Genomic DNA, 144,179 nt, shown 5'->3' with positions numbered 1-144,179 from the left:
CCCTTTAATCAGTATTTTGTGGAAGTAGGTAACTCGCAGGCCTCAATCAATATTTTGTGGAAGCAGGTATATCAATCCCATTAATCAGTATTTTGTGGAAAGAAGCATATCACAGCCCTCAATCAGTATTTTATGAAATCAGGTATATCAGTCCCCTTAATCAGTATTTTGTGGAAGAAGATATATATCGCAGGCCTTAATCAAAATTTGGTAGAAATAGGCATATAAACCCCTTAATCAGTAATTTGTGGAAGCAGGTAGATCATATCCCTTAATCAATATTTTGTAGAAGCAGGTATCTCGCAGGCCTCAATCAATATTTGGTGGAAACAGGAATATCAAACCCCTTAATCAGTATTTTGTGGAAGCAGGTATATCGTAGCCCTCAATCAGTAATTTGTGAAAGCAGGTATCTGGCAGGCCTCAATCAATATTTGGTAGAAACAGGTATATCAAACCCCTTTAATCAGTATTTTGTGGAAGCAGGCATATCGCAGGCCTCAATACAATATTTGGTGGAAGCAGTTATATCAAACCTCTTAATCAGTATTTTGTGGAAGCAGGTATATTGCACCCCTCAATTAATATTTGGTGGAAGGAGGTATATCAAACCCCTTAATCAGTATTTTGTGGAAGCAGGTATAGCACACCCCTCAATAATTTTTTTTGCCACAACAGTTATATCACACCACCCTTTTTATTTGGGGCAACAGGTATATCGCAGCTCTCAATCATTATTTTGTGGAAGAAGGTATATCATACCCCTCAATCTTTTTTTTTTTTTTAGGCAACAGGTATATAACACCTGTTGCAATTAGTTCCAAAAGCTCTTGTCCCTTATCCAGTATCACAGCAGACTCGCACACAACTGCTACACAATACAAATGTACTATATACTTTCTATTTTAGAAAGTATATTATAGGTATGTCAGACCCCTCATTTTTGGGGGACAACAGGTATATCACACCCGTTGGAATTAGTTGTTCCAATAGCGTTTGACCCTTTGTATAGCTGCGGTATCGCAGCAGAACCGCACACAACTGCTGCACAATTCAAATACACTATAATATACTTTATATGTTAGAAAGTATATTATAAGTATATCACACCCCTCAGTATGTCACACCTATCGATAGCACATCTATTCCGGTCCTTAAAAGGACTTTTGTGGCCCTATTAGTTAGCGTTTGGTGTCCCTAACAGTCTGTCCCTGCTCCACACTGCAACCTCTCTCTACACTGGCAATAGACTGAATGTAAAATGGCGGCCAGATTGGGTTTATTTATAGGGTAGAGGTGTGTCCATGTGCTGAAACGTCTCAATTGGCTATTTCTGTCTCGCCTGATAGATGTGTAATGGGTAAAAGTTCGGCACAATGCAAAAGAATATGGCACTAGCGGACATCGCCATATGTTTGCATATTCAGCGAATCGCAAACGAGCAAAGCTCACCGCAAAACGACTGCCGGGCGAACCGGAAGGCCATCTCTACTGGTTGGAAGATTTTTGGTGGTGTATCTGGATGATATTTTAATTTATTCCCCTGACATGGAGAAGCACAGGATCATGTGTGACAGTTCTTACAGATGCTAAGGGAGAATAAATTGTATGCTAAGATGGAGGAGTGTGTATTTGCTGTTCCGGAAGTGCAATTCCTGGGTTACCTACTCTCATCTTCGGGTTTTTGTATGGATCCAGAAAAAGTCTGTGCTGTGTTGGACTGGGATCGACCCGAAAATTTGAAAGCGCTCATGCTAATTTTGGGGTTCACCAACTACTACTAACGTAAATTTATCTTTAATTACTCGACTGAAATTATGATGTAGGTAATAGAAAGTTGCTGGCCATTAAGTTAGCTTTTGAGGAATGGCGTCATTGATTGGAAGGAGCGATTCATCCCATTACGGTAATTACTGATCACAAAAATTTGGCCTATCTGGAGTCGGCTAAACGTCTGAACCCAAGCCAGGCCAGATTTTTTATTTTATTTTTACCAGATTAAATTTCATTGTCATCGATTGCCCTGGGGTTAAAACCGTCAAGGCGGATGCTTTGTCATGTAGCTTTCCTGGGGGAAGGGGTGATTCGAAGGATCCTGGCCCGATATTAGCTTATGGGGTGGTTGTATCTGCCCTTTATCCTGAACTTGAGGCAGAGGTGTTGAAGGCCCAGGGATATGAACCTGATTCTTGTCGTCCAGTGAAGTTGTTTGTTCCTTCGGCACAAGGTGTTTCAAGAACATCACAGTACTGTTCTTACTGGACACCCCTGGGAGCAGATCCACGGTTGATCTCATTTCCCGGAGATTCTGGTGGCCTGGATTGCGTAAATGTGTTGAGGGCTTTGTTACATCTTGTGAGACTTGTGCGTGTGCCAAGGTGACACATACTCGCCCTTCAGGATCTCTACTTCCCTTGTCTATCCCGTCCAGACAGTGGACTAATTTTTCTATGGACTTTATAACAGATTTGCCGAATTCCTCAGGGAAAACTATGATTCTGGTGGTTGTTAATCACTTCAGCAAGATGTCACACTGTATAGTATTATCAGGTCTACCTAATGCTAAAACTCTCGCACAAGTGTTTGTCGATAACATCGTGAAACTACACAGTATCCCCTCTGATGTGGTGTGGTGAACTCAGATTATTTCCAGATTCTGGAAAGCTTTCTGTACTCGCCTGGGGGTGCAATTGTCCTTCTATTTGGCCTTTCATCCTCAGTCGAACGGACAGACTGAGCGCACTAACCAGAATCTGGAGACTTATTTGAGATGTTTTGTCTCGGAGAATCAGGAGAAGTGGTCTTCATTTTTGTCATTGGCTGAGTTTGCCATAAATAGCCGTAGGCAGGAGTCCACTGATAAGTTGCAGTTTTTCAGAGCATATGGGTTCCATCTGCAGTTTGGCACATTTTCTGGTACTGAGACTTCTGTTATACCGTAAGAGGAAAGATTTTCCTCTTTCTTTGTCATCTATTTGGCGGAAAATTCAAAACAATTTGAAAAAAAATGGGCAAAAAGTATAAACGTATGCCTGACAAGAGACGTATGAGTGGTCTGAACCTGAGAGGGGGTGATTCTGTGTGGCTGTCCACAAGAAACATTAGGTTGAAGGTACCTTCTTGGAAGTTGGGGCCAAGTTTTATTGGGCCATATAAGATCTCTTCCATTATTAATCCGGTTGCTTTTTGTCTTGAACTTCCGCAGGCTTTAAAAATTAATAATGTTTTTCACAAATCATTACTGAAAAGATATGTGGAACCTGGTGAACAGTCCTCCTTACCTCCTTAGTGGACGATAATCTTGAATTTCAGATTGCCAGAATAGTGAACTCACGATTTCTCTGGAAAGGTTACGGTCCAGAGGTAAGAATGTGGGTTCCTGTGACCGACGTTAATGCCTTAATGCATTTCACTGTTAATGCATTTCACAGGGCGCTTCCTGATAAAGTCGGCCCTGGGTGTCCTGAGGTCCCTATAGAGGGGGGGGGGGGGTACTGTCACGGCCCCCCCCCCCCATGACAGAGGTGAGAAGATCAGAGAGACTGGCGGCACGTGAGGATATCTGACAGTCTCTCTGTTTTCTCCTTTCATTGTTGTGTTTGGTAATGACCACACCTCTTGTCAGGTGCAGCTGAAGCTGTAGGTATTACTGAGGCCCTATTTAGTTCGGACTCACACTGCTTACCATGCGGTTGATATTTTCTGCTGGAGTTGGTTGAGCTGGTGTGCTGTTCTTTTGGATCTCCTGTTCCTCCATTCAACTTTAAGCTGCGTGCATTTTGTCTTGCATTTTGCTGTTCGCTTGTGTGTGCTGTTGTCTAGGCATCATGGAGACGCTTGTTCCTTCATCTGGGAAGGAACCAGTAATCTCATTCCCTACCACCATTTCTAGGGACTTCCAGGGTCTTCAGGGCCTAGGTTCCAGTGTATGAGTATTTCCATCTTCAGGGTCTACTCAAACTGGCAGGAGTCAGAGAGAGGTCTAGGGATTCCTAGGAAGTCACTATCCGTCTCTCTTAGCTTTGAAGCCTAGAATCTGGTCTATTCATTCTGTGTGTCATTTGGTGTTATCCCCTCCGCATTTCCTGTGACACATACTCAATGTCCATTGCAAACCACTTGCTTGTTTGACTGACTGCATTTAAAGGGACACTATATGCTGAACAACACGAAAAATGAAGCATAAGTCCATAGTCCTCTCTACATGGACCTCTGTGAACTGCCACAGAAAGCAGTTGAATAGATATACTACATTAATTGAAGTGTATCTTTTCTCCCTGCCTCTCTATCTTTGGCTAGAGACCAGATGTGCTTATCACTGCATTCACTTCAATGGATATTCACAGCACTGTGAATGAAGTGGAAGCTGTAAAACTTCAGCAGCTTCTTACAAAACTTCCTCTGTTTGTGTTCAGGTATACTAGACCTGCCAGTCAGTACCACACCACTGACACTAAAGAAAGTGCTTCCCAGCTTCCAAGGTGCCTGAATGTCAAGTTTGCCTATATAGTCAGAAGGGATTTTTTGCTGTCTGTCTAGGCAAATTTGACATTCATTAGTGTTGGAGACCAGGTTTACAAGTCTTGTGGAGCTATACACACTGGGGGGTCATTTATGAAATCAGATATGTCAGTTTAAGGGTCTATTCACATGTCCGTTGTTTCTTTCCTGATCTGTTCCGCAAAAAACGAAACAGATCAGGAAAGAAACAACGGACGTGTGAATGGACCCTTATGGCGTAAAAAAGTCTCAAGTCATGGCAACTCTGATATTTCCATGGCAACTGCAACATTTTGTGATCCTTGCCACTTTTCAGAGTGGTCTATGTTTAAGAGCTAAAAGTCATATTAGACCTGAATTATGGCTCATTTACAATGTGCAACTTTTTCAAAATTCATAAAAAAGTTGTAACTCACACCAGGCAATCTACTGATCTACCTTTACACCTGAAGCTGTAAACCGCATTATACTCACGACTAGGGATGAGCGAACTCGAACTGTATAGTTCGGGTTCGTACCGAATTTTGGGGTGTCCGTGACACGGACCCGAACCCGGACATTTTCGTAAAAGTCCGGGTTCGGGTTCGGTGTTCGTCGCTTTCTTCGCGCTTTTGTGACGCTTTCTTGGCGCTTTTTGAAAGGCTGCAAAGCAGCCAATCAACAAGCGTCATACTACTTGCCCCAAGAGGCCATCACAGCCATGCCTACTATTGGCATGGCTGTGATTGGCCAGAGCACCATGTGACCCAGCCTCTATTTAAGCTGGAGTCACATAGCGCCGCCCGTCACTCTGCTCTGATTAGCGTAGGGAGAGGTTGCGGCTGCGACAGTAGGGCGAGATTAGGCAGATTAACTCCTCCAAAGTACTTGATTATTGATCGATCTGCAGCTGTGGATCATTGAGCTGCTGATACTCAATTGCTCACTGTTTTTAGGCTGCCCAGACCGTTTGTCAGTCACATTTTTCTGGGGTGATCGGCGGCCATTTTGTGTCTTGTGGTGCGCCAGCACAAGCTGCGACCAAGTGCATTTAACCCTCAATGGTGTGGTTGTTTTTTGGCTAAAGCCTACATCAGGGTGAAGCTGTCACACCAAGTGCATTTAACCAGCAATAGTCTGTTCATTTTTTGGCCATATACAAAATCAGGGGCAAGCTGCGCCTGTCACCAAGTGCATTTAACCCTCAATGGTGTGGTTGTTTTTTGGCTAAAGCCTACATCAGGGTGAAGCTGTCACACCAAGTGCATTTAACCAGCAATAGTCTGTTCATTTTTTGGCCATATACTAAATCAGGGGCAAGCTGCGCCTGTCACCAAGTGCATTTAACCCTCAATGGTGTGGTTGTTTTTTGGCTAAAGCCTACATCAGGGTGAAGCTGTCACACCAAGTGCATTTAACCAGCAATAGTCTGTTTATTTTTTGGCCATATCCCAGTCTAATTCTGTCACTAAATCCATACCGGTCACCCAGCGCCTAAATACTAGGCCTCAAATTTATATCCCGCTAAATCTGTCCTTAGTGCTGTAGCTGGGCGAGTTATTTAGTGTCCGTTCAAGCACATTTCTTGTTCTGGGTTGAAATACAATTCCCAATTTAGCAATTTCATAATTTAGTGGTTTCTGCTATATCAGAGCTATTTGAAATCTATCCCTAAAAGGGTATATAATATTCAAGGTGCACATTGGGTCATTCAGAATAACTTCACACACACCCGCTACTGTGTATTTCCAAGTCTAATTCTGGCACTAAACCCATACCTGTCACCCAGCGCCTAAATACTAGGCCTCAAATTTATATCCAGCTAAATCTGTCCCTAGTGCTGTAGCTGGGCGAGTTATTTAGTGTCCGTTCAAGCACATTTCTTGTTCTGGGTTGAAATACAATTCCCAATTTAGCAATTTCATAATTTAGTGGTTTCTGCTATATCAGAGCTATTTGAAATCTATCCCTAAAAGGGTATATAATATTCAAGGTGCACATTGGGTCATTCAGAATAACTTCACACACACCCGCTACTGTGTATTTCCAAGTCTAATTCTGGCACTAAACCCATACCTGTCACCCAGCGCCTAAATACTAGGCCTCAAATTTATATCCCGCTAAATCTGTCCTTAGTGCTGTAGCTGGGCGAGTTATTTAGTGTCCGTTCAAGCACATTTCTTGTTCTGGGTTGAAATACAATTCCCAATTTAGCAATTTCATAATTTAGTGGTTTCTGCTATATCAGAGCTATTTGAAATCTATCCCTAAAAGGGTATATAATATTCAAGGTGCACATTGGGTCATTCAGAATAACTTCACACACACCCGCTACTGTGTATTTCCAAGTCTAATTCTGGCACTAAACCCATACCTGTCACCCAGCGCCTAAATACTAGGCCTCAAATTTATATCCCGCTAAATCTGTCCCTAGTGCTGTAGCTGGGCGAGTTATTTAGTGTCCGTTCAAGCACATTTCTTGTTCTGGGTTGAAATACAATTCCCAATTTAGCAATTTCATAATTTAGTGGTTTCTGCTATATCAGAGCTATTTGAAATCTATCCCTAAAAGGGTATATAATATTCAAGGTGCACATAGGGTCATTCAGAATAACTTCACACACCCGCTACTGTGCATTTCCAAATCTAATTCTGTCACTAAACCCATACCTGTCACCCAGCGCCTAAATACTAGGCCTCAAATTTATATCCCGCTAAATCTCTCGTTACCGCTGTCCTGTTGTGGCTGGGAAAGTTATTTAGTGTCCGTCAAAGCACATTTTTTGTTCTGGGTTGAAATACAATTCCCAATTTAGCAATTTCATAATTTAGTCGTTTCTGCTATATCAGAGCTATTTGAAATCTATCCCTAAAAGGGTAGATCATATTGAAGGTGCACATAGGGTCATTCAGAATAACTTCACACACACGCTTCTGTGCATTTCCAAGTCTAATTCTGTCACTAAATCCATACCGGTCACCCAGCGCCTAAATACTAGGCCTCAAATTTATATCCCGCTGAATTTGAATACAATACATTGGGCCAAATAATATATTTGTTGTTGTGGTGAACCATAACAATGAGAAAAACATCTAGTAAGGGACGCGGACGTGGACATGGTCGTGGTGGTGTTAGTGGACCCTCTGGTGCTGGGAGAGGACGTGGCCGTTCTGCCACATCCACACGTCCTAGTGTACCAACTACCTCAGGTCCCAGTAGCCGCCAGAATTTACAGCGATATATGGTGGGGCCCAATGCCGTTCTAAGGATGGTAAGGCCTGAGCAGGTACAGGCATTAGTCAATTGGGTGGCCGACAGTGGATCCAGCACGTTCACATTATCTCCCACCCAGTCTTCTGCAGAAAGCGCACAGATGGCGCCTGAAAACCAACCCCATCAGTCTGTCACATCACCCCCATGCATACCAGGGAAACTGTCTCAGCCTCAAGTTATGCAGCAGTCTCTTATGCTGTTTGAAGACTCCGCTGGCAGGGTTTCCCAAGGGCATCCACCTAGCCCTTCCCCAGCGGTGAAAGACATAGAATGCACTGACGCACAACCACTTATGTTTCCTGATGATGAGGACATGGGAATACCACCTCAGCATGTCTCTGATGATGACGAAACACAGGTGCCAACTGCTGCGTCTTTCTGCAGTGTGCAGACTGAACAGGAGGTCAGGGATCAAGACTGGGTGGAAGACGATGCAGGGGACGATGAGGTCCTAGACCCCACATGGAATGAAGGTCGTGCCACTGACTTTCACAGTTCGGAGGAAGAGGCAGTGGTGAGACCGAGCCAACAGCGTAGCAAAAGAGGGAGCAGTGGGCAAAAGCAGAACACCCGCCGCCAAGAGACTCCGCCTGCTACTGACCGCCGCCATCTGGGACCGAGCACCCCAAAGGCAGCTTCAAGGAGTTCCCTGGCATGGCACTTCTTCAAACAATGTGCTGACGACAAGACCCGAGTGGTTTGCACGCTGTGCCATCAGAGCCTGAAGCGAGGCATTAACGTTCTGAACCTGAGCACAACCTGCATGACCAGGCACCTGCATGCAAAGCATGAACTGCAGTGGAGTAAACACCTTAAAACCAAGGAAGTCACTCAGGCTCCCCCTGCTACCTCTTCTGCTGCTGCCGCCTCGGCCTATTCTGCTGCTGCCGCCTCGGCCTCTTCCTCCGCCTCTGGAGGAACGTTGGCACCTGCCGCCCAGCAAACAGGGGATGTACCACCAACACCACCACCACCACCTCCGTCACCAAGCGTCTCAACCATGTCACACGCCAGCGTTCAGCTCTCCATCTCACAAACATTTGATAGAAAGCGTAAATTCCCACCTAGCCACCCTCGATCCCTGGCCCTGAATGCCAGCATTTCTAAACTACTGGCCTATGAAATGCTGTCATTTAGGCTGGTGGACACAGACAGCTTCAAACAGCTCATGTCGCTTGCTGTCCCACAGTATGTTGTTCCCAGCCGGCACTACTTCTCCAAGAGAGCCGTGCCTTCCCTGCACAACCAAGTATCCGATAAAATCAAGTGTGCACTGCGCAACGCCATCTGTGGCAAGGTCCACCTAACCACAGATACGTGGACCAGTAAGCACGGCCAGGGACGCTATATCTCCCTAACTGCACACTGGGTAAATGTAGTGGCAGCTGGGCCCCAGGCGGAGAGCTGTTTGGCGCACGTCCTTCCGCCGCCAAGGATCGCAGGGCAACATTCTTTGCCTCCTGTTGCCACCTCCTCCTTCTCGGCTTCCTCCTCCTCTTCTTCCACCTGCTCATCCAGTCAGCCACACACCTTCACCACCAACTTCAGCACAGCCCGGGGTAAACGTCAGCAGGCCATTCTGAAACTCATATGTTTGGGGGACAGGCCCCACACCGCACAGGAGTTGTGGCGGGGTATAGAACAACAGACCGACGAGTGGTTGCTGCCGGTGAGCCTCAAGCCCGGCCTGGTGGTGTGTGATAATGGGCGAAATCTCGTTGCAGCTCTGGGACTAGCCAATTTGACGCACATCCCTTGCTTGGCGCATGTGCTGAATTTGGTGGTGCAGAAGTTCATTCACAACTACCCCGACATGTCAGAGCTGCTGCATAAAGTGCGGGCCGTCTGTTCGCGCTTCCGGCGTTCACATCCTGCTGCTGCTCGCCTGTCTGCGCTACAGCGTAACTTCGGCCTTCCCGCTCACCGCCTCATATGCGACGTGCCCACCAGGTGGAACTCCACCTTGCACATGCTGGACAGACTGTGCGAGCAGCAGCAGGCCATAGTGGAGTTTCAGCTGCAGCACGCACGGGTCAGTCGCACTACAGAACAGCACCACTTCACCACCAATGACTGGGCCTCCATGCGAGACCTGTGTGCCCTGTTGCGCTGTTTCGAGTACTCCACCAACATGGCCAGTGGCGATGACACCGTTATCAGCGTTACAATACCACTTCTATGTCTCCTTGAGAAAACACTTAGGGCGATGATGGAAGAGGAGGTGGCCCAGGAGGAGGAGGAGGAGGAGGAGGAAGAGGGGTCATTTTTAGCACTTTCAGGCCAGTCTCTTCGAAGTGACTCAGAGGGAGGTTTTTGGCAACAGCAGAGGCCAGGTACAAATGTGGCCAGCCAGGGCCCACTACTGGAGGACGAGGAGGACGAGGATGAGGAGGAGGTGGAGGAGGATGAGGATGAAGCATGGTCACAGCGGGGTGGCACCCAACGCAGCTCGGGTCCATCACTGGTGCGTGGCTGGGGGGAAAGGCAGGACGATGACGATACGCCTCCCACAGAGGACAGCTTGTCCTTACCCCTGGGCAGCCTGGCACACATGAGCGACTACATGCTGCAGTGCCTGCGCAACGACAGCAGAGTTGCCCACATTTTAACCTGTGCGGACTACTGGGTTGCCACCCTGCTGGATCCACGCTACAAAGACAATGTGCCCACCTTACTTCCTGCACTGGAGCGTGATAGGAAGATGCGCGAGTACAAGCGCACGTTGGTAGACGCGCTACTGAGAGCATTCCCAAATGTCACAGGGGAACAAGTGGAAGCCCAAGGCCAAGGCAGAGGAGGAGCAAGAGGTCGCCAAGGCAGCTGTGTCACGGCCAGCTCCTCTGAGGGCAGGGTTAGCATGGCAGAGATGTGGAAAACTTTTGTCAACACGCCACAGCTAACTGCACCACCACCTGATACGCAACGTGTTAGCAGGAGGCAACATTTCACTAACATGGTGGAACAGTACGTGTGCACACCCCTCCACGTACTGACTGATGGTTCGGCCCCATTCAACTTCTGGGTCTCTAAATTGTCCACGTGGCCAGAGCTAGCCTTTTATGCCTTGGAGGTGCTGGCCTGCCCGGCAGCCAGCGTTTTGTCTGAACGTGTATTCAGCACGGCAGGGGGCGTCATTACAGACAAACGCAGCCGCCTGTCTACAGCCAATGTGGACAAGCTGACGTTCATAAAAATGAACCAGGCATGGATCCCACAGGACCTGTCCGTCCCTTGTCCAGATTAGACATTAACTACCTCCCCATAACCATATATTATTGGACTCCAGGGCACTTCCTCATTCAATCCTATTTTTATTTTCATTTTACCATTATATTGCGAGGCTACCCAAAGTTGAATGAACCTCTCCTCTGCCTGTGTGCTAGGCCTAAATATATGCCAATGGACTGTTGCAGTGGTGGCTGACGTGAAGCCTCATTCTCTGCTATGACATGCAGACTGATTCTCTGCTGACATGAAGACAGATTCTCTGTTACGGGACCTCCCTCCTCTGCCTGGGTGCTGGGCCTAAATATATGCCAATGGACTGTTGCAGTGGTGGCTGACATGAAGCCTGATTCTCTGCTATGACATGCAGACTAATTCTCTGCTGACATGAAGCCAGATTGTCTGTTACGGGACCTCTCTCCTCTGCCTGGGTGCTGGGCCTAAATTTATGACAATGGACTGTTGCAGTGGTGGCTGACGTGAAGCCTGATTCTCTGCTATGACATGCAGACTGATTCTCTGCTGACATGAAGCCAGATTGTCTGTTACGGGACCTCTCTGCTCTGCCTGTGTGCTAGGCCTAAATATATGCCAATGGACTGTTGCAGTGGTGGCTGACGTGAAGCCTCATTCTCTGCTATGACATGCAGACTGATTCTCTGCTGACATGAAGCCAGATTGTCTGTTACGGGACCTCTCTGCTCTGCCTGTGTGCTAGGCCTAAATATATGCCAATGGACTGTTGCAGTGGTGGCTGACGTGAAGCCTGATTCTCTGCTATGACATGCAGACTGATTCTCTGCTGACATGAAGCCAGATTGTCTGTTACGGGACCTCTCTGCTCTGCCTGTGTGCTAGGCCTAAATATATGCCAATGGACTGTTGCAGTGGTGGGTGACGTGAAGCCTCATTCTCTGCTATGACATGCAGTCTGATTCTCTGCTGACATGAAGACAGATTCTCTGTTACGGGACCTCCCTCCTCTGCCTGGGTGCTGGGCCTAAATATATGCCAATGGACTGTTGCAGTGGTGGCTGACATGAAGCCTGATTCTCTGCTATGACATGCAGACTAATTCTCTGCTGACATGAAGCCAGATTGTCTGTTACGGGACCTCTCTCCTCTGCCTGGGTGCTGGGCCTAAATTTATGACAATGGACTGTTGCAGTGGTGGCTGACGTGAAGCCTGATTCTCTGCTATGACATGCAGACTGATTCTCTGCTGACATGAAGCCAGATTGTCTGTTACGGGACCTCTCTGCTCTGCCTGTGTGCTAGGCCTAAATATATGCCAATGGACTGTTGCAGTGGTGGCTGACGTGAAGCCTCATTCTCTGCTATGACATGCAGACTGATTCTCTGCTGACATGAAGCCAGATTGTCTGTTACGGGACCTCTCTGCTCTGCCTGTGTGCTAGGCCTAAATATATGCCAATGGACTGTTGCAGTGGTGGCTGACGTGAAGCCTCATTCTCTGCTATGACATGCAGACTGATTCTCTGCTGACATGAAGCCAGATTGTCTGTTACGGGACCTCTCTGCTCTGCCTGTGTGCTAGGCCTAAATATATGCCAATGGACTGTTGCAGTGGTGGGTGACGTGAAGCCTCATTCTCTGCTATGACATGCAGACTGATTCTCTGCTGACATGAAGCCAGATTCTCTGTTACGGGACCTCTCTCCTCTGCCTGTGTGTGTGCTGGGCCTAAATATATGCCAATGGACTGTTGCAGTGGTGGCTGACGTGAAGCCTGATTCTCTGCTATGACATGCAGACTGATTCTCTGCTGACATGAAGCCAGATTGTCTGTTACGGGACCTCTCTCCTCTGCCTGTGTGTGTGCTGGGCCTAAATATATGCCAATGGACTGTTGCAGTGGTGGCTGACGTGAAGCCTCATTCTCTGCTATGACATGCAGACTAATTCTCTGCTGACATGAAGACAGATTCTCTGTTACGGGACCTCTCTCCTCTGCCTGGGTGCCGGGGCCTAAATATCTGAGAATGGACTGTTCCAGTGGTAGGTGACGGGAAGCCAGATTCTCTGCTATGGAACCTCTCTCCAATTGATTTTGGTTAATTTTTATTTATTTAATTTTTATTTTAATTCATTTCCCTATCCACATTTGTTTGCAGGGGATTTACCTACATGTTGCTGCCTTTTGCAGCCCTCTAGCTCTTTCCTGGGCTGTTTTACAGCCTTTTTAGTGCCGAAAAGTTCGGGTCCCCATTGACTTCAATGGGGTTCGGGTTCGGGACGAAGTTCGGATCGGGTTCGGATCCCGAACCCGAACATTTCCGGGATGTTCGGCCGAACTTCTCGAACCCGAACATCCAGGTGTTCGCTCAACTCTACTCACGACACATGTACCATTAAGGCTACTTTCACACTAGCGTTCGGAGCGGGTCCGTCTGATGTTTCATCAGACGGATCCGCTCCTATAATGCAGACGTTTGCATCCGTTCAGAACAGATCCGTCTGCATTATAACTTAGAAAAATTTCTAAGTGTGAAAGTAGCCTGAGCGGATCCGTTCAGACTTTACATTGAAAGTCAATGGGGGACGGATCAGCTTGAATATTGAGCCATATGGTGTCATCTTCAAGCGGATCCGTCCCCATTGACTTCCATTATAAGTCTGGACGGATCCGCTCGCCTCCGCACGGCCAGGCGGACACCCGAACGCTGCTTGCAGCGTTCAGGTGTCCGCTCACTGAGCGGAGCGGAGGCTGAGCGCTGGCAGACGGATGCATTCTCAGTGGATCCGCCTCCGCTGAGAATGCATTAGGGCCAGACGGCTGCGTTCAGGGCCGCTTGTGAGCCCCTTCAAACGGAGCTCACGAGCGGACACCTGAACGCAGGTGTGAAAGTAGCCTAAGGTGCACCCGCTCATAAATCTGGTCTAGTGAGGTCAAGGGATCATGTGACGCCAGCTGTGTCAAGTGACCGGTAGCGCAGCCTATTTAAAAAAGACAACTGGCCACAGTCGCCTGTAAGGCTACTTTCACACTAGCATTTTTTTTTGGCGGATCTTCCGTTACAATAATACAACCACATGTATCCGTCATGAATGGATCCGGTTGTATTATGTTTTATATAGCCATGACGGATCCATTAAAAAGTAAATGGGGGACGGATCAGTTTTCTCTGACACAATAGAAAACGGAACTGTCACCATTGACTTACATTGTGTGTCAGGACAGATCCGTCTTGGTCCGCACCACATCGCGCACAGAAAAAGGCTGCTTGCATTTTGGTGTATTCCATTTCATTAAGTTGACGATGAATGGGGACAAAAATGAAGCATTTTCATCCGTTATTGAGATCATATGACGGATCTCAATAGCGGAATTGAAAATCCTAGTGTGAAAGTAGCCTAATTTGTTTGTCTTTGATTTGATTGCCACAGTATCTGCTCTGACAGAGCATCTCAGTAGTCCCACTGTCACATCCACATGTTGGTAACCTGGCTTCTCCAGGGCCCTGAAAGGCAAACCTGCCCTGCCTTGCTATGGTATTTTGTGGGAGTAGAGAGAGTGAATTATTTAGGTAGACTTATTATTTAGCAATCTCTATTATAGGTCTAACATATTCCGCAGTGCTTTACAATCATTATCATCATTAACCCCTTGCAGACCGGGCCATTTTTCACCTTTCTGCCTACGCAATTTCTAGCAAATCTGTCACTTTATGTGGTAATAACTTTAAAATACTTTTACTTATCCAGGCCATTCTGAGATTGTTTTCTCGTCACATATTGTACTTTGTGACAGTGGTAAAAATTGAGTAAAAAAGAAACATTATTTATAAAAAAGTAAAACATTTACAAAAATGTGGAAAATTTTTCAAATTTCCATATTTCAATTTCTCTACTTTTATAATAGATAGTAATAGCTCCAAAATGTCTACTTCATGTTTGCATCACTTTGCCATTTTATTTTCAGGGAAGTTAGAAGGCTTAGAAGTTTAGAAGCAAATCTTGAAATTTTTCTGAAAATTTCCCAAACCCACTTTTTAAGGACCAGTTCAGGTCTGAAGTCACTTTGTGAGGCTTACATAATGTAAACCACCCAAAAATGACCCCATTTTAGAAACTACACCACTCAAGGTATTCAAAACTGATTTTACTAACTTTGTTAACCCTTTAGGTGTTCCACAAGAATTAATGGAAAATGGAGATGAAATTTGGCAATTTTGTTGGTACTATTTCAGGGTACATATGATTTTTGGTTGCTCTATATTACACTTTTTGTGAGGCAAGGTAACAAAAAATAGCTGTTTTGGCACCGTTTTATATTTTTTGTTATTTACAATGTTTATCTGACACGTTAGCTCATGTGGTATTTTTATAAAGCAGGTTTTTATGGATTCGACAATACCAAATATGTACTGTATACTATTTTGGGTTGTTTGTTTCAATTTTACATGTCTTAGGTAGGGTCTAATTTTTTTGCAGGATGAGATGAATGTTTTATTAGTATGATTTTGGGGTGCGTATGACTTTTTGATTGCTTGCTATTGCACTTTTTGTATTGTAAGGTGACAAAAAATGGGGGGGGGGGCAAGCTAAGCTCTTGCACCAGGGACGATGAGCCTTTAGCTACACCCCTAGATGTGACGGTTAGATTTCTACTATTTTGGGGGGCATACACCTTTTTGATCACTTGGTGTTGCACTTTTGGTGATGTAAGGTGACCCAAAAATGTTTTTTTAGCATATTTTTTTTTTTTTACGGTGTTCACCTGAGGGATTAGGTCATGTGATATTTTTATAGAGCCAGTTGATACGGACGCTGCGATACCTAATATGTCAACTTTAATTTTTTTATTTTTTTTACTTTATTTTGGGAAAAGGACGCTTTTTTTATACTTGAAACTTTTAATTTTTTGGTAAATTTTTATTTCTTGAACTTTTTTTTATACTTTATTTTTTGTCCCGCTCTGGGACTTCAATTTTTGGGGGTCTGATCCCCTTTACAATGCATCACAATACTTCTGTATTGTGTTGCATTGGCTGCAAGTGTATTACACACTGCAATACACTTACAGCCTGCTTCTTGTGAGATCCAGGGGGCTGCAGGGGGCACATATGAAGGCATATCTATTTTGCAGTGGTGTAACTAGAGTGTCATGGGCCCCAGTGCAAACTTTGGATTGCCCCGCCCCCCAATTTATAGAAAGATGCAGCAATTTTTTTTTAAACTAAGCCCAATGCATGGCTACACACACACAAATCTGGTCCTACTTTATCCAGGGTGTTGCTGGTGTTGCTGTGATGTCCACTGGATCCAGAACAAGGTCCCTGTGGTCATAGAAAACATAATAATAAGGAAGGTATGGTGACTGCCCCTGTGAAATCGCCAGCAGGGGGAGCTGTGCTGGCCTGGAAGACTGAGGCATGCCAATGTGTAGAAGGGTAATCTAGGACATTTCCTCTAAGTGCTAGCACACAGTACTAATGTCCACATTGTGGCCCCTTACAGTAATTAAACCCACTTTGTGGCCCCTTACAGCAGTTATACCCACCTTTGTTCCTGTCACAGTAGTTATGCCCAGATATGTGCCGCCTCACAGTAATAATGCCTAGATATGTGCCCCCTCACAGTAATAATGCCCAGATATGTGCCCCCTCACAGTAGACATGCCCAGATATGTGCACCCTCACAGTAGTTATGTCCAGTTATGTGCCCCCTCACAGTAGTTATGTCCAGTTATGTGCTCCCTCACAGTAGTTATGTCAGATTATGTGCCCCCTCACAATAGTTATGCCAGATTATGTGCCCCTTCACAGTAGTTATGCCTTCATATGTGCCCTCTCATAGTAGGTATGCCCACATATGTGCCCCCTCACAGTAGTTATGCTCACATATGTGCTCCCTCACTGTAGTTATGCCTAGATATGTGCCCTCTCACAGTAGTTATGCCCAGGTATGTTCCCTCTCACAGATATGTTCCCTCTCACAGTAGTTATGCCTAGATATGTTCCCTCTCACAGTAGTTATGCCCACATACGTGCCCCCTCACAGTAGTTATGCCAGATTAGGTGCCCCCTCTAAGTAGGCAGATTAGGTGCCCTCTCACAGTAGTTATTCTACTGCTTCTACAAGCTCCCTGCTTCACTCTGGAGACAACAGATGGCAGTGATGAGAACAGCCGGGTAAATGCCCGCACCCCCCCTTGCCTCTGCTCCTCCCCCCTTGCCTCTGCGCCCAGGGCGCATATTATACATGTTTGAAGAGCGCTGACAGGGCCCAGCATTGTCACTGTACTTCATGCTGGGCCCCGTCACATTACATATGAGTGCAGTGGGCTTCCTCTCCCCACCAGGCCCAGTCCAGAAGGTCCATTTAGATATAAACGACTAGCCCAAGGATTTTATTAGTCAATGGGCGGTCGTTAGGTGCTTAAAGTGACATTTTTTGCTGTTGTTGCCCATAGCAACTGTACCTTCAAATATTTCAGTTATGTCTCCTTCAAATTATGATTTTCTAGTTGAATCTGATGACATCTGCTATATTGATATATTATGATTCCTGCAATAAGAAAATTGTGAAAATTGTGAAACATTAACAAAACACGTTTTTCATATGTTGATCTTTTTTCTGTAAATTGAATAACGTCTGCACATCTTAAAATGAATTGCAAAGAATATACAAAACATGTTAGGAGTTTCACCATTTGGATGACTAGTCCTTTTGGTACATATATAATTCAGCAGCTTGGTGAACTCACCGGAAAAGAGGGAATTATTTTACTTTTCTGAGATGTTAGAAACATAAGTACGGAAATGTAATGTTAAACATGTCATCAAATCATCCACATTTATTCCGAAACCAGTAATCAAACAGCCCTGTTTGCAGGAGATTTCCACTAATGTGATATCAGCCAAGTCTTTTTCCACATTATCCTTATATGAGAGGCAAAAAAAATCCCCAGATTACAAGATTTAAATGGAATGCAATCTGGTGTGAGAGCAGCACAGCAGAATACACTAGCCAGGAAATTGAAACTGTGTCAGGCAAATCCGAACAGAAATATTCTAGGTCAGAGCATGAATTACAGCATTTCCCATGCAATGTATCGAATGTCATGGCAGTCCTGTTCTTTCATCCTTCATTAATTGCCCACAAATATGAGAGCGCAGGTGAAACCTTGGTATCGCAAAGAAAACCTACAGTCAGTTCAATATTTTTACATGGATAAATGCCCTTAAAAATGGAGTCATGACTGTCATGGAAACCTCTTACATTTGATTTTAACTGACATTTTGTAAATGCAGCATCCCACTAGTGTACGTGGGCACTGCAAAAGCTTATTTTATAAACAAAAAGGTGTATTGGTTTGCTCAACTGAGAGTATAGATGGGTAGGTGCAGCTGCTAAAGACTCACCCAGTCTGAAAAAATTTGCAAATAATAGAATAGTAGCAGGCACACTTACAAATGGAGTAGATGTTGATAATCAAAATTTATTGATAAGTACAGTTATATAAAATATGAGTGGACATTTAAGCAGCAATATAGAATAAATAACAAGAACAGAGCCAGAATAGATATCAGATTAAGGCCTCATGCACACGACCGTTTTTTTTTAAGGTCCGCAAAAGCGGGGTCCGTAGGTCCGTGATCCGTGTCTGTTTTTTCTTCCGTGGGTCTTCCTTGATTTTTGGAGGATCCACGGACATCAAGAAAAAATCGTTTTGGTGTCCGCCTGGCCGTGCGGACCCAAACAGATCTGTCCTGACTTACAATGCAAGTCAATGGGGACGGATCCGTTTGACGTTGACACAATATGGTGCAATTGCAAACGGATCCGTCCCTCATTGACTTTCAATGTAAAGTCAGGAGTCCCTATTATACCATCGGATCAGAGTTTTCTCCAATGTCACCACCAGACATCTGAGAAGCTCTGACAGACGTCCTTCAGAACCTCCTCCTTGAGGTTCCTTTTGTTTTGCTTTCATTTTCTCATCTCGTTAGCCTCTCTCAGCTGTCATGTAGTTGCACTGATTGCATCCCTTTAAATCCCTTCCCATACTGCATCACTTTGCGGTTTATATTATTTCCTGGAGTGTGTGCATGCTGATGCTACTACTGAGTCTTCTACAGATAAGTTTTGTTCATTCATTTGTGTTTTCCTATTTGCTGGATCCCAGGTGACCCTGACTCCCTCCGTATCAAGTGTAAGGAGCTGGTGGTCGTGTCCCCTCACTATTATAGGGTGTTCAGGTGTTATACAGTTGAGGTAGGAGGATATGCGATCATCTACCATTGAGATTTTCGCATAGGCTGAGCAGTTAGGGAGAGAGCCAGGTCTGTTGCAGGGCTCTCCCTTTTGTTCCTTAGTTTTGGATCCAGTCAGTCGGATCTTCATTTTGTGTCTTCTAGTTTTCTGTACACCTTCCGTGACATTATAAACCGCCAAAACCGTCTCAAGCATGGATCCGGTTTCACTTTTGACTGAACACATGCAGGGTCTTTCATTGGAGGTAGCAGATCTCCGTAAGACTCTTTCTCAGCTTCAGGTGACCGGTTCAGCTTGCGTTCATGGAGTTTGTTCTGAGCCCAAGATCTCGCTCCCAGATACGTTCTCCGGGGGTAGTGAGAATTTTGTTCGTTTTAGAGAGGCTTGCAAACTCCATTTTTGCCTACTTCCCCATTCCTCTGGTGATGAGGATCGGAGGGTGGGGATCATCATCTCGCTGCTCAGGGATTAGGCTCAGTCCTGGGCCTTTTCGCTGCCGGTGGGGGCACGGCCCCTCCGTTCAGTGGATGATTTTTTTTTAACCCTGGGTCAGATATATGATGATCCGGATCGTATTGCTCTGGCTGAGTCTAGACTGCGTCTTTTATGCCAGGGTAAACAGTCCGCAGAGATATACTGTTCAGAATTTCGGAGATGGGCAGCTGATACTGGTTGGAATGATGCTGCACTCCGAAGTCAATTTTGCCATGGTCTTTCAGAGGTATTGAAAGATGCATTTGCCTTTCATGAGAGACCTACCTCCTTGGACTCTGCCATGTCTCGGGCCGTTCGTATTGACAGGCGTCTTAGAGAGAGAGGAGAGATCACTAATTCCTGTCATACTCAGTCCAAGGACATTGCGGCGGTCTCATTCAGTGCACAGGGGTCTCAGTCGCTCTCAATCCCTTCTGAGCAGGAGCCCATGCAGCTGGGTTTAATTGCCTCTGACACAAGAAGATTCAGCCCTCATAGGAAGGTTTGTTTCTGTTGTGGGGGTATAAATCATTTGGCAAATGTTTGTCCCTCTAGGAGATTCAGGCATTTTTTTCAGAGTAATAAAGTAACAAAAAGAAAAAAATCCTCTAAAAACGTTCCATCTGTTACTATTGGCAAGGTTGATGCGGAAATTCAAGGTTTTCCGTTTGCTTGTAGTTCCCGTTTTGTCCTACCTGCCAGGGTGGCGCTAGAGAGCAAGAACATTTTTTGTGAGATTTTTGTAGATAGTGGAGCAGCTGTCAATTTCATTGATAATCAATTTGCTATAACTCATGGTTTCCAGGTATGCACTTTGGGAAAGGATATACCTGTTTTTGCTATTGATTCCGCTCCACTTTCTCAGAAATCATTAAAGGGCATAGTTCACAATATCCGTTTGATTGTGAGTGATACTCATGTTGAGGATGTGTCATGTTTCGTCCTAAGCGGGTTGCCTACTCCTCTAGTCTTGGGGCAACCCTGGCTCACTAAACATAACCCCACCAATGATTGGCAAGCAAGGCAAATAAATGGTTGGAGTGACTTTTGCAGAGAGAATTGCCTCACAACATCTGTTTCTGAGGTTTCTACTAAGACAGTACCATCTTTTCTCTCTGAATTTTTGGATGTGTTCTCTGAGAGTGGTGTTCAGGACTTGCCCCCTCACAGGGAGTACGATTGCCCTATTAATCTCACCCCAGGCACCAAGCTGCCTAAATCTCGTTTATACAATCTCTCCCAACCTGAAAGGGTCGCTATGCATGCTTATAGCTCTGAGAGTCTGAAAAAGGGACACATACTACCCTTGAAGTCACCTGTTGCCGCTGTTTTTTTTCTTTGTTAAGAAAAAAGATGGTTATTTAAGACCATGTCTGGATTTCAGGGAGCTGAACAGTATCACAATTCGTGACCCTTATCCGTTTCCACTGATCCCGGACCTGTTTAACCAGATTGTTGGGGCTAAAGTTTTTTCCAAGTTGGATCTAAGAGGGGCATACAACCTGGTCAGGGTCAGAGAAGGAGACGAATGGAAGACGGCCTTCAATACCTCTGAGGGACTGAGGGCCATTTTGAGAATTTAATTATGCCTTTTGGTTTGATGAATGCTCAGCATTTTGTGAACAGCATTTTTTATCATTTAATGGGGAAATTTGTATTAGTGTATCTAGATGACATTTTGATTTTTTCTCCTGATTTCAAAACTGATAAGGAACACTTACGTCAGGTCTTGCTCATCCTGCGGGAGAATAAATTGTACGCTAAACTGGAAAAATGTGTGTTTGCGGTTCCAGAAATTCAATTTCTGGGGTTTCTTCTCTCCGCTTCTGGTTTTCGCATGGACCCCGAGAAGGTCCGCGCTGTGCTTGAGTGGGAGCTTCCTCAGAATCAGAAGGCGCTGATGCGTTTTTTGGGCTTTGCCAATTATTACAGGAAGTTTATTTTAAATTATTCCTCTGTTGTTAAACCACTCATTGATATGACTAGAAAGGGGGTAGATTTTTCCTCCTGGTCGGTAGAGGCGCGTAAGGCCTTTTCTAATATCAAGGAGAGTTTTGCTTCCGCTCCCATCTTGGTACAACCTGATATTTCTCTACCCTTCATAGTTGAGGTTGATGCTTCTGAGGTGGGTGTGGGTGCGGTCTTGTCTCAGGGTCCCTCTCCTGCCAAATGGCGACCGTGTGCCTTTTTCTCGAAGAAACTCTCCTCCGCAGAGAGAAATTACGATGTGGGAGATAGGGAGTTGTTGGCCATCAAGTTGGCTTTTGAGGAATGGCGCCATTGGCTAGAGGGAGCCAGACACCCTATTACCGTGTTTACTGACCATAAGAATCTGGCCTACTTGGAGTCAGCCAAGCGTCTGAACCCGAGACAGGCCAGATGGTCTTTGTTCTTTTCAAGGTTTAATTTTGTTGTCACGTTCCGCCCTTGGGGTTAAGAATGTGAAGTCGGATGCCCTGCCACGTTGTTTTCCGGGAGATGGGAATTTTGAAGACCCGGTTCCCATTTTGGCCGAAGGTGTGGTAGTCTCTGCTCTTTATCCTGAATTGGAGGCAGAGGTTCAGGTAGCCCAGTCAGAGGCTCCTGATCTTTGTCCTTCTGGGAGGTTGTTTGTGCCTCTCGCTTTAAGACACAAGATTTTTAAGGAACACCACGATACTGTCCTTGCTGGGCACCCGGGGGCAAGAGCCACAGTGGATCTCATCGCTCAGAGATTCTGGTGGCCAGCGCTTCGTAAGTCGGTTGAGGGTTTTGTGTTAGCCTGCGAGACCTGCGCTCGTGCCAAAGTCCCTCGATCACGGCCATCAGGTCCTCTCCTTCCGTTACCCATTCCTTCCCGTCCTTGGACACATCTGTCCATGGACTTCATTACGGACCTGCCTCGTTCCTCGGGGTCGACTGTGATTCTGGTGCAGGCATTTGTTGATCGAATTGTCAAATTGCATGGTATTCCTTCAGACATAGTCTCTGATAGGGGCACGCAGTTTGTTTCCAGATTCTGGAAGGCTTTCTGTTCTCTCTTGGGGGTTCGGTTGTCATTCTCTTCTGCTTTCCACCCGCAGTCGAATGGTCAGACAGAGCGCGTCAATCAGAATCTGGAGACATATTTGCGCTGTTTTGTGGCGGAGAATCAGGAGGATTGGTGTTCTTTTTTGTCCCTTGCTGAGTTTGCTTTAAATAACCGTCGTCAGGAGTCCTCTGATAAGTCACGATTTTTTGGTGCATATGGGTTTCATCCGCAGTTTGGGACATTCTCTGGAGAGGGGTCTTCTGGTTTACCTGATGAGGACAGATTCTCCTCGTGTTTGTCATCTATTTGGCAAAAGATTCAGGATAATCTAAAGAACATGAGTGAGAGATATAAGCGTGTGGCGGATAAGAGACGTGTGCCTGGTCCGGACCTGAATGTTGGTGATCTGGTGTGGTTGTCTACTAAGAATATCAAATTGAAGGTTCCCTCCTGGAAGTTGGGTCCTAAGTTTATTGGGCCTTACAAAATCTTGTCCGTCATCAATCCTGTTGCCTACCGTCTTGATCTTCCTCAGACTTGGAAGATCCATAATGTTTTTCATAAGTCCTTATTAAAACCTTATGTCCAACCCATTGTACCCTCGTCTTTGCCTCCTCCTCCGATTGTGGTTGATGGTAATCTTGAATTTCAGGTCTCTAGGATTGTGGATTCTCGTGTTGTCCGCGGTTCTCTCCAGTACCTCGTTCATTGTGAGGGTTATGGTCCTGAGGAGAGGATGTGGGTCCCAGTGACGGACATTAAGGCCACTCGTCTCATCAGGGCTTTCCATAGGTCCTATCCTGAGAAGGTGGGCTCTGAGTGTCCGGAGTCCACTCGTAGAAGGAGGGGTACTGTCACCACCAGACATCTGAGAAGCTCTGACAGACGTCCTTCAGAACCTCCTCCTTGAGGTTCCTTTTGTTTTGCTTTCATTTTCTCATCTCGTTAGCCTCTCTCAGCTGTCATGTAGTTGCACTGATTGCATCCCTTCAAATCCCTTCCCATACTGCATCACTTTGCGGTTTATATTATTTCCTGGAGTGTGTGCATGCTGATGCTACTACTGAGTCTTCTACAGATAAGTTTTGTTCATTCATTTGTGTTTTCCTATTTGCTGGATCCCAGGTGACCCTGACTCCCTCCATATCAAGTGTAGGGAGACGGTGGTCGTGTCCCCTCACTATTATAGGGTGTTCAGGTGTTATACAGTCGAGGTACGAGGATATGCGATCATCTACCATTGAGATTTTCGCATAGGCTGAGCAGTTAGGGAGAGAGCCAGGTCTGTTGCAGGGCTCTCCCTTTTGTTCCTTAGTTTTGGATCCAGTCAGTCGGATCTTCATTTTGTGTCTTCTAGTTTTCTGTACACCTTCTGTGACATCCAATCGGATGGTATATTTTAACTTGAAGCGTCCCCATAACCATGGGAACGCCTCTATGTTAGAATATACCATCGGATTTGAGTTACATTGTGAAAACTCATATCCGACAGTATATTCTAACACAGAGGTGTTCCCATAGTGATGGGGACGCTTCAAGTTAGAATATACTACGAACTGTGTACATGACTGCCCCCTGCTGCCTGGCAGCACCCGATCTCTTACAGGGGGCTGTGATCCACACAATTAACCCCTCAGGTGCCGCACCTCAGGGGTTAATTGTGCGTATCATAGCCCCCTGTAAGAGATCAGGGGCTGCCAGGCAGCAGGGGGCCCCCCTCCCTCTATTGTATTAACTCATTGGTGGCCAATATGCGGCCTCCCCCGGCCCCCCTCCCTCCCTCTATTGTATTAACTCATTGGTAGCCAGTGTGCGGCCTCCCCCCGGCCCCGCCGATCATTGGTGGCAGCGGACAGTTCCGATCGGAGTCCCAGTCTGTGACCGGCCGGGAGCTCCTCCTACTGGTAAGTGACAGATCATTAAGCAATGCGCCGCACAGACCTGTCACTTACCAGTAGGAGGAGCCCCCTGCCGGTCACAGACAGCGCAGCAGGTAAGTATGATGCTTCTAATATTGCTAAGTAACCATGGCAACCAGGACTGCAGTAGCGTCCTGGTTGCCATGGTTACCGATCGGAGCCCCAGCGATTAAACTGGGACTCCAATCGGAACTCTCCGCTGCCACCAATGATCGGGGGGGGCCGGGGGAAGCTGGCCACCAATGAGTAAATACAATAGAGGGAGGGAGGGGGGGCCGGGGGGAGGCTGCACACTGGCAACCAATGAGTTAATACACTAGAGGGAGGGAGGGAGGGGGGGCCGGGGGGAGGCCACACACTGGCCACCAATGAGTTAATACAATAGAGGGAGGGGGGGCCGCACTGGCTACCAATGAGTTAATACAATAGAGGGAGGGGGGGCCGCACTGGCCACCAATGAAATAAAAACTGGGGAGGGGGGTCTGCCCCCTGCTGCCTGGCAGCCCCTGATCTCTTACAGGGGGCTATGATACGCACAATTAACCCCTGAGGTGCGGCACCTGAGGGGTTAATTGTGCGGATCACAGCCCCCTGTAAGAGATCGGGTGCTGCCAGGCAGCAGGGGGAAGTCATGTACACAGTTCGTAGTATATTCTAACTAGAAGCGTCCCCATTACTATGGAAACGCCTCTGTGTTAGAATATATTGTCGGAAGTGAAAACTCAGTTCTGAAAAAGCTTTTATGCAGACGGATCTTCGGATCCGTCTGTATGAAAGTAACCTACGGCCACGGATCACGGCCGCTGATGAACAACGGTGCATTTTCTGAGTTTTCAACGGGCCCATTGAAAGTCAATGGGTCCGCAGAAAATCACGGAAAACAGAACAACGGCCACGGATGCACACAACAGTCATGTGCATGAGGCCTAAATATCAGAATAAATACCAGAATAAATATCTGAATAAATATATGAATAGATATCAACTGAGTAGTTCAACAATATCGTATGGTAGCAGCATCACCAGGCAATTTTTAAAGGGATATAAAGCACTGTAATAACAGGTGATGTCTTGAAAAGGTTATATCGATGTGGGATTGATATGAGTCAATGTCCTGAAACGGTATACCAATTGAAGAGCAATAAAGTTGATGCATAGTAAGTATAATGTTCAGTCCAATAAAACTCAATAGATAGCGGTAAGTGAGGCAGTAATATTGACCATATGGCAGGTGTTGGTAGCAATGCTTATCGGTAATAATATAGTAGTAGACGAAGACGATGATTTTAAGGACCTGCAAGCGGGGGTAAAGTAGGTTTCAGGGCGGTGTACCTCAACGTGGTGTTCCACATATTCTCCGGTACTATCCCAGCGCTTACCTTTCCTGAAGTTCCCCGCGCAGTCCCGTGAGTAGCATCTGTTATATCCGTCTATGTATAGGCTTTTCAGCGTTCCACATGAAGTGAGGCAGCGCTCGTGGGCTCTATATGTTTCAGCGCACTTCTGAGACGTCAGCGGTGACTTCACTGGGGGCTCATCATTTGCTTGCAAGCAATATGAAGATTCGTATGACCCGATTGTTGCCACTTTTGACCTGTGCAAAACCCATCACATGTAAGAGGGAATCCAAGTAAGGTCACTGCTGACATCTCAGAAGTGCGCTGCAACATTCAGAGCCTACAAGCGCTGTCTCACTTCATGTGGATCGCCAAAAAGCCTATACATAGACAGATATAGCGTCTAATGTCAGCCGCATGCTTATACCTGTTGCCCATCTTTTTCAGGTTATTTTGGATTTTCCGCTAAATAGAAGACAAAGACAAGGAAAATCGTTCCTCCTCAGGAATGCCGGAATTTTGAGCACCAGAAAATTTACCAAACTGTGGATGGAACCCATATGCCCCCAAAAAAGGCGACTTATCAGTGGATTCCTGTCTACGGTTATTTATAGCAAACTCAGCTAACGACAAAAATTAAGACCACTCTTCCTGATTCTCTGAAACAAAACATCTCAAGTAAGTCTCCAGATTCTGATTAGTGCGCTCCGTCTGTCCGTTCGACTGAGGATGAAAAGCCGAAGAGAAGGACAATTTTACACCCAGACGAGTACAGAACGCTTTCCAGAATCTGGAAACAAACTGAATCCCTCTATCGGACACCAAATCAGAGAGAATGCAATGTAGTTTCACGATGTTGTCGACAAACACCTGTGCAAGAGTTTTAGCATTGGGTAGACTAGGCAATGCAATAAAGTGTGCCATTTTACTAAAATGATCTACAACCCCCAGAATCATGTTTTTTCCCAAAGAATTTGGTAAATCCGTGATAAAATCCATGGACAAATGGTCCAAGGTCTGGACGGGATGGGCAATGGAAGAAGAGATCCGGAAGGCAGAGTATGTGTCACCTTAGCACGTGCACAGGTACCACAGGCTGACACATAGTCCTCAACACACTTACGCAACCCCGGCCACCAAAATCTTCGAGAGATGAGATCAACAGTCGATCTGCTCCCAGGGTGCCCAGCAAGCACCATACAGTGATGTTCCTCAAACACCTTGTGACGTAATTCGGAGGGAACAAACAATTTCCCCGAAGGACAAGAGTCCGGATCATCCTTCTGTGCCTCCAACACCCTGGCTTCGAGATCAGGATAAAGAGCGGATATGACTACCCCTTCAGATATAAAGGGACTAGGGTCATTAGACTCACATTCCCCCCCCCCCCCCAGGAAAGCTACGTGACAAAGCGTCCGCCTTGATGTTCTTAACCTCAGGGTGGTAAGTGACGATGAAGTTAAATCTGGTGAAAAACAATGACCATCTGGCCTGCCTTGGGTTTAGTCACTTAGCCGACTGCAGGTAGGCCAGATTCTTGTGATCCGTAGTTACCGTAATAGGGGGAATTGTTCCTTCCAACCAATGCCGCCATTCCTCGAACGTCTCTCTATTACCTACATCATAATTTCAGCACTAGAGAGTTTTTTTTAGAAAAAAGCACATGGGCGTCATTTGCTAGGAGAAGGACCTGCGACACAACTGCTCCAACCCATACCTCGGATGCGTCAACTTCCACAATGAATGGCTGTGACACATCAGGTTGCACCAGGATAGGGGCCAAAGCAAAACATTCTTTCACAGCAGAAAAGGCCTGTAATGCTGCATCAGACCAGACAGAAATATCCGCACCCTTTCTAGTCATGTCTGTTAAAGGTTTAACCACCGATGAATAGTTCAAGAAAAATTTAGGGTAGTAGTTGGTAAACCCCAAAAACCGCATAAGTGCTTTCAGATTTTCGGGTCGATCCCAGTCCAACACGGCACGGACCTTCTTGGGATCCATACGATAACCTGAGGATGAGAGCAGGTAACCTAGAAATTGCACTTCCTGTACAGCAAATACACACTTTTCCATCTTGGCATACAACTTATTCTCTCTTAGGATCTGTAACACCTGTCTCACATCATCCTGATGAGTCTCCATATTAGGCGAATAAATTAGTATGTCATCAAGGCATACAATGACAAACCTCCCCACTAGATGATGAAAGATGTCATTGGCAAAGTGAAAAACCGCAGGAGCATTAGTTAACCCAAAGGGCATGACCAGGTTTTCAAAATGACCCTCAGGGGTATTAAATGCGGTCTTCCACTCATCCCCCTCCTTGATCCTTACCAGATTATATGCCCCCCTCAGATCCAATTTAGAGAACACCTTGGTACCGACAATCTGACTAAACAAATCCGGAATTAAAGGAAAGGGGAAAGCATCACGGACGGTAATACGATTGAGCTCACGGAAGTCCAGACATGGTCTCAGGGTACCATCTTTTTTCTTTACAGAGAAAAACCCAGCAGCCACTGGGGACATGGATGGTCTAATATGTCCCTTTGCCAAACTCTTGGTAATATACTCTCGCATGGCCTTTCTTTCGGGTTCCGCAAGACTATACAACCGAGATTTGGGCAATTTATCTCCGGGAATACGATTGACGGGAAAGTCATACTCCCGGTGCGGAGGCAACTCCTGATTACTGCTCTCAGAGAAAACATCAGAAAATTCTGAAATGAATAAGGGTACAGTTTTTGTGGTAACCATAGAGAATGATGCATTAAGACAGTTGTCCATGCAAAAATCACTCCAATCGAGAATCTGTCTCGCTTGCCAGTCGATGTTGGGGTTATGTTTGCTTAACCATGGTAAGCCCAACACCAACGGAGCAGGCAGACCCTCCAATACATAACTGGAGATAGATTCCTGATGCAAATCACCCACTCTTAAATTAATGTCATTCACTACCTGCGACAGGCATTTTTGGTTAAGAGGTGCTGAGTCAATTGCAAAGACAGATTTTCTTGCTCCCCATCCACACCACTATGTTTTTTCCTTTTTGTTTACACCTTGATTCTTCAAGTACGGACAAATATTCACAAAATATCCCTTCTTACCACAATAAAAGCAGACTCCTTTTACATGCCACAAACTTTTGTCAGTAATACCAGGAGTAGCTCCTACTAACTGCATAGGCTCCTCGCAAGGCGCAACCACCAGTGTCTCTCCACCATAAGTGTCAAAGGAAGCAGTACTCTTATTGGACGGTACTTTTTGAAGGTGAGGACCCCTAGATCTCTCCCGCAGGCGTCTATCTAGGGTAAAGTCAGACTAAATACGGCGAGGTAAAGGTCACATGATCCACACCTGAACAGGAGGTGTGGACATACCAGCAACACACAAAGTGAAACCAAAAGGCTGGATAATCACTGGATTAGATCACTAATGCGTAGATAATCTTTCAGACCTTCTGAGACCTGTCACAGATGTGACATACTCAGTCGATATCTATTCAGATATTTATTCAGATATTTATTCAGATATCTATTCTGGCTCTGTTCTTGTTTTTTTACTATATTGCTGCTTAAATGTCTACTTATATTTTATATAACTGTACTTATCAATAAATTTTAATTATCAACATCTACTCCATTTGTAAGTGTGCCTGCTACTATTTGATTAAAAGGTTATTTTGTCAAATATTATATCATGCTGTATGTATTTCATCTTTATGTGAAATCCTTGTTACCAGGCTGTCAGGTGCACTACACACATTCCACCACTAGATGGTGATCGCACAACAGTATATATAGCACAGTTCAGGCCTAGCTAGAGTGTTCAAAGTGTGGGAGTTGAAGAAGGAGATGGAGTGAGGAGCTAGGGGGAAGGAGAGGTCCCCTCTCCTCTCAGCTATCTCTTGGACTCCACGGCCCAGAGGAGCCAATATATATCTCAGTGTCAAGATAGGAAAAAAGGCAGAGGTGAAGTCTGTTTTCTACCATTCACTCTTCCGGAGTATAAAGTGGATTTTGCTACGTTTATTGTGGAAAAGCCAAAGGAAGGACAAAGCCATTATTCTAGGCTCTAGGCGCCTTTGTATCTAGGTGAAGGATCTATTACCTTCCGGCAGCCTCACCATTATTTTAAGGACAGAAAAGATTTCTGTTGCATCACTTGTGTGTAGAAGATAAAGACTTGAACTACCTCCACTGAGACTGAAGCAAGGCAAAGAGCTGAATATCAGTGAGTACATAACTACCTACTATAGCCTGAGACATAGCTACCAGTACAGCCTGTTACTGGGATTCATCACATCCAACTTACATGTGCATAAGAGACTGTTTTATTACTGGATGTAAACTGTTGTCAAAAACCTGGTTACAGTAAAGTTCTCAGTTGGATTCAAACCTGCATCATTTTGCTCTATCAAGCTGCTGGCATCACAACATTACCTAAATCAGGGGCCCAGCCACAAAAGCACTCAGAAACCCAATTACCATCAAGGGCACCTCGATCACCACCTGGTCGGTGTCCCCTGTAATAGAGTGTGCCCCGGAGAATCCAGTGCTGTTCTCCCTTTCACTGCACTGCTGGTCCAGGGAGGCATCTGCTTACCGTGAGTAATCGATGAACTGTTGTACACTTTCGGCCCACCGTGAATCTCAAGTGTTCTACCCTGCAGACCGACATGTTTCATTAATTTTTTCTGCCCTCTGTGGATCACTTCATCGCATGACTTTGCACTTTCTAATTGAAAACTTAATAGGAAAGCTAATAAGCATATTCATACAAAGTAGCAAATACAGGGAACACAAGGCCCTTACATTGGCATATAATTGAAATACTGTACATACAAGAATAGTAGAATATTCTAATTTTATTAAATAAAACGTGCAAATGATAAATTAAAATAAAGTTAAGGGACTGCGCTGCTTTTCTGGAATCCACAAACAAAAGTTGAGTCAGATGCCAGATCCTTCCTCCAATTCTCTTTATTATATTGCCAAACACTGGTGGACCCTGGGAAACTGGAATTTTGTATCTGATGTGCCTTGTTTTGATTGACTCTTGTGAGTAGAATAAATCCATCTTTTAGCCCTACGGTGCTTCACTATTTTGCTCCTTGATTCCTGATACTACAGGTTGATCGGACGTGAAAAAATGGTGGAGTGGCACCGCAACAGGATATAGTAGCAGCAGGCATGGGATCCAGCCGGTTCTCTCCGGTTCTGCCGAACCGTTTGTTAAAATTACAGGCGGTTCGCAGGACCGGTGAGAAGCAGGGATCCTGACCCGGTCCTGCAGCTGCGCCTGCACCAGTGGCGTAGCTATAGGGGTGGGGGCGGAGCGGAAGCCGAGAGGAGAGGCCCTGTGTGACGCGCACTGTGCAGGGCAGCTGGGCAGGCGAAGTGAGGAGGGGCCGGGGGAGCGGCTTCAGTTGAAGTGCGACGCAGGACTTAGTCACGTACCTCACTGTGACCTCCTGCGGCGGATCTCGCGAGATGACGCGATGACGCGGCGCGGGAAGGCACAGTGAGCGAGGCATTGGTGACCGCCTGTACCAGGATGCCACAAGCTGGAGAGAGGTAAGTATTAATTATTTCTCCTAAGCAGGTGCCTACTCCACCTTCCCCTCATCCTGACCCAATGTTTAGATTCTTTTAGCCAAACAAGAGTTATGGATGGGGTTGATGACAATATTTAAGGTGGCCACACACAGGGAAACACATCTATTTTGCCCACAGAGTAAGAGCAGCTTTTTTAAGCGGTACTCCACTATGTAATGGCCCCCTCTTTATTATTAATGTAATGGCTCCCTCTTTGTTATTAATGTAATGGCCCCCTCTTTGTTATTAAAGTGGGGGCCATTATATTAATAATAAAGAGGGGGCCATTATATTAATAATAAAGAGGGGGCCATTATATTAATAATAAAGTGGGGGCCATTATATTAATAATAAAGTGGGGGCCATTACATTAAAAATAAAGAGTGGGCCATTATAATAATAATAAAGAGGGGGCCGTTACAGTAATAACAAAGAGGGGGCCGTTACAGTAATAACAAAGAGGGGGCCGTTACAGTAATAACAAAGAGGGGGCCATTATATTAATAATAAAGAGGGGGCCTGTAAATATGTCGTGACTGTGTTGCATATATATGGTGTATGTAAATATGTGTCATGACTCGTGACGCGCTGCGTATCCACCGCTGAGTAGGGAACCTGTTGTTAAAAATTTGAATCCCACCCCTGAGTAGCAGTAATTGGTGACATAAGAAAGGAGAATTGGAGGAATAATCTGGCATCTGACTTAACTTTTGTCTGTGGATTCCAAGAGAGCAGCTCCGTCTCTTAATTTTATTTTACTTGCCTAATGTGAATTTAATCCGCTTAAAAAAGGACTAGCAGTGCTCACAGTGAGAAATACAACACAAGTTTTTTCTCTGTATATTTTATAAATGATAAATTAAAACTAATACACAGAAATCAATAAAGACTGTTATGTGCGGATAAAGATACCATTGTGCCATTATGTGCTCACATACTGTAAATCCTTGGTGACCACTTAATTTAAATTTTATTGTATCACATCTTGTTTTCAAAGCAACAACACATTATGTAGAAGTGAATAGTTGGGCGATAAAAGGCAAACTGAGGTTAAAGTGAAGGTATATAAGAAGGAATATCTTAAGAATTGTCAGCATTCCATCTGTAACCACAGCCGAAGGTCGAGCAGACCTGGAGGTAAACCACCAGCCAGGAAGACAGTTAGATGCAAATTCAGAAACCTTCACATACTAGAAATTCACAAACTGTTCAGAATCAGGCCCTCAGGAATAAGCAGTGCACAATAAATATACAGGTCAATGTCTCTGTTTTTGTGAGAGGCTTTCACTTTCAGCAACGTCTAACAGAAATAGGATGGCACCAGATTAGCAGGTCAAGAGGGTTTGAAGGTTAGACACTAATAACTTCTTATCCATGTCTTACCACTGGCTTACCACTGATATTGTATGGCAGCATAGGCATCCAGCGCAATTGTGGGTGTAACTGGCAACTGGAACACCCGCTCTTACATACAGAAAACCTCTCCCATGAGAGGCATGTTCATAGGGCAGTTAACCAATCACATGTATGGGTGTGACAACCGACACACCAGTGATGGCATCCTAGGAGGAGAAATACAGGCCGCTCCATCATAAACAGATCATCCCCCAAAAATGGGTGATGTACATAAAAAGATGGGTGTTCAACATAAAGGTTGTCCATCCTGAACTACCAGGAGGGAAAAACAAGGTGTGAAGATCCACATAGGTGCATTTGCATAATTTTACTTACAAATCTACCCTTACAAATCTACCCTTGGCATACTTGCACTATTTATACTAAAATAAAAGGTATTTTTTGCATTTTCATAAAGGCAGTGAGACATTTTTATTTGAGAATACATATATAGTAATTTGTTATTCAGTATCAACAATTACCCAAAGACTTTAGGATTCTCAGGCCCACGAATCAATACAAGTCCTCGGTAACTGCTCAGCCAATTGTTACGGATGGTGTTGCAGGAAACTAGAAGTCACAAATAAAAATCCAACTGACTTGATCCCAAACTAAGGAACATATGGGTGAGCCCTATAAAAGCCCTAGAGCTCTCCCTGACTGCTCAGCCCATGCAAAGATCTTAATGATAGAAAATTGCATGCCCTCGTACCTAGACTGAGTGACACCTGAAAACCCTACAATAGTGAGGGGACACGACCACCGGCTCCCTGCACTTAATACGGAGGGAGTCAGGGTCACCTAGAATAAAGCCAACAGGAAAGCACAAATAAAGGAAAATACTTATCTAAAGGGAACCAGCAGTTGCAGCATCTAGCAGTGAGCACAATCCAGGAAGTTGTATAAACCGCAAAGTGATGCAGTATGGGAGGGGATATAAAGGGATGCAATCAGTGCAACTAGATGACAGCTGAGAGAGGGAAATGAGATGACAAAACGAAACTAAAACAAAAGAACCTCAAGCAAGACGTACTAAAGAACGTCTGTCAGAGCTTCTCAGAGATCTGGCGGTGACACCAATATACCTTCTACCCTTCATATGTGAAATTTGAGTCTTGGAGAGGTTCTGGGTCTACTTCCTTAGAGCACCTAGTGTTTGTGACTTTTTAAATGCCATTGTGCCTAAATGTAGGTGAAAGTGGCGTTTCTATGCTGCTCTTGCCAGTTTCCCGAGAAGTGGAGTGGCGAGAACAGGGAGTAGATGAGGCCAATTTTTGGGAATAAAAGTAAACTGAAATCTATGAGAGCTCTAAGCTTGAGTAGACTTCATTTTAGGTTCACAAACTGCCAGAGGATGCACCTCATGATACATTAGTCCCTTGTCTCACAGGCAGGAAAGTTTTAAATGGAGAGTTTATTGAATATAAAAGATTTACAAGGACAATAAAAGCTATTAAAGGGGTTCCACACCTTTATCTTACTGATGATCTATCTTTTTAATTTTTGGGGTCTGACACCCGGGACCCCGCGATCAGCTTTTCGAAAAGGCAGCAGCGAACGCAGAAGTGCTGTGGCCTTCGCAATGTTTTCTGCAGGCCAATGACGTCACAACTATTTCACTAACCTGGACGTAGCTCAGGCCCATTCACTACAAAGAGGCTCAGCTATGCCCAGGCCACGCATATAGTTGTGATGTTACTGGGCTACTGCCCTTCCCATCATCACACTGATCTAACCTATAGGAGAAGTCTGGCATATGACAGAATCTGTACATGATGGGCAATACATTTTAAAATATACTCAGGAGTAACAACTAGTGATCTTCACCTCACCACATACTGTAATAACAATTTTTGCTAAACTTGTAGTTTGCAGTACAGGGTATATTTACAGCCCTTATGATTATAAACCTAAACCACATTACCACAATAAGTAATATAAAACCTGCCATTTTTCTTTCAGGGTTGAGTTTCATCAGGGCCATGAAAACGTTTACCCCTATGGGTAACCCACACAATTGTGGTGACAGGCTGCACAGAACAAAACACTGGGACACTGCTGACTAGTTCATTTTGTCTCCTTGCTGTTCTTACTCTGGTCTTTGCTGTGAGACATGTATCCAGGTGGATTTCTCCTTTAGCTTGATGGTTGTTGTTGTCAGTAGGATTTACCGTGGTGTGTGCACCTCACCAGACATTTTTTAGCACTTTGTTGGCGGATTAGTGGAGTATTATTATGACTGCCACAAACCCTCCACTTTGATGTCCTCTTTTTCCAGCAAGTGTCTTGGTGCCTCTGCCATAGTCCATGACAAGCACGTTGTATTGGCCTAGGCTCAGCCTGCCTGGTAGTTCTCTGCGTATCAGAGATGACAAAGATATAGATAATTTTTGATAAGTCCTTAGCTTCAAGGGGTTGCTGGGACTTGCTAGGGACCCAACCTTGGAACTTTAAGTAAAGGTTTACATGGTGATAACAATACATGCCCTGTGAGTATACGCAGCTAGCACCTTGAACAAATCAGACCAGTCTATACTATAAAAGTATTGATTTGTGTTTCATACAAATGCATACCTGGCTACTTTTATGAGTACACTGGGAAAAGTCCAGTTACTGGGTACTTGTCAGTTGCACATTACACATATTCTAGTGTAATATGTACCTTGATTTAGGCTGCTTACTCGTTTAAGCCCATACCTAAAAATATATACAGATTATCTGTGCCGTGGCTGAAGCCACTGTTCTGCCCATTTTTAGAGCCAATCAACACACACTTATAGGCATTGTAACATTGTAACTAGGGATGAGAGAACCCGAAAGTCCGGGTTCGGGTTCGGTGTTCGGCGCTTTCTTGGCGCTTTTTGAAAGGCTGCAAAGCAGCCAATCAACAAGCGTCATACTACTTGCCCCAAGAGGCCATCACAGTCATGCCTACTATTGGCATGGCTGTGACTGGCCAGTGCAGCATGTGACCCAGCCTCTATTTAAGCTGGAGTCACGTAGCGCCGCACGTCACTCTGCTCTGATCAGTGTAGGGATAGGATGCAGCTGCTGCTGTTAGGGTGAGATTAGGCAGGGATTTACTCTTCCAAAACACTTAATGAAGTGATCGATCTACAGCTGTGAATCATTCAACCTCTGCTATTTGAAAGCTCACTGTTTTTAGGCTGCCCAGAGCATTTTTCTGTCGCTTTTTTCTGGGGTGATCGGCGGCCATTTTGTGTCTTGTGGTGCGCCAGCACAAGCTGCCACCAAGTACATTTAACCAATAGTGTTTTTTTTTTTTGCTATATCCTATATCAGGGGCTTGGCTGTGCTTATTATTTTATTGAGGGGTGAAATACAATTGCCAAAATAGCAGTACCCTAAATCTGGTGTTTCAGCTGTGGCTAGCCAATTGTAATTCTGTCTGCTGTCTGGCAAAGGATATATTTTTTTCTGGGTTGAAATACAATTCCCAAATGAGCAATTCCCTAAATCAGTGGTTTCCCGCTGTAGCAGGCCAAGTTTAAAACTATCCATAAAAGGGTATATTACATTGAAGGTGCTGATAGGGTCATCATCAATAACGTCACACGCTACCGTGCATCTCCAAGTCTAATTCTGTCCGTAAACGTATACCTGTCATCCAGGGCCTAAATACTAGGCCTACAATTTATATTCAGCTAAATCTGTGGTTATTGCTGTGGCTGGTCAAGTTATTTAGTGTCCGTCAAAGCACAGTTTTTTTTCTGGGTTGAAATACAATTCCCAACTTAGCAATTCCCTAAATCAGTGGTTTCTGCTGTATCAGGCCAAGTTTAAATCTATCCATAAAAGGGTATATTACATTGAAGGTGCTGATAGGGTCATCCTCAATAACTTCACGCGCTACCGTGCATCTCCAAGTCTAATTCTGTCCGTAAACGTATACCTGTCATCCAGGGCCTAAATACTAGGCCTACAATTTATATTCAGCTAAATCTGTGGTTACTGCTGTGCCTGTATTAGTGTAATACGGTACCTAAATAGATAGCCAGATAGTGTTAGGTGCCTGTAAAAAAAGGCCTGAATTAGAATTCAATACATTGGGCCAAATAATTTTTTTCTTATTGTTGTGAACGGTAACAATGAGGAAAACATCTAGTAAGGGACGTGGACATGGTCGTGGCGGTGTTAGTGGACCCTCTGGTTCTGGGAGAGGACATGGCCGTTCTGCCACAGCCACACGTCCTAGTGTAACAACTACCTCAGGTCCCAGTAGACGCCAGAATTTACAGCGATATTTGGTGGGGCCCAATGCCGTTCTAAGGATGTTAAGGCCTGAGCAGATACAGGCATTAGTCAATTGGGTGGCCGACAGTGTATCCAGCACGTTCACATTATCTCCCACCCAGTCTTCTGCAGAAAGCTCACAGATGGCGCCTTAAAAACCAAGCCCATCAGTCTGTCACATCAGCCCCATGCATATCAGGGAAACTGTCTGAGCCTCAAGTTATGCAGCAGTCTCTCATGCTGTTTAAAGACTCTGCTGGCAGGGTTTCCCAAGGGCATCCACCTAGCCCTTCCCCAGCAGTGGAAGACATAGAATGCACTGACGCACAACCACTTATGTTTCCTGATGATGAGGACATGGGAATACCACCTCAGCACGTCTCTGATGATGAAACACACATGCCAACTGCTGCTTCTTTCTGCAGTGTGCAGACTGAACAGGAGGTCAGGGAGGAAGACTGGGTGGAAGACGATGCAGGGGACGATGAGGTCCTAGACCCCACATGGAATGAATGTCATGCCACTGACTTTCAGAGTTCAGAGGAAGAGGCAGTAGTGAGACCGAGCCAACAGCGTAGCAAAATAGGGAGCATTGGACAAAAGCAGAACACCCGCCGCCAAGAGACTCCGCCTGCTTCGGACCACCGCCATCTGGGACCGAGCACCCCAAAGGCAGCTTCAAGGAGTTCCCTGGCGTGGTAGTTCTTCAAACAATGTGCTGATGACAAGACCCGAGTGGTTTGCACGCTGTGCCATCAGAGCCTGAAGCGAGGCATTAACGTTCTGAACCTTAGCACAATCTGCATGACCAGGCACCTGCATGCAAAGCATGAACTGCAGTGGAGTAAACACCTTAAAAACAAGGAACTCACTCAGACTCCCCCTACTTCCTCTTCTGCTGCTGCCGCCTCGGCCTCTTCCTCCGCCTCTGGACGAACGTTGGCACCTGCCGCCCAGCAAACAGAGGATGTACCACCAACACCACCACCTCCGTCACCAAGCATCTCACCCATGTCACACGGCAGCATTCAAGTCTCCATCTCACAAACATTTGAGAGAAAGCGTAAATTCCCACCTAGCCACCCTCGATCTCTGGCCCTGAATGCCAGCATTTCTAAACTACTAAACTACTGGCCTATGAAATGCTGTCATTCAGGCTGGTGGACACAGACAGATTCAAACAGCTCATGTCGCTTGCTGTCCCACAGTATGTTGTTCCCAGCCGCCACTACTTCTCCAAGAGAGCCGTGCCTTCCCTGCACAACCAAGTATCCGATAAAATCAAGTGTGAGGTGGAGGAGGATGAGGATGAAGCATGTTCACAGCGGGGTGGCACCCAACGCAGCTCGGGCTCATCACTGGTGCGTGGCTGGGGGGAAACGCAGGACGATGACGATACGCTTCCCACAGAGGACAGCTTGTCCTTACCTCTGGGCAGGCTGGCACACATGAGCGACTACATGCTGCAGTGCCTGCGCAACAACAGCAGAGTTGCCCACATTTTAACGTGTGCGGACTACTGGGTTGCCACCCTGCTGGATCCCCGGTACAAAGACAATGTGCCCACCTTACTTCCTGCACTGGAGCGTGATAGGAAGATGCGCGAGTATAAGCGCACGTTGGTAGACGCGCTACTGAGAGCATTCCCAAATGTCAGGGGAACAAGTGGAAGCCCAAGGCGGAGGCAGAGGAGGAGCAAGAGGTTGCCAACGCAGCTGTGTCACGGCCAGCTCCTCTGGGTTAGCATGGCAGAGATGTGGAAAAGTTTTGTCAACACGTCACAGCTAACTGCACCACCACCTGATACGGAACGTGTTAGCAGGAGGCAACATTTCACTAACATGGTGGAACAGTACGTGTGCACACCCCTCCACGTACTGACTGATGGTTCGGCCCCATTCAACTTCTGGGTCTCCAAATTGTCCACGTGGCCAGAGCTAGCCTTTTATGCCTTGGAGGTGCTGGCCTGTCCGGCGGCCAGCGTTTTGTCTGAACGTGTATTCAGCACGGCAGGGGGCGTCATTACAGACAAACGCAGCCGCCTGTCTACAGCCAATGTGGACAAGCTGACGTTCATAAAAATGAACCAGGCATGGATCCCACAGGACCTGTCCATCCCTTGTGCAGATTAGACATTTATAACTACCTCCCCTTAACCATATATTATTGTACTCCAGGGCACTTCCTCATTCAATCCTTTTTTTATTTTCATTTTACCATTATATTGCGGGGCAACCCAAAGTTGAATGAACCTCTCCTCTGTCTGGGTGCCGGGGCCTAAAAATATCTGACAGTGGCCTGTTCCAGTGTTGGGTGACATGAAACAATAGTAACAGTCCAGCTCACCTCATCAGTAGTTTGGAAGGTGCACGGATGGGAAGAGACCCAGACTCATATACTTGAAAGGAAAAAATCCAGCACCTCGATTTTTCGTGCTTAACAATGTTTTATTCCACAAAACCAAATATACAGAGGTGAAAAATCCTCAAAGTGCAAGCCCCAATACGGTATACACGTTTCGAACCAGATGGTTCTTAATCATGACCTTCATAATAAATTTCTAAGGAAGTATATATAGGAGTGAGCATAGAAAATCCCTCCCCACTTAAACTAGCTGGGCGGTGCAAGCCATCCCAGGTGTTACAATCAAAAGTGCTAGCAGAAATTTAAATGTACCAAACAAGTTTAAAATCTAACATGAGCCCCTATGAACAGACATTTCATGACATTAAACCCAGAAAAAATTGAGGAGTAACATAGCATTGATAATAAATACATAAATAAGTGAATAAACATGATTATAAGTGAGCAGCAGAAAAAACGCTCCATGTGAACACTCCTCAATACTTGCTGGCTGCAATCTAACTCTGACCATTCAGGCTATACAATACATTTTTTATTTTCTTGAAGTTGCAGCATGATGTGATCGTTAATAGCTACTAATAAATATACATGAGTTATTTTCTCAAATTTAATCCTGCAGGGCTTCTGGACAGTTTTAGAATCCAGAAGGCTTCTCTTTGGTTTACAAGTTTTTTGAGGTCTCCACCTCTTGCAGGCAGAAACACTCGTTCTATGGCATAAGCTGTGAATGATGACAAGCTTCTATTATGGACCATGATAAAGTGTTTTGCTGCACTTGAGATGTTTACATATGCAGGATTTTTTATATAATTAATATGTTCCAGTAACCTTACTTTGAACCTTCTGGTTGAACATCCTACATATATTAACTGACATGCTTTGCATTCAATGATGTAGACAATTCCCGATGTGTTGCAATTAATGTAAGTTTTAACCGTATATTTATTAATACCATCAGAATCTTGAAAATATTTTTTGGGGGTTACAAAACTGCAAGCTTTACATTGGGAATTGCCGCATCGTGTAAAACCTGTATATCGCAACCAACATGTTCGCAATTGTCCCTCCGATTTTTGACTAAAAAGAGATGGAGATAGAGAGGCAGCCAGTGACATGGGTCTTTTTGATACCACTCTATGTCCTCCCCTCAGTATTTTGTATAACTGTGGATCCTCATACTGGATAGGAATACATCTGGAGACCGCTTTCTCTATCAAAGAAAATTGATTGCTAAAAGTAAGTACAAGTGTTGGAATATTAGAGGATTTATCTTTGTAGCATGATTTAATCTAATTTTCTTTTACTTCCCTATTTTCACTATATTTGTTCTTATCCAGGGTTCCAAACAACAAATCCTGCCTTTTTTTTCCTCTTTCTGCTATATTTTTTGCTCTTTGAGTCATCCACAGTGGGTATCTTCTTTCCCTTAATCTATCAGTGATTATTTGTATCTCTTCATAAAAATCAGAGTCTTTACTGCAATTGCGTCTGGCTCTAATCATCTCACCCACTGGAATAGCCTTTATTGTATGGAATGGATGATGACTGTTGGCTCTTAATACTGTATTTCCAGATATGGGTTTGCGATAAGTTCGAGTGCATATTACCTGGCCTGGAATACCAATCAGAGTCACATCCAAGAAATTTATTTTGTGAGCATCATAAACTCCAACAAATTGCAATCCATATGGGTTACTATTCAGGTAATGTAAAAAAGAGAGTATGGCAGACACATCGGCGGACCAAATGAATAACAGGTCATCAATGTATCTGCCATACCACTCTATACACTCACCAAAGGGATTATCAACATCATAGATATAGCGTAGGTGACATGAAGCATGATTCTCTGCTATGACATGAAGCCTGATTCTCTGCTATGGGACCTCTCTCCTCTGTCTGGGTGCCGGGGCCTAAAAATATCTGACAATGGCCTGTTCCAGTGTTGGGTGACGTGAAGCCTGATTCTCTGCTATGACATGAAGCCTGATTCTCTGCAATGACATGAAGCCTGATTCTCTGCTATGACATCAGGGGCGTAGCTAAAGGCTCACGGGCCCTGGTGCAAGTGTTCAGCTTGGGCCCCCATTCCATTAGTGCTTGTTAGAAAGGGGCAGAGTAACACATAGCCTTCCTGCTGCCAGAGGCAAACATTGAAAGGGCACCCCCTAATGCCAAATTCTTGACCTAACCCCTTCCTTCTAGCCAGAGGTGTAAATAGACCAGTATGCACTTTCTATAATGCCAGTGTCTTATGTGGCACAAGGGTTTTTGGGGCCCCTCAGGCTTCTGGGCCCGGTAGCGACTGCTACCTCTGCACCCCCTATAGCTTCGCCCCTGTATGACATGAAACCTGATTCTCTGCTATGGGACCTCTCTCCTCTGTCTGGGTGCCGGGGCCTAAATATCTGACAATGGCCTGTTCCAGTGGTGGGTGACGTGAAGCCTGATTCTCTGCTATGCCATGAAGCCTGATTCTCTGCAATGGGACCTCTCTCCTCTGTCTGGGTGCCGGGGCCTAAATATCTGACAATGGCCTGTTCCAGTGGTGGGTGATGTGAAGCCTGACTCTCTGCTATGCCATGAAGCCTGATTCTCTGCAATAGGACCTCTCTCCTCTGTCTGGGTGCCGGGGCCTAAATATCTGACAATGGCCTGTTCCGGTGGTGGGTGACGTGAAGCCTCGTTGTCTGCTATGACATGAAGCCTGATTCTCTGCTATGACTTGAAGCCTGATTCTCTGCTATGACATGAAGCCTGATTCTCTGCTATGGGACCTCTCTCCTCTGTCTGGGTGCCGGGGCCTAAATATCTGACAATGGCCTGTTCCAGTGGTGGGTGACGTGAAGCCTGATTCTCTGCTATGACATGAAGCCTGATTCTTTGCTATGACATGAAGCCTGATTCTCTGCTATGACTTGAAGCCTGATTCTCTGCTATGACATGAAGCCTGATTCTCTGCTATGGGACCTCTCTCCTCTGTCTTGGTGCCGGGGCCTAAATATCTGACAGTGGCCTGTTCCAGTGTTGGGTGACATGAAGCCTGATTCTCTGCTATGACATGAAGCCTGATTCTCTGCTATGGGACCTCTCTCCTCTGTCTGGGTGCCGGGGCCTAAAAATATCTGACAATGGCCTGTTCCAGTGTTGGGTGACGTGAAGCCTGATTCTCTGCTATGACATGAAGCCTGATTCTCTGCTATGACATGAAGGCTGATTCTCTGCTATGACATCAGGGGCGTAGCTAAAGGCTCACGGGCCCTGGTGCAAGAGTTCAGCTTGGGCCCCCATTCCCTTAGTGCTTGTTAGCAAGGGGCAGAGTAACACATAGCCTTCCTGCTGCCAGAGGCAAACATTGAAAGGGTACCCCCTAATGCCAAATTCTTGACCTAACCCCTTCCCTCTAGCCAGAGGTGTAAATAGACCAGTATGCACTTTCTATAATGCCAGTGTCTTATGTGGCACAAGGGTTTTTGGGCCCCCTCAGGCTTCTGGGCCCGGTAGCGACTGCTATCTCTGCACCCCCTATAGCTTCGCCCCTGTATGACATGAAACCTGATTCTCTACTATGGGACCTCTCTCCTCTGTCTGGGTGCCGGGGCCTAAATATCTGACAATGGCCTGTTCCAGTGGTGGGTGACGTGAAGCCTGATTCTCTGCTATGCCATGAAGCCTGATTCTCTGCAATGGGACCTCTCTCCTCTGTCTGGGTGCCGGGGCCTAAATATCTGACAATGGCCTGTTCCAGTGGTGGGTGATGTGAAGCCTGACTCTCTGCTATGCCATGAAGCCTGATTCTCTGCAATAGGACCTCTCTCCTCTGTCTGGGTGCCGGGGCCTAAATATCTGACAATGGCCTGTTCCGGTGGTGGGTGACGTGAAGCCTCGTTGTCTGCTATGACATGAAGCCTGATTCTCTGCTATGACTTGAAGCCTGATTCTCCGCTATGACATGAAGCCTGATTCTCTGCTATGGGACCTCTCTCCTCTGTCTGGGTGCCGGGGCCAAAATATCTGACAATGGCCTGTTCCAGTGGTGGGTGACGTGAAGCCTGATTCTCTGCTATGACATGAAGCCTGATTCTTTGCTATGACATGAAGCCTGAATCTCTGCTATGGGACCGCTCTCCTCTGTCTGGGTGCCGGGGCCTAAATATCTGACAGTGGTCTGTTCCAGTGGTGGGTGACATGAAGCCTGATTCTCTTTCCTTGAGACCTCTCTCCAATTGATATTGGTTAATTTTAATTTATTTTATTTTTATTTTAATTCATTTCCCTATCCACATTTGTTTGCAGGGGATTTACCTACATTTTGCTGCCTTTTGCAGCCCTCTAGCCCTTTCCTGAGCTATTTTACACCCTTTTTAGTGCCGACTTCAATGGGGTTCGGGTTCGGGGCGAAGTTCGGGTCGAGTTCGGATCCCGAACCCGAACATTTCCGGGAAGTTCGGCTCGAACCCGAAGATCCAGGTGTTCGCTCAACTCTAATTGTAACAAAAGAAACCTAAAAACCCACAGACAAGCCTACAACCAGTGACCCTGCTGCCTCTATACCACCATGACCAACTTTACCCTCTCCTGCTGTGTTCTTCTTCCATACCATGTAGATTGTAAGCCCTCATGGCCAGGGCCCTCTCTCCTTCTGTACCAGTTTGTAACTCGTCTTGTTCATGTTTAGTGCAATTGTCTGTATTATGTATGTATACTCCTTTTCATGTGTACAGTGCTATGCAATGAATGACGCTTTAATAATAATAAGTAATAATCTCTTATATATATATAAAAATGAGTTTCTGGCTGTCTGTCTAGACGTTCTTTATGCGCGACTAAACGACTGGATCGATCTTCACCAAATTTGGCGCACAGGTACATCAGGTGTCCGGGAAGGTTGTAGACCGGGTCTCAGCTCTCTAGGACGTACCGTTACTGAGATATTCCCCAAAAATGTGTCCTCCCCCAATTCAAGCCTGCAATTCTTTCTCTTCAAAGCCCAACTACCATAAACACAGTTTTACTCCAGGATTCCATAACAACCCAGACGAATTTCTTTACTGCTTAAAGGGGTGGTCACTGTGAAAGTCCCAGTTAAAGGGTCGGTCACAGTGAAAGTCCCAGTTAAAGGGGCGGTCACAGTGAAAGTCCCAGTTAAAGGGGCGATCACAGTGAAAGTCCCAGTTAAAGGGGCAAACACTGTGAAAGTTACTGTTAAAGGGGCGGTCACTATGAAAGTCACTGTTAAAGGGGCGATCACTGTGAAAGTCACTGTTAATTGGGCGGTCATTGTTAAAGGGGTGGTCACTGTTAAAGGGGCAGTAACTGTGAAAGTCACTGTTAAAGGGGCGGTCAAGGTGAAAGTCACTGATAAAGGGGCGGGCACTGTGGAGGTCACTGTTAAAGGGGCAGGCACTGCTAAAGGGGCGGGCATTGTGAAGGTCATTGTATAAGGGGCGGGCACTGTGGAGGTCAATGTTAAAGGAGTGGGCACTGTGGAGGTCATTGTTAAAGGGACGGGTACTGTAGAGGTCACTGTTATGGAGGAAACTGTCGATATCTTTTAACTACACACGGAAACATAATATGAATTAGATAAAATATACCCGTGTGAAACCGGGTCCTTCTGCTAGTCTGCTTATCTCTTATATATATAAAAATGAGCTTCTGTCTGTCTGTCTAGCTGTTTGTCTGTCTGTCTGTCTAGACGTTCTTTATGCGCGACTAAACGACTGGACCGATCTTCACCAAATTTGGCACAGAGGTACATCAGGTGTCCGGGAAGGTTTTAGACCGGGTCTCAGCTCTCTAGGAAGTACCGTTACTGAGATATTACCAAAAAATTAGTCCCCCCCAATACAAACCTGCAGTTCTTTCTATTCAAAGACCAACTGCCATAAACACAGTTTTACTCCAGGTTTCCATAACAACCCAGCCATATTTCTTTACTGCTGGGGCGGTCACTGTGAAAGTCACAGTTAAAGGGGCGGTCACCGTGAAAGTCACAGTTAAAGTGGCGGTCACCGTGAAAGTCACAGTTAAAGGGGCGGTCATCGTGAAAGTCACTGTTAAAGGGGTGGTCACTGTAAAAGTCACTGTTAAAGGGGCGGTCACTGTGAAAGTCACTGTTAAAGGGGCGGTCACTGTGAAAGTCACTTTTAAAGGTGCAGTCACTGTTAAGGGGGCGGTCACTGTGAAAGTCACTGTTAAAGGTTAAAGGGGCAGTTATTGTGAAAGTTACTATTAAAGGGGTGGTCACTGTGAAAGTTACTGTTAAAGGGGTGGCACTGAGAAAGTCACTGTTAAAGGGGCAGTTATTGTGAAAGTCACTGTTAAAGGTGAGGTCACTGTGAAATTCACTGTTAAAGGGGCGGTCACTGTTAAAGGGGAGGTCACTGTGAAAGTCACTGTTAAAGGGGCGGTCACTGTTAAAGGGGAGGTCACTGTGAAAGTCACTGTTAAAGGGGCGGTCACTGTTAAAGGGGCGGTTACTGATAAAGGGGCAGTCACTGTAAAAGTCACTGTTAAAAGGGCAGTCACTGTGGAAGTCACTGTTAAATGGGCGGTCACTGTGAAAGTCACTGTTAAAGGGGCAGTCACTGTAAAAGTCACTGTTAAAGGGGCGGTTACTGTGAAAGTCACTGTTAAAGGGGCGGTCACTGTGAAAGTCACTGTTAACCCCTTCCCGTCCCTTGACGTACTGTTACGTCATGGGAACCACTGAGTTCCCGCAATTTGACGTAATAGTGCGTCATAGTTATCACACGGGCACCGGAGCGGTGGGCGCACGATCACTGCAGGGGCCCGGCAGTCTGTGGTAGCCAGGCCCCTGCTGTATCTACCGGCATCGCTTTAAAAGCCGGATTAAGCCCTTCTATGCTGCGGTCCGCACTGACGCGACATAGAAGAGGTTTGTGTCAGATGAACGATCGCATCGAGTCCCCTCACTGCTGTGGCGGGGACCCGATGCGACACAAGGCAGCCCGATGCCATGCAGAGGCTTCCCAATGCCTTGCATGGCATTGGGAACTGCCTTCTACGGGAGCCAAGGAGATCCAGTCTCAGGCTGGGTCTCCTAGGCAACCTGTTAGTCTATGACTTAGTGTCATACACTAACAGGCAATGCATTACAATACAGATGTATTGTAATGCATTGCAGAGGGGATCAGACCCCCAAAAGTGAATCTCATAAATAAAGTAAAGTAAAAAAAAGCAAAAAAAAAGTATTTTTAATAAAATTAAGAATGTAATAAAATGTATAAAGTAAAAAAGAAAAAATATTCCCAGATCGTTCCTGAACAGATTGAGATCAGTTATGGGGAAATTTCTATGGGGGAACAAAAAAGCTAGGTTACCTTACTCTCTACTTACAAGGAAGAAGAGGCATGGGGGAATCTCTTTGCCAGATATCTCTGCATATGTTCAAGCTATCCACCTAGAGAGATGGTTGACTTTAACTAGATCTGGAGACAACCCCTTGCATGTACGCTTTGAAAGAGAGGTATTGGGGAAAAATAGTGCTCACTTGTTGTGGCATAAACCTCTAACTTTCAATCCTCAGGAAATTATAAGCGTTATAACTAAAAACACTATTAAGGAGTGTCAGAGGTCACCTGCGTTAAACCTGAGCAAAGGAGATCTGTCCCCTATTGCTCCCCTTAATACATTACCCTACGTTCTTTCAGATAGAGTTGTGGAGACTAATCCTGTGTGGGAATCTGTTTCAGAGCTCAAGGTAGGGGACCTTTTGAAATTAACTCGGGTCACTGATATCTACGAATCTCTCAGAGGAGAGCCACCGACGGTAGGGTCAGATATTCAAAAGTGGGACTTTGAGGTAACCTGTAAGAAGTTTAAGGTATCTAGCATCCGACCAAAGATAGATCCATCGTGGTTGGAAACCATGGTTCTATTACCAAAATTGCCACCTAAAACTCTTTCCTTAATATATAGACAAATTTTAGAAAAAAGAGGGGACGACCAGCCCACTTACCTTAAGGAATGGGAGAGGGAGTTAGGGATAATTCTGGATGAGCCCAGCAGAACATTTATTTTGTCGCACTCACATGGTTTTTCCAGATGTGTCAGGGTGCAGGAGAACTCACTCAAAACCTTAACTAGATGGTACCGTACACCTGAATTCCTCCAAAAAATCCACTTAATCAGCTCTAGTGAGTGTTGGAGATGTTTGGAGGGTGTGGGCAGCATCTCTCATATATGGTGGCATTGTCATAAAATTAGACAGTTTTGGGATTCAGTGGAGGATTCTATGAATAGGATCTGCACAGGAAACTTGTCACTTACTGCCTCTCTAGTTCTACTGTGGAAACCAGAGGGCACTTTCACTCCTAATAAAAATAACCTACAGACACATATGATTACAGCCGCCAAGTTATTGGTCCCAGCATTGTGGAGAACTACAGAGCCGCCCAGTTTAGACATGTGGTATGAGAAAATGACTCACTTATGTAGAATGGAGGAATTGGCAAGCTGGGAGTCTCACAACAGTCTCACAACAGACAGAGGTTTTTGAAGACTTGGCAACCTTGGTTGTCGCATATGTCTACCCATCAGGAACAGAGAGCTTGAGTTACCCCCAGCCGAAAGTATTGGGAGATCAGGGGAACCAATCTGAGAATATGGATAGGGTGTGTCTGAACGTGTGCTACAGTGATGTGGTAGATGAATGGGGCTAAAACATACACTTGCTGGTGTATAGACTCCAGAACACAGCTGATCAGATCTTAGAGGTGAACCAACTCGACTTTTTGGGTTTTGTCTTAGGATTATGTTCATGATCCATTGTTTTTGGTATGTGTTTTTATTTTATGTTCTTTTCAAGAAGGAAATTTTATGTTTAGATCCTGCTATATCACAATGCATGATAAGTCAGGTCTATGTACCACTTGCTGTCTTTTTGATTGAGGTAATACTTGTGATATGCTCTAATTTGCTATTTAGACCAGTTGCACTGGTCATGCCTTTTTCCTACATTGTCAAAGTACATGCGATAATGTGCTTTATTGATGTCTACTTTAATAAAAAGAGAATGTTTAAAAAAAATAAAAATAAAAAAAAACCGCCCCTTTCCCCTTATTTTATAATTAAAAACAGAAAAAAAAGCCAAAACCCACACATATTAGGTATCTTCGCGTCCGTAATGACCGGCTCTATAAATATATCACATGATCCACCCTGTCCGATAAACACAATAAAAAAAAAACAATTTTTGTCACCTTACATCACAAAAAGTGCAACACCAAGCGATCAAAAAGGCGTATGCCCCCAAAATGGTATCAATAAAACCGTCAACTCATCCTGCAAAAAATGAGCCCCTACCTAAGAAAATCGCCTAAAAAATAGAAAAAAAATATAGCTCTCAGAACATGGAGACGCTAAGACATAATTTTTTTTTTTCAAAACTGCTATTATTGTGCTAAAGTGAAATACATAAAAAATACATATTAGGTATCGCCACATCTATAACAAACAGCTCTATAAAAATATTACGTGACATAACCACTTAGGTCACGTGAACACCTTAAAAAATAAATTAAAAAACGGTGTAAAATAAAAGCCATTTTTGTTACATTTCATCACAAAATTTGCAACAGCATGCGATCAAAAAGGCGTATGCCCCCCAAAATAGTACCAATCAGACCGTCACCTCATCCTGCAAAAAATGAGACCCTACCTAAGAGAATCGGTCAAAAAATATAAAAGGTATGGCTCTCAGAATATGGAGACACTAAAATATGATAATTTTTTTGCTTCAAAACTGCTATTATTATGCTAAAGTGAAAAAAAAAAAAAAAGTATACATATTAGGTATCGCCACGTCCGTAACAAACAGCTCTATAAAAATATCACATGACCTAACCACTCAGCTGAACACCGTAAAAAATAAATAAAAAAACTGTGTAAATAAAAGCCATTTTTGTCACATTACATCACAAAAATTGCAACAGCAAGTGATTAAAAAGGCGTATGCCCCCCAATATAGTACTAATCAGACCGTCACCTCATCCCTCAAAAAATAAGACCCTACCTAAGAGAATCAGTCAAAAAGTAAAAAGGCTATGGCTCTCAGACTATGAGACACTAAAATATCATTATTTTGGTTTCAAAAATGCTATTATTGTGTAAAACTTACCAAAAATAAATAAGAAAAAGTAGACATATTAGGTATTGCTACGTGCGTAACGATCTGCTCTATAAAAAAAGGTCACATGACCTAAACCCTCAGGTAAACGCTGTAAAAAGAAAAAAGAAAAACGGTGCCAAAACATCAATTTTTTTGTTACCTTGCCTCACAAAAAACGTAATATAGAGCAATAAAAAATCATATGTACCCCAAAATAGTACCAATAAAACTGGCACCTTATTCTGTAGTTTCCAAACTGTGGTAATTTCTTTTTGAGTTTCTACTGTAGGGGTGCATCAGGGGGGCTTTAAATGAGACATGGCATCTAAAAACCAGTTCAGCTAAATTTGCTTTCCAAAAACCATATGGCGTTCCTTTCCTTCTGCGCCCTGCCGTGTGCCCATTCAGCAGTTTACAATCACATGTGGGGTGTTTCTGTAAACCACAGAATCGGGGTAATAAATATTGAGTTTTATTTGGCTGTTAACCCTTGTTTTGCTACTGTAAAAAATGGATAAAAATGTAAAATCTGCCAAAAAGTCGAAAAATCTGTTTTGTATACATTGAGGGGTGTAGTTTCTAAAATGTGGTCATTTTTGAGTGGTTTCTATTATGTAAGCCTCACAAAGTGACTTCAGACCTGAAATAGTCCTTAAAAAGTGGCTTTTGGAAATTTTCCCAAAAATTTAAAGATTTGCTTCCATACTTCTAAGCCTTCTAATGTTCCCAAAAAATAAAATGTAATTTTCAAAATGATCCAAACATGAAGTAGACATATGGGAAAGGTAAAGTAATTACTATTTTTGAAGGTATTACTATCTATTATAAAAGTAGAGAAATTGAAATTTCTAAATTTGGAATTTATTCCCAATTTTTTGCAAATTTGGTATTTTTTATGAATAAAAATGATTTTCTTTTTTACTTATTTGTACATGAAGTACAATATGTGACAAGGAAAACAATCTCAGAATGGCCTATATAAGTAAAAGCATTTTAAAGTTATCACCACATAAAGTAACACATGTCAGATTAGCAAAAAATGGCCTGGGCAGGAAGGTGAAAACAGGCCCGGGGTTGAAGGGGTTAAAGGGGTGGTCAATGTGAAAGTCACTGTTAAAGGGGCGGCCACTGTCAAAGTCACTGTTAAAGGGGCGGCCACTGTCAAAGTCACTGTTAAAGGGGCGGGCACTGTGGAAGTCTCTGTTAAAAGGGCAGGCACTGTGAAAGTCACTGTCAAAGAGGCGGTTACTGTGAAAGTCACTGTTAAAGGGGCAGTCACTAAAAGTCATTGTTAAAGGGATTCCCAAAAAATGTGTTTTAGTAGTGTCCATAAATATTCAGTCATATGACGTATGATGGCACAACTACAATGCTACATTCATGGGGGGCAGGGGCCACTATTAAACAGACGGGCGCTGTGGAGTTCACTGTTAAAGGGGCAGGCACTGTGGAGGTCACTGTTAAAGGAGCAGGCACTGCGGAGGTCACTGCTAAAGGGGCGGCCACTATGAAGATCACTCTTAAAGGGGTGGTTAATGTTAAAGGGGCAGGCACTGTGGAGGTCACTGTTAAAGGGGTGGGCACTGTGGAAGTCACTTTTTAACGGACGGGCACTGTGAAGGTTACTGTAAAAGCGGCGACCACTATGAATGTCACTGTTAAAGGGGTGGTCAATGTTAAAGGGGTAGGCACTGTGGAGGACACTATTAAAAGAGCGGGCACTGTGGAGGTCACTGTTAAAGGGGTGGTTACTGTTAAAGGGACGGACACTGTGGAGGTCACTGTTAAAGGGGTGGTTAATTTTAAAAGGGCAGGTACTGTGGAGGTCAATATTAATGGGGCAGGCACTGTAAAGGTCAATATTAAAGCGGCGGGCACTGTGGAGGTCACTGTTAAAGGGGGAGGCACTGTGAAGGTCACTATTAAAGGGGTGGTCAGTGTTAAAGGGGCAGACATGTAAGCCGTGTACTGGGGTGGGCTTCCCAGAATACAGTGAAGTCACAGACAAGGAAAGCGACACTGACACCAGCTTAATATGCAAGAACAGAAAACTTTACTTAAACGACAAGTAATAACATAAGCATCAACAAAGCAATACAAACATGAATAGAAACGCTATATCCCGGTCCCACAGTAAATGTCCCTGCCCAATGGACAGGCCTAGCCGATGGCGGACACAGCAGAGCCTGCAAATCGTGCTGTGCCGCTACAGAGGACACCTCTAGCCGGTGGCAAACGCAGCAGAGACTGCAAGTCAATAACTGCGCTGCAGTCCAGTACAGTACAGCTTAGCAAAAACGATATAAATCCTAACTGACTAACTAATGCTAGGCCTAGGCTAGTCTCTGTAACTTCACGCGCCACACAATATATTGCAACCAGTAACCAGGTGTACTGACCTGTGTCCTTTCTGGGCCCGAGGATGCAGCCTACCAGAGATGGCCACTAACTTCTCAGCAACTGTGCGGCCTTGCTTGATAATGAGGCCTTCTGTGCACACACTGGACTGGTCTTCCTGGGACAACCTCTCTTTCAAAAGAGCTGGATACAGAAGGATATTACAGCTACTCTCCTTCTTCTGAGTGTCCATTAACTCCCGGACATCTGCAAGCCAGGATGGAATCGGATTCAGTCCCTCACAGCACAATCCTTCCACCATGCCAGATCAACACACTTCCTGGTTCACTCACAGGCAGCAGCATGAGTCATCAGCATGAGTCATCATCTGTTTTGCATATTTAAATCTCAGAGTGTGCTGCTGTAGCTGCAAAACAGTGGCCTCTAGTGCCCGGAATGCCAAATGACAGTTTAAGTAAAGACATTATGCAGAAATAGCTGTTTCACAATCTCACAGACACTGTGGAGGTCACTATTAAAGAGGCAGAAACTGTGTAAGTCATTGTTAAAGGGACGGGCACTGTGAAGGTCAATGTTAAAGGGGCGGCCGTGATGAAGGTCACTATTAAAGAGGTGGGCTTTGTGGAGGTTACTGTTAAAGGGGAGGTCACTGTTAAAGGGGAGGGCTTTGTGGAGGTCACTGTTAAAGGGGAGGTTACTGTTAAAGGGGCAGGCACTGTGGAGGTCAATGTTAAAGGGGCGGGCACTGTGGAAGTCACTGTTAAAGGGGCTAGCACTGTGGAGATAACTGTTAAAGGGGCGGGCACTGTGGAGATCACTGTTAAAAGGGCGGACACTGTGGAGGTCACTGTTAAAGGGTTGGTCAATGTTAAAGAGGCCGGCACTGTGGAGGTCACTGTTAAAGGGTCTGGCACTGTGGAGATCACTGTTAAAGGGGCGGGCACTGTGGAGATCACTGTTAAAGGAGAGGACACTGTGGAGGCCACTGTTAAAGGGGCGGTCACTGTTAAAGGGGCAGGCACTATTTTATAGATAGATATACAGTGAGGGGCAGAATTATTTGAACACCCTGTGATTTTGCAAGTTCTCCCACTTAGAAATCATGGAGTGGTCTGAAATTCACATTGTAGGTGCATTCTCACTCTGAGAGACAGAATAAAAAATAAAATAATTCAGGAAATCACATTGTATGATTTTTAAAGAATGTATTTTTCTTGCACTGCTGAACATAAGTATTTGAACACCTGAGAAAATCAGTGTTAATATTTGGTACAGAAGCCTTTGTTTGCAATTACAGAGGTCAAACGTTTCCTTTAGTTCTTGACCAGGTTTGCACACACTGCAACAGGGATTTTGGTCAACTTCTCCACACAGATCTCCTCTAGATCTGTCAGGTTTTGGGGCTGTCGCTGAGCAACACGGAGTTTCAGCTCCCTCCAAAGATGTTCTATTGGATTTAGATCTGAAGACTGGCTAGTCCACTCCAGAATCTTGATATGCTTCTTATGGAGCCACTCCTTGGTTATCCTGGCTGTGTGCTTCGGGTTGTTGTCATGATGTTGGAAGACCCAGCTACGACCCATCTTCAATGCTCTGACTGAGGGAAAGAGGTTGTTGCTCAAAATCTCACAATAAAAGGCCCCATTCATTCTCTCTTAAATACAGTTCAGTTTTCCTGTCCCCTTCACAGAAAAGCACCCCAAAGCATGAAGTTACCACCCCCATGCTTCACAGTAGAGATGGTGCTCTTGGGATGCAACTCATCCTTCTTTTTCCTCCAAACACGACGAGTGAAGTTTAGACCAAAAAGTTCTACTTTGGTCTCATCTGACCACATGACTTTCTCCCATGCCTCCTCCTGATCATCCAGATGTCCATTGGCAAACTTCAGACGGGCCTGAACATGTGATGACTTGAGCAGGGGAACCTTCGGTGCAATGCATGATTTGAAACCATGACAGCGTAGTGTTCTACCAACGGTGGTCCCAGCTATCTTCATGTCATTGACCATCTCCTCCCTTGTAGTTCTGGACTGATTCCTCACCTTTCTTATCATCAGTGATACCCCACGAGGTGAGATCTTGCATGGGGCCCCAGTATGAGGGAGACTGACAGTCGTCTTGAGTCTCTTCCATTTTCTAACAATTGCTCCAACAGTTGATCTATTTTCACTAAGCTGCTTGGCAATTGCCCCGTAGGCCTTTCCAGCCTTGTGGAGGTCCACAATTTTGTCTCTGGTGTCTTTTGACAACTCTTTGGTCTTGCCCATGGTAGTAGTTGGCGTCTAACTGACTATGGGGTGGACAGGTGTCTTTAAAGAGCTCAGACAGGTGGTACTAAGTTAGATTAATGAGTGGAGTAGACTTTTTAAAGGTACAGTAACAGGTACAGAGCCAGAATTCTTGCTGTTTCTCAGGTGCTCAAATACAGTTGTATTCAGCAGTGCAAGACAAAACAAATGATTTAAAATTCATACAATGTGATTTCCTGAAATTTTTTTTATTCTGTCTCTCAGAGTGGGAATGCACCTGCAATGTAAATTTCAGACCCCTCCATGATTTCTAAGTGGAGGAACTTGCAAAAACGCACGGTGTTCAAATACTTCTGTTCCTCACTGTATGCAACTGTTGTCAAATGTTATCAGACAAAGCTTAATAAAAATGTAACCAGACATAACAAAAAAGGATTAAGAATGTACAGACACAGTTGCTTAATTTGGGTAACATCTTTTGCTTTCTGTTCCTGTTTGCATACTACAGTATAAATATTTTCCTATATTCTCCCTCTTCTGAGACTAAGGGGGTCATTTATGATTAGATATACCCTAGTTTGTGGCATATATCTGTTGCAGATTCAGTTGCAAAGGGAATTTGCAGCCGAATCTGCGACTTCTTCCCCATCTATGCCACGTAGGCCAGTTCTAAAAAAAGGGGGCATGGGGTGGGCAGGGAAGGGGCCCACACTCATTTATCATTTTCAACGCCTGTTTAGGTATAGAAAATTATCTAAATCTATGCCAGCAAGGAAGCTAGTGTAGATTTAGGCCCGCGGTGGATGGCCTAAAGTTATGTAGAGGCCGGAGCATCTACATAACTTAGGCGCATGAAGCGCCAGCACAGGGTTATTGAGAACGGCATCTAAAATGCCAGTCTTAATAAATGACCCCATAAATTTCTTAGCTAAACTTTATAACCTAATTGCCCATGGGATGCCAATGCACAGAGTCCACTCCAGGTCCACACCCAGAGAAATGTATATGCCTTGGCATCACGGGGGAATCCATTTTAATGGAAACATTGTCCTCCCCCATTAATATTGTGAAAGCCTTCAGGTTACCAGTTGACTACCTACACAAAGGGAAAGTCTACAACTTTCTCTGAATCAATGGGGTTAAACAGTGCAGTATTATTAACAAAAAGGTTATCATTGTTTCTTCCAATCACCATTGAGATGTTTCATACATACACAATGGAAACATTTGCTTTAAGCAAAGCACTCTTAATAATTTCTCAGTATTGTTAACTACTGTACATGAAGTGTGAAACCATTTAACCTCTTTTCTCCAGCAGCTTCTAGATGCAGACACATTCACATGCAGGTACGCAGCCCTACCCTTTTTTATCAGTTACCAGTGTTGAAGCCCTCCTTAAAGCTTTTTGGGAATATCTTTCTACAACTTTATTTCACCATAAGGACCAAGCCACATTTTGCTAATCTGACATGTTTTACTTTATGTGGTAATAACTCAGGAATGCTTTTACTTATCCAAGCGATTCTGAGTTTGTTTTCTCGTGACATATTGTAATTCATGTTAGTGGTAAATTTGACTCAGGGTGGTGGACACGGTGGAGGATGAGGAGGTAGAGGCTGGCATTGTCACAGGAACAACGACGTGACAACGTGGAGGCGGAAGCGTCGTCACCTGGCCAAGTTGCTGGTGTGGTTGTGCAGGAACCACATACACCCAGTGGGCCGTAAAGGACTTGTATTGTCCCTGACCGTAGTTACAGCTTCACACGTCGGCGCTGCGTGCACTTTGGCAGACACCGACAGGCTCAAGGACTGGCCCACCTTCTGTTCTACATACGTGTGCAGGGCTGGTACTGACTGCCTGGAATCGGCTGCATGCCACTGGGTGATGCATTGGTTGATACAGCAGGCTGGACCACCACATCAGAGCCACGGTTCTCCCAGGCCACTTTATGGTGACGCTGCATATGTTGACGCAGGGCTGTGGCGCCAACATTGGCCCCCTGGCCACGCTTCACCTTCTGAGCACAGATTCTACATATGCCCATGTTCACCTCCTCCAGCGCCTTAACAAAAAACTGCCACACCGCCGAGTAGGTGATTTTACCCCCAACACTATGCACTGACTAACTGCTACCGCCGCTGCCTCTGTGAACCCGTACACCGCTACTTCCCGGGCAGGTAGGCTCCTGCGAAGCAGGTGGTCTACCCCGGGCACATTTGGCTCCCGACCTCCCACTGCTGCCACCCTGCTGACTCCCGGCCAGGCTAGCAAATTGCTCTGCTGCTGCGTCATGGGCAAACTGCCACACTCTTCTCCCGATTATGATAAAGCCCCTTCATCACCTGGCTCCAAGTGCGATCAGCTACATCATCATCATCGAGTACTGTCTGCACATCACTGATGTCTTCCTCAACTGTCTCTGGGTCAGGAGCCTGACCGCTTGCAACACCAGCGCAACACCACTCTCCTCAGCACTACTTGCCTGCCTGAGGAAGCGGTGGATGTTTCCTCCAGATCTTGCCTGGGCAGCAGATGCTGACTGTCCTCTAGTAGCTCGTCCTCGCTGAAAAGTGGAATCGAGCTTACGGCATATAATACTTCTTGCACTGAGGGACCTAAAAATGACAGAGGAAGGTTCATGACAGGTGGGGGCACAGGGCCTCCTCCCGGTCATGCCAAATAAATGTTGTGTCAGAGGAACCCACTAACTCTTGGCTGAGGGTGTCAGAAGTCACTTAGGACGAAGTGGATGGCCAAGTGAATCATTAACCTCATCCTGACTGCAATCTGTATATATACGTGATAGCTGCACATACCCCGTGCAGCTACTACATATATATACGTTCTGGCAGCTCTTTAATCCAAGCGCTGTAAAGCGCTTGGATTAAAGCTTCTGCCCCTGCCCTGTATGCTGTCGCGGACAGCATACAGTGCAGTAATGCCGGCAAGGGACCAATCAGAGTGGCCTCTTGCCGGCAATCGATCCAATTGGTTAGTCTGTGCAGACTAACCAATCAGATCGCGGCAGTGAAAAAACGCCGGTTTCAGGCTCTGATCTGCGCTCTGCACATCAGAGCCTGAAAGCCGATAGTGTAACTCATGCCCCCCGATCTGTGGCCCTCCAAGCCCTTAGTGCCCCTCTGTGCCCCGCCGATCTGTGCCCCTCTCCCCGCCCCCTGCATTAATTTTGTAGCCGCCCCTCCTGCCCCAGCATCCCTCGATATTGTAGGCAGCCTCCCGACCCCCCCCTTTCCAGCGCTGCCCCCCCCCGATCCCCCTGCTGTGTGCGATGGCTCCATTCCTGAGCCGCCGCCATCAGCAGAGAGTGTCAGCTCTATGCTGACACTCTCCTGTAACCCCTATAGATGCCGCGGTTGCGGCATCCATGGGGTTAACAGAGGGAGGGAGCTCCCTCTCTCCACCATCGGGGCTGCAGCGCTGTGATTGCAGCACCCGATGGTTGCCATGGCAACCGGACGCTTTGCAAAAGCATCCGGTTGCCATGGCAAAGGCGTCCAGTGCTGCCACCTACAGGCAATCTGGAAGTACTATACTTTGGAATGCAAGAGCATTGCAAAGTATAGTACAACTATCAGCCCCACTGGATCTTCAAGATCCAAGAGGGAACTGATAAAAAAAAAGTGAAAATAATAATAGTAAAATTAAATTAATAAATAAATAAATAAAAATGTAAATTAGAAAAAAGAAATTGCCTTTTCCTATAAAAAAATGAAAAAAATAAAATAAAATACACATATTAGGTGTCACCGCGTCCGTAACGACCATCTCTATAAATATATCACATGATAGACCCCGTCCGATAAACACCATAAAAATAAAATTAAAAAAACAGTGCCAAAAAAGCTATTTTTGTCACCTTACATCACAAAAAGTGCAACAGCAAGCGATCAAAAAAGCTTATGACCCCCAAAATAGTACCAATCAAACTGTCACCTCGTCCCGCAAAAAATGATACCCTATTTAAGACAATCGCCCAAAAAATAAATAAAGCTATGGCTTTTAGACTATAGAGACACTAAAACATCATTTTTGGGGTTTCAAAAATGCTATTATTGTGTAAAACTTAAATAAATAAGAAAAAGTATACATATTAGGTATTGCCACGTCCGTAACGATCTTCTCTATAAAACTATCCCATGACCTAACTCCTCAGATGAACGCTGTAAAGATAAATAAATAAATGAAAACTGTTCCAAAACAGCCAATTTTTGGGTCACCTTGCCCCATAAAGTGTAATAATGAATGATCAAAAAATCCTATGTACCCAAAAATCACCAATAAAAACCTCAACACTTTCTGCAAAAAACGAGCCCCTGCACAAGACGATCGGCACAAAAATAAAAAACATATGGCGTTCAGAAAACCAATCCAGCACAATCTACCTTCCAAAAACCGTATGGCATTCCTTTCCTTCTGCGCCCTGCCATGTGCCCGTACAGCAGTTTACGACCACATGTGGGGTGTTTATGTAAACCGCGGAATCAGGGTAATAAATATTGAGTTTTGTTTGGCTGTTAACTCTCAATGTGTTAAAGAAAAAAAAATTATAAAATGGAAAATCTGCCAAAAAAGTGAAATTTAGAAATTTAATCTCCATTTTCCTTTAATTCTTGTGGAACGCCTAAAGGGTTAACAAAGTTTTTAAAATCAGTTTTGAGTAACTTGAGGGGTGTAGTTTCTACAATGGGGTCATTTATGGGAGTTTCCACTATGTAAGCCCCACAAAGTGACTTCAGACCTGAACTGGTCCTTAAAAAGTGGGTTTGGAAATTTTCTTAAAAATTGTAAGAATTGCTTCTAAACTTCTAAGCCTTCTAACGTCCTAAAAAAATAAAATGACATTTCCAAAATGATGCCAACATAAAGTAGACATATGGGGAATGTTAAGTAATAAATATTTTATTAGGTATGACTTTCTGTTTTAGAAGCAGAGAAATTGAAATTTGGAAAATTGAGAATTTTTCCAAATATTTGGTAAATTTGGGATTTTTTCATAAATAAAGGTGAAATATATTGACTCAAATATATGACTATCATGAAGTACAATGTGTCATGAGAAAACAATCTCAGAATGGCGTGGATAAGTAAAAGTGTTCCAAAGCTATTACCACATAAAGTGACGCATGTCAGATTTGTAAATTTTGACCTGGACACTGGGGCATCAATGACACTTGGTCATGAAAGGGTTAAAGAACCGCTGGGTTGTCTTGGATTAGATATTTTCAATTACGTTTGGCACTTTCTAGTGTAAAGAATAAATCACTGTTGGAGATAGATATCTCTACCTCCTTAAATAAATTTCTAGGGAATTCACACCATAAGGTTATGATTGCACACAAATTCTTACTTAAGGCACTGTTTAATAAAACACAATCACCAGGACAAAAGGGCCTGGGGAGTCGATTATAGTGGATCCAGAGAAACATCGCAAGGGTGGGAAATGGGTGATTATGGGGAATTGAAAATGATAACAAATTTATATTGTAACATGGAATGAAAACTACAGGGAGGGCCATTTATATGGATACATCTTAATAAAATGGGAATGGTTGGTGATATTAACTTTCTGTTTGTTGCACATTAGTATATGTGAGGGAAGAAACTTTTCAAGATGGGTGGTGACCATGGCGACCATTTTGAAGTCGGACATTTTGAATCCAACTTTAGTTTTTTCAATAGGAAGAGGGTCATGTGACACATCAAACTTATTGGGAATTTCACAAGAAAAACATGGTGTGTTTGGTTTTAACGTAACTTTATTCTTTCATGAGTTATTTACAAGTTTCTGACCACTTATAAAATGTGTTCAATGTGCTTCCCATTGTGTTGGATTGTCAATGCAACCCTCTTCTCCCACTCTTCACACACTGATAGCAACACTGCAGGAGAAATGCTAGCACAGGCTTCCAGTGTCTGTAGTTTCAGGTGCTGCACATCTCGTATCTTCACAGCATATGTCCTTTAAATTGTTAGGTGGGTTCTATTGGGTGCTGAAATGGCAAAATGTGGAGGTAAAGTGCTGTTTGGGAACACTGAAGGGTTCGGGAAAGACTGCTATTTGGCTTTTGCCAAACAGATTTTAATTGATTAGATTATGGGTTCCATGTTTTTGCAAAGCAGGATAAAGAAATGGCAGTATTTCCACCATTGATTTTTGGGTTTTATTATTGTACTGTACAATGTGCGGGAAAAAGGACACATTATCTTTATTCTGCTAGTCAGTACAATTACAGATACCAATTTTATATAGTTTTTTTTACATGTTACCACTTTTACAGAAAAATCCTGTTTTTGCATCACCATTATTTGAAAGCCCTAATTATTTTATTTTTCCGACAATGGTCTTGTTTAATGGCTTGTTTTTTGCAGGATGAGATGACGGTTTGAGTGGTACCATTTTGGGGTACATACATCTTTTTGATTGCCCAATAGTGATGTTGCGAACATTAAATTTTCCGTTCACGAACGGCGAACGTGAATTTCCGCAAATGTTCGCGAATGGGAGAACCGCAATAGACTTCAATAGGAAGGCGAATTTGAAAACCTACAGGTACTCTTTGTGGCCACAATAGTGATGGAAAAATTGTTTCAAGGGGACTAACACCTGGACTGTGGCATGCCGGAGGGGGATCCATGGCAAAACTCCCATGGAAAATTACGTAGTTGACGCAGAGTGTGGTAAGTTGAAATCGCAATGCGATTTATAGAACTTGAATTAATCGCATTGCGATTTCAACTTTCTCAAATCCGACAGTACATTCTAGCATGGAGTCGTTCCCATGGTGATGGGGACGCTCCATGAGCACAGAAGTCAGCAGAAGTTCTACGTTGAAATCGCAATGCGATTTATAGAACTTGAATTAATCGCATTGCGATTTCAACTTAGAGCTTCTGCCGACTTCCGTGCTCATGGAGCGGAAGGCTCCATGAGCATGGAAGTTGGCAGAAGCTCTAAGTTGAAATCGCAATGCGATTAATTCAAGTTCTATAAATCGCATTGCGATTTCAACTTAGATCTGAGTTTCTAATGGTTGTATTGCTAGAATTGACAACGAATATAGCGCTATATTCTCAATCTTCTTTATATTTTATCAATATAACCATTAGGAACCCAGCTCTAAGTTGTAATTGCAATGCGATTAATATAACCTGTATTAATCGCATTGTGATTACAACTTTGTGACACTGCAGCTTCAGAATAATCTAAGATGGATGTTGTCCTTGCTATTTGATAGGACGTGGGAGGGTCTGGGAGGGAGTGTATGCTGATTGGCTGGAATGTGTCTGCTGACTGTGAGGTACAGGGTCAAAGTTTGCTCAATGATGACGTATAGGAGGCGGACCGAACATCGCATATGTTCGCCCGCAGCGGCGAACAAGCTATGTTCGCCGGGAACTATTCGCCGGCGAATAGTTTGGGACATCTCTATTGTTCAATATTACCCATTTATTGAGGCAATGACACTTGTTTTTACAACGTTCGCCTGACAGGGTAGATAATGTGATATTCTTATAGAGCAGTCATTGCGAACAATACCTAATATGTCTGTTTAAATTGTTATTGTACATGACTTTATGAGGTGAAAGGGCATTTTGTTTTACTTGAAACTTTATTTTTTATTTTAAAAAACACATTTTTTATTTTTTATTTTTGTCCCACTCTGGGACTTTTTTTATTACAGTTTCAATGCAGTACAATACATGCTGTATTGAGCTGCATTGACTGTCAGTGTAATACAGTGTAGTACACTGAAAGTTGCCTAGGAGAACCAGCAACCATCGGCCCCCTATCACTACAGTATGGGGGGCCTTTGGGGTCAGAGAGGGAGCCCCCTCCCTCTGCAAACCCTGCCCGTGCTACGGTCATCGCTGACCGAGGCATCTAAAGAGTTAATCAGCCAGTATCAACTTTTTCAGCGATGCCAGCAGATGCAGCAGGGGCCCGGCTGTCAGTAACAGTCAGGCCTGTACTGCTGACTGAGCTGGTGCAGCTCCTGCCTCTGCCCGATCAGAACACATACATGTATGTGGGTGTGCAGCAAAAGACCACATTCCTCCACGTACATGCATGTGAGAATGCGTAAAGGTGTTAAACAGATACCTGTGGTGGATGCCATACAGCATCTGGCATCTATAGGGTCCCATTGCAAAAAAAAATAATTTGTTTATATGTTCTATGAAACCGAAGACTTCCAAGATATTTAGGATTTAATAAAGCTGTGACAGCGATGTACAGTACAGACCAAAAGTTTAGACACACCTTCTCATTCAAAGAGTTTTCTTTATTTTCATGACTATGAAAATTGTAGATTCACACTGAAGGCATCAAAACTATGAATTAACACATGTGGAATTATATACATAACAAAAAAGTGTGAAACTTTTGGACTACCTCTTGAAGCTCATCAAGAGAATGCCAAGAGTGTGCAAAGCAGAAATCAAAGCAAAAGGTGGCTACTTTGAAAAACCTTAAATATGACATATTTTCACTTGTTTCATACTTTTTTGTTATGTATATAATTCCACATGTGTTAATTCATAGTTTTGATGCCTTCAGTGTGAATCTACAATTTCCATAGTCATGAAAATAAAGAAAACTCTTTGAATGAGAAGGTGTGTCCAAACTTTTGGTCTGTACTGTATGTGAAACCGATGTTGCATGATCATTTACAAATGCTCTGACAAGTAATATCACATACTTATATGAATGGCAGAAAGCTTCTCATCTTTCCTAGAATATCTAAAAATGAGTCACTTGGGAAGGAAAGATTAGATGGAAGCATCATCAATGTCCATTATTTTGTGCCATAATAACAGCTGTAGAATACAAATTCACATTAGAACAAAAGGATATCCGGCATAAGAAAAACACAACACACAAGTATGTATTCAAGAAAACATTTCTATCTGCAAAAAGAAACAGAAGGATAGTTACCTCAACTGTAAAATTGTGACTGACATCATTGGTTCATCATTTTAGCAACAACTCAATTTATCTTTGGGTGCATTTGTATCTGTGGTGAGCACGGTGATGTCAGCGCAGGCCCTGCTGAATGAAGATAGAAGATCATTTTACCTACATTCATCAGGACCTGCGCTGACTACTATTAAACCTACAAAACACCTCTCTGTCTAACCTAGACAGCAACGCATACCACCTGCATGTCATCTAATCTATAAGCAAAAAAACTCAAGTGGAGATAATATATCAAAATATCACTTTATTCTCAGATATAATAAATAGGGGAAAAGACAGGATGGAAAAACAGTATACAGAGAGCCGAAGGGCAATGTACACAATTGCGAAATCATGTATATCCACACAATAAGCATGGATATCCTACAGGTAGGGAACAATAATGGTACATGAACAATCGATCCTGATGAAAGTAGCTAAAATAGCACCCCAAGGGGTATATACAGTCATGTGAAAAAATTAGGACACCCTTTGAAAGCATGTGGTTTTTTGTAACATTTTTAATAAAAGGTTATTTCATCTCCGTTTCAACAATACAGAGAGATTAAAGTAATCCAACTAAACAAAGAAAACTGAAGAAAAGTCTTTTCAAGATCTTCTGTAAATGTCATTCTACAAAAATGCCTATTCTAACTGAGGAAAAAGATAGGACACCCTCACATGTATTCCCTCTTAAATTGGCTCAGATCTCACACAGGTATATCACACCAGGTGCACATAATTAGTAGATCGTTACTCTGCATGTTGAATGAGGCTTGCCCTATTTAAACCTCAGACATTTAGTTTGGTGTGCTCCTGACTGTTGAAGTGAGAGTGAGCACCATGGTGAGAGCAAAAGAGCTGTCAGAGGACTTCAGAAAAAAGATTGTAGCAGCCTATGAGTCTGGGAAGGGATTTAAAAAGATCTCAAAAGATTTTGAAATCAGCCATTCCACTGTCCGGAAGATAGTCTACAAGTGGAGGGCTTTCAAAACAACTGCCAACATGCCCAGGACTGGTCGCCCCAGCAAGTTCACCCCAAGAGCAGACCGCAAGATGCTAAAAGAGGTCTCCAAAAACCCTAAAGTGTCATCTCGAGAACTACAGCAGGCTCTGGCTACTGTTGATGTAGAAGTACATGCCTCTACAATCAGAAAGAGACTGTACAAGTTTAACTTGCATGGGAGGTGTGCAAGGAGGAAACCTTTGCTTTCCAAGAGAAACATCGAGGCCAGACTGACATTTGCCAGAGATAAAGTTGACAAAGACCAGGACTTCTGGAATAATGTTCTTTGGACAGATGAGTCCAAAATTGAATTATTTGGACACAACAGCAGAGGACATGTTTGGCGTAAACCAAACACAGCATTCCAAGAAAAGAACCTCATACCAACTGTGAAGCATGGAGGTGGAAGTGTCATGGTTTGGGGCTGCTTTGCTGCAGCAGGACCTGGTCAGCTCACCATCATAGAATCCACGATGAATTCTACTGTGTATCAGAAGGTGCTTGAAGAACATGTGAGACCATCAGTTAGAAAATTAAAGCTGAAGCGGAACTGGACCATGCAACATGACAATGACCAAAAACATACTAGTAAATCAACCAAAGATTGGCTGAAAAAGAAGAAATGGAGAGTCCTGGAATGGCCAAGTCAAAGTCCAGATTTGAATCCCATTGAGATGCTGTGGGGTGACTTGAAAAGGGCTGTACGTGCAAGAAACCCCTCAAACATCTCACAGCTGAAAAAGTTCTGCATTGAGGAGTGGGGTAAAATTTCCTCAGACCGATGTCGAAGACTGGTAGATGGCTACAAGAACCGTCTCACTGCAGTTATTTCAGCCAAAGGAGGTAACACTCGCTATTAGGGGCAAGGGTGTCCTATCTTTTTCCTCAGTTAGAATAGGCATTTTTGTAGAATGACATTTACAGAAGATCTTGAAAAGACTTTTCTTCAGTTTTCTTTGTTTAGTTGGATTACTTTAATCTCTCTGTATTGTTGAAACGGAGATGAAATAACCTTTTATTAAAAATGTTACAAAAAACCACATGCTTTCAAAGGGTGTCCTAATTTTTTCACATGACTGTACAACAGGATCAATAGAGTCACTGATGGTTCATGGACCTCACATCAACAAGAGATGTAAATACATAAATAGACATCCAAAAATATGACATGCATATATCATATGTAGATACGATCACTGGGTGTCAACTTATAATGATATCCCATGAATGGTATCCTGGGCCTAAAATGGATGTGAGCTGTGACCAAGTATAATTACACAGTAGTGTTATACATGGATCGTACCTGAGGACATGATGGACGCAAGTGTGTGCCCAAGAGCGCAAGACCTCGACGCGCGTTTCACCTCTACGGCTTCGTCAGAGGTGAAACGCGCGTCGAGGTCTTGCGCTCTTGGGCACACACTTGCGGGGTAATTCATCGACACCCTGCTCAGAGGGGTCAAAAATATCAACACCAGAAAGGGAGGCCATGTCTTAGTTTTTAATTCCTGACTTATACTTGATGTTGTTTGTTAACCTAAACTCCATTGGCCCTTTCATGATTATCATTATATGGCTCAATCCTTTCATCATCGCTGTCATTGCTGATTCCATACTTAGGATTGTACTACCCTTTCATTCTCAATAGAGAAAGATTGAACAGATTTTAAAGATAAAATCTTGTGGCCAATTTTACCGTCATTCCCACTTATCACTTATACCAGACCCCCCAATCTAGGGATCAAAATTGCTACTACCATAAAAGAGAATAAAAGGTATTGTACATAACTGGCTATCCTTAACAGGTTTTTACAGATGCGGCAACTGTAAGACTACCAATTTCTCTAGGAAAACTCTGGAGAAAAAATCTACCAATAACATAAATGGTAAAAACATGTACTCAGCTGACAATTTAATTATCAAATAGAGCTATTTTTAGTGTTTGCTATAATTATAAACACTTGTGACACTACATAAAGATTTTGAGCCCAATTCTATAAAAAAACGCACTGAAAAAGCATATGCGTTTTTATGTGTGATTCCGTTAAGAAAAGCACTACTTGCTACATATTGGATCTCCAAGTTTTAAATGAAATAACTGGTTATGTTTTCTGACCTATATATAGGCAATAATGGTAAAACATGGCAGTATTGATTATATTGCATGTACATAGTTTGTTGAAAATTTATTAGGAATATATATGTGTTGTGGTTTGACTACATAAATATATATGGGAAACAAAATGATCCACTAAAGGAATCCAGACTACTTTTTTCAGAATACAGAGTTTGTTGGATATTCACCGCCCCTCCAATAGGTGGGTTTCACTATAAATAGTCACATTTACCAAATCACTGTTAACCACTGAGGAAGGAGTGTGACACTCCGAAACGCGTCTGGTTCCGAAAAAGTAGTGTGACAGTGGCGCAAGCACCAGACAGCCAGTGGTTTAATCCTGCTATAGAAGCCATTGCTATTTGCTGGGAATAGGCAAGACGCCTTGAGCTTTGTAGTCAGGCTGTTCTGAAGTCCCGATCACGTGGGACGCCATGTGAGACGTTGTGTGACAGACCACGTAAGACGCCGGCGTCTCCTAAATCGCTTCACATACCTAAGCTGAGATGAACACCCCAGCCGGGCACCGCTTCACATATCTGAGCTTAGACTGGCACCCCAGTCAGAAGGAGGGGTAATGTAAACTGCCGCCAGTTTAATATATATTTTTTTCCTATCACCTGTTGACTTAAAAAAAGCTTAAGTGGCCACTTTCTATTTTCAGTCTATATGTGACTAAAACATAATTTGCTGACCGATTGATGCTGTGGTCTTTATTCAACAACCAGCTGCTATTATATTTAACAAGTGTTGTGATTATATAAACATTCTATTGTTGCTGTTCTTTTGCTACAATCTCAACAACTGCTGCAATAGTATTTCTTTTCAAGTTATTGTTGACAATATATGAAGCAAATATTAGCAACATTTGATAAAGTACTCCAATTGTATCATCATATCTCAAACTACAGCACAAACCTAATTGATTGTATTAACTGGACTTTCAATCGCTTATGGACTCATTTGTGGACTAACAGATTTATTAAGTATTAATTTGAAAATGTTTATCTAATGTATGAGGATGTCCCTTTGTTTATTTAGCGTATGGGTATCCTTATGCATGTGTTATTAATTATGTGTTTGCAATTGTGTGCATAATTCTGTTTTGACAATCGAGTCCATTTACTAACTCATAACTTGAAATTAACCATATGTGTTGATCAAATATCAATTAGTCCATCGAACTTGTGGCCATGAGTGACCAGAGATCAGGCCTCTCTTGTTATTCACTGCCACACGTTAACTTAATAGGAGTTTTTACTAATATGGGGTTATCTATATGTATGGGATCATGACTCTCTGATACTAGTCAGTCCTGATCTGAACAGCTTTTACTCTTTTAATACATTTTTGTTATCCTTTTACTCCATACTACGTCTGTATATTTTGAGTGCCCTTTCAGTCTGTTGTTTTTTCTGATTCCATCTTTTGCATGACTGGATATAGCATGCAAACATCTCCCTCATGCTGTACTATAACCTTAGCACCTGTGGCCATAGTCCTAATTTGCGCCCATTCAAGGTAGAGTACTCCACTAGTGTTGAGAGAGCACCAAAGTGCTTGTGTCCTCGGGTGCTTGAGTAGAACACTTTGAGATGCTGGGGTGTTCTACCGAGGACCCGAGTGCAATGGAAGTCAATAGGAGAACCCCAGGCACCCCATGCTCTAAAGAGGGGATGGTGTCGGGACTCTAGTTCAGCTTAGGAGTCCCTGCTCTGACTCCATATATAGCTATGTCCATATATGGAGTCAGTGCTTGGTGAAACACCAGTGTATTTGAATCTAATTAAGCCAGTATTTCAGAAAAGTTTCTGCCGTGATTCGAACTCACAACCTTCTGTATCAGAGGAAAGGCACTTAGTAAGTATTTCTCTACAGTAGAAGTCTCATATTAGTTTTAGCCATAATATATTTACACATATTATATATTTAAAATATATAATATATTATAATATATGTAAATATATTATGGCTAAAACATCAGTAGTAGTTTCCCACATATTGCATTCATATATTCATGTATGAGTTTATCTATATCTATATTTTTTATTTATTTATTTTTAAGTAACTGGCTATGCAGCTATTATAGCTGAGTGGTTAAGTGCCTTGCCTCCAATGTTAGTTGTGAGTTCGAATTCCGACACAAACTTTTCTGAAATAAAGGCTAAATTAGATTTAAATACACTGGGTGTCCCCAAGCACTGACTCCATATATGGACATAGCTATATATGGAGTCAGAGCAGGGACTCCTAAGCCGCAGACTCACACTGAGGGATTCCCTCACTGTACAGCGATCTTCTGCATAGAAATAGAGGCTAAATTAGATTTAAACACACTGACTCAAGCATCACGCTTGAGCACACGTGGTGTTCAGCTGAGCATGCTCGCTCAACACTATACTCCACCCAACTTGTAATGTAACGAACTCCATAACAATCACACAGATTGAGAGGAAAAACAAGACCATGACACTAAGATCCTGCGATCTACTAATGGATGAGACTAACTTGTTATGTGGTTGTTAGTACATTTATAGGGCTGTAACGCTCACTGACATCTCAGGAACGCATTACACCACTTGCATAAACACAGCATTGGGATATTTTCTTCCTGAGTGATGTCCCACCCCACACTTTGCAACGTTAGTAACTGACAATTAACAATTATAAGAAAAAAGAGTCACCAGTGAGAAAGAGAGATTGGCAATGTATGTTGAAGCCTAAGTTCCCCGAAGCAATACCCACAGAGGAGAAGAAGAGGTAAGAAATCTCACCTGTGGCCGCTTAAGGTGCATTTACACCAACAGATTATCTGACCAATTTCTGTCCAATCAGACCAATAGTTGGTGTGTATAACAAAAGATCTGTGTGTGTAAACGGCCATCTAACCAATGATTGGACAGAAAATCTGTCAGATAATCTGTTGGTGTAAATGCACCCTAAGGCTACATGCACACGACCATATGTGTTTTGAGGTCCCGCAAAATAAAAAATGGCTGATATCCGTATGCCATCTGTTTTTTTTTTTGGCGGATCCATTGTAACAATGCCTGCTGCATGAAATATCTATGTGAATGTACGCAAGGTATGGTGAACTATGGCTCTGATATGTTTAATCATATGGGGATGAGGCAGTGAAATATGTGAGTGGGTTCTCGACCACTGTGGTGAGACTGCTGGACCCCCTCTTCTTGGTTTTTGCTCTATTAAAGGCTTGGGATTAAAGATCGCTGCAAGTTCGCCTACAGGTAGTATGGGAATATCAAGCGATTGGTCACACTGGTGCCAATCTCTTGGCTTGTATTTACCTGTGTCTGGGTGAGGGCGTGCGCGAGTGGCGCTCACTGCTTGGTGGATGTCTGGACGTCGGACCTCTATCCCTATAGCCACATAGAACTTGGGCTGAGAGTTCATTTATTTTATTAAGCCATGGATGCTGGGTGGTCCTGGTACCCTCCCCTCTAGGAGACCTCCCTTTGTTTTTTGATTTTCTTTTTAATGTTAACACTGTTAGGGATATTTGTATGAAATTATTGTTAATTGTTTTTTTTTTTTTTCCGGGTTTACGGATGCGGATAGCACACAGTGTGCTGTCTGCATTTTTTGCGGACCCATTGAAATGAATGGGTCTGCATCATATCCGCAAAAAAGATGGAACGGACATGGAAACAAAATATGTTCCTATGTCCTTAGTCTGTCTTACAGATCTTCCCATGTTCGAGTCACTTGCACTGCGGCTACAGGCTGCTGGACATGCCTGCATTCTCTACCAAAACTGGAAAAAGGAAATTGGCACTTCTGTTAACAAAGTGTCTTGTCTCGCAGACAGCAACTTTTTAACTAGTGAGTTTATTGAGAATGAGAGATTTACAAGGATAGTAAAAGAGATTAAGTGTGAAAGATAGGAAGAAGTTAATGTGCATACAGAGAATGCCCACTCAAAGATGGAGAGGAGCACTGGCTTGTTGTCAAGCCAAGGGGCTTTTTATCCATTTTCCTGGCCACCTGCCACGTGGACGTTCTCCCTACAATATTGCATGCCCTTTACAGTTTAAACAGTAATATCAGGAGTTAAAATGCATCATTGAGATACAAAAATAGTTCTGGCTAAAGTGAGGCCTCTGTCTCGCTCATCTTGCTACCTTATCTACATAACACCTCATAATACAAAGGCCTAAGATCAGAATGACCGTTCCAGGGATGGGCCACAAATTCCATTCTAGCACATTTTGTAGCTGAAGTTTAATCACATTCTTGCAGTCTATAAAATATTAGGTTATACAAGAGTAATAGTGGCTCTCCCAGATTATTCCCTGGAGTGGTGCTCTTGTCGGAGGTGGTTCACCTAACCACTGGTGGGTATGTAATTAATAGAAATCTATTATCTTACTTCTATAAAATATTAGCTACTTATTATCAGAAAAGCTACTGATAAGACGTATAACCACAGCTGAATGTGGAGTGGACTGAGAAGAGAACCACTAAACAGAGGATTAGGGTACTTTCATATTTGCGGCAGAGGATTCTGGCAGGCAGTTCCGTCGCACTATCCGTCAAACGCATGCAAACAGCCTTTGTCAGACGGATCAGTATCCTGATCCGTATGACAAATGCATTGAAATGCTGGATCCGTCTCTTCAGTGCATTTTTATTTTTTTTACATTTTTTGCGGTCTGTGCATGTGCAGACCGCAATGCCGGATCCGTTTTTCCTGAACACTTGGGGCCGGCAATAATGCATGTCAATGGTAAAAATGCAGGATCCGGCATTCCGGCAAGTGTTCCGGAATTTTGGACTGAGATAAAACCGTAGCATGCTGCAGTATTCTCTCAGTCCTGAAAGGTCAAAAAGACTGAACTGAAGACATCCTGATGCATCCTGAACGGATTGCTCTCCATTCAGAATGCATTAGGATAAAACTGATCAGTTCTTTTCCATAATAGAGGCCCTAGGACGGAACTCAATGCCGGAAAAGAATAACGCTAGTGTGAAAGTACCCTTAGCAGTAGTAGATGCTGTGATAGGTAAAAAACTGTATATAACAAGACAAGTCAGTGTCAGTTTTTTTGAGAGGCACTCATCTTTATCAATATTCAACCCAATTTGTAGGACTATACAAAGACTACTCTTTTTTTACTCATGTTTTTCACTCACGTTCTGAACTATTCCTCTGTTGAGGGGTGTACATCAAAATCATTTGGCCTCATAGCAAGAATTTGAATTGAGCCCCATGCCCCATCTCTGGCATTTCCCACCATCCACCCCTGGCCTATCCCATTGCCATCCAAAGCTTATCCCTGCTCTGCCCCTTTTCACTAACAAAGATATTTTTTTTTTTACCATTCTGTCTCATCAATCATGCACTGCAAGTCTAAATTCTCATCGGCAAAGCTCCCCCACCCCATCATGGACTACTACAAACGTATGCAGTGTCCTGGAAGCCCACTGCTAAGGGTTAATGTACTGTACTTTATGCACTGTTTATGTACCATAGGCTGTGGATGAAGTTCATATTTTCAGTTGCTAGGCAGAGCTAGCACCATATCTTCCTCTCTAGGAGGTAGTTGCTTCAGTCTACTGCCCACTGTGAACAAGAAAATATCTAAGAGCAATGAAGACCAGAGATATATCGGGAGATCTGTTGCCTTGTGCCTCATAAGCAGCCAAAGCTTCAGTATATGTGCTATGCCTTGAGGGAAAAGAGGTTACTGAATGCAGCAAAGTTCACGGGCCATACAAGGAGCATTAGGCTGGGTTCACACCTGAGCGTTCTGAAAGGAGCGCTCTGTATGCGCGATTGTACCGGCGTTTACAATCGCGCATACAGAGACAAGCGAACGCCCATTGTCGCGCGTTCCCGAAAGTCTATGTACGGGAACGTGCGACAAAACGCCCCAAAGAAGCTCAAGAACTTTTTTGAGCGTAGGGCGTTTTTCAGCGCGTTCAAACGCGCTGAAAAACGCTCAAGTGTGAACCAGGGCCATAGGGAAGCATTGGTTTTCATGTGTTGAGCGTTTTACAGCACGTTTGAACGCACTGTAAAACGCTCAGGTGTGAACCCAGCCTAAGAGAGCATTTGTCAGAGAAAGGTATTGCACCTGCAGATACAGCCAAGCTAAAACTGAATCTGATAACACATGTCACGGTGTTATCTCATGACAAAAGTCATTGAAATCCATTGAAAAAGTCAATTAACATTTCCTTGCCATTGTTTACTTAATGCATTAACCATCAAGTTTATTTTGGCTACATCTGTATATTCAGGCTACAGACTTCTCTGAATACTGGTGGGAGTAATAGCTTCAGGTTTCATGTCAAAAGGACAGGGCTGTCTGTTCAGAGACCATATTCCACTGAGGATACTACAGAGCTAACATATAGCCATAGTAAGACAGATCATTTGCACTCCTTGGTTGAGTTGAGAAGATTGCGCACATGGAAACTGTAAAGACTGCTGTTAATGCGTATAGTGCTTGTGTGAGCAATCTATTGAAAGTACAGTGGAATTATTGCATAAAACCTGGCCTCATCTTTGTGAGCACTAGCACCAGCAGCATCACAGTATATCATTGCCCAAGTTTCCAGGCACCCTGCCTTGCACCTCAAAATCTAATACTACTATGGTCTCCCCAAAGCCTCTTCTGGCAAGAAAACTTTCTATACAGGGGGAGCATCAGAGTGAGTAACTATGACCTCCATTATTGCCACTACTACTGCTCTTATCCTTTCCCGTCCTCTTGGCATACTCCTCCTACCATCCACTTCCCCTCACCCACCATCATGAACTGTTGCAGTTATGCTGAATTTTACAAAAAAATTAGCTTTGTGACTAATTACTTTGTCACAAAGCACATTTTTTTTAAGTAGCAGGTGCGATGACAAGAAGGTATCAGTCACATACAAGCCTGTGGGCCCATAGACCCCTCTGCCATATAACAAGATACCCGTATTATGACATATAGTACCTCTCACACATTTTGCATTGGGGCAAAATCAGCTGCTACAGAGCATAATAATACACGCCTCAGCTGCTGCAAAACCTCATAACATACAGCTAAGCTGCAGCAGAACATCATAATACACACTTCAAGTACTGCAGAACATGATGATACACATCTCTGCTGCTGCAGAACATTGTGATACACACCTAAGCTGCTGCAGAACATCATATTACACAACTCAGCTGCTGCAGAACCTCATAATATACACCTCTGTTGCTGCAGGTGTTACATTGCCAAGGAGGCAGTGTAACACCTTTGTGTTTCAGTGTCCCCATGGTGGTCACTTAAGCTAGAATTGTGACCCCCTGTTAATAAAGGTGTCTGAGGCTGACATTCCCAGTGCTATATTGGCAAGACACAACATCACTTGCCAGTTCTATCACATCTGAAGCTGTCCTGCTTGCATATCCAGTACAATGCAATTTAACAATACTCAACATAAAAAAAACTGTTAAACACACATACTGTACATTTACATAAAGTAATACAATGCCATATAATAAGATATGATTGCAGTACCACAGAAGGACTACTGCAAAAGGATAAGTGCTACTACTATAAGAGTTAATGCAATATCAGGGGCAGACCATGTGACTGCTATGGGGCCCAGGGCAAGAGGGAGCCCAGTCCTAGTTGGGATTATTTTCTACTGGGTGAAAACTTGGTCAGGACTCTACCCTCTAAAGCAGACGTGCTCAACCTGCGGCCCTCCAGCTGGTGCAAAACTACAACTCCCAGCATGCCTGAACAGCCTACAGCTATAAGCCTTCAGCAGGGCATTGTGGGAGTTGTAGTTTTACAACAGCTGGAGGGCCGCAGATTGAGCATGCCTGCTCTAAAGGAACAACTTTTAGCAATCGAGGCAGTGTAGAAATGGCCCAAGGGTCATTGAAAAGGGTTTAGGCAGAAACCCTTCTGTCCTGTGTGGGGGGCCTGGTTTGATCCTTGCTATGGGGCCCTTACTTCTCTATGTACACCACTGTGCAATGTTATTACATTTTGTGATTTATTATCTATGTGAACTTAAAGGGGTTGTCTCGTCATGGACAATGGGGGCATATCGCTACGATATGCCCCCATTGTCTTATAGGTGCGGGACCTGCACCTATATAGAGAACGGAGCCCCGCAAGTGAAGAAGGGCGCACTGCGCATGTGCAGCCTCCCTCCCAGGTGTGTCGCTAGGTTAAAACATTCGGGGCCTGGGCCCCGGATGTTTTGTCCCATGCCCCGAATGTCCTGCCTGCCTGCTAGATACAACTGTATTGCCGTACACAGAACGGCAATACAATTGAATCTTACACTGGGAAGAGGTGAAGGACCTGTGGTGACATCACAGGTCATGTGATCAGCAAAACAGGCTGTGATAGGATGACCTGGATGATGTCACCATCATGTGACCAGTGCAGGATTGGACTGGAGTGAAGAGGAGAAGGAGCCTAATGGAGATGTCTGTACATGAGGAGAGTTAAGTTAAGGGAGAGGCAGATGCTGGGAGTTGTAGTTATTTAACTGGGATGTATGTTAGGGCTGAAGGGAGGGATGTTATTGACATGGAACTGTGTGCTTGAGGTGGCTGGGGGAGGGAGTGATGTTATTTGCATGGGACTGTATGTGGAAAGTAGATGGTGGGGGAGAATGATGTTTATGTACATGGGACTTAATGTTTAGGCTATGTTCACACTTGCGTTTGGTGACCCGCTTGTGAGATCCGTTTCAAGGCTCTCACAAGCAGCCCCAAATGCCTCAGTTTAACCCCAATGCATTCTGAATGGATGCGGATCCATTCAGAATGCATTCGTTCGGCCCCCCGTTCCGTTTTGGAGGCGGACCCCAAAATGCTGCAAGCAGAGTTTTTGTGTCCGCATGGCCTTGCGGAGCCAAACGGATCCGTCCTGACCTACAATGTAAGTCAATGGGGACGGATCCCTTTGCATTGACACAAAATGGTGCAATTGTAAACGGATCCGTCCCCCATTGACTTTGAATGTAAGTCAGGACGGATCCGTATTGGGACTTAGAAATTCAAATCTAATACAAACAAATCGGTCCTGAACGGATGCATTCGCTTGTATTATCGGTGCGGATCTGTCCTGTACAAGTACAGGACAGATCCGCACGAACGCAAGTGTGAAAGTAGCCTTAGGGGGTGATGTTTACATGGGATTGTGCGTTGGAGGCAGCTGGGGAGGAGGTGATGTTATTTACATGGGACTGTATGGTGGAGGGAGGATTATAACTGCAGGGGGCACTGCAGATCCAGGGGGTCTTATTACTACTGGGGGCTCTGTAGGAGGGTCTTATAGATCCGCCTTATTTCTACTAACCGCACTATGGGAGCCTTATTACTACTGAGGGGTCTGTAGGGATCTTTATTGCCACTGGGGGAACAATAGGGGGCCTTATTTCTACTGAGGACTCTGTGAGGGTATTATTAATATGGGAAGGCTCTTCTAATAATGGGGGCATTGTTGAGGAGCATTATCACAGCTAGGGCAGTATTACTAATGAGGGCATTCTAGAAGGGAATTACTATTGGTGGGACTATGAGGAGCACTATTACTATGGGGGGCAGTAATGTTTCTTCAGGATAGTATTTGGGGGTATTGGGGGGGCAGGGGCATAACTAAAGGCTCATGGGCCCCGGTGCAAGAGTTCAGCTTGGGCCCCCCTTCCCTCAGTGCTTTGTGTGTCTTCTTATGTGGCACAAGTGTCTTTGGGCCCCTTCAGGCTCCTGGGCCCGGTAGCAACTGCTAGCTCTGCACCCCCTATAGCTACACTCCTGGGGGGGGCACAGCAAGCAGCAGGATAACACTGTGGGGACTCCAGTTGGGGGATAATGATAGAATGTGAGAAAGCTAAGATGTCTGTGTGTCACACTCTGCAGAGACGAGGCGGCTGAGAGAAGTGTCCGGACCGAGTGGAGAAGATCTTCAGAGAAGATGATGACAGAGAGGAGACGTCACCTGGAGGCTCTGGATGTGACAGGTAAGCGCTGCTGTATAGCAAGTACAGCAAAGTGCGGGGGGGGGGGCAACATATTTATTGGGGCTTGTGCCCCGGATCTTTTGAGACCCTAGCAACGCTCCTGCTCCCTCCTTTCATTTTCTATGGGGGCAGCGAAAATAGCCGAGCATTCACTTCTATGGGGAGGCGGCTTGGTGGTTGGACCGAAGTCCTCCAGCCACCACCTTCCGTTTTCGATATAGGTGTGGGACCTGCACCTATAAGACAATGGGGCATATCCAAGCGATATGCCCCCATTGTCCATGATGAGACAACCCCTTTAATAGCACTGTTTAAGAGAGAGAGCACCATTAAGCATAGGAAATAAGAAGGTCCAGAACCTTGTCCAAGCCACTCATTGAATTCAGACAGCAAGGTACAAGGGTGGACTGACTATTCGGGCACTCGGGCATGAACCTAGGGCCCGTGGCCTGGCCACTAGGGGGCCCGTTCCCATGAAAGGCTTCTGCAGGGTCTACTATATACTGTACTACTACTCACGACGAGTGGTGAGTCTTACTATCAAAGTAGCGGGCAGCAGGCAGGCCTGGCCGGACGGCAGTGTCAGCGTAACGTCATTCACCTCGTCACCCGCCATGCTCAGCCTGCTTCATAAGTGGGAGGAGCAGGCGTGTGACGCAGTGAGTGACGAACTTAACCTGCTTTCCTGCCAGCCCGCTGCCCACCAAGACGTCAACGCTAGTAGTCTGTGAGATGAGAGTGAGTAGAGTTAGAGAGTGTTAAAATTTAAATAATTAAATCATTCATGCAAAATCAAAACGGACATGTCATGAGGCTTGTGTCCTTGTGATTTCATAATCTGTGCAGTGAATTGAAGCAGTTATGTTAATACTAACTAGGGTAATACATATCCACCTGGGCCATCTCCTGTCCGGGTGCATGGTCAGCGCTCATGTATTGTCAGTCACACACACCCTGGTGAAGGTCACCAGGGTGTGTGTGAAAATACATGAGCGCTGACCATGCCCTCGGACAGGAGATGGCCCAGGTGGATATGTTAGTTAATATTAACATAACTGCTTCAATGACTACTAACCCTAATATTAACATTACATAACTGCTTCTTCAATGCACAGAATATGAAATCACAAGCCTCATATAGAGTGACATGTTCTATAGTTAAAAGCTGGGGCTGCTGCTACACTTAGACATTTTGTAGAGCAGCTCCAGCTTTCCATCTTTGAAATAGGGCTGTAGCTGCAGTCCATGACCCCACTAGTGACCCTGCTTCCCCCTCCTCCTGTCACCCCACTAGTGACCCTGCTCCCCCTCCTCCTGTCACCCCACTAGTGACCCTGCTCCCCCTCCTCCTGTCACCCCACTAGTGACCCTGCTTCCCCTCCTCCTGTCACCCCACTAGTGACCCTGCTTCCCCTCCTCCTGTCACCCCACTAGTGACCCTGCTCCCTCTCCTCCTGTCACCCCACTAGTGACCCTGCTCCCCCTCCTCCTGTCACCCCACTCCTCCTGTTACCCCACTGGTGACTCTAATCCTCCCGCCTTCTGTCACCCCACTAGTGACCCTGCTCCCCCCTCCTCCTGTCACCCCACTAGTGACCCTGCCCCCCCACTAGTGACCCTGCTCCACCCCACTAGTGACCCTGCTCCCCCCCACTAGTGACCCTGCTCCACCCCACTAGTGACCCTGCTCCCCCCCACTAGTGACCCTGCTCCACCCCACTAGTGACCCTGCTCCACCCCACTAGTGACCCTGCTCCACCCCACTAGTGACCCTGCTCCACCCCACTAGTGACCCTGCTCCACCCCACTAGTGACCCTGCTCCACCCCACTAGTGACCCTGCTCCACCCCACTAGTGACCCTGCTCCACCCCACTAGTGACCCTGCTCCACCCCACTAGTGCCTCTGTGTGTTCCTGTACAGAGAGGAGCCTGGCTGGATTGCGGTGAGGCCTAGCTGTGTGTCTGTCCCTGTCTCTGTGTGTGCCTGTCTCTGTGTGTGCCTGTCTCTGTGTGTGCCTGTCTCTGTGTGTGCCTGTCTCTGTGTGTGCCTGTCTCTGTGTGTGCCTGTCTCTGTGTGTGCCTGTCTCTGTGTGTGCCTGTCTCTGTGTGTGCCTGTCTCTGTGTGTGCCTGTCTCTGTGTGTGCCTGTCCCTGTGTGTGTGTGTGCCTGTCCCTGTGTGTGTGTGTCCATCTCTTTGTGTGTATCTGTCCCTGTGTGTGTGTCCATCTCTTTGTGTGTATCTGTCCCTGTGTGAATTTGACCATCCCAGTGTGTGTGTCTGTCCCTGTGTATGTGTTTCTGTCCTTGTGTGTCTCTCCCTGTGTCTGTCACCATCACCATGCCCACAGTTCCCATGTCTTGACGCAGCTGCATCAGGACGTTCTGTGCGGGGCAAGAAGAAGAAGATGGAAGAGGAAGCAGCGCCACCAACATGTGGTTTTACATAGGACTGCAGGTAACACTACTACATTTTCTGTACTCAGATAGCCATCACTGTGTTATCTGTGGTATTACATAGGACTGCAGCGGACATCTACTGTGTTATCTGTACTCAGAGAGTTATCACTGTATAGTGGGGCCCACTGAGACTGGAGCCGTCTCAGCGCGATATGTGGGTGGGGCTGTGTGTGGGTGTGGCTTAAGGTTTGGCAGGGACCCCATAATCTCCTATTGCCTGGGGGCCCCATGAGTTGTCAGTCCGCCCCTGGCAAGATATTTCACATGTCTATGGCATTGTGCTCGTGCTAAGGTGACACATACTCGGCCTTCTGGATCTCTTCTTCCGTTACCCATCCCATCCAGACCTTGGATGCATTTGTCCATGGACTTTATCACTGATTTACCGAATATTTCCGGAAAAACAGTGATCCTGGTGGTAGTTTATTGATTTAGCAAAATGGCGCTTTTATAGCATTGTCTGCTCTACCTAATGCCAAGACTCTTGCACATGTGTTTGTCGATAACATTGTGAAACTACATGGCATTCTCTCTGATGTGGTGTCTGATCGGGGGACTCAGTTTGTTTCCAGATTCTGGAAAGCGTTCTGTACTCAACTGGGTGTACAATTGTCCTTTTCTTCTGTTTTTCATGCTCAGTCGAACGGACAGACGGAGCGCACCAATCAGAATCTGGAGACTTACTTCAAATGTTTTGTTTCGGAGAACCAGGAGGAGTGGTCTTCATTCTTGCCGTTAGCTGAGTTTTCCATTAATAATCGTAGACAGGAGTCCACTGATAAGTTGTAGTTTTTTGGAGCATATGGATTCCATCCGCAGTTTGGCACATTTTCTCAAACTCAAATGATTTAGCTCTTCTTTGTCTTCGATTTGGCGGACAATTCTAATTCGATTTGGCGGATATTTCACATGTCTATGGCATTGTGCTCGTGCTAAGGTGACACATACTCGGCCTTCTGGATCTCTTCTTCCGTTACCCATCCCATCCAGACCTTGGATGCATTTGTCCATGGACTTTATCACTGATTTACCGAATATTTCCGGAAAAACAGTGATCCTGGTGGTAGTTTATCGATTTAGCAAAATGGCGCTTTTATAGCATTGTCGGCTCTACCTAATGCCAAGACTCTTGCACATGTGTTTGTCGATAACATTGTGAAACTACATGGCATTCTCTCTGATGTGGTGTCTGATCGGGGGACTCAGTTTGTTTCCAGATTCTGGAAAGCGTTCTGTACTCAACTGGGTGTACAATTGTCCTTTTCTTCTGTTTTTCATGCTCAGTCGAACGGACAGACGGAGCGCACCAATCAGAATCTGGAGACTTACTTCAAATGTTTTGTTTCAGGGAACCAGGAGGAGTGGTCTTCATTCTTGCCGTTAGCTGAGTTTTCCATTAATAATCGTAGACAGGAGTCCACTGATAAGTTGTAGTTTTTTGGAGCATATGGATTCCATCCGCAGTTTGGCACATTTTCTCAAACTCAAATGATTTTCCTCTTCTTTGTCTTCGATTTGGCGGACAATTCTAATTAACCTGAAAAAGATGAGCAACAGGTATTAGTGTGTGGCTGACAGGAGACGTATGAATGGTCTGGACCTGAGAGTGGGTGATTCAGTGTGGCTATCCACAGGAAACATTAAGCTTAGGGTACCTTCTTGGAAGTTGGACCCAAGATTTATTGGTCCATTTAACCCCATAGGGACCCATGACGTACCGGTACGGTATGGATCCCGAGTTCTTAAGGACCCATGACGTACCGATACGTCATCTATAGTTCCGATCACGGAACACGGTGCCTGCTAAAATCATTGAGCAGGCACCATGGCTAAATGCGCGGGTGGGTCCCGTGACCCCCCCCCCCCGTGTCGGCAATCGCCGCAAACCGCAGGTCAATTTAGACTTGCGGTTTGCGGCTTTTTATTGTGCGTGCGGCGTGCCATTGGGTCCCCATGTGGCTGTGGGGGGGACCCGATGGCATGGAAGGCAGCGCGATGCCTTCCTGAGGCATCTGCACTGCCTTCCGGTGAAGAGCCTGTGAGATCCAGCCCCCTGGATCTCACAGGCTGGAAGCTGTATGAGTAATGCACACAGTATTACTCATACAGCCAATGCATTCCAATACAGAAGTATTGGAATGCATTGTAAAGGATTAGACCCCCAAAAGTTCAAGTCCCAAAGTGGGACAAAAAAATTAAGTGAAAAAATAAAGTTTTCCCCCCAAAAAATTTAAAGTTTCAAGTAAAAATAAACAAAAATGTAATTTTCCCCAAATAAAGTAAAAAAAAAATGGTAAAAAAGGGAGGGGGGAGTATACATATTAGCTATCGCCGCCTCCGTATCGACCGGCTCTATAAACATATCACATGACCTAACCCCTCAGATGAATCTCCTTACATCACAAAAAGTACAACAGCAATCGATCAAAAAGGCGTTTGCCCACCAAAATAGTACTAATTTAACCATCACCTCATCCCGCAAAAAATGAGCCCCTACCTGAGACATAAAAAATAAAAAAAAACTATGGCTCAGAATATGGAGACACTAAAACATCATTTTTTTTTTGTTTTAAAAAAGCTGTTATTGTGTAAAACTTGCATAAATAAAAAAAGTATACATATCTGGTATCGCCGCGTTCGTATCGACCGGCTCTATAAAAATATTACATGACCTAACTCCTCAGATGAAGACCATAAAAAATAAAAACTTTGCTAAATAAACCATTTTTTGTCACCTTACATCACAAAAAGTGTAATAGCAAGCGATCAAATGCATATGCACCCCAAAATGATGCCAATCAAACCATCATCTCATCCCGCAAAAAATAAGATAATCGCCCAAAAACTGAAAAAACTATGGCTCTCAGAATATGGAAACACTAAAACATTATCTTTTTTTGCTTAAAAAAAGAAATCATTGTGTAAAACTTACATTAATAAAAAAAAAAGGATACATATTAAGTATCGCCCCATCCGTGACAACCTGGTCTATAAAAATATCACATGATCTAACCTGTCAGATGAATGTTGTAAATAAAAAAATAAAAAAATGGTGCCAAAACAGCTATTTCTTGTTATCTTGCCTCACAAAAAGTGTAATATAGAGCAACCAAAAATCATATGTACCCTAAACTAGTACCAACAATGCTGCCACCCTATCCCGTAGTTTCTAAAATAGGTAAATTTCTTTTGAGTTTCTACTCTAGGGGTGCGTCAGGGGGGCTTCAAATGGGACATGGTGTCAAAAAAAAAACAGTCCAGCAAAATCTGCCTTCCAAAAACCGTACTGGGAAAAATTGATTAAAATTGAAAATTTGCCCAAAAAAAATAAATTCTGAAATTTCATCTCCATTTGCCAATAACTCTTGTGGAACACCTAAAGGGTTAACAACGTTTGTAAAAATCTGTTTTGAAAACCTTGAGGGGTGTAGTTTATTAGATGGGGTCACTTTTATGGAGTTTATTCTCTAGGGTGCATCAGGGGGGCTTCAAATGGGACATGGTGTAAAAAAAAACAGTCCAGCAAAATCTGCCTTCCAAAAAACATATGGCATTTCTTTCCTTCTGCGCCCTGCCATGTGCACGTACATTAGTTTATGACCACATATGGGGTGTTTCTGTAAACTACAGAATCAGGGCCATAAATATTGAGTTTGGTTTGGCTGTTAACCCTTGCTTTGTAACTGGAAAAAAAATATGAAAATGGAAAATCTGCCCAAAAAGTGAAATTTTGAAATTGTATCTCTATTTTCTATTAATTCTTGTGGAACACCTAAAGGGTTAACAAAGTTTGTAAAATCAGTTTTGAATACCTTGAAGGGTGTAGTTTATAGAATGGGGTCATTTTGGGGTGGTTTCTATTATGTAAGCCTCGCAAAGTGACTTCAGACCTGAACTGGTCCCTAAAAATTGGGTTTTTGAAAATTTCAGAAAAATTTCAAGATTTGCTTCTAAAATTCTAAGCCTTGTAAAATTATCAAAAAATAAAATATCATTCCCAAAATGATCCAAACATGAAGTAGATATATTAGGAATGTAAAGTAATAACTATTTTTGCAGGTATTACTATATATTATAGAAGTAGAGAAATTGAAACTTGGAAATTTGCATTTTTTTAACACATTTTTGGTAAATTTGTTAATTTTTTTATAAATAAAAAGTGTCATGAAGTACAATATGTGACGAAAAAACAATCTCAGAATGGCCTGGATAAGTCTAAGCGTTTTAAAGTTATCAGCACTTAAAGTGACACTGGTCAGATTTGCAAAAAATGGCCTGGTCCTTAAGGTGAAATAGGGCCAAGTCCTTAAGGGGTTAAGATCACTGCCATTGTTAACCCTGTAGCCTTCCATCTTGAACTTCCTCAGGCTTTGAAAATTCATAACATATTTCATAAGTCGTTGTTGAAGAAATGTGTCAAACCTGTTGAGCCGTCCTCCTTGCCTCCCACTATTGTCATGGTGGACAGCAATTTAGAATTTCAAATCAGCAGGATTGTGGACTCCCAAGTTCTCTGTAGCTCCCTCCAGTATCTTGTCCACTAGAAGGGTTTCGGACCAGAGGAGAGGATGTGGGTTCCAGCGGCCGATGTTAACACAAATCGTCTGGTGAAGGCCTTTCACAGAGCCCATCCTCATAAGGTTGGTCCTGGGTGCCCAGAGTTCACCTGTAGAAGGGAGGTATTGTCACGGTCCCTCAGGTGACTGATGTCAGGAAATAAAGGAGATTGGCTGAGCATGGAGGAATCTAACAGCCTCCTTGATTTCTCTTGAATCAGTGTTGATAGGGTTAATGACCACTTCCCTTTTCTCAGCTATTGCTCAGTGGTCATCACTTCTACCCTTTATAGTCTGACCCCCACCGGGTTTGGCTGAGCTGGTGTGAGTTTGTCTCTGGTGTTCCTGCTCGTCTTTACAGAAGTTAAGTGTCGCGTTTGTTTGTGTTTGTTATATTCCCTGTTGTTTGTATCTGGGCCTGAGACAGAGAATTTCATTCATCCTTCTGGGGAGGAATGGGTTGTCTCTGGTCCTAACCTTTTCCAGGGCCTAATAGGGATATAACGGCCTCGGTATACTGCATATGAATATTCCTAACCATGGTCTATTCATATTGATAGATAGTTTGGGCCAGGATTAGGGTTGTCTAGGAGGTGACCTGTTTCTTCCCTAGTTTCCAGGCCAAGTTACTATTCCCCTTCCCTCCTGCATTCAGTGTGGAGTTTCCCCCTCACACTGATAGTAACACATATTTGGACTTGGCCTTGACCATTCACGCATGACCTTGGCTTTGTATTATTTAGTGATCTGCTTTTTTGGCTTCATTGTTCTCTCATGGTTTTGATCCAGTACTTTTGACTCTGAGTACTTTGGTTCCGAGTTTTTCTGTATTTACGTGCCTGACGTTCACATTTTTCCCTTGTAAGCCCCAGCAGGTAAATGAGCAGGGCCCGTCAACCAGTTGTGGTCTGCCACCTAGGGCAATCGTGCAAGTAGGCAGAGACAGATATGTGGGTGGAATTTAGCGTTCACTTGTTCCCCCTGAAAATATCATGACAAAAATCAGGTTTCTGTCTCAGATTCCATGGCAAATACATTTTGTCCAAAGTGCATTACCACCATGTGCAAATACTCTACAGTAGAAATTGACCCTTTGCAATGTATAGGGTGAATTCTCCATCAATTCCATGGCAAAAGCACGTATACATTTTTTGCTGTGGGTTTGTTGTGAATTTTGAGACTGAATCAACGTACCATAATACTGCAAAATCTTGGTGTCCCCATTACCAGGTCACATACATTAATTTGTCTCATATCTTCCTTGTGCGTATATTTACGTACACATTAATATAGCGCAATATGGTTACATGATATATTGCTTATATTTAATGACTTGTACCATAATTGATATAACTGAGACTCCGGATTACACAATATGTACGGTATTTAAAATGAACAGATTAATCTGATTACAAAATCTAGATGCTATAAATGACCTGAGGAAAAAAAAAAAAGATTAGACTTGGATAGTTCCCAGTTTATGCAAACATGAGTCATACAAACCGCAGCAATAAAGTGCTCAGTAATCACTTTGCACACAGTATTTGTTTAAATGGAGTCCTGAATGTAAATTAAAATGAACACCTGTCTCATATTGTACTATATGCGAAAGACTTTGACCTTTCTTTCCTGATAATCGCACATCACAGATGGAGAACAGTTATAAAATTAAAGCATAATTTCACATTCCCCATGAACTTAGCATTAATCTTTAACAAGTTATGCCACATTCACATCTGAGCCAGTGTTTCCATTGTAGGAATATAAAAATGGCAGCCCCGGATCCGTCATTGACTATAATGTGATCCATTGGGTTTCTGTCGGGGTGCCCAGCATTTTACTTCACAAAATATTGCTGCATGCTATTTTCTTTGTTTTTCTTTTTGAAAGAATCTTTGATGTAGGTCCCTAAAAGATCCTCGTATATAGATGTGAACATAACCTAACATACTCACCTTACCTCTGCTGCTGTTCCAATGCTTCTCAGATCCCTTACTGGTATCTATTCTTAGAGCCTATTGACAACAGGTAATGCCCACTCAAGCAATCACTGGATAAGGCGAACCCTTGACTCAAAGAATTAATTATATTAAGTAAAATAACCACAAGTATAATGTCATAGAGGCCAACAGACAGGTGGGTTTCCAAGGTGTATGGGGTTGACAACACCAGGGAGTCGATTCTAAGGGATTATCTGTTTTTCATCCCATAATCTCGATAAATGTATGGACTTTTCAGATGGGAAACATAAGGTTGCTACCTTGCAGTAGTCACTATTAATAAAAACTTATATGAATACAGACTTGACATTTCTAGTCTTGTGGTGGTATTCAGGTGTAAGAGGAAATCAGGGCAGATAGGATAACCAGACACAGATTCAGGGTCAGCAAATTACAGTAGAGGAGTAGAGCCTAAACCAAATAAATGTAACACCTTTGTGGATTACTGATGCATAATGGACTAATTACCTATGGTCATAAAACTATGATTGAGCACTATTTGGAGGGCTGCAGTCTGCTGGCAGGAAAGAAGACCGTACATTGCAGGGAGCAGGTAAGCATACACAAAACTGTTTGTACTATGTTCTACATTAATTCTAGCTGCCACATCAGCACCTTGATATACATGGTGCCTGAACATATATATAAAATTGTAATACATTTTCTCAAGAACTACACACATTAAACCAAGAAACATATCTATAGCAAGCAACAACACTAAGAGCAAAACAAGTTTTTGTCATGAAGAATTTAAACACGGATGTGGTCAAAATGTGTTTCCATGCAATAATTATAAGGTATTAGCTGGTATAATGGGAAGTAAAGTCTCCTTTGAGATGATGATCACTACATCTTTTATACCAGAGAAAGCCAAACATGCCTAAAAGTAGTAATGATGAACAGGTTTGCGTCCTATCTTTGGAACAAAACATTGTGGGTTCTAGGAGCAGGAACCCTACTGAAGCCCAAAAAAGGTTGATTGTCATTGGAACTGACTGGAGACATAAGCCCCTTACACTTTTTTTTAATTCTTTTTATTGAGCACGTAAATACATCAGGTATATAAAGTACACACAACGGTATGTACCGTACAAAAACATAAATACAATATGTACCATGTCATGTCGATCACTCACATTACCAAATACACATTACCCTGTATAGTATGTTTGCCTTCAATACATTCAGTGCATTATTTTATTCAATAATTTACGCTTGTCTAGATACAGAAGCCAGAGAGTTAGATAGATCCTGTCTAGTATATAGTGATTGCGGTGAGGAACACCATTTTTCCCACACTTTAGCGGATTTGGAGGCACACCCTCTGTTCTTGTACACAATATTTTCATATGGGATGATGATATTTATTAAATTTTTCCACTGCTTCAATGTGGGTCCTTTCTCCCCCATCCACCTAATTGCTATTGCCTTCCTTGCCATAAACAAGGTCTCCCTCAAAAATATCTTACACTTCATAGTTACATGGTTACACTGTATGGTAGAAAAAAAGACATATATCCATTGAGTTCAGCAATTAGTAGGAGGGGATCAGGATGAATAGAATAGTAGTACTTTCATTTAGTTCTAATAAAAAATCACATTTATTAAGACTGGCAGTTTAGACGCCAGTCTTAATAAACGACCATAGCTGGTGGAAGATGCACCGAAATTATGAAGAAGCGCAGGCCTCTCCATAACTTCGGCACATTCAGCACCAGTTCCAAATGTAAGACAGCTTCATATATTTAGACCTTTTTCCACACCTTAAACAGGCATAGAAAATGGTGTATGAGACAGACCGGTAGGCCTTCCACGCCCACACAACGCCTACAATTTTAGACTAACCGTTGCACCGCCATCTGTCCAGAACTTTGAAGGTGTCATGAGAGCCAACAAACGCTATGATAAAGCTGGCTCTTAGGACCACCCGAGGAGAGAGAGACCAAGAGTAACCACTGCAGCAGTGGATTTTTATTAGAGATACCAGCCACAGAAACCTCAAATTAACAGCGCTTCAAATTAGAACCTATATAAATGCTTTACAGAGATCAACTACCAGGCACATCTCAACATAATCTATTAAGTGGAGACTGCGAGAATTAGGCTTGTATGGTCAAATTGCTCCAAAAAAGCCACTACTGAGTAACAAGAAGAAGAAAGGAATTGCTTGAGCCAAGAAATGCAATGACTACACACTAGACCAGTGGAAATCTGTACTTTGGTCTGATGAGTAAAGATTTTAGATTTTAGTGCCAACTGCCATATCTTCGTAAGATGCAGAAAAGTTTTTTTTTTTTTGCATGCATGTGTGCTTCCCACCATGAAGCATAAAGGAGATGGTGTGATGTTGTGAGACTGGAAATTGTGGTGGTTCACTCAAAATTTGAGGCATATTTGACAAGCATGGCTACCACAGTGTTCTGCAGCGATATGCCATCCCATCTAGTTTGTTTTTAGCAGGACTATCATTTGTTTTTCAACAGGACAATGATCCCAAAAGCACATGCAGGCTATGTAAGGGTTATTTGACCAACAAGGAAAGTGATGGAGTGCTGCACCAGATGACATGAGCCCCACAATCACATGACCTCAACTCAATTGAAATGGTTTGGGATGAGTTGGACCCCACTGACTGAGGGAAAAGCATCCAACAAGTTACTATTATCCATCTAACTACATGAAAAAAAAGATAACATTTTCATTGTAATACTATTAGTGGTGATTAAGCACCAAACTGCTCGAGTGCTTGGGCCGAACACCTCGGGATGCTCAGGTGCTCTACTGAGCACACAAGCTCAATGGAAGTCAATGGGAGAACCCGAGCATTAATCCAGGCACCCGCTGGTCTGAAGAAGGGAGGGTGTCTGGTTCATAGAAAAAGGTCAGAAATTGATGGAAACACCACCAAAATGGTTCAGGAACAGCATGGGGAGGATGTCTGGATGCATCTTGGACTCCCAGGTCGCTGCTGGGAACTATGTTGTCCGAGTAGTACGCCACTTTTACAGAATGACAATAATATGCCTAAAACCGAAGATAAAATAGATTTGTGAAAAAATTGTTAGGAAACATTCTTTCCTATATATTTAATTGTATATAAAGTGCTGCCAAGAATTACAAGCAAGAGGCACTCCGATACAACCTGTATATCACATAATGGAGAGCCTCATTCACATTGTGGTACAATTGTTCAGGTAGTGGGACTCATACTTATAAAGCCTATGCACTAAGTAAAAGGGCTGCCAAAAATTACAAGGAACCGGCACTACAATACACCCTTTGTTACACATAAAGGAAGGCATCATACACACCCTTTAAAAATTATAATTGATGGCCTGCTGGTGACCCTCAAAAACATTTGGAGCAAGGGCCTGCTAATCTGACCATCTAAAACATTAGGGGCGAGGGCCTGCTGCTGAGCTGACCCTCTAAAATATTAGGGGTGAGGGTCTGCTGCTGAGCTGACACTCCAAAATATTATGGTTGAGGGCCTGCAGGTGAGCTGACCCTGTAAAAGATTGTAGGTGAGGGCCTGCAGGTTAGTTGACCCTGTAAAACATTATATGTGAGGGCCTTCAGGTGAGCTCACCCTGTAAAAGATTGTAGGTGAGAGCCTGCAGGTGAGCTGACCCTATAAAACATTATATGTGAGGGCCTGCAGGTGAGCTGACCCTGTAAAAGATTGTAGGTGAGGGCCTGCAGGTGAGCTGACCCTGTAAAATGCCTCATGTTGTTTCCTCCCTCTACTCTGCTTCCTCATCCTCTACCAGCACCTCATCCGATCAGCGTAACACCTTCACCACCAACTTCATCACAGCCAGGGGTAAACGACAGCAGGCAGTTTTAAAACTTATCTGTTTGGGGGACAAACCCCACACCGCGCTGGAGCTGTGGACGGGCCTTGAACAACAGACCGATGAGTGGTTTGTGCCAGTCAGCCTCAAGCCCGGCCTGGTGGTGTGCGATAATGGGCAAAATCTCTTAGCAGCTCTGGGACTAGCCGGTTTGACGCACATCCCTTGCCTGGCGCATGTGCTGAATTTATTGGTGCAGAGATTCCTTAAAAATTCCCCTGATATGTCAGAGCTGCTGCACGCACGGGTGAGTCGCTCTGCAGAACAGCACCACTTCACCACCAATGACTGGGCCTCCATGCAAGACCTTTGTTCCTTGTTGCGCTGTTTCGAGTACTCCACCAACATGGCCAGTGCCGATAACGCCGTTCTCAGCGTAACTATCCCACTTCTATGCCTCCTTGAAAAAATGCTGCTAGTGATGATGGAAGAGGATGTGGCACAGGAGGAGGAGGAAAAGGGATCATTTCGTAGGGTTTCTAGCCAGTCATTCGCAAGTGGCTCCGATGGTGGGTTCCTGCACCCACAAACGCCAGGTACACAATTGTCCAGTCAGGGCACAGTTCTGGAGGATGACGAGGTGGAGGATGAGGAGTAGGAGATGGAGGAACCATGTTCACAGCAGGATGGCACCCAGACCAGCTCATGGCCATCACTGGTGTGTGGCTGGGGGGATGCAGAGGACACAGACGATACACCTCCCACAGAGGACAGCTTTTCGTCGCCTCTGGGCAGCCTGTCACACATAAGCGATTACGTGCTGAAGTGTCTCCGCAACGACCACCGAGTTGCCCACATTCTAACTTGTGCTGATTATTGGGTGGCCACGCTGCTGGATCCCTGTTACAAGGACAACGTACCGTCCTTAATTCCCTCACTGGTGCGTGATCATAAGATGCGCGAGTACAAGCGCACGCTGTCAGACGCGCTGCTGGTGTTATTCCCACCTGACAGCGGGGGCACAGTGGAAGCACAAGGCGAAGGCAGAGGACGAGGTTGCCAATGCAGCTGGGGCACCACAAGCACCTCAGAAAGCAGGGTTAGCATGGCCGAAATGTGGAAAAGCTGTCAGCACGCCACAACAACCAGCACTACCAGCTGATATGGAACATCTTAGCAGGAGGCAGCATTTCACCAACATGGTGGAGCAGTATGTGTGCACACGCCTACACGTACTGAATGACGGGTCTGCCCCCTTCAACTTCTGGGTCTACAAATTGGGCACATGGCCTGCAGCCAGTGTATTATCTGAACGTGTGTTTAGCATGACAGGGGGCGTCATCACAGACAAGCGCAGCCGCCTGTCCACAGCCAATATGGACAAGCTCACGTTCATTAAAATGAACCAGGCATGAGTCCCACAGGACTTGTCCGTGCCTTGTGCAGAATAGACATGTATACTTGCCTTAACCAGCCATTGTTATACTGCAGCACAATTACTCATTCTTGTATTTTGGATATTTCACACTCTTTTTGGAGTGTACCCTAATTAAAAAAAATAAAATTAAAACCAAAAACCAGTTTTGGCTACCTCGTCCTCCTTCCACCTACACCGCTATGTCCACCGCCTCCTCAAACTCCTACTCCATATGGAACTCCACCTCATAAATCAATTTTTTAAAATGTATTTGTACGCATTGTATTTTGTAATTTCACTACTTTGTCAGTTAAATTTTCGGTTGAAATTCACTAATTTTTGGGTGTGATGTACCACTGCTATACCTAGGCAGAAACCAAAAAACAAAAAAATATATAGTGGCAATTCTGGAGGAGCTGCTCAACCCCAGACACTGTGGCGTGTCTTTAATTAGGGGGAGCAGCCCGACCGCATGTGGACCGCAGTAATCGACTGACCCCAGCAAAATATGCATACAATGGAGGACGTCGGCGCGGTCCACATGCACCACAAGAGCAAACTACACGGAATGTAGCAATCATATGAAACACAGAGAAAGAATGCACCAAACAGATGTAACACTGACTATGCTGGCAAGACACAAATGAAGGTATTAAAAGCTGAGACTTTTGCCAATATGTTCCAGTAATGGAGATATCGGAGCCCATCATGCACCACGTCACGGTTCTCAGCATGGCAAGGGGTCCTAACCGCTGCTCTAACTATGGTGTGAACACGGTCTGGGGGTGATATAATTCAGCTCACAGCAAAGCTTCCCACAAATGCCCAGCATGAATGCTGCGGTTGTGCAATGTGAATGAAGCCAGGCTGCGAGCCACACCCACACCAGACCATGTGATGGAGGTCACCAGGTGCAAAAGAGTGGTGCATGTGGACCGCGCCGACATCCTCCATTGTATGCATATTTTGCTGGGGTCAGTCGATTACTGCGGTCCACATGCGGTCGGGCTGCTCCCCCTAATTAAAGACACGCCACAGTGTCTGGGGTTGAGCAGCTCCTCCAGAATTGCCACTATATATTTTTTAGTTTTTGGGTTTCTGCCTTGTTAGATTTGAGTGCGTTTGCCTTTACCTGGCATTCAAACACTCTTTTGCACCTGGTGACCTCCATCACATGGTCTGGTGTGGGTGTGGCTCGCAGCCTGGCTTCATTCACATTGCACAACCGCAGCATTCATGCTGGGCGTTTGTGGGAAGCTTTGCTGTGAGCTGAATTATATCACCCCCAGACCGTGTTCACACCATAGTTAGAGCAGCGGTTAGGACCACTTGCCATGCTGAGAACCATGACGTGGTGCATGATGGGCTCCGATATCTCCATTACTGGAACATATTGGCAAAAGTCTCAGCTTTTAATACCTTCATTTGTGTCTTGCCAGCATAGTCAGTGTTACATCTGTTTGGTGCATTCTTTCTCTGTGTTTCATATGATTGCTACATTCCGTGTAGTTTGCTCTTGTGGTGCATGTGGACCGTGCCGACATCCTCCATTGTATGCATATTTTGCTGGGGTCAGTCAATTACTGCGGTCCACATGCGGTCAGGCTGCTCCCCCTAATTAAAGACACGCCACAGTGTCTGGGGTTGAGCAGCTCCTCCAGAATTGCCACTATATATATTTTAATGTTTTTTGGTTTCTGCCTTGTTAGATTTGAGTGCGTTTGCCTTTACCTGGCATTCAAACACTCTTTTGCACCTGGTGACCTCCATCACATGGTCTGGTGTGGGTGTGGCTCGCAGCCTGGCTTCATTCACATTGCACAACCGCAGCATTCATGCTGGGCGTTTGTGGGAAGCTTTGCTGTGAGCTGAATTATATCACCCCCAGACCGTGTTCACACCATAGTTAGAGCAGCGGTTAGGACCCCTTGCCATGCTGAGAACCGTGACGTGGTGCATGATGGGCTCCGATATCTCCATTACTGGAACATATTGGCAAAAGTCTCAGCTTTTAATACTTTCATTTGTGTCTTGCCAGCATAGTCAGTGTTACATCTGTTTGGTGCATTCTTTCTCTGTGTTTCACTGCTATACCTAGTAGACCAGTAAAAATAAAATCAAAATTTGTCAGTTAAATTTTCGGTTGAAATTCACAAATTTTTGAGTGTGATGTACCACTCGTATACCTAATAGACAGGTAAAAAAAAAAAATTAAATTGTCAGTTACATTTTCTGGTGAACTTCACCAATTTTTGGATGTGAAGTACCAGTGCTATACCTAGTAGACAGGTTAGAAAAAAAAAATTATCAGTTACATTTGCTGGTGAAATTCACCAATTTTGGGGTGTGATGTACCACTGCTATACCTATTAGACCGGTAAAAAAAATTACAAATTTTGTCAGTTACATTTTCTGGTGAAATTCACCAATTTTTGGGTGTGAAGTACCATGCTATACCCAGTAGACAGGTTAAAAAAAATTGTCTGTTACATTTTTGGGTGAAATTCATAAATTTTTGTGTGTAATATACCCCTCCTCTACCTAGTTGGCAGCTTAATAAATTTCAATAATTTTTCTTTTACATTTTCGGGTGACAATAAACATTTTTTTTCTGTCATAGATCCCTGCTGTACCAAGTAGACAGGTTAATACATTTCTGTAATTTTTCTGTTACATTCTTGGGTTGACATTATACAATTTTGGACGTGAATAAACCCCTGCTCTGCATAGGTGACAGAGAATAAAATTTCAGAAATTATTTTTTAATTGATGCGTGTCACCTCCTTTGATTCAATGCTTAAACTTTAACAAGTTGTACCACATTTGCGCTTTAATAATTTGTCCCACATTTCCGCTTAACTCTTTTGGCCAACATTTGCGCTTCAATACTTTGACCCACATTTCCGCTATACTCTTTTGGCCCACATTTGGGCTTCTGTAATTTGTCCCACATTTGCGCCTCAATAAATTTTCCCATATTTCCACTCGATCCTATTTTTTTTAAATAAATTTATCTCCCTTAAATTTGGTCTCTTTTTCTCACTCTCCAGCTCCGGCGTGGAATCCTGATTCGCCGATAACCGTGATCAACATGGTAGGCTCAGAAAAGAACATTGAAAGTTGATAGAGAAGATATTTAAATGGATGGTGGGGGTCACTGGGGCACCTCTAAACAGGTGACAGGGACATAAATTTTAAAAAATCGTCAATTACATTGTCAGGTGACATTTTTCAAATTTTGTCGGATAGAAACCCCTGCTCTGCATAGTTGACAGGGAATAAAATTGAATAAATTCTTCATTAATTAATGCGCGCCACATCCTTTCATTCAATGCTTAAACTTTAAAAAGTTGTCCCACTTTTACGTTTTAATAATTTGTCCCATAATTCTGCTCTATAATTTTAAATTTGAAAAAAATAATCCTCCCTTGGATGTGGTCTCTTTCTCACGCTCCCTCTCCGGCGTGGAACTCTGATTCCCCTCCACCCGTGATCACCATGGTAGGCGCATAAAAGAACATCGAAAGTTGATAGAGCAGATATCAAATTGGATCGTGAACATCACGGGAACCTGTGACATGGTGGGGCAGTAAGTGTGCACACGCCTACACTAACTGACTGACAGGGGTCAGCACCTGCAACTTCTGAGTCTCCAAATTGGGCACATGGCCTGAGCTTGCCCTTTACCCCTTGGAGGTGCTGGCCTACCCTGCAGCCAGTGTATTGTCTGAACGTGTGTTTAGCACGACTGGAGGGGGTTATCACAGGTTATATTTCCCAATGTTTTGGGGTTTACCCTAATTTAAAAAAAAATTATATTAATTTAAAACCAAAAAGCAGTGTAGGCTACCTCCTCCACCGCCCCTTCCATCTACACTGCCACATCTACCGCCTCCTCAACCTCCTACTCCATATAGACCTCATCATCCTAGATCAAGATTATTATTTATTATTTTTACCTATTTTATGTTATTTAAAGTCATTTCCCTATCCATTTGTTTGCAGAGCACTTGCAATGCTCTTAACCACAATTTGATGCCATTTGCAGCCCTCTAGCCCTTTCCATGACCTTTTTACAGCCATTTTAGTGCTCAAAAGTTTGGGTCCCGAACTCAAACTTTTTTGTGAATTTCGGCCGAACCCGTCGAACCCGAACATTTAGGTGTCCGCTCAACTCTAGTCATAAATACTGCTATTTACAGAATATACAACACATATCAAAGTAAAAATAATCCTCCGCAGATCCTTGTAATGTCAGGATCATAACCTGGGCACTTTATAAGCGGAGGAGTAAATAAAAACAAAACCATTGCTGCAGAGAAGAAAAAAAACTCATAGATAATCAGTGTGAACACAAACTGTGTCCACAATGTCATAATGGTTAATATGCCTCTCTGCATGTATGGTGGCTTAGAATGGAAAAATTATCTTATCACTCAGACATACTTGATTAACATAATGTTTGCCAGACCATTGCTAACTAGAATAAAAGTTATAATACATAGTATAACTTGAGTATGTTGCAATATCACTTCTCAACCTTCTATTGATAGCAATACATAAGTTCCCTACGCATATTGAGGCCCTTCGGATACTGGGTATCTAGCCTAAAGATCCAAAAGGCTTCTCACAATAGGATCTTATTCCTGATATCACCACCTCTGGGGGAGGGAGTAACCCTTTCAATGGCAGAGGCTCTCAAACCATAGGGTTGGCGATATAGTTCAGATGCTCCCACAGCCTGGCCTTAAATTGTCTACAGGAACTCCCCACATACAAAACATTGCAACTGGTGCACATAATAAGATAAATAACACCTACACTGTTGCAGTTTTTTATGAATCCGAATAAAGACGAAGCAACCTTTTTGAAGCTCTGCATGCTAGGACTCTTTTCTTCTGTATATTACATAGAAGACTGGTCTGGTCTTGTTCTGTGCATCCTCATCTATGGTGAGCTGGAAATCACAACTTTTTTACTTTACATTATATGCGATGGCCTGCAGGTAAGCTTACCCTGTAAAAGATTGTAGGTGAGGGCCTACAGGTGAGCTGACCCTGTAAAACATTATATGCAAGAGCCTGCAGGTGAGCTGACCCTATAAAACATTATATGTGAGGGTCTGCAGGTGAGCTGACCCTGTAAAGGATTGTAGGTGAGGGTCTGCAGGTGAGATGACCCTATAAAACATATGCGAGGGCCTGCAGGTGAGCTGACCCTGTAAAAAATTATATGCGAGAGCCTACAGGTGAGCTGACCCTGTAAAAGATTGTAGTTGAGGGCCTGCAGGTGAGCTGACCCTGTACAATATTGTAGGTGAGGGCCTGCAGGTGAGCTGACCCTGTAAAAGATTGTAGGTGAGGGCCTGCAGGTGAGCTGACCCTGTAAAATATTGTAGGTGAGGGCCTGCAGATGAGCTGACCCTGTAAAATATTGTAGGTGAGGGTCTGCAGGTGAGCTGACCCTGTAAAACATTATATGAGAGGGCTTGCAGGTAAACTGACCCTCTAAAAGATTGTAGGTGAGGGCCTGCAGGTGAGCTGACCCTGTAAAACATTATATGTGAGGGCCTGCAGGAGAACTGACCCTGTAAAACATTATATGAGAGGGCCTGCAGGTGAACTGACCCTGCAAAAGATTGTAGGTGAGGGCCTGCAGGTGAGCTGATCCTGTAAACCATTATATGCAAGGGCCTGTAGGTGAGCTGACCCTGTAAAAGATTGTAGGTGAGGGTCTGCAATTGAGCTAACCCTATAAAATATTATATGCGAGGGCCTACAGGTGAGCTGACCCTGTAAAATATTATATGTGAGGGCCTCTGTTACGGTTGCCTCAGGCTGGGTGAGGGTTGGACCGCTTAGATGTCCTTGTCCCCAAATTCTAGAGAGCACTGTTAGGCTCCTTTTAGCAGTCATCCATGCTCCTGTAGGTGTAGATGAAATCCAGAGAGCTCTTACAAGTGCTAGTGATTAGTGATGCTCTACAAAACGAGTCAAAGCACAAATTGAGGGTAAGAAGCAGAATCTCTCTTTACTGAGGGCTACCCGCCCGTATTTCTGCAGGTCCCCATCTGGTGGACACTCCCCCAGGGGACCAGATGAAAGACTGTGACACAGGACAGATAAACAGTTCAGGACACACAGACACAATACATCCCCACAATCCATTCAGTTTTTCTCCTCGCTGCCCCGGAGGAGTAATTCAATTATCTCTCAGGACAAAGGGAGATTGTCAATACACACGTGGAGACAATAGGACAGAAATCACTAATCCAACATACAATGTCACAACCATTACAGTAAACATAGACATGTAACACATCCCCACATAGCTCCGGTCTGAGTGCATATTATTAGGTAAATGGCACTCAGACTACACAAATACAGTAGAATCGCCATGGAGCCAAAGTCTTTACTTTCACATAGTCTTTCGTTATCCGAATGGGCTCCATGGCTTAGCAATCTGGGGTATCACTGTTCAAATCGGACAAGTACCAAATGACCCCGCTTTCATGTCTTAAATAACCTAAATACATTGTTGCAACAAAGTATCAGCTAGAGTGTAACTGTAACAAATGTAACAGCCTGCAGGTAAGCTTGCCCTGTAAAAGATTGTAGGTGAGAGCCTGCAGGTGAGATGACCCTATCAAACATTATATGCGAGGGCCTGCAGGTGAGCTGACCCTGTAAAAAAGTATATGCAAGGGCTACAGGTAAGCTGACCCTGTAAAATATTGTATGAGGGTCCGTAGGTGAGATGACCCTGTAAAACATTATATAAGAGGGCTTATAGGTGAGCTGACCCTGTAAAAAATTGTAGGTGAGGACCTGAATATGAGCTGACCCTGTAAAATATTATATGCGAGGGCCTGTAGGTGAGTTGACCCTGTAAAGGATTGTAGGTGAGGGACTGCAGGTGAGCTGACCTTGTAAAACATTACATGCAAGGGCCTACAGGTGATCTGACCCTTTAAAACTTTACATTCGAAGGCCTGCAGGTGAGCTGACCCTGTAAAAGATTGTATGCGAGGGCCTGTAGTTAAGCTGACCCTGTAAAACATTATATGCAAGGGCCTACAGATGAGCTGACCCTGTAAAAGTTTGTAGGTGAGGGATTGCAGGTGAGCTGACCCTGTAAAATATTATATGCGAGGGCCTGCAGTGAGCTGACCCTGTAAAACATTATATGCCAGGACATATATGCGAGGGCATTATATGCGACGAATAAGCATGTTGATAAGATGGAAGAGGAGGAGGTGGAGGATGAGAAAAGGAAGATTCAACCATATACCCTATTTGTGATGGAAGGGGTGTATGAGAATACAGTGTATTTAGTACATTATAAATAGGGTTGAGCGAATCCAAACTGTAAAGTTCGGGTTCGTACTGAACTTTAGGATTTCTGGAACCCGGGCCCGAACCCAAACATTTCAGTAAAAGTTCGGGTTCGGTGTTCGACGCCTTCTTGGCGCTTTTTGAAAGGCTGCAGAGCAGCCAATCAACAAGCGGTTAACAGTTTGACCTTAAAAGCCATCACAGCCATGCCTACTAAAGGCATGGCTGTGATTGGCCAGTGTAGCATGTGACCCAGCCTCTATATAAGCTGGAGTCATGTAGCACGGCACGTCACTCTGCTGTGCTTAGTGTAGGGAGAGGATGCTGCTGGTGATTTAAGGGAGAGAATAGGAGAGACTCTGCTCAAAATCAGAATCTAACTCAGCGATCTACATACATGTGTGTTTTGTGGGTGCAGTGCACGTTTTATTTTTATCCTGCCCTGAGCCCAGTGACCAAAAAAAACACTTTAATAAGTCAGTTAGGTGGGCGGCGGCGGTGGCCATTTTATGCAAGCTCAGTGCACCAGCACTGCACCTGAGCTTTTGGATAATTGAAAATCACAATTTTTTTTGACAATATACAACATCTGGATAAGTCAGTGTGCAATTTAAGCTAGAAATACAGCCATCATTTTCTGGGGTTTTAAAAATACACTTTTTTGCCAAATTTTCTGGGGTTTTAAAAACACCATTTTTTGCCAGAAACCAGTATTTTCCTGATTTGCAAGTGTTAAATTCAAGTTTAATATATACAGCTTTCATATTCTGTTACAAAAAAAAAACACTTTTATAGCAATATGCAACATCTGGATTAGTCAGTGTTCAACTTGAACTAGAAATACACCCATCGTTTTCTGGGGTTTTAAAAACACACTTTTTTTGGGCAAAAAACACTATTTTCAGGCCTTGCAGCATCACCATGTGTGAAATTACAGGCTTATATACTGCTGTCAAATTCAGTGGTTAAGCAAACACAAAAATTGTTGGCAGCCTTTGATGCAGATGCCATTGTGAGATACACCCTTAATACATTTGGGTTAGATTCAGAGATTTGAAATACCGCCATTTGGTGCACCAATATTTAATTCAGGCCCTTTACATACAGGGGTTTGATTCAGTCATTTGAAATACAGCCATTTTGGGCAAATAAATCTTTAATTCAGGCCTACATTGGTTCAGACCGTGCGAGATAAACCCTCTACATACAGGGGTTTGATTCAGGCATTTGAAATACAGCCATTTTGGGCAAAGATATATTTTCTTCAGGCCTACAGAGGTTCAGGCCCTCTCAGATACCACCTCTACATACAGGGGTTTGAATTAGGCATTTGAAATACAGCCATTTCAAATACAGCCTTTTTGTGCAAAGATATTTTTACTTCAGGCCTACACTGATTCAGGGCGTGTGTGATCCCCCCTATACATACAGGGGTTTGATTCAGCCATTTGAAATACAGCCTTTTTGTGCAAAGAAAGCTTTACTTAAGACCTACACTGATTCAGGGCGTGTGTGATCCCCCTATACATACAGGGGTTTGAATTAGGCATTTGAAATACAGCCATTTTGTGCAAATATATATTTACTGCAGACCTACAGAGGTTCAGGCCCTCTGAGATACTACCTCTACATACAGTGGTTTAAATTAGGCATTTGAAATACAGCCATTTTGGGCAAAAAAATCTTTTATTGAAGCCTAGGGCTAGGTGGATGGCCCTGGGAAACCCTGCTAACAGAGTCATCAAAAAGCAGAAGAGACTGCTGCATGACTTGGGGCTCAGACTGCTTGGCTGATTTGCAAGGGGGTGAGGTGAAATACTGATGGACATCGGCTGCAGGTGCCGACTGTGGTCTTTCAGCATGAGACTGGGTGGGAGACAATGTGAAGGAACTGGATCCACTGTCAGCAACCCAATCTACTATCGCCTGTACTTGTTCAGGCCTCACCATTCATAGAGCAGCATTAGGCCCGACCAAATACAGCTGCAGGTTTTGTCGCCTTCTTGCACCTGAGGAAGGGGTTTCACTTGTGAGTGTAGCCATGTGAGATACACCCTTTACATACTGTTGTTCTATTCTACTATTAATTAAACACCCATTTAGGGCTAGATCCTAAATTTAAAAAATATGAGGAGAGCATCAAATAAGGGACGTGGCCCAGGTCGTGGTGCTGCTGGTGGGGCTCCTGTTGCAGGGAGAGGACGTGGTTGATCTGTGCCAGCTACACTCACAAGTGAAACCCCTTCCTCAGGTGCGAGAAGGCAACAAAACCTGCAGCGGTATTTGGTCGGGCCTAATGCTGCTCTACGAATAGTGAGGCCTGATCAAGTACAGGCGATAGTAGATTGGGTTGCTGACAGTGGATCCAGTTCCTTCACATTGTCTCCCACCCAGTCTCATGCTGAAAGACCACAGTTGGCACCTGCAGCCGATGTCCATCAGTATTTCACCTCACCCCCTTGCAAATCAGTGTTTCCCAGGGCCATCCACCTAGCCCTGCCACAGAAGTGGAAGAGATTGAGTGCACCGATGCCCAACCACTTATTTTTCAAGATGAGTACATGGGAGGACCATCGCAGCACGTCTCGGATGATGACGAAACACAGGTGCCAACTGCTGGGGCTTTCAAAAGTGTGCAGACCGACAAGGAAGTCAGGGGTGAAGACTGGGTGGAAGATGATGTGGAGGACGATGAGATCCTCGACCCCTCATGGAATCAAGGTCATGTGAGTGACCTATGTAGTTCGGAGGAAGAGGCGGTGGTCTCTGTCTCCACCTGATTCCTCTTCTGCTGCAGTCGCGGCCTCTTCATCCACCTCTGGAGTGACAGTGCCACCTGGCACCCCACAAACGGAGGATCTGCCAGCAGCACCAACACCTGGGTCACCAAGCATCTCCACAATGTCCCACGGAAGCGTTCAGCTCTCCATATCCCAAACGCTGGAGAGGAAGAGGAAGTACCCCCCTACCTACCCGCGATCCCTAGCCCTAAATGCCAGCATTTCTAAATTACAGAAATGCTGTCACACCGTTTGGTGGATAGTTTTAAAGGCTTTATGGCGGTGGATGTCCCACAGTACGTCGTGCCCAGCCGCCACTACTTTTCAAGGCGAGCCATTCCTTCCCTTCACAACCTAGTAGGGGACCAAATCAGGTGTGCACTGTGCAACGCCATCTGTGGCAAGGTGCACCTGACTACGGATACGTGGACTAGTAAGCACGGTCAGGGCCGTTATATCTCCATAACAGCACGCTGGGTAAATGCAGTGGCGGCTGAGCCTGAGGCTGATAGCAGTTTGGCGCATGTCCTTCCACCACCGAGGATTGCAGGGCGCTTCAGTTTGCCTCTTGTTGCTTTGTCTTCCTACTCTACTTCCTCATCCTCTACCAGCTCCTCATCCGGTCAGCGTAACACATCACCACCAACTTCGGCACAGCCAAGGGTAAATGACAGCAGGCAGTTTTAAAACGTATCTGTTTGGGGGACAAAGCCCACACCGCACAGGAGCTGTGGACGGGCCTTGAACAACAGACCGATGAGTGGTTTGTGCCAGTCAGCCTCAAGCACGGCCTGGTGGTGTGCGATAATGGGCGAAATCTCGTAGCAGCTCTGGGACTAGCCGGTTTGACGCACATCCCTTGCCTTGCGCATGTGCTGAATTTAGTGGTGCAGAGATTCCTTAAAAATTACCCCGACATGTCAGAGCTACTGCATAAAGTGCAGACCGTCTGTGTGAGCTTTCGGTGTTCTCACCCTGCTGCTGCTCGCCTGTCAGCGCAGCAGCGTAACTTCGGCCTTCCCGCTTACCGCCTAATATGCGATGTGCCCACAAGGTGGAACTCCACCTTGCACATGCTGGCCAGACTGTGCGAGCAGCAGCAGGCGATAGTGGAGTTTCAGCTGCAGCACACACGGGTAAGTCGCTCGGCGGAACAGCACCACTTCACCACCAATGACTGGGCCTCCACGCGAGAGTGTTCCTTGTTGCGCTGTTTTGAGTACTCCACCAACATGGCCAGTGCCGATAACGCCATTCTCAGCGTTACTATCCCACTTCTATGCCTCCTTGAAAAAACGCTCCTGGCGATGATGGAAGAGGATGTGGCACAGGAGGAGGAGGAAGAGGGATCATTTCGTAGGGTTTCCGGCCAGTCATTCCCAAGTGGCTCCGAGGGTCGGTTCCTGCACACACAAACCCAAGGTACACAATTGTCCAGCCAGGTCACAGTTCTGGAGGATGAGGAGATGCAGGAGGAGGAACCATGTTCACAACAGGGTGGCACCCAGACCAGCTCATGGCCATCACTGGTGCGTGGATGGGGGGATACAGAGGACACAGACGATAAACCTCCCACAGAGGACAGCTTTTCGTTGCCTCTGGGCAGCTTGGCACACATGAGCGATTACATGCTGCAGTGTCTCCGCAACAACCGCCGAGTTGCCCACATTCTAACTTGGAGCGTGTTTGTAAGATGCGTGAGTACAAGCGCATGCTGGTAAACACTCTTCTGGTGTCATTCCCACCTGACAGCGGGGGCACAGTGGAAGCACAAGGTGACGGCAGAGGGTGAGGAAGCGGTCACCAACGCAGCTAGGGCATCGCCAGCACCTCAGAAGGCAGGGTTAGCATGGCTGAAATGTGGAAAAGCTTTGTCAGCACGCCACAACAACCAGCACTACCAGCTGATATGGAACGTCTTAGCAGGAGGCAGCATTTCACCAACATGGTGGAGCAGTATGTGTGCACATGCCTACATGTACTGAATGACGGGTCTGCCCCCTTCAACTTCTGGGTCTCCAAATTGGGCACATGGCCTGAGCTTGCCCTTTACGCCTTGGGGTGCTGCCCTGCCCTGCAGCCAGTGTATTATCTGAACATGTGTTTAGCACGGCAGGGGGCGTCATCACAGACAAGCACAGCTGGCTTTCCACAGCCAACGTGGACAAGCTCACGTTCATTAACATGAACCAGGCTTTGATCCCACAAGAATTGTCTGTACCTTGTGCAGAATAGACATTTATGCCACCATCAAACATACATTCTTGTACTCAAGTCAAGTGCAATGATTCTTTGTTTTCTTTTTTTTTATTTGTCCCAATATTTTGGGGGCTACCTACCCCAATAAAAAATAAATAAAAAAACAACAACATTGTTCATTGTTGGCTACCTCCTGCTCCTCCATTGCTGCCTCCACCTACAATACCACATTCACCGCCTCCTCAACCTCCGAATCCATATCCACCTCCTTCTCTGAGTTGCAGGTTAATTATTTGTATTTTTTTGTAATTTTATTTATTTTAAGTTATTTCCCTATCCAAATTTGTTTTCAGAGCAGTTGCCATGCTCTTAAGCACATTTTACTGCCTTTTACATCCCTCTAGGCTTTTCAATGACTATTTTAGAGACATTTTAACGCATATTTTAGTGCCCTAAATTGAAAAATCTTATTTTCAATTGTCGGGTGACATGTAACCATTTTTTGCGTATACAACCCCCTGCTGTGCCTGGGTGACAGGGGCCTAAATCTCTCAAAATCCTCTGTTCTATTGCTGGGTGACTCGAACCCCCTTTTGCCGTAAATGAACCTCTGCTGTGCCAGGGCGACATGGGCTTAAATCTCTCAAAATCCTCTGTTCTATTGCTGGGTGGCATGAACCCCCTTTTGCCATGAATGAACACCTGCTGTGCCTGGGTGATAGGTGCCTAAATCTCTCAAAATTGTCTGTTCTATTGCTGGGTGACATGAACCCCTTTTGCCGTGAATGAACCTCTGCTGTGCCTGGGTGACAGGGGCCTAAATCTCAAAAAATCCTCTGTTGTATTGCTGGGTGACATGAACCCCCTTTTGCCGTGAATGAACCCCTGCTGTGCCTGGGTGACAGGGGCCTAAATCTCTCAAAATCCTCTGTTCTATTGCTGGGTGACAGGGTGACATGAACCCCCTTTTGCCGTGAATGAACCCCTGCTGTGCCTGGGTGACAGGGGCCTAAATCTCTCAAAATTCTCTGTTCTATTGCTGGGTGACATGAATCTTATTTTGCCGTGAATGAACCCCTGCTGTGCCTGGGCGACATGGGACTTAATCTCTTAAAATCCTATGTTCTATTGCTGGGTGACATGAACCCCTTTTTGCAGTGAATGAACCCCTGCTGTGCCTGGGTGACAGGGGCCTAAATCTCTCAAAATCCTCTGTTGTATTGCTGGGTGACAAGAACCCCCTTTTGCCATGAATGAACACCTGCTGTGCCTGGGTGACAGGGGCCTAAATCTCTCAAAATCCTCTGTTCTATTTCTGGGTGATATGAATCCCATTTTGCCGTGAATGACCCCCTGCTGTGCCTGGGTGACAGGGGCCTAAATCTCAAAAAATCCTCTGCTGTATTGCTGGGTGACATGAACCCCCTTTTGCCGTGAATGAACCCCTGCTGTGCCTGGGTGACAGGGGCCTAAATCTCTCAAAATTCTCTGTTCTATTGCTGGGTGACATGAATCCCTTTTTGCCGTGAATGAATCCCTGCTGCGTCTGGGTGACAGGGGCCTAAATCTCTCAAAATCCTCTGTTCTATTGCTGGGTGACATGAACCCCCTTTTGCCGTGAATGACCCCCTGCTGTGCCTGGGTGACAGGGGCCTAAATCTCTCAAAATCATCTGTTCTATTGCTGGGTAACAAAAACCCACTTTTGCCGTGAATGAACCCCTGCTGTGCCTGGGTGACATGGGCCTAAATCTCTCAAAATCCTCTGTTCTATTGCTGGGTGACATGAACCCCCTTTTGCCGTGAATGAACCCCTGCTCTGCATTGTCGACAGGGAACTAAATTTAGTGAAAACATATGTTACTGATCGGAAGATGCGCGATTACATGCGCTGATGATAGCATTCCCACCTGACAGCGGGGGCACAGTGGAAGCACAAGGCGAAAGCAGAGGAGGAGGAAGAGGTCGCCAACACAGCTGGGGCACCACCAGCATCTGAGAAGGCAGGGTTAGCATGGCCAAAATGTGAAAAAACGTTGGCAACTTTTGAGGTGCTGACCTGCCCTGCAGCCAGTGTATAGTTTGATCGTGTGTTTAGCATGGCAGAGAGCATTATCACAGGCCACAGCCAATGTGGACAAGCTTACGTTTATTAAAATGAACCAGGCATGGATCCCACAGGACTTGTCCGTACCTTGTGCAGAATAGACATTTATACCAGCCTCAACCATCCATTCTTGTACTTAAGTGCACTTATTCTTTGTTTTATTTTGTTATATGTCCCAATATTTTGGGGGATACCCGAATTTAAAAATAAAAAATAACACAAATCAGTGTTGGCTACCTATTCCTCCTTCACCGCCGCTTCCACCTACACCGCCACGTCAGCCTACACCGCCACATCCACCCATCCACCGCCTCCTCAACCTCTTACTCCTAGATCCAGATTGTTATTTTAAATGTTTCTGTATTTTATGTTATTTTAAGTCATTTCCCTATCCACATTTGTTTGCAGAACAGTTGCCTTGCTCTTAAGCACATTTTGATGCCTTTTGCAGCCCTCTAGCCCTTTCCAGGGCTATTTTAGAGCCATTTTAGTGCCCAAAAGTTCGGGTCCCCATTGTCTTCAATGGGGTTCGGGGTCAAGTTCGGGTCCCGAACCCGAACTTTTGTTTTCAAGTTCGGCCGAACTCGTCGAACCAGAACATCCAGGTGTCTGCTCAACTCTAGTTATCACCACATAAAGTGACACATGTCAGATTTGCAAAAAAAAGGCCTGGGCAGGAAGGTGAAAACAGGCCCGGGGTTGAAGGGGTTAAATAAAAATTCTGCCATATGGAGTGAATTGTAAAGCATGTGAAATACCAAGAACTATTTTTATTTTATTCCAAACCATGTGTAGCATTCTACTTAGCAGGCACACCGAAGAAGTTACAGTCCACACAGCAGGAACTTCATCTAACTGACTTCAGCCAGTTTTATTGTCAGGTTGAGGTACAGAACATAAAACATAACAAACAAAAATCCTAAGCCTGTCCAGCTCTAACTATACAGCATGAACCCTCCATGACCAAGTGGCGGCCTAATATCAAGCACCTAAACAAAATAGCAAAGTCCATACCTCTTGAAGTGCTCTCACAGGCTCCATGCAGGTAATCAGTTCCCAGGCTGAGAGAGCTGTGTCTGCATTCTCAGCCTTATATCAGGCTAGCACACCTGAGGAGTAATTATAGGGCATTGTTTCCCCCAATTGCCCAGATATCCCGTTTCTAGAATGCTGATTAGATCTCGCTGGGGGCCCTTGAACTTCCTTATGAGATACTGAACAGGGCTGTCCTCCCCATCACCCATGCACCATTGGATTTGAGCAGCCAAAAAATTGCCCTGAATATATGGAAGGGAAAGACCCCCTCCTCTTCTGCGAGGCAACGATATCTTTGCTTGATCCAAACTCTTTTTCTTCCCCATATAAGATCATTAATTAGACGTTCCATCAAATTAAAGAAAGCATCCTCAATCCAGATTGGGCATGCAGTTATAGTGCATAAGTTTTGAGGTAGTAAAACCAATTTTACAAGAGAAATTCTCTCTGATTGGCTCAATGCAAGCTTCTGTCAAACTCTTATTTTATCAATCAATGGGAGTATATTTAGCTTGTTACAATCCTGTAACACTCCATCAATCTTAATCCCTTCAATCTCATCTGTAGAGTTCAGTATCCTGATATTTACGACCTCTCTAACAACTTGTCGGTTCAGGGGAAGTAAAACCGATTTGGTCCAGTTGACTTCTAAGCCCGAGATAGAGCCAAGTTCATTTATTACCTTCATGACATACGGTATGGCTGCCCATCCAGTTTTTAAGAATATAAGGACATCGTCTGCATATAATTATTTATTTAATTACTTATTTTATCATAGACCACCCCTCCCCCGAACCTCACTATATTCTCGACCTGCCTTATTTTATAGGCAAGAGGTTCTAGAAAGATTGCGAAGAGGAGGGGAGAAAGAGGACAGCCCTGTCTAGTGCCCCAGTGCAGGTCAAAGGAATCTGTCCATACCCCATCAATATTTATTCTAGCCATTGGGTGACTATATAATAACTGTACCCATTTAATTAAGTTATGTCCCAGATTCATCCTAGCCATAATCTTCAAAGGTAGTTCCACTCCACCCTGTCAAATGCTTTAGCGGCATCTAATGACAGGATGGAGCGGTCTTTCCCCTCCCCCAGTTGGATATTAACTAGAGCTCTTCGGATGATAGTTTGAGCGTTTTGTTTTGGGATGAACTGGTTTGATCTGGGTGGATCAGTTTGTCTATCACTTCATTTTATCCCTTTAAGTGGGATTGCAAGTATTTTAGCACAGATTTTAAAATCTGTTTAATAGTGATATTGGCCGGTATTAACCTATCTCCTTACCACACTTACCTTTTTTAAAACAAGGGATATAATTGCTTCAGATAATGATAGCAGCAGACTACCTGATTCCCTAGATTCATTCATGACTTGAGCTAGATAACGGAACAGCATCTCCCCATAGCTTCTATAAATCTCAAACGGGAGTCCGTTGGAGCCAGGAGAGGAGGTCCCACGGAAAGCTCTAATAGCCCCGTGTAGCTCACTCAATTGTATTGGATCATTCAATGTGGCACTTTCTTCCTCCGTTAGTACGGAGATTGCAGTTGTATTAATAAAAAGATCAATATCTTCCTCATTCCATTTATGAGTCAGAGTTATATAGCGCTGAAAACAAATTCCTCGAACTCCCGTTTGATTTCCTCCGGTTCACTAGTTATATTGCTGTTTCTCAATCTAATACAGTTAATTTTATTATTGTCCTTTTGGTTTTAGATTATGGATGCTAAGATTAGTCCAGGTTTTCCTGACTCACAAAAGTATTTCTGGCCAAAGAAGGAAACTCTATGCTGAGTCTTGTTGGTTAAATAATTATTATACTCCTCTTTTGCTTTAATTAATTGTTCTTGAGTTTCTATATTTTTAATATTACTAATCTCCTCCTCAAGTGCCCTAACCCTCTCCTCGAGCTGCTTTTCAGTTTTAGCGAATATAGATAAAATTTTCTTTATTTTCCCCATATATATTCGCCGCAAGAATGCTTTTAAAGCCTCCCATAAGAAGTGGATATGGGTTGATCTAATATTGTGATTCCAGAACTCTTTGATCTCATTACCTATATTTTCTTGCTCTTTGACAATACTTATCCAATGTGGGTTCAATCTGAATTTCTTAATCTTCCGAGCTGCATCCCTCTCTTTAATCACCAGCAGGATAGTAGAATGATCGGATATGCTATGGGCATTGTATTTCATTCGGGACACCATATCAATAAAATCAGGACTGGACAGTGCAATATCAATCCTTGACATGGCTTTATATGAGCGGCTATAACAGAAGAATGCTTTTTTATCCCCTGTAAGGGATTAGGTAGCGGGGCTGTCGTCTCCTGGGTAGACAGGCACAGTTTAGCAGGCACACCGAAGAAGTTACAGTCCACACGGCAGGAACTTCATCTAACTGACCTCAGCCAGTTTTATTGTCAGGATGAGGTACAGAACATAAAACATAGCAAACAAAAATCCTAAGCCTGTCCGGCTCTAACTATACAGCATGAACCCTCCCTGACCAAGTGCCGGCCTAATACGAAGCACCTAAACAAAATAGCAAAGTCCATACCTCTTAAAGTGCTCTCACAGGCTCCATGCAGGTAACCAGTTCCCAGGCTGAGAGAGCTGTGTCTGCATTCTCAGCCTTATATCAGGCTAGCACACCTGAGGAGTAATTACCTGACAGCCCAAAACCCGGACTGTCTGGATGGAGTGGGGCCCACCCTTCTCTCCCGACTCCAGCAACACAGGCCCTAAGAACAGGTTTTATGCAAACCCGAGTTGCAGAGACCTCTCCTGAACATTTCCCTGGCTGCTTTTAAATGACAGAAGTGAGGAATCTTGGGCACACATAGACCCCGTCCACTACTTCTCCGGACACTCTGTCACACCCCATATAGGTGACGCCAGATATCAATTAGCGCAGCTTCCTGACACATATTATATAATAGAGTGTGCCCTCCAGTTTTAACCCTCCACTCAGATGAGGCAGAAAATCTATCCTTGTCTAAGTCCATAACATTATTAAAGTCTCCCAAAACTAATATTGGCCACTTACTCTTACGATTTACAAAATTGGCTAAGCAGGAGATCACATGAAGAGAGAAGGGAGGAGGGATGTATACAAAAGCCAGAACGCATATTACCCCATTCCATCAGGCGTGTAAAAAAACTAATCTACCCTCCCTATCTATCTTCTGGTCCAATGGTTCATAATATACTTTCCTGTGAATATACACGCTAATGCCGCGTGAGTTGGTTGAGAGATAAGAATGATATTTCATTTTTCAGACTGGCCGACTTCTCCGGGGTCAGATGTGTTTTCAAGAGGGCCACAATTGCTGGCAAATGTCTGAAAAATAAATCAAATACAATGCTCCTTTTTATTCTGTCAGCCAACCTACGAACATTCCATACTAGAACTCGGTGCGTCATACCTTCTAATTACGCTGTTAAAAGGAATGGGATCCAGTGAACATCCATTTCCAGTCCATTATATACTCAATGGCTCCCAAGATAATGAGCGAGAATCCACCCACCCCATCCATCCCTCACCCAGCACCCTGGTTCATAAGGGGAAAAAAAACCTCATAAACCTCTTACAACCATCCCCCCTGGCCCTCCCCGCCTTCCCCCGCCCCGCCCCTCATTATAACCTCGACGTACTAGTTAATTAAGCTCCTATCCCCTTAAGAAAAAAAAACAATACATGCTCCTGATATTATTCTCAGCTTAGCAGGATATAACGTGGAATATTTTATCTGCGCTTATTCTGTTTATCTTGAGAAATCAGGGCATATCTCTATTCTACTGCCATTATATTCTATCTCCTGCAATTCTCTCTTTCTTCTCATAACCAGATCTTCTTTGCCAATAATGCTCTAGGTGAGCTCCCAGGTGGGGTTTTTATTTCCACAGCGAGCCATGGGGATAGATATTCAGGGCCAAAGACCTCGAACAGCCATTTTTGAATAAAGCTTGCGGTATCTTCTTTCTCTACTCCCTCCGGAAATCCAACAAAACAGAGATTATATCTTTGTGATCTATCCTCTAAATAAGTAAGTTTATCCCGGAATGCCTTCCTCTCAGATTCAATTGCTTCCCCTCTTTTGCTTATTTCTAACCACCTCCTCTTTCGTTTCTCTGTAGTAGACCTGTAGGTCTTCTACCTTTCCCGCATTTTACTCATTTCATCTTTAATTAGAGAGATGTATGATTGCACAGATGTAATATTGACCGACAAATCTCCTAAAGATTGATTGGATTGGGTCGCTGCATCTAAAATGTCTATCATTTTCTTATAAAACAATTATATCCTAGTATCCAGCACTTCTTTTTGCCCTTTCCTGGGGACCCCCTGTATTCTGTTGGTCTCCACCATTTTCCCTTACTTCCAAGTTCCCCGGTATCTTGTGGGCCATTCTAGTCTTGAACGGGGGGAATTCAAAAATGTCTCCATCTTTGTTAAAGGGCTGTTAGCCCCGCCATCTTTAGGTGAGACCGTCCGAACAGATTTCTTATTCTGGGATTTTGCAGGAATATTTATTTATTTTTTAAAGTAGGGGTGTTAAGCAGTAAGGGCTGGTAGAAAAGGGGAGAATATGAGCTATCACCGATATTCAGACTATATATATATATATATATATATATATATATAGGCAAACAAAATCCTTAGTTTGTAGCCCTCTGCCCCAAGTATATTATACAGATGATCTAGCAATAATTCAGCTCAATATAGTCAGTCAGCAACACAAAAACAAAGTCAAACAGAGAATTCAAAAAATGAATTCAAGAAGAAGTCAGCCATGAGCACACAATGGAGGCAAAATTCCACTCAGGATTGCCCAGCCAGAATTCCCAAATCACCGCTGTTAATACAGGCGCCTCAACGCTCCTGACCAGGTACACAGATCACTGGAGGGAGTGATGTAATTATGTGGCTGCACATTCACAAGGGTTCACCCCACCGAAAGTATGAATGCATAGATCTAAACAGTCACGAGGCATATGCAAGGAAGATGCAGAGTACCCAAGGCGGAGATCTTATACGGCTTGGAGTAAATCTCACCGACAGTGTATTACCATTTAGTATGTATGGGTGACTTGCATTATTTCTTCCATGTGCATAACCTTACTTTTGTGCAGCACCTGAGGGGTTAATTGTGCGGATCACAGCCCCCTGTAAGAGATCGGGTGGTGCCAGGCAGCAGGGGGCAGTTATGTACTAGTATATTCTAACTTGAAGTGTCCCCATCACTATGGGAACACCTCTGTGTTAGAATATACTGTCGGATATGAGTTTTCACGATCTAACTCAAATCCGATGGTATATTCTAACATAGAGGCGTTTCCATGGTGATGGGTATGCTTCAAGTTAAAATATACCATCGGATTGGAGAAAACTCCAATCCGATGGTATATTAATAGGGACTCCTGACTTTACATTTAAAGTCAATGGGGGACGGATCCGTTTACAATTGCGCCAATATTGTGTCAATGTAAACGGATCCGTCCCCATTGACTTACATTTTAAGTCAGGACGGATCCATTTGGCTCCGCATGGCCAGGTGGACATCAAAACACTGCAAGCCGAATGGAGGCGGAACGGAGCCAAACTGATGCATTCTGAACAGATCCGCATCCATTCAGAATGCATTGGGGCTGAACTGAACCGTTTGGGGCCGCTTGTGAGAGCCTTGAAATGGATCTCACAGGCGGACACCGAAACACCAGTGTGAAAGTAGCCTTAGTGTCATCTGCAAAAAATGTATATTTTACTATGCAAGCCTTCTACAAGATCATTAATACATATATCGAAGAGAATAGGGCCCAATACTGACCCCTGAGGTACTCAAATACTGACAGTGACCCAATCTGAGTGTGTAACATTAATAATCACCCTCTGTTTTCAATTACTGAACCAGTTACGTACCCACTTACAGACGTTTTCTCCCAAGCATTCTCATTTTATATACTAACCTTTCATGCGGAACAGTGTCAAATGCTTTGGAGAAGTCCAGATATACGACATCCATTGATTCGCCGCTGTCAAGTCTAGAACTTACCTCCTCATAGAAACGGATTAAATTTATTTGACATGACCGATCCCTCATGAAGCCATGCTGATATGGCGCTATTTGCCTAATTTCATTGAGGTACTCCAAGATAGCATCTCTTAGGCCTCTTTCACACGGGCGTTGCGCATTGGGGCCAGATGCGTTCAGGGAAAATGGTGCGATTTTAACACTAAAACAAGTCAGTTTTAACTGAGATTGCGTTCCATGTTTGCGTTTTTTCCACGCGGGTGCAAAACATTGTAGCACGGCATGTTTGGAACCCTGACCCAACCCGGACTTCTTCACAGAAATTCGGTTTGGGTTAGGTGTTGTGTAGATTGTATTATTTTCCCTTATAACATGGTTATAAGGTAAAATAATAGCATTCTTAATACAGAATTCATAGTACAATAGGGCTGGAGGGGTTAAAAATAAATACATAAAAAATTTACTCGCCTTAATCCACTTGTTCGCACAGCCAGCATCTCTTCTGTCTTCTTCTTTGAGGAATAGGACCTTTGATGACGTCACTACGTTCATCACATGGTCCGTCACATGATCCATCACCATAGTAAAAAAAAATCATGTGATGGACCATGTGACAAGCGCAGTGATGTCATCAAAGGTCCTATTCCGCAAAGAAGAAGACAGAAGAGATGCTGACTGCGCAAACACAAGTTTCACGCAACGCACAAGTGATGCGTAAAAATCACCGCTCGTGTGCACAGCCCCAGAGAAATGGGTCCGGATTCAGTGCGGGTGCAATGCGTTCACCTCGCGCATTGCACCCGCGCAGAATACTTGCTCGTGTGAAAGGCATCAGAAAACCTTCAAACAGTTTACCCACGACAGATGTTAAACTTACCGGCCTATAGTTTCCAGGCTCTGTTTTTGGACCCTTTTTGAGTCCTTAAATATCAGAAATAGGGGTCTGGCTATGACATTACTTAATTCTCTTAGGATACGGGGGTGTATGCCATCCAGTCCTGGCGATTTGTTCATTTAATCTTTTTAAGACTTCACTGTACTTCTTCTTGGGTCAGACAGGGCACTTTTAATGGGGAATTTACTTTTACATTCTGCATTTTATCAGACAGTTTATTTTTCTCAGTGAAAACAGTGGAGAAAAAATATTTTATGGCTTTGTTTTCTCCTCATCGATCTCTGCAACTCCCCCCTCATTGCTCTGTAGAGGGCCGACACCTTAAGATTTATACTTTTTACCATTTATATAATTGTAGAACATTTTAGGGTTAGTTTTGTTCTCTTTGGCAATTAATCTCTCGGTCTTTAGTTTGGCTGCTTTTACTTGCTTTTTACATATTCAATTTTTTTCCTTTAGTTTTTCAATGCTTCCTCGCTCCCTTCCTGTTTTAGTGATTTAAATGCTTTCATTTATTATTTACAGTTCTATTTACCCACATTGTTTTTTTCTTGTTCCTTAATCTTTTATTCCCATAAGGTACTGTATGTACCTCTCACAATTAGATTTTAGGATGCTTTTAAAAATATCCCATTTTGTGGCTGTATTTTTGTTTTTGAGGACTTTGTCCCAGTTAATTAGGCCTATTTGGCATTTTTGTTCCTCCCTGAAGAAACACTCTTTTGAATGATAATTGGAAGGTTATTACTTTATGGTCACTATTTCCCAGGTGTCCCACAACCTGCACGTCTGTTGTTCTGTCAGGTCAGCTGGTTAATACTAAGTCCAGTATGGCCGTCCCTCTAGTCAGGTCCTGAACCAGTTTGGAAAGGTAATTGACTTTGGTTATTGCCAAGAACTTGTTTCCTTTATGAGATATACAGGTTTCAGTTTCCCAGTCTATATCTGGGTAGTTGAAGTCCCTTATAATAACCACCTCATTATGATCTGCTGCCTTGTCTATCTCGTTTAGTATATAACAGCATATAGTAGTATATAGGAGTATATAACAGTGTATAGCAATACACAGTAGTAAATCACAGTATATAAAAACATACAGCACTATATAACAGGATATAATAGTATACAGCAGAATATAACAGTGTATAGCAGTATACAGTATAGCAGTATACAGCAGTTTATAACAGCATATAGTAGTGTACAGCAATATATGACAGCGTATAGTAGTATACAGTGGTATATAGCAGTGTATAGCAGTATACAGCAGTATATAACAGCATATAGTATTATACATCGGTTTACAACAGCATATAGCAATATACAGCAGTATATAACAGTGTATAATGGTATATAGCAATAGTAGTATACAGTAGTATATAACAGCATATAGTACAAACCGGATTCCCAAAAAGTTGGGACACTAAGCAAATTGTGAATAAAAACTGAATGCAATGATGTGGAGATGGCAAATGTCAATATTTTATTTGTAATAGAACGTAGATGACAGATCAAACGTTTAATCCGAGTAAATGTATCATTTAAAGGAAAAATAAGTTGATTCAAATTTTCACGGTGTCAACAAATCCCCAAAAAGTTGGGACAAGTAGCAATAAGAGGCTGGAAAAAGTAAATTTGAGCATAACGAAGAACTGGAAGACCAATTAACACTAATTAGGTCAATTGGCAACATGATTGGGTATAAAAAGAGCTTCTCAGAGTGGCAGTGTCTCTCAGAAGCCAAGATGGGTAGAGGATCACCAATTCCCACAATGTTGTGCAGAAAGATAGTGGAGCAATATCAGAAAGGTGTTACCCAGCGAAAAATTGCAAAGACTTTGCATCTATCATCATCAACTGTGCATAACATCATCCGAAGATTCAGAGAATCTGGAACAATCTCTGTGCGTAAGGGTCAAGGCCGTAAAACCATACTGGATGCCCGTGATCTCCGGGCCCTTAAACGACACTGCGCCACAAACAAGAATGCTACTGTAAAGGAAATCACAGAATGGGCTCAGGAATACTTCCAGAAACCATTGTCAGTGAACACAATCCACCGTGCCATCCACCTTTGCCAGCTGAAACTCTACAGTGCAAAGAAGAAGCCATTTCTAAGCAAGATCCACAAGCTCAGGCGTTTTCACTGGGCCAGGGATCATTTAAAATGGAGTGTGGCAAAATGGAAGACTGTTCCGTGGTCAAACGAGTCACGATTCAAAGTTCTTTTTGGAAATCTGGGACGCCATGTCATCCGGACCAAAGAGGACAAGGACAACCCAAGTTTTTATCAACGCTCAGTTCAGAAGCCTGCATCTCTGAGGGTATGGGGTTGCATGAGTGCGTGTGGCATGGGCAGCTTACATGTCTGGAAAGGCACCATCAATGCAGAAAAATATATTCAGGTTCTAGAACAACATATGCTCCCATCCAGACGTCATCTCTTTCAGGGAAGACCCTGCATTTTTCAACAAGATAATGCCAGACCACATTCTGCATCAATCACAACATCATGGCTGCGTAGGAGAAGGATCCGGGTACTGAAATGGCCAGTCTGCAGTCCAGATCTTTCACCTATAGAAAACATTTGGTGCATCATAAAGAGGAAGGTGCAACAAAGAAGGCCCAAGACGGTTGAACAGTTAGAGGCCTGTATTAGACAAGAATGGGAGAGCATTCCTATTTCTAAACTTGAGAAACTGGTCTCCTCGGTCCCCAGACGTCTGTTGAGTGTTGTAAGAAGAAGGAGAGATGCCACACAGTGGCGAAAATGGCCTTGTCCCAACTTTTTGGGGATTTGTTGACACCATGAAATTCTGATTCAACATATTTTTCCCTTATTATGGTACATTTTCTCAGTTTAAACTTTTGTTCCGTGATTTATGTTCTATTCTGAATAAAATATTAGAAGTTGGCACCTCCACATCATTGCATTCAGTTTTTATTCACAATTTGTATAGTGTCCCAACTTTTTGGGAATCAGGTTTGTAGTATATAGGTGTATAGCAGTAGATAAGTGTATAGCAGTATACAGCAGTATATAACAGCATACGGTGGGATACAGCAGTGTATAACAGTCTATAGTAGTATACAGCAGTATATAAGTGTATAGCAATATACAGGAGTATATGACAGTGTATAGTAGTATACAGCAGTATATGACACACCTACGTATCAACAGGGTAACCTATCAGAATGATATTAGGAGATCTGGTTAGGCCGCCCCTAAGGTCTTTTATTTTATACACTTCTCATTATAGGAGTTAGAAGATAATTCAAGATGGTTACAGCACTATGATTGGACAACACAAGTTACATAATCTCACGTGTTACATATTGGCAATAAAAACACTTATATAATTGGGTAGTAGATAGAGTTGAGCGAACACCTGGATGTTCGGGTTCGAGAAGTTCGGCCGAACATCCCGGAAATGTTCGGGTTCGGGATCCGAACCCGATCCGAACTTCGTCCCGAACCCGAACCCCATTGAAGTCAATGGGGACCCGAACTTTTCGGCACTAAAACGGCTGTAAAACAGCCCAGGAAAGGGCTAGAGGGCTGCAAAAGGCAGCAACATGTAGGTAAATCCCCTGCAAACAAATGTGGATAGGGAAATTAATTAAAATAAAAATTAAATAAATAAAAATTAACCAAAATCAATTGGAGAGAGGTTCCATAGCAGAGAATCTGGCTTCTCGTCACCCACCACTGGAACAGTCCATTCTCAGATATTTAGGCCCCGGCACCCAGGCAGAGGAGAGAGGTCCCGTAACAGAGAATCTGTCTTCATGTCAGCAGAGAATCAGTCTGCATGTCATAGCAGAGAATGAGGCTTCACGTCAGCCACCACTGCAACAGTCCATTGGCATATATTTAGGCCCAGCACCCAGGCAGAGGAGGGAGGTCCCGTAACAGAGAATCTGTCTTCATGTCAGCAGAGAATTAGTCTGCATGTCATAGCAGAGAATGAGGCTTCACGTCAGCCACCACTGCAACAGTCCATTGGCATATATTTAGGCCCAGCACACACACAGGCAGAGGAGAGAGGTCCCGTAACAGAGAATCTGGCTTCATGTCAGCAGAGAATCAGTCTGCATGTCATAGCAGAGAATGAGGCTTCACGTCAGCCACCACTGCAACAGTCCATTGGCATATATTTAGGCCCAGCACACACACAGGCAGAGGAGAGAGGTCCCGTAACAGAGAATCTGGCTTCATGTCAGCAGAGAATCAGTCTGCATGTCATAGCAGAGAATGAGGCTTCACGTCACCCACCACTGCAACAGTCCATTGGCATATATTTAGGCCTAGCACACAGGCAGAGCAGAGAGGTCCCGTAACAGACAATCTGGCTTCATGACAGCAGAGAATCAGTCTGCATGTCATAGCAGAGAATGAGGCTTCACGTCACCCACCACTGCAACAGTCCATTGGCATATATTTAGGCCTAGCACACAGGCAGAGCAGAGAGGTCCCGTAACAGACAATCTGGCTTCATGTCAGCAGAGAATCAGTCTGCATGTCATAGCAGAGAATGAGGCTTCACGTCACCCACCACTGCAACAGTCCATTGGCATATATTTAGGCCTAGCACACAGGCAGAGCAGAGAGGTCCCGTAACAGACAATCTGGCTTCATGACAGCAGAGAATCAGTCTGCATGTCATAGCAGAGAATGAGGCTTCACGTCACCCACCACTGCAACAGTCCATTGGCATATATTTAGGCCTAGCACACAGGCAGAGCAGAGAGGTCCCGTAACAGACAATCTGGCTTCATGTCAGCAGAGAATCAGTCTGCATGTCATAGCAGAGAATGAGGCTTCACGTCACCCACCACTGCAACAGTCCATTGGCATATATTTAGGCCTAGCACACAGGCAGAGCAGAGAGGTCCCGTAACAGACAATCTGGCTTCATGACAGCAGAGAATCAGTCTGCATGTCATAGCAGAGAATGAGGCTTCACGTCACCCACCACTGCAACAGTCCATTGGCATATATTTAGGCCTAGCACACAGGCAGAGCAGAGAGGTCCCGTAACAGACAATCTGGCTTCATGTCAGCAGAGAATCAGTCTGCATGTCATAGCAGAGAATGAGGCTTCACGTCACCCACCACTGCAACAGTCCATTGGCATATATTTAGGCCTAGCACACAGGCAGAGCAGAGAGGTCCCGTAACAGACGATCTGGCTTCATGTCAGCAGAGAATCAGTCTGCATGTCATAGCAGAGAATCAGGCTTCACGTCAGCCACCACTGCAACAGTCCATTGTCATAAATTTAGGCCCAGCACCCAGGCAGAGGAGAGAGGTCCCGTAACAGACAATCTGGCTTCATGTCAGCAGAGAATTAGTCTGCATGTCATAGCAGAGAATCAGGCTTCATGTCAGCCACCACTGCAACAGTCCATTGGCATATATTTAGGCCTAGCACACAGGCAGAGGAGAGGTTCATTCAACTTTGGGTAGCATCGCAATATAATGGTAAAATGAAAATAAAAATAGGATTGAATGAGGAAGTGCCCTGGAGTCCAATAATATATGGTTATGGGGAGGTAGTTAATGTCTAATCTGGACAAGGGACGGACAGGTCCTGTGGGATCCATGCCTGGTTCATTTTTATGAACGTCAGCTTGTCCACATTGGCTGTAGACAGGCGGCTGCGTTTGTCTGTAATGACGCCCCCTGCCGTGCTGAATACACGTTCAGACAAAACGCTGGCTGCCGGGCAGGCCAGCACCTCCAAGGCATAAAAGGCTAGCTCTGGCCACGTGGACAATTTAGAGACCCAGAAGTTGAATGGGGCCGAACCATCAGTCAGTACGTGGAGGGGTGTGCACACGTACTGTTCCACCATGTTAGTGAAATGTTGCCTCCTGCTAACACGTTGCGTATCAGGTGGTGGTGCAGTTAGCTGTGGCGTGTTGACAAAAGTTTTCCACATCTCTGCCATGCTAACCCTGCCCTCAGAGGAGCTGGCCGTGACACAGCTGCCTTGGCGACCTCTTGCTCCTCCTCTGCCTTGGCCTTGGGCTTCCACTTGTTCCCCTGTGACATTTGGGAATGCTCTCAGTAGCGCGTCTACCAACGTGCGCTTGTACTCGCGCATCTTCCTATCACGCTCCAGTGCAGGAAGTAAGGTGGGCACATTGTCCTTGTAGCGTGGATCCAGCAGGGTGGCAACCCAGTAGTCCGCACAGGTTAAAATGTGGGCAACTCTGCTGTCGTTGCGCAGGCACTGCAGCATGTAGTCGCTCATGTGTGCCAGGCTGCCCAGGGGTAAGGACAAGCTGTCCTCTGTGGGAGGCGTATCGTCATCGTCCTGCCTTTCCCCCCAGCCACGCACCAGTGATGGACCCGAGCTGCGTTGGGTGCCACCCCGCTGTGACCATGCTTCATCCTCATCCTCCTCCACCTCCTCCTCATCCTCGTCCTCCTCGTCCTCCAGTAGTGGGCCCTGGCTGGCCACATTTGTACCTGGCCTCTGCTGTTGCAAAAAACCTCCCTCTGAGTCACTTCGAAGAGACTGGCCTGAAAGTGCTAAAAATGACCCCTCTTCCTCATCCTCCTCCTCCTCCTCCTGGGCCACCTCCTGTTCCATCATCGCCCTAAGTGTTTTCTCAAGGAGACATAGAAGTGGTATTGTAACGCTGATAACGGTGTCATCGCCACTGGCCATGTTGGTGGAGTACTCGAAACAGCGCAACAGGGCACACAGGTCTCGCATGGAGGCCCAGTCATTGGTGGTGAAGTGGTGCTGTTCTGTAGTGCGACTGACCCGTGCGTGCTGCAGCTGAAACTCCACTATGGCCTGCTGCTGCTCGCACAGTCTGTCCAGCATGTGCAAGGTGGAGTTCCACCTGGTGGGCACGTCGCATATGAGGCGGTGAGCGGGAAGGCCGAAGTTACGCTGTAGCGCAGACAGGCGAGCAGCGGCAGGATGTGAACGCCGGAAGCGCGAACAGACGGCCCGCACTTTATGCAGCAGCTCTGACATGTCGGGGTAGTTGTGAATGAACTTCTGCACCACCAAATTCAGCACATGCGCCAAGCAAGGGATGTGCGTCAAATTGGCTAGTCCCAGAGCTGCAACGAGATTTCGCCCATTATCACACACCACCAGGCCGGGCTTGAGGCTCACCGGCAGCAACCACTCGTCGGTCTGTTGTTCAATACCCCGCCACAACTCCTGTGCGGTGTGGGGCCTGTCCCCCAAACATATGAGTTTCAGAATGGCCTGCTGACGTTTACCCCGGGCTGTGCTGAAGTTGGTGGTGAAGGTGTGTGGCTGACTGGATGAGCAGGTGGAAGAAGAGGAGGAGGAAGCCGAGAAGGAGGAGGTGGCAACAGGAGGCAAAGAATGTTGCCCTGCGATCCTTGGCGGCGGCAGGACGTGCGCCAAACAGCTCTCCGCCTGGGGCCCAGCTGCCACTACATTTACCCAGTGTGCAGTTAGGGAGATATAGCGTCCCTGGCCGTGCTTACTGGTCCACGTATCTGTGGTTAGGTGGACCTTGCTACAGATGGCGTTGCGCAGTGCACACTTGATTTTATCGGATACTTGGTTGTGCAGGGAAGGCACGGCTCTCTTGGAGAAGTAGTGCCGGCTGGGAACAACATACTGTGGGACAGCAAGCGACATGAGCTGTTTGAAGCTGTCTGTGTCCACCAGCCTAAATGACAGCATTTCATAGGCCAGTAGTTTAGAAATGCTGGCATTCAGGGCCAGGGATCGAGGGTGGCTAGGTGGGAATTTACACTTTCTATCAAATGTTTGTGAGATGGAGAGCTGAACGCTGGCGTGTGACATGGTTGAGACGCTTGGTGACGGAGGTGGTGGTGGTGGTGTTGGTGGTACATCCCCTGTTTGCTGGGCGGCAGGTGCCAACGTTCCTCCAGAGGCGGAGGAAGAGGCCGAGGCGGCAGCAGCAGAATAGGCCGAGGCGGCAGCAGCAGAAGAGGTAGCAGGGGGAGCCTGAGTGACTTCCTTGGTTTTAAGGTGTTTACTCCACTGCAGTTCATGCTTTGCATGCAGGTGCCTGGTCATGCAGGTTGTGCTCAGGTTCAGAACGTTAATGCCTCGCTTCAGGCTCTGATGGCACAGCGTGCAAACCACTCGGGTCTTGTCGTCAGCACATTGTTTGAAGAAGTGCCATGCCAGGGAACTCCTTGAAGCTGCCTTTGGGGTGCTCGGTCCCAGATGGCGGCGGTCAGTAGCAGGCGGAGTCTCTTGGCGGCGGGTGTTCTGCTTTTGCCCACTGCTCCCTCTTTTGCTACGCTGTTGGCTCGGTCTCACCACTGCCTCTTCCTCCGAACTGTGAAAGTCAGTGGCACGACCTTCATTCCATGTGGGGTCTAGGACCTCATCGTCCCCTGCATCGTCTTCCACCCAGTCTTGATCCCTGACCTCCTGTTCAGTCTGCACACTGCAGAAAGACGCAGCAGTTGGCACCTGTGTTTCGTCATCATCAGAGACATGCTGAGGTGGTATTCCCATGTCCTCATCATCAGGAAACATAAGTGGTTGTGCGTCAGTGCATTCTATGTCTTTCACCGCTGGGGAAGGGCTAGGTGGATGCCCTTGGGAAACCCTGCCAGCGGAGTCTTCAAACAGCATAAGAGACTGCTGCATAACTTGAGGCTGAGACAGTTTCCCTGGTATGCATGGGGGTGATGTGACAGACTGATGGGGTTGGTTTTCAGGCGCCATCTGTGCGCTTTCTGCAGAAGACTGGGTGGGAGATAATGTGAACGTGCTGGATCCACTGTCGGCCACCCAATTGACTAATGCCTGTACCTGCTCAGGCCTTACCATCCTTAGAACGGCATTGGGCCCCACCATATATCGCTGTAAATTCTGGCGGCTACTGGGACCTGAGGTAGTTGGTACACTAGGACGTGTGGATGTGGCAGAACGGCCACGTCCTCTCCCAGCACCAGAGGGTCCACTAACACCACCACGACCATGTCCACGTCCGCGTCCCTTACTAGATGTTTTTCTCATTGTTATGGTTCACCACAACAACAAATATATTATTTGGCCCAATGTATTGTATTCAAATTCAGCGGGATATAAATTTGAGGCCTAGTATTTAGGCGCTGGGTGACCGGTATGGATTTAGTGACAGAATTAGACTTGGAAATGCACAGAAGCGTGTGTGTGAAGTTATTCTGAATGACCCAATGTGCACCTTGAATATTATATACCCTTTTTGGGATAGATTTCAAATAGCTCTGATATAGCAGGAACCACTAAATTATGAAATTGCTAAATTGGGAATTGTACTTCAACCCAGAACAAAAAATGTGCTTTGACGGGCACTAAATAACTTTCCCAGCTACAACAGTACAGCGGTAACGAGAGATTTAGAGGGATTTAAATTTGAGGCCTAGTATTTAGGCGCTGGGTGACAGGTATGGGTTTAGTGACAGAATTAGACTTGGAAATACACAGTAGCGGGTGTGTGTGAAGTTATTCTGAATGACCCAATGTGCACCTTCAATATTATATACCCTTTTTGGGATAGATTTCAAATAGCTCTGATATAGCAGGAACCACTAAATTATGAAATTGCTAAATTGGGAATTGTACTTCAACCCAGAACAAAAAATGTGCTTTGACGGACACTAAATATCTTGCCCAGCAACAACAGTACAGCGGTGGGTAACGAGAGATTTAGAGGGATTTAAATTTGAGGCCTAGTATTTAGGCGCTGGGTCACCGGTATGGATTTAGTGACAGAATTAGACTTGGAAATGCACAGAAGCGTGTGTGTGAAGTTATTCTGAATGACCCTATGTGCACCTTCAATATTATATACCCTTTTAGGGATAGATTTCAAATAGCTCTGATATAGCAGAAACCACTAAATTATGAAATTGCTAAATTGGGAATTGTACTTCAACCCAGAACAAAAAATGTGCTTTGACGGACACTAAATATCTTGCCCAGCAACAACAGTACAGCGGTGGGTAACGAGAGATTTAGAGGGATTTAAATTTGAGGCCTAGTATTTAGGCGCTGGGTCACCGGTATGGATTTAGTGACAGAATTAGACTTGGAAATGCACAGAAGCGTGTGTGTGAAGTTATTCTGAATGACCCTATGTGCACCTTCAATATTATATACCCTTTTAGGGATAGATTTCAAATAGCTCTGATATAGCAGAAACCACTAAATTATGAAATTGCTAAATTGGGAATTGTACTTCAACCCAGAACAAAAAATGTGCTTTGACGGACACTAAATATCTTGCCCAGCAACAACAGTACAGCGGTGGGTAACGAGAGATTTAGAGGGATTTAAATTTGAGGCCTAGTATTTAGGCGCTGGGTGACAGGTATGGGTTTAGTGACAGAATTAGACTTGGAAATACACAGTAGCGGGTGTGTGTGAAGTTATTCTGAATGACCCAATGTGCACCTTCAATATTATATACCCTTTTTGGGATAGATTTCAAATAGCTCTGATATAGCAGGAACCACTAAATTATGAAATTGCTAAATTGGGAATTGTACTTCAACCCAGAACAAAAAATGTGCTTTGACGGACACTAAATATCTTGCCCAGCAACAACAGTACAGCGGTGGGTAACGAGAGATTTAGAGGGATTTAAATTTGAGGCCTAGTATTTAGGCGCTGGGTCACCGGTATGGATTTAGTGACAGAATTAGACTTGGAAATGCACAGAAGCGTGTGTGTGAAGTTATTCTGAATGACCCTATGTGCACCTTCAATATTATATACCCTTTTAGGGATAGATTTCAAATAGCTCTGATATAGCAGAAACCACTAAATTATGAAATTGCTAAATTGGGAATTGTACTTCAACCCAGAACAAAAAATGTGCTTTGACGGACACTAAATATCTTGCCCAGCAACAACAGTACAGCGGTGGGTAACGAGAGATTTAGAGGGATTTAAATTTGAGGCCTAGTATTTAGGCGCTGGGTGACAGGTATGGGTTTAGTGACAGAATTAGACTTGGAAATACACAGTAGCGGGTGTGTGTGAAGTTATTCTGAATGACCCAATGTGCACCTTCAATATTATATACCCTTTTTGGGATAGATTTCAAATAGCTCTGATATAGCAGGAACCACTAAATTATGAAATTGCTAAATTGGGAATTGTACTTCAACCCAGAACAAAAAATGTGCTTTGACGGACACTAAATATCTTGCCCAGCAACAACAGTACAGCGGTGGGTAACGAGAGATTTAGAGGGATTTAAATTTGAGGCCTAGTATTTAGGCGCTGGGTCACCGGTATGGATTTAGTGACAGAATTAGACTTGGAAATGCACAGAAGCGTGTGTGTGAAGTTATTCTGAATGACCCTATGTGCACCTTCAATATTATATACCCTTTTAGGGATAGATTTCAAATAGCTCTGATATAGCAGAAACCACTAAATTATGAAATTGCTAAATTGGGAATTGTACTTCAACCCAGAACAAAAAATGTGCTTTGACGGACACTAAATATCTTGCCCAGCAACAACAGTACAGCGGTGGGTAACGAGAGATTTAGAGGGATTTAAATTTGAGGCCTAGTATTTAGGCGCTGGGTGACAGGTATGGGTTTAGTGACAGAATTAGACTTGGAAATACACAGTAGCGGGTGTGTGTGAAGTTATTCTGAATGACCCAATGTGCACCTTCAATATTATATACCCTTTTTGGGATAGATTTCAAATAGCTCTGATATAGCAGGAACCACTAAATTATGAAATTGCTAAATTGGGAATTGTACTTCAACCCAGAACAAAAAATGTGCTTTGACGGACACTAAATATCTTGCCCAGCAACAACAGTACAGTGGTGGGTAACGAGAGATTTAGAGGGATTTAAATTTGAGGCCTAGTATTTAGGCGCTGGGTCACCGGTATGGATTTAGTGACAGAATTAGACTTGGAAATGCACAGAAGCGTGTGTGTGAAGTTATTCTGAATGACCCTATGTGCACCTTCAATATTATATACCCTTTTAGGGATAGATTTCAAATAGCTCTGATATAGCAGAAACCACTAAATTATGAAATTGCTAAATTGGGAATTGTACTTCAACCCAGAACAAAAAATGTGCTTTGACGGACACTAAATATCTTGCCCAGCAACAACAGTACAGCGGTGGGTAACGAGAGATTTAGAGGGATTTAAATTTGAGGCCTAGTATTTAGGCGCTGGGTCACCGGTATGGATTTAGTGACAGAATTAGACTTGGAAATGCACAGAAGCGTGTGTGTGAAGTTATTCTGAATGACCCTATGTGCACCTTCAATATTATATACCCTTTTAGGGATAGATTTCAAATAGCTCTGATATAGCAGAAACCACTAAATTATGAAATTGCTAAATTGGGAATTGTACTTCAACCCAGAACAAAAAATGTGCTTTGACGGACACTAAATATCTTGCCCAGCAACAACAGTACAGCGGTGGGTAACGAGAGATTTAGAGGGATTTAAATTTGAGGCCTAGTATTTAGGCGCTGGGTGACAGGTATGGGTTTAGTGACAGAATTAGACTTGGAAATACACAGTAGCGGGTGTGTGTGAAGTTATTCTGAATGACCCAATGTGCACCTTCAATATTATATACCCTTTTTGGGATAGATTTCAAATAGCTCTGATATAGCAGGAACCACTAAATTATGAAATTGCTAAATTGGGAATTGTACTTCAACCCAGAACAAAAAATGTGCTTTGACGGACACTAAATATCTTGCCCAGCAACAACAGTACAGCGGTGGGTAACGAGAGATTTAGAGGGATTTAAATTTGAGGCCTAGTATTTAGGCGCTGGGTCACCGGTATGGATTTAGTGACAGAATTAGACTTGGAAATGCACAGAAGCGTGTGTGTGAAGTTATTCTGAATGACCCTATGTGCACCTTCAATATTATATACCCTTTTAGGGATAGATTTCAAATAGCTCTGATATAGCAGAAACCACTAAATTATGAAATTGCTAAATTGGGAATTGTACTTCAACCCAGAACAAAAAATGTGCTTTGACGGACACTAAATATCTTGCCCAGCAACAACAGTACAGTGGTGGGTAACGAGAGATTTAGAGGGATTTAAATTTGAGGCCTAGTATTTAGGCGCTGGGTCACCGGTATGGATTTAGTGACAGAATTAGACTTGGAAATGCACAGAAGCGTGTGTGTGAAGTTATTCTGAATGACCCTATGTGCACCTTCAATATTATATACCCTTTTAGGGATAGATTTCAAATAGCTCTGATATAGCAGAAACCACTAAATTATGAAATTGCTAAATTGGGAATTGTACTTCAACCCAGAACAAAAAATGTGCTTTGACGGACACTAAATATCTTGCCCAGCAACAACAGTACAGCGGTGGGTAACGAGAGATTTAGAGGGATTTAAATTTGAGGCCTAGTATTTAGGCGCTGGGTGACAGGTATGGGTTTAGTGACAGAATTAGACTTGGAAATACACAGTAGCGGGTGTGTGTGAAGTTATTCTGAATGACCCAATGTGCACCTTCAATATTATATACCCTTTTTGGGATAGATTTCAAATAGCTCTGATATAGCAGGAACCACTAAATTATGAAATTGCTAAATTGGGAATTGTATTTCAACCCAGAACAAGAAATGTGCTTGAACGGACACTAAATAACTCGCCCAGCTACAGCACTAGGGACAGATTTAGCTGGATATAAATTTGAGGCCTAGTATTTAGGCGCTGGGTGACCGGTATGGATTTAGTGACAGAATTAGACTGGGATATGGCCAAAAAATGAACAGACTATTGCTGGTTAAATGCACTTGGTGTGACAGCTTCACCCTGATGTAGGCTTTAGCCAAAAAACAACCACACCATTGAGGGTTAAATGCACTTGGTGACAGGCGCAGCTTGCCCCTGATTTTGTATATGGCCAAAAAATGAACAGACTATTGCTGGTTAAATGCACTTGGTGTGACAGCTTCACCCTGATGTAGGCTTTAGCCAAAAAACAACCACACCATTGAGGGTTAAATGCACTTGGTGACAGGCGCAGCTTGCCCCTGATTTTGTATATGGCCAAAAAATGAACAGACTATTGCTGGTTAAATGCACTTGGTGTGACAGCTTCACCCTGATGTAGGCTTTAGCCAAAAAACAACCACACCATTGAGGGTTAAATGCACTTGGTGACAGGCGCAGCTTGCCCCTGATTTTGTATATGGCCAAAAAATGAACAGACTATTGCTGGTTAAATGCACTTGGTGTGACAGCTTCACCCTGATGTAGGCTTTAGCCAAAAAACAACCACACCATTGAGGGTTAAATGCACTTGGTCGCAGCTTGTGCTGGCGCACCACAAGACACAAAATGGCCGCCGATCACCCCAGAAAAATGAGACTGACAAACGGTCTGTGCAGCCTAAAAACAGTGAGCAATTGAGGATCAGCAGCTCAATGATCCACAGCTGCAGATCGATCAGTTAATCAAGTCCTTTGGAGGAGTTAATCTGCCTAATCTCGCCCTACTGTCGCAGCCGCAACCTCTCCCTACGCTAATCAGAGCAGAGTGACGGGCGGCGCTATGTGACTCCAGCTTAAATAGAGGCTGGGTCACATGGTGCTCTGGCCAATCACAGCCATGCCAATAGTAGGCATGGCTGTGATGGCCTCTTGGGGCAAGTAGTATGACGCTTGTTGATTGGCTGCTTTGCAGCCTTTCAAAAAGCGCCAAGAAAGCGTCACAAAAGCGCCAAGAAAGCGACGAACACCGAACCCGAACCCGGACTTTTACGAAAATGTCCGGGTTCGGGTCCGTGTCACGGACACCCCAAAATTCGGTACGAACCCGAACTATACAGTTCGAGTTCGCTCATCCCTAGTAGTAGATCAAACTGACAAGACTCTAAATTAAAAGGTCAGATTCCCACAATTGGCTTGGACACATCTCAACCATCTGGCTCACCAATATCCACATTTCTTGGAACTTCAAGAACACCGGATCACAAGACACATTTGATAATTGGCATGAAGCAGTTTTAAACAATAACACAAAAACTTTCTAAAACTCACTTTTTCCTGTATCAAATTTGGATACCATACTCCCCCCTCCCCCTAACAGACTGTTGTCTCCATTTATTTTCCAGATGACCTTAATCCTAGTTATTGTTACAGTTGAATATATGATAAAGGTAACACTCTTCTAGAACTACTACTACTAAAGCTAGCGTATTGAAGTATACATGAATTTATCAAGCCTGTAGATTTACATTTTATATAACATATGTTGATTACTCTCACAGCAGCATATAGTAGTATACAGCAGTATATAACAGTGTATAACAGTATACAACAGCATATAGCAGTATACAGCAGCATACAACAGCGTATAGTAGTATTTAAAACTATGAATTAACACATGTGGAATTATATACATAACAAAAAAGTGTGAAACAACTGAAAATATGTCATATTCTAGGTTCTTCAAAGTAGCCACCTTTTGCTTTGATTACTGCTTTGCACACTCTTGGCATTCTCTTGATGAGCTTCAAGAGGTAGTCACCTGAAATGGTCTTCCAACAGTCTTGAAGGAGTTCCCAGAGATGCTTAGCACTTGATAGCCCTTTTGCCTTCACTCTGCGGTCCAGCTCACCCCAAACATCTCGATTGGGTTCAGGTCCGGTGGCTGTGGAGGCCAGGTCATCTGGCGCAGCACCCCATCACTCTCCTTCAAGGTCAAATAACCCTTACACAGCCTGGAGGTGTGTTTGGGGTCATTGTCCTGTTGAAAACTGTTGTAATTCCTACAACATTCACCTGATTTGGATGTAAATACTCTCAAATTAAAGCTGACATCCTGCAGTTAAAGCACCTCTTGTTTGTTTCATTTCAGATCCATTGTGGTGGTGTATAGAGCCAAAAATGTTAGAATTGTGTCACTGTCCCAATATTTATGGACCTGGCTGTATATATATATATCAGTACTGCATTTGCTATACTTTTTCAGATTGCCACCTTCGCTTTCCTTTAGATAGTGCTGCCCAAGACATCCACCTCACCTGGCCTCATTAAAGGTGCATCCCTGTGTATGTGTGCTCCCACAGTCCTGGCCACTAGAGATCTAGTGCTTTTTCCTATAGTGTGCAAGTAGGCCACTGGAAACTAAGTGTCATATTATGCTTATAGACATCTGCCCCATTGTTGAAACCGGTCTTGGCACCAGAACTGTCACTGAGTGCTGGTAATATGAACTTTTATGCTAAGCAACAAATTTTGAAACAAAGTGTTAACAGAACTATTTGTCTTCTTGTCTTTGCAATTTCTTGGGTGGAGATAGAATGACATGAAACAACTATTTGGGTTTGTGGAGAGTCTTCAAGGGTAGAAGAAGCATATAAAGAAGTTTGCTTCCCACCTAGCAGTTTACTTTTAACATATGAAATTAATTTAAATATTTTTAATAACTTTTTCCCTAACATTTTTTGCTTTCGAGACTTACTATCACATATAGAGATCAGCGAATCAAAGTTGATGAATTTGATCTGATTTTCAGAAAAAATTTGATTTGTCCTGAAGTCAAATTTCTTTGCTCTTCGTGGGAACGAATCAAATTTTTTCTAAAATGGCTGCACATTTTACAAAGTGAAAATAAGAAGTCTGGAAACGAGGGAAAACCCATAATGCCATGCAGACAGCCAATCAGCAGATAGCCAGCCCCTGTGATGTCACTTTCCCATTTGACAGTGAACTTGCAGGGAGATACGTTACAGGCACAAGGAACAGTAATTAAGAAAGCCGTTATAAAAAAAAAAAAAAAAATAATAATATTTAGCTGTTTAGGGAAAGATTATTCATAGTGTAGGGAAAGGATAGGGAAGCATTATCCACACTGTAGGGAAAGAGCAGGGACCAATAGCAGAGTGTAAAGCCTGGGTAATGGGAGCTATTCTATTACACCATGCTGCACTAATTGGGGTTACTAAAAGTGATCTAATACTACAGATTTTAGGTTGTTTTAACCTGTTGGGGACACAGGGCGTACCTGTATGCCCTGATGTCCCGGTACTTAAAGGGGTTGTCCAAGTTATATTTATTGATGACCTGTTTTTAGGATAGGTCATCAATATCAGATCGGAGGGGGTCCGACACCCAGAACCCCCTCCGATCATCTGTTTGAAGAGAAGGCGTGCGCGGTGTCACTGTTTACCTTCTAGCCGTTGCATCTGCAGTGGTGAGCAGGTGTAATTACACCCAAGCCGTCCCATTCATTTCAATAGAAAGGCTTGGGTGTAATTACACCTGCTCACCACTGCAGATGCAACGGCTAGAAGGTAAACAGTGAAGAGGAGGCAGCGCTGACAATGCGCGAGTCTCCTCTTCAAACAGCTGATCGGAGGGGGTGCTGGGTGTCGGACCCCCTCCGATCTGATATTGATGACCTATCCTGAGGATAGGTCATCAATAAATATAATTTGGACAACCCCTTTAAGGACACAGGGCGTACCGGTACGTCCTGTGTAGTTCTGATCACTGCCACGCGACTTCAGCAGGCACTATGGGTCAATGCCATAGGGGGTCCTGTGACCCCCCCCCCCCGTATCGGCGATCTCTGCAAACCACAGGTCAATTCAGACCTGCGGTTTGCAGCTTTTTCTGAAGTTTCTGATCCCCGCTGTCAGAAACTTTAAGATACCTTTATTTTATATTTAACCTCCCCTGCTGCCCTCTTTATGTGCTGTCAGGCGCAGCGCTGGGGGGGGGGGGGGTCCGGGCGATGCGGCAGTGCAGGCGGTACTGGGGGGGGGGGCGGTCAGGATGGCTGAGCAGTTTTAGCAGAGTGTCAGAACATTGCTGGCACAGATGTCAGCCGTTTAACCCCTTCCATGCCGTATGGACCACTGTATGGAAGAGGTTAACAGGGAGGGAGCTCCCTCCCTCTCACATCGGGGGCTGCTGTGCCCTTTTAGCCCCTGATGGGAGAGGGTGGGGGCCCCCCTCCCTCCCCATCACCCGCTGCTCTGTTGTGGCAGCAAGTGATGGTTACCATGGCAACCGGGCTAAAGGCAGAAGTCTGATCAGACTTTGTAAAGTGAAAATACAGTACAGTACACTATATAGTGCACTGTACTGTATTATACAGACATCAGACCCACTGGATCTTCAAGAACTAAGTGGGTCTGGGTCAAAAAAATATAAAAAACAGGGAAAAAAGTAGAAAAAAACAACACATTTGTCACTGATTTAAAAAAAAGTAAAAAAATTCCCTAAACATGTTTGATATCACCGCGTCCATAACAACCTTATCTATAAAACTGTCATGTTACTTTTCCCGCACAGTGAATGCCATAAAAAATAAAAAATAAAAACTACGATGAAATTGAAATTTTGCCCACCTTACTTCCCAAAAAAGGTAATAAAAGTGATCAAAAAAGTTGTATGTATGCCAAAATAGTACCAAACCGTCACCTCATCCTGCAAAAAATTAGCCTATACATGAGACAATGGCCCCAAAAATAATAAAAAGTATGGCTCTCAGACTAAAACATGATTTTCCATTTTAATCCTTTTTTCCCTGTAACAAAGCAAGGGTTAACAGCCAAACAAAACTCAATATTTATTGCCTGATTCTGTAGTTTACAGAAATGCCTCATATGTGGTCATAAACTGCTGTATGGCCACATGGCAGGGTGCATAAGGAAAGAAACGCCATATGGTTTTTGGATGACCGTTTTTGCTGGACTGGTTTTTTGACATCATGTCCCATTTGAAGCCCCCCTGATGCACCCCTATGGTAGAAACTCTAAAAATTTACCCTATTTAAGAAAATACACCCCTCAAGGTATTCAAAACTGATTTTACAAACATTGTTAACCCTTTAAGTGTTCCCACAAGAGTTAATAGAAAATGGAGATGAAATTTCAGAATTTCTATTTTTTGTTCCTTTGCCTCACAAAAAGTGTAATATAGAGCAACAAAAAATCATATGTACCCTAAAATAGTACCAACAAAACTTCTACCTTATTCCATAGTTTCCAAAATGGGAGTTTCTACTCTAGGGATGCATCAGGGGGCTTCAAATAGGACATGGTATCTAAAAACCAATCCAGCAAAATCTGCCTTCCAAAAGCCAAATGGCGTTCCCTTCCTTCCGCGCCCTGCTGTGTGTCCGTACAGCAGTTTAGGACCACATATGGGGTGTTTCTGTAAACTGCAGAATCAGAGTAATAAATGTTGAGTTTTGTTTGGCTGTTGACCCGAGCTTTGTTACTGGAAAAGAATTATTAAAATGGAAAATAAAGTGAAATTCTGAAATTGTATCTCCATTTTCTATTAAATCTTATGGAACGCCTAAAGGGTTAATAAAGCTTGTAAAATCAGTTATGAATACCTTGAGGGGTGAAGTTTCTTAGATGTGGTCACTTTTATGGAATTTCTACTTTAGGGGTGCATCAGGGGTTCTTCAAATGGGTCATGGTGTCACAAAAAGTGTAATATAGAGAAAAAAAATCATATGTACCCTAAAATAGTACCAACAAAACTGCCACCTTATCCCGTAGTTTCCAAAATGTGGTCACTTTTGGGGAGTTTCTACTCTAGGGGTGCATCAGGGTGCTTCAAATGGGTCATGGTGTCTAAAAACCAATCCAGCAAAATCTGCCTTCCAAAAACCAGATGGCGTTCCTTTCCTTCTATGCCCTGCTGTGTGCCCGTACAGCAGTTTACGACCACATATGGCGTGTTTCTATAAACTAAAATTCAGGGCAATAAATATTGAGTTTTTTTTGGCTGTTAACCCTTGCTTTGTTACTGGAAAAAATTGACTAAAATGGAAAATTTGCCCAAAAATTAAAATTCTGAAATTTTATCTCCATTTGCCATTAACTCTTGTGGAACACCTAAAGGGTTAACGACATTTATAAAATCAGTTTTGAATACCATAAGGGGTGTAGTTTCTTTAGTGGGGTCATTTTTGTGTGGTTTCTATTATGTAAGCCTCACAAAGTGACTTCAGACCTGAACTGGTCCTTAAAAAGTGGGTTTTTGAAAATGTCTGAAAAATTTCAAGATTTGCTTCTAAACCTCTAAGCCTTGTAACGTCCCAAAAAAAAAAAAAAATATTATTCCCAAAATGATCCAAACATGAAGTAGACAGATGGGGAATGTAATGTAATAACTATTTTTGTAGGTATTACTATGTATTATAGAAGTAGAGAAATTGAAACTTGGAAATTTGCTAATTTTTCCAAATTTTTTGTACATTTGGTATTTTTCTATAAATAAAAATGATTTTTTTTAACTCCATTTACCAGTGTCATGAAGTACAATATGTGACGAAAAAACTATCTCAGAATGGCTTGAATAAGTCAAAGCGTTTTAAAGTTATCACCACATAAAGTGACACTGGTCAGATTTGCAAAAAATGGCCTGGTCCTTAAGGTGAAAATGAGCCTGGTCCCTAAGGGGTTAAACAGTAATTGCTGTAATCTTAGCATCTGTTATTGGGTTGAAAGTGCTGTCTGAGACAAGCAGTTTTGGGGTGTATTTATTTTAAATATATAAAAGCACATCCATTCATCCTTGCTTTTGTGGTGAATTTGCCGTCTGATACAAGCAATTTTGGGGTGTGTTAATTTTAAATTTATAAAAGTACGTCCATTTATTCTTGCTTTTGTGCTGAATTAGCAGTCTAAAACAAACAGTTTTGGGTGTTGTTTTTTTTTAAATATATAAAAGTACGTCCATTCATCCTTGCTTTTGGGGTGAATTTGCAGTCTGCAAAAAAATGCAGTTACAGTAGCTGTGCTCACCTAAAGCAAATGTATGTGGAGGCAAGGACTACTCTAGGAATAGGCGTAACAATGTATAAGAAAAAACTGAAAAATCCGGCTTTCAAAAAAGTGACAGCCTTTATTCCAAGTGCTCAGTAAAAACTAGTTCAGACGTCTATGCATTTTGGATCATGTGACTATGATCTTTACTCATGACAAAGTGAAAATGCAAACCTGGGCTTATATACCTAGTACCACCAATCGTGTGTGGCCAGAAGGGATACACCCATGGATAAGTGCAAAGAGTATTCATGCAAGAGTTAAAATAGCATAATAAAATATCCATAGAAAATAAGAGGATCATTAGTGTAATATCAGATCATATTTGCGATGTAAGCCTGCTGGATCCAGGGAGGGATTGGCCATAGACCCTATAGGGAAATTTCCCGGTGGCCCAATGCCTTAATGTGTCAGGGACCCAGGGGGGCCGTTCCTCATTGGGTTCGCATGCGCGGGCATCGGGTGCAGGTAGCTCCTCCTCCTGGCAGGGTATCTAGCGCTGGTGTGGCCAGTGAGCGTGCGCGGGTCAAGCGCCGGGTGCGCATACGCAAGCCGCACGCACGTGCGCCGAGATGCGAGTGTAGTGCGCATGCGCCATTCCAAGCCACAGGTGCTACTCAGGCTGGGGAGGACTTCAGCCTTCACCACTTGCCCTCAGCCTTATGATTGGCCTCTGACTAGGGAAGCTTCCTGGTTGCCCTGGCAGCCAGGAGGCGGTCCTGGGTTCCCTGTTTATTTAAAGCTGGTCAGAGCCTTGACTCATTGCTGAGTTATTCTACCTTTTGGTGAACACCCAGCTCACTCCTGTGAACCTGCTGTTTAATCTGACTTCCCGGCTACCGACCCTTTGCTTGACCCTTCCACTAAGATTCCTGCTGCCCACCAAAACCCGGAACTGGACCTGACTACCCGATTGGATCATCCTTTTGTACTACTCTATTTCTGGACTTATTTCGTCCCTGCCAAAGGGGTTCCATACCTGGCCCACTACCCCAGCCCTGACATAATAACTCAGCCAGACCATGGAACTCGCGGGACCTGCGGACGGTGCCCTTTCTTTGTCCGAGCAACTGACGCTGGTGGCGCAAGCCCTTCTGGACATGCAGACCAGCCATGAACACCTATTGGGGAGGATGAGTGCCCAGGAGATGCGCCAGGCCCAGGCCACTGCACTACCACCCTTACCTCCTCCCGTTCCACGCCCCTCACTAGAGGTGGTGAACAGTGAGCTCACCGTGGCCCTACCAGAACGCTTTTCTGGAGACAGGAGGAAATGATGTTCGGTTCTCATCTCCTGCTAACTACTGTTCTCCTTGAAGCTCCGCACTTACTTCTCGGACTACGTCAAGGTACGGACAGCCACCGACCTGGGCCCATCAGCTCCTGCAAACTGATAGTCCAGTGCTTTCCTCTTGGGGCTCCTTTGTTTCCGCCATGCAGGCGCTCTTTGACGACCCCCTGCGTGCCTCCACCTCTAGGGGCACTCTCCGTTCCCTTCGGCACGAAGGCGTCCAGTGGAGGACTACATTACGGAGTTACGGGATATCGCCCCAGATACCGGACTCAATGAAGTGGCCCTTATCGACCAGTTCCGGATCGGTCTGTCGGACCATTTAAAAGACAAACTCGCCCGTATCGGGGTCCCGGAGGTCCTGGAAGGGCTGATGAGCACGGTTACCCAACTGGACCGCTGTTTCTGGGAACGGAGGACGGAGAGGCAGCACGCTCTGCCCCCTCCTGCACAACGATCCGACCCTCTTCCATTTACAGTCCTTGGGCCATCCTCCACAGTGGGGGACTTCGCCCCGGAGGAACCAATGCAGATTAGAGTAGTCAGGGGTCCGCTCTCAGCGGTCGAGAGGTCCAGAAGGCGGACTCTCAATCTCTGCCTCTATTGTGCCAAACCCGGGCATATGTTGAGAGACTGCCCTATCAAACCACCCCAGCAGGTAGGACTGTCAGTTTCATCTGTGTTCCTGAACATGCCTGTATACAACAGTTCTTCACATCTAACCCTATGTGTTTCCCTGCAGCTGAACGGAACTGGCCATGAACTTGCAGCCTTAATCGATTCGGGCACAAGCAGCTGTTTTTTTAATCTTGAACTTGCCATGCAGCTGGGACTACCCTTGCGCCCCTAGGAACACCCGTCCCAACTCCACATGGTGGATGGCAGTATGTTTCAAACTGGACCTGTCTCCATGGAATCACACCCCCTTGCCCTTTCCATTGGTCGCCACCACCGTGAAGAGATCGTATGGGACATTGTACCCTCTCCCCTGTTTCCAGTTATCCTGGGAATCCCATGGCTTCGAAAGCACAACCCCCAAATAGACTGGGCCATGGGACGTGTCACATTTCAGTCCTCCTACTGTGTCTCCCACTGCATCTCCTCTGCTCCTGGCCCTCTGCTGGCCCTGGCCTCATCTTCTCGGGTATTGCCCGCCAAGTACGAGGAATATGCGGATGTCTTCGAGAAGGCGGGGGAAGATACCTTACCTCCCCACAGACCCTATGACTGCCCCATTGATCTACTCCCTAGGGCCCCGCTGCCGCACGGACAGTTATACAACTTGTCTGAGCCCGAGACCCGGGCACTGAGGGATTATATAGAGGAGAGTCTGGCGAAGGGCTTCATCCACCCGTCCACCTCCCCAGTCAGTGCAGGAATCTTTTTTGTGGGGAAGAAAGGCGGGGGTCTTCGGCCCTGTGTGGACAACTGGGGCCTTAACAACATCACCAAGAAGAATAAATACCCTCCCCTCTCATCCGTGATCTCCTGGATCGAGTGAAGGATGCCAGAGTGTTCTCCAAGATCGACCTCCGGGGGGCCTACAATCTTGTGCGGATCCGTGAGGGCGACGAATGGAAGATGGCTTTTCGTTCCAGATTCGGCCATTATGCGTATCTGGTGATGCCCTTCGGGCTTTGCAACGTCCCAGCTACATTCCAAAGCTTCATCAATGATGTCTTCCACGATCTTCTGGACACATACGTAGTGGTGTATCTGGATGACATCCTTATCTTTTCCCACACACTTCAGCAGCATGAGAGACATGTGAAAGTAGTCCTCCAGCGCATTCGGACGCATCGGCTCTATGGGAAGCTGGAGAAGAGCATCTTTGAGGTCCCCTCTATCGAATTCTTGGGACACATACTGTCCCCTGGAAAGGTGGAGATGGACCCCAAGAAAGTTCAGGCCATCCTGGAATGGCCTATCCCACAGAATCGATGAATGGTCCAACAGTTCATCGGTTTTGCGAATTTCTACCGTAGCTTCATCCAGAATTTATCGGCCATATGAGCCCCTATTACGGTCCTAACCGGGAACAACGTGCCGTTTGCATGGACCCCTGCCGCTCACAAGGCCTTCCAAAACCAACAAAGTCTCTTCACACAAGCTCTGGTGCTGGCGCAACCTGACGTGTGACGCTGCTCTCCCTTTCTACCTGCATTAGAAAAAGCCGTCGGGCAGTTCTCTCCCAAAGACAAGGGGCAACTCCTACACCCAGTGGCGTTCTACTCCCGCAAGTTAACCAAGGCGGTATGCAACTACGATGTGGGCAAAAGGGAACTACTAGCCATTAAGAACGCGCTGGAGGAATGGTGGCATCTGCTGGAAGGAGCAAAGCACACGGTAACCATGTATACCGATCACCGTAACCTGGAATACCTTCGTACTGCTAAGAGGTTACGGCCCCGGCAAGCCAGGTGGGCCCTCTTCTTTTCCCGTTTCATCCTCCAGATAACGTATTGTCCTGGATCAAAGAACGGGAAGGACGATGCCCTTTCCCGTCTTCACGACTCCGATGCCATCCTTACGCCTCCAGAAACCATCCTTCCAAGTACCTACTTTCTGGCTACACAACACTCGTTACTCGAAGAGATCTGACAAGCCAGCATGACCGTACCGTCGGAAGCAGCACACCTGCCACAAAGGCAGGGCTTACGTTACCATCAGGAAAAGATCTACGTGCCTACCTCCCATCGGGTACCGCTCCTGCAGCATCATCACGACCACCCAACAGCAGGTCACCGGGGAGTACGCAACACTTTGGAGTGCATGCATAGGCAGTTCTGGAGGCCTTCCCTATCGGCGGACGTACGGTCCTTTGTGGGCTCATGTAAGGTCTGCGCCATGCACAAAAGACCCCACACCCAGACAGTCGGCCTGCTACAACCTCTACCCGTGGCAACGGTGCCCTGGAGGGACCTCTCCATGGACTTCGCGGTGGACTTACCTCCTTCACAGGGCCACACTTTGATCTTGGTCGTAGTAGATAGATGCACCAAGATGGCCCACTTTATCCCGACTACCGGCCTTCCAATGGCCCAACGCACCTCAAAGTTATTCCTACAGCTTGTGTTACGCCTACATGTGCTCCCCTCCTCTATTATGTCTGATCGAGGTTCGCAGTTCACCTCCCGTTTTTGGAGCCAATTTTGACGCTGCCTCCACATCACCCGCAACCTGTCCTCTACTTATCATCCCCAGTCCAACGGCCAGACGGAGAGGACGAACCAGACTGGAGCAGTACCTCCGCTGCTATTCGTCATACCTGCAGGACGACTAGGTGAACGTTCTCCCTCTGGCAGAATACAACCAACAGCAGCATGCCTCTACGGGACTCTCGCCCTTTTACGCGAAATACAGGTACCATTTGTTGACACTTCCGGACCTCCCTGTGGACATTCCTGTACCTGAGGTGGCCCAACACCTCCGCCGTCTCCGGGGTTTGCTACGTACCCTAGTGCGGAAGCTCTGCACTACCCAGCAACAGCAAAAAGCTCAGGCCGATCAGAGACGCACCGAGAGCCCCAAGTACAAAAGCGGGCTAGGGTATGGTTATCCTCTCAGCATCTCAAACTGACCTGCCCGTCAAGGAAATTGGGCTCTCGCTATTTGGGACCATTTACCATCTCCTCAATGGTCAACGATGTCGCGGCGAGACTAAGCCTCATTTAACATCCATCCGGTGTTCCATGTATCACTACTGAAACCCTACCATGCCAACACCCTTGCGGGCAGCGTGCCGGTGCCTCCTGCTCCCATTCAGGTGGATAACGATGATGAATATGAAGTCCAGGGAATCCTGGACTCCAGCAGGCGCCGTGGAGTCTTGGAATACCTTGTCCACTGGAAGGGGTATGGGCCAGAAGAGGTTCCTGAGAGCCAGCAGGTAACCTTCATGCAGACGCCAAAGTCCGCACATTCCACCAGGCTCATCCTGATCGGCAATCCCAGGTTCGCGTCCAGCGGCCGCTCCTTGGTGGGGGGCTCTGTCATGGACCCAGGGGGGCCATTCCTCATCGGGTTCGCAGGTGCGGGCATCGGGTGCAGGTAGCTCCTCCTCTTGTCAGGGCATCTGGCGCTGGTGTGGCCAGTGCGCGTGCGCGGGTCGAGCGCCGGGTGACTAGGGAAGCTTCCTGGTTGCCCTGGCAGCCAGGGGGCAGTCCTAGGTTCCCTGTGTATTTAAAGCTGGTCAGAGCCTTGACTCATTGCTGAGTTATTCTACCTTATGGTGAACACCCAGCTCCCTCCTGTGAACCTGTTGTTTAATCTGACTTCCTGGCTACCTACCCTTTGCTTGACCCTTCGACTACGATTCCTGCTGCCTGCCACGACCCGGAACTGGACCTGACTACCCAATTGGATTATCCTTTTGTACTACGCTATTTCTGGACTTATTTCATCCCTGCCAAGGGGTTCCACACCTGGCCCACTACCCCAGCCCTGACATAATGGCAGCAGGCCAGGTACATAATGATCTGATGCTCAACAGCCACAGGTGCTCTCCTGAATGCAGCTGTATTACCGTCCTCATAACAGTGATACAGTTGAATACTGTGGCTGAGGCGGCAGTATTTTGGTTCTGTCCATTGGTATTTGGTTCTACTTGGGCAATATTCTGTGCTGCACTATGGTATTGCAAGCCCACTTACTTCAGTTGTTCCCACCTACTTGTTTTGGTCATTCTTCTGTCAATCTGGACCCACCTATAGCATTGGGCCACTTTTATTTTATTTTTTTCCAGGACCGCTTTAAGTTCCCAATCCACCCCTGACAGGATCCCACTCCTATTGGGCAGATTAACTCTCTCCAAGCCCTGAACAAGGAGGCCTGTGGTATCTCCCTGGTGGACAACCTCATAATGTAAACTAAAAGCTGAAACATTCCTGCTTTTTGTATGCGGTATGTTGGACAAATGCTTGCGTATTCTTACTTTAAGATCATTTGTAGTGCATTCAATATATTGAAGATGGCATATAAAACATGTAATACAATCCAGGTGGCCTAGGTTCCAGAGATTCCCTTGAATAATTGACACCAAACATTAGATAATATTAACTGAAGTGATTTAAGATAGACCAAATCTCCAGTTGATCCTCGTGGATGACACCTATCACCAGGTAAGATAACTTTATTAACATTAATGCAATAAACGGAACCATGCCACCATGTGTTCCCTTCATTGTATTACACAATGATATATGGCCCCTATATGGTGGCCTAGGTTCCAGAGATTCCCTTATATAATTAACACCAAACATTAGATATTATTAACTGAAGTGATTTATTAGAGTATAATATAACAAGTTTATTTGTTGATTATATACCATTTTAAGCTTACCAATCCAATAAATTAAAACTGAATAATAACTCATGTCCACTCATAAACATATGAGCGACTTGCCCTATACGCCATGTAATTTATTACATGGCATCCCCCAAACATTTTTTTGAGTTAAACAAAAAAAAATCTAAATGCTTATTAACTTTCCTTCTGATTTTCTCCATGAAACGTAGGTCTTTGTGAGACCATATGAGCCTGGGGATCATTTCTGATAAGGTAAGAAAAGCTGTTGGGATACTTGGTCTAATTTGAGACCAAGTTAGCTTGAATTCAGAAATGAAACTCAGGCTGTTAACTTTTCTTATGTCATTTTCACCTATATGAATTATTACTACATCTGGAGGTGGAATTTTTTTTACATACTGTTACATTCATAAAGCAAGTCTTTTAATTGTAAGTCTTTTTCCCATTGTAGCAGATGGTAATCTTGAATTTTAATCCTAATGTAGCTACAAAGTTACGTTCTTGAGCTCGTTTTTCTGTTCCAACTACAATGGAGTTTCCAACAATCCAAATTATACGGGAGAACCTAAAAAATAAAGAAAACTAAGCTACTAGAAAACTTGGTCTTACATAAATTTTGAATCTATGCGATTGCCATCTGCCAATATTCTTTATGGTCTTTTCATCTAACTTAAGTTGAGCTGCCAGTGTAGCAGCTCCAATTCTGAATGAATGAGAGGAAAATTTAAGGCTTGAGTAGCCAAGTTGAACAATGCATTTCTTCAATATGTAGTTAAATTGGTATTTTGTGACTGGTGGCAAGTCTAGATGTATAAATAACAGACTATGTAATTTAGGTCTGATATCCAGCCATCTTTTATTAGCCTGAACTGGACAGATTAAGGGGTTACAATAAGAGTTTAAAACTATTCAGTGTCCTCTATTATATTACATAGTAACATAGTAACATAGTACATAAGGCCGAAAAATGACATTTGTCCATCCAGTTCGGCCTGTTATCCAGAGGAAGGCAAAAAAAAAACAAAAAAACTGTGAGGTAGAAGCCAATTTTTCCCACTTTAGGGGAATAAAAAATTCCTTCCCGACTCCAATCAGGCAATCAAAATAACTCCCTGGATCAACGACCCCTCTCTAGTAGCTATAGCCTGTAATATTATTACACTCCAGAAATACATCCAGGCCCCTCTTGAATTCCTTTATTGTACTCACCATCACCACTTCCTCAGGCAGAGAATTCCATAGTCTCACTGCTCTTACCGTAAAGAATCCTTTTCTATGTTTGTGTACAAACCTTCTTTCCTCCAGACGCAGAGGATGTACCCTCGTCACAGTCCTGGGGATAAATAGCTGATGGGATAGATCTCTGTACTGACCCCTGATATATTTATACATATTAATTAGATCTCCCCTCAGTCGTCTTTTTTCTAAAGTGAATAGCCCTAATTTTAATAATCTTTCAGGGTACTGTAGTTGCCCCATTCCAGTTACTTTAGATGCCCTCCTCTCGACCTTCTCCAGCTCTGCTATGTCTGCCTTGTTTACAGGAGCCCAGAACTGTACACAGTACTCCATGTGTGGTCTGACTAGCGATTTGTAAAGTGGTAGGACTATGTTCTTATCACGGGAATCTATGCCCCTTCTGATGCAACCCATTATCTTATTGCCCTTGGCAGCAGCTGCTTGACACTGGTTTTTGCAGCTAAGAATATTGATCTGTTTGACTTTTTTATGAGGATTTTTAATTGTTAATCGAATAAACAAATGTCAGATAGCAAAATGGGTGATATTTAAATTTTGTTTGGTGCAGTTATTTCGCTAATGCGGAGCGCAACGAAAAAAGTCTAAATAAACATATTAGAAAAAGTTGTGACTCGAAGGCAGAAGAGGAAATTGAAGGTTAACTATTAATTATATTGAATAAATTGTTTAAAGAAAATGAGTGGATAGCTTTTTTAGACCTTTTAACATTTGGTTCAAAAAGAAATTTGAACTGATAGGATTAAAACCTTAAATTTTATGAAAGAAAGCAATACCAGACAAAGTTTTTTTTTTTTTTTTATGGAAATGATTGCGAAGATTTTCTCAACCAGTTCCATTATAAATTGAAACATGTTTAGTGAATTATAATGGAACTTATCTATTTTGAATTGGTCATAGAAAGTTGTCTACATTTTCCAAGCTGAGGTGTAGGAAGACCAAGTATTTTTGGCAACAGAATTTCACAAAAGATCTTTGATTGTAACTAAATTATGTCCCAGGGGTAAAGCGTACATGGAGTGTTTTCGGCTGCAGAATCTGGTAATAGCTTTTTCGAAGGTCTGCATGTTCTGTTGGGATAAAGAATCAGCCATTAAATTACTCTTTCCTTATATTTATTTGGCTTTAATCCAGATATTGTTAAATAAACAGAACAAAACTAATTTCCTTGGTAATTTAATAACTGGTTCTGATTTAGAAGACAAACAATTCAAAGCATATACCACTCCCTTATTGTTGGAGTGAAGGATTATCCTTTTGTTTAAGAAATTAGTTTTCCAAAGGCAACCAGGACTGAAAATTTTTCCATAAAAACTAAATTTTTTGTTAAACCATTGAAGAACCATTTTTTAAGCCAGACTTCTGAAGACTACATATGTTGAAAAATGACAACATCACCAACAGATCCTGCTGCATCTGTGAACAATTTTAGTGCGTTGGAATCAATAAAGTCATGTTGCCAAATAGTATGACCATTAAAATTGTCCAAGGATATCGACCAGGTTTTGAGATCTTCTTGTAATTGATTACTTATACGTATGTGCGATAATGGTGATGTTTTTCCCTTAGTAGCCATATACAAACGTTTTGAAAAGACTCTACCCATAGAAATCATAGGTGAAATGAAATTTAAAGAACCTAGTAAGGATTGAAGATCATTCAGGGTAGTTTTCTTCTTAGCAAGTAAATTGGAAACAGCGATTCTAGTGTTTTTTATTTTCTTGGATGGAATGCAAAATTGCATGTTCCTTGTGTCAATATCGATACCTAAGAACATTAGATATGTAATGGGAAGAACCGTTTTTCCTTTAGCAAGTGGGATATTAAACTCATTTGAGATGTTTAAAAATGTTTTAAGTAGAAACCTGCAGTCATCTGAATTGCCTTTTCCAATAAATAAAAATTATAATGAATAATGAATGGCTTTTCCTTTAGAGGGAGGTTGATCTAAAATCCAGTTTAAGAAGGTGGAGATTGCTTCAAAATGGAAGCCTGATAGTGTGAACCCCATTGGTAGAGCCTTGTCAAAGAAAAATGAACCTTGGAAATGAAATTCTAGGGAATTAAAACCACTTGAGTGTATGGGCAATAATCTAAAAGCAAATTTTATGTCGGTCTTCGCTAATAATGCATCCTGACCCCTATAGTTTAGCATTTTCAATGCTGAATTAAAGGATGCGTAAGAGAAAGAGGCAATATTTGTATTAATTCATTGTTTAATCATTTATAGGACAGGTGGTGAATTTATTAAATAATATGTGATATAATATTAATTGATATTTAATATAAAGTATGCATTACACTGCACAGTGACACCATTTATAGTAATACACTTGGCAATGGGAGGTCTGTATGGGAACGTCAATACCTATATTTGAAGTCTACCATATATGACAATGTATAAACCCATACATTAATAAAGACACACCTGTATCTATGGTATAAATGACTGACAGGGACAGACAAGGGGTGGTCTTCTTACACCCACTCTCAAGTCTGTTGGGGGTTGT

The sequence above is a fragment of the Bufo gargarizans genome, chromosome 2 (assembly GCF_014858855.1).
Source record: "Bufo gargarizans isolate SCDJY-AF-19 chromosome 2, ASM1485885v1, whole genome shotgun sequence".
NCBI classification, from domain to species: Eukaryota; Metazoa; Chordata; class Amphibia; order Anura; family Bufonidae; genus Bufo; species Bufo gargarizans.
The sequence above is the reverse complement of the archived record's forward strand: the minus strand, read 5'-3'. Positions refer to the sequence as shown.